General features: G+C 46.7%; 5 protein-coding genes across 8 annotated transcripts; 4 read left to right on the top strand and 1 right to left on the bottom strand.

Annotated features, from left to right (window-relative positions):
• The first annotated feature begins 38,181 nt into the window (after positions 1-38,181).
• On the top strand, positions 38,182-56,519 carry DEK (DEK proto-oncogene). Of its 2 annotated transcripts, XR_005457208.1 has the most exons (12): positions 38,182-38,240; positions 41,220-41,379; positions 45,491-45,592; positions 46,891-47,000; positions 48,279-48,373; positions 49,793-49,913; positions 50,764-50,952; positions 52,258-52,390; positions 52,689-52,843; positions 54,439-54,507; positions 55,232-55,322; positions 55,947-56,519. XR_005457208.1 is itself a non-coding variant. In XM_038771297.1 (11 exons), exons 2-11 carry the CDS (start codon positions 41,229-41,231, stop codon positions 55,241-55,243), a joined length of 1,137 nt encoding a protein of 378 aa, XP_038627225.1. In that variant the 5' UTR covers positions 38,182-38,240; positions 41,220-41,228; the 3' UTR covers positions 55,244-56,519. The 2 variants fall into 2 exon arrangements, 1 of the variants encoding a protein (XP_038627225.1); XM_038771297.1 differs by having other exon boundaries at positions 55,232-56,519.
• Positions 56,520-57,975: 1,456 nt separating this feature from the next.
• On the bottom strand, positions 57,976-92,691 carry KDM1B (lysine demethylase 1B). The gene is made up of 21 exons (XM_038770755.1): positions 92,630-92,691; positions 86,969-87,071; positions 85,121-85,245; positions 84,267-84,356; positions 82,753-82,864; positions 82,244-82,360; positions 80,373-80,411; positions 78,301-78,505; positions 76,955-77,139; positions 76,087-76,263; positions 74,745-74,819; positions 74,081-74,218; positions 72,194-72,365; positions 71,578-71,705; positions 69,300-69,431; positions 68,970-69,044; positions 67,693-67,809; positions 65,044-65,169; positions 64,785-64,907; positions 62,924-63,076; positions 57,976-60,081 (listed from the first exon to the last, which is right to left on the bottom strand). The coding sequence occupies exons 2-21, from the start codon at positions 87,056-87,058 to the stop codon at positions 59,998-60,000; spliced, it is 2,463 nt and encodes an 820-aa protein (XP_038626683.1). The 5' UTR covers positions 87,059-87,071; positions 92,630-92,691; the 3' UTR covers positions 57,976-59,997.
• TPMT (thiopurine S-methyltransferase) lies at positions 90,057-112,202 on the top strand. 3 transcript variants are annotated; one of them, XM_038770754.1, is made up of 9 exons: positions 90,057-90,194; positions 96,537-96,719; positions 98,001-98,093; positions 99,069-99,201; positions 100,287-100,339; positions 102,072-102,146; positions 107,101-107,186; positions 108,931-108,975; positions 111,933-112,202. In XM_038770754.1, exons 2-9 carry the CDS (start codon positions 96,556-96,558, stop codon positions 112,043-112,045), a joined length of 762 nt encoding a protein of 253 aa, XP_038626682.1. In that variant the 5' UTR covers positions 90,057-90,194; positions 96,537-96,555; the 3' UTR covers positions 112,046-112,202. The 3 variants fall into 3 exon arrangements, with proteins under 3 accessions (XP_038626682.1, XP_038626681.1, XP_038626680.1); XM_038770753.1 differs by lacking the exon at positions 90,057-90,194 and adding an exon at positions 93,522-93,559; XM_038770752.1 differs by lacking the exon at positions 90,057-90,194 and adding an exon at positions 93,522-93,559 and having other exon boundaries at positions 96,534-96,719.
• On the top strand, positions 90,108-92,601 carry LOC119949187 (basic proline-rich protein-like). Its single transcript, XM_038770729.1, has 3 exons — positions 90,108-90,194; positions 90,555-91,045; positions 91,191-92,601. Exons 1-3 carry the CDS (start codon positions 90,108-90,110, stop codon positions 92,599-92,601), a joined length of 1,989 nt encoding a protein of 662 aa, XP_038626657.1.
• Positions 112,203-117,827: 5,625 nt separating the features above from the next.
• NHLRC1 (NHL repeat containing E3 ubiquitin protein ligase 1) lies at positions 117,828-119,153 on the top strand. Its single transcript, XM_038771445.1, has one exon. It carries the CDS (start codon positions 117,850-117,852, stop codon positions 119,026-119,028), a length of 1,179 nt encoding a protein of 392 aa, XP_038627373.1. The 5' UTR covers positions 117,828-117,849; the 3' UTR covers positions 119,029-119,153.
• Positions 119,154-142,934: the final 23,781 nt, after the last annotated feature.

The following is a 142,934-nucleotide window of genomic DNA, read 5'->3' as shown; positions in this document are numbered from 1 at the left end:
GCTGGGGAGGTTACAAAGTGATCAGGTTGTTCCACGGGGGGCTCACAGTCTTAATCCCCATTTTACAGATGAGGTAACTGAGGCACACAGCTGACAATTGGCAGAGCCAGGATTTGAACCCATGACCTCTGACTCCAAATCCTGTATTCTTTCCACTGAGCCATGCTGTTTCAATCCTGGCTCTCCCATGTGTCTGATGTGTGACCTTGGGCAAGTCACTTATCTTCTCTATGGCTCTGTTCTGTTCTCCCTCCTACTTAGACTATAAGCCCCATGCAGGACAGGGACAGTGTCCAATTTAATTAACTAATTAACTTGTCTCTAGCCCAGAGCTTCGAATAGCGTTTGACACATAGTAAGTGCTTAACAAATACCGCAAAACAAAAATCCTTCAAGACAGCCTCAAGGAAGGAAGGTACCCCCATTATTTCCTACCAACCTATTAAAGCATTCTCTAAATTGTTGTTGTTGTTGTCTTATTTTCTCCTGTCGTGTCCAACCCACAGCGACGCCACGGACACATCTCTCCCAGAACGCCCCACCTCCATCTGCAATTGTTCTGGTAGTGTATCCAGAGAGTTTCCTTGGCAAAAAACGGAAGTGGTTTACCATTGCCTCCTTCCGCGCAGTAAACCTGAGTCTCCGCCATTCTCTAAATTATAACTATGAATTACCCTGTTAGCTGTGAACTGGAAAAAATGGAAGAAAAGGACGAAAATGAGTCGTGGTCTGCACAGATAGAACAGTAACAAATCCATTATCAATAGGTCAATTGGTGGAATTTGTTGAGCTCCTACTAAGTGCAAAGCACTGTACTATGCGCTTGGGGGAGGATGATAGAAACAAGACATATATTCCCTCCCTTCAAGAAGTCTAGAGGGGGAGAGGGATAAACAAAAACTATTTACAAATGGTCTGCTTAAAAGGATATAATAGGAAATGGGTCAAGTAGACTGTAAGTTGATTGTGGGCAGGGAACGTGGCTACCAACTCTGTTATACTATACTCTTCCAAGCACTTAGTATGGTACTGTGCACATAGTATGGGCTCAGTAAATATGATTGAAGTAGAGCAGAATAGTAGAGCAGAACAATTATCTCAAAATATAAAATGAAATCCAAACAAAAACATACATATAAACGCAAGTGCTAAGGATTAAGAAGAAAAGTCAAACACCTCAGTGTTAAGGGCGGCTGTTGGTTCCAGTAGAGAGCTGTGAATTAATCAGGGGAGGCTTCTTGGAAGAAGTGGGATTTTAGAAGATGGGGAGTGTTGTGGTCTGATAAATTTGGGGAGGGAGAACAGAGGGAGAATGGAGATGGTGGGTGGGTGGGGGGGCAAACAATTTCCAAGTCACTTTGCCACCCAAAAAAACATTTAGGAGGAAAATCCAATCCATCCCGCTCTTCCACTCCACTCATGTGGATAACAATCATCACTATTATAGAAATTTAGTCTCAAATCAGGACTCCTTTTCTGGGTTGTTTTTTTAAAATAACTCCTAAGCAGAATCCACTAGATGCAGCATAAAACAAAATTAGACCAACTTCCTGCCTCAAAAAAGCACAGCCACATAAGAAGAAAATAATAATGAAGATGAAATAAACTGCCAACAACATCAAGTCTATTGTCAATGCCTTCTGAGATCTCAAAGTGGCTCAGAATAAGCTTTCTGGAAGATATGAACAAGCAACTTTCCTGAAAGAATTAGTGAACCGTAGGTATATTCTCTAACAGCATGGTGACTCATGGTTTATGTTCACCTAAGATCTGATTTCAGCTATGGACTGCTATAAATTTGGAAGTGGCTAGGACCAGATCAGGACAGGAGGTGAAATCATCTCCTGGGCTGGAAGCTGCATCGTCACCTTGGAGTCATTCCTGATAAAGACAGAGAATGAAAGACCAGTTAGCACTTGGGCTTTTGGGGGGAAATCAGATATCCTTTCCCTTACTCCCCTTCTGGGCTCTCCTGCTCCCTTGGCTTTAGTGGGGTAGGAGTGTCAAATAAAGAACCATTTGGGGAATCCAGTTACCTGTGCCGAGTGTGATGCTGGCTGCCCTCTTAGTGGAAGTAGCAGTATCACTATATCCATTAAGCTTCAGTGTATGCAAAACACTTTACTAAGTGCTGGAAAAGTTATATGGATGATAGTTATTTGCATTAAAGAGGAGAGAGCTTGGGGGAGAAGGAGGGAAGAGAGGGAGAGAAAAGGAGAGAGGGAGAGGAAGATAGAAAGAGAGGGAGAGGAGGTGGGGGAGGGAGAGAGGGAAAAAGAGGAGAGAGAGAGAACACAAAGGAAAGAGGGAGGGACAGGAAGAAAGAGGGAGAGGGAGGTAACAATAACGATGGTATTTGTTAATCACTATGTGAGAAGCACAGTTCTAAGCGCTGGGGGGATACAAAGTGATCAGGTTGTCCCACGTGGGGCTCACAGTCTTAATCCCCATTTTACAGATGAGGTAACAGGCACAGAGAAGTGAAATGACTTGCCCAAAGTCACACAGCTGACAAGTGGCTGAGTCGGGATTAGAACCCATGACCTCTGGCTCCCAAGCCCGGGCTCTTTCCACTGAGCCACGCTGCTTCTCGGAGGTAGGGAAAGGGAGGCAGTTGGCCGGGGCACTGTGTCTTAACTGAGTGACAAGAGTGTCCTCACAATGCTATTTTGCCTGGAAAAACACTTTCCAAGTTTGTCTGAACTCTGAGTCTGGATTTCAGTTTCCCTATAGCAGGCTTTTAATAAAGAGGGCTTGACTTTCCACATAATAGAAAAGCAGCATGGCTCAGTGGAAAGAGCCCGGGCTTTGGAGTCAGAGGTCATGGGTTCAAATCCCGGCTCCGCCAACTGTCAGCTGTGTGACTTTGGGCAAGTCACTTAACTTCTCTGGGCCTCAGTTACCTCATCCGTCAAATGGGGATTAAGACTGTGAGCCCCTCGTGGGCCAATCTGATCACCTTGTAACCTCCCCAGCGCTTAGAAAAGTGCTTTGCACATACTAAGCGCTTAATAAATGCCATTATTATTATTATACCACTTGCAGCAGCAGTAGAGGTACTTACTGAATGCTCACTGTTCGGCAATGCCTAGTACTAAACACTTGGGAAAGTACACCAAGATCTGCACGGGCTTGCTAAAATCTCCTTTCCATGAAATTTGTACACTGTGCATTTCTTGTTTATTCATTCATTTGTTTTGCGGTACTTGTTAAGCGCTTACTACACGTCAAACACCGTTCACTGGGGGAGGTACAAGTTAATTAAATCAGACACTGTTCCTGTTCACAGTCTCAATTAGGAGGGAGAACAGATATTGAATCTCATTTTACAGTTGAGAAAACTGAGGTACGGAGAAGTTAAGTGACAGGCCCAAGATCACACAGCAGAGCGATTGGCAGAACAGTAGTTAGAAACCAGGTCCTCTGAGTCCCAGGCTCGTTCTCTTTCCAGTAGGCTACACTGCTTCTCAGCAGCCTTGCATTTTCCCAACCTCCCTTCTTTGAGTCCAGTCCCCGCTGGCTGGGTTTAGGCTAGTCCAGAGTGAATAAACTACTGTTCGGATTCTGGGTGAATGTCAGCCTTTTGAACAGCAGTTCTGTTCCCTGGCCTACCTCAGCCTCATTATAAGGAGATGGTCTCCTTCCTAAAACCAGGGTTGGGTGGCTCAGCCGACCACAGGAATGACAACAAGCTCTCACGGGGGCTTCTGAGAGCCCCCCCTTTAACTGCCCCGTTAAAAGAAGTCTAAATTGGTCTCGTTCTGCTGCCGGAGTAAGGAGACGTCCTGATAACCAAAGAAGCAGCATAATCTAGAGGATAGAGCATTGGCTGGACGGTCAGAATCAATCAATCATATTTATTGAGCGCTTACTGTGTGCAGAGCACTGTACTAAGTGCTTGGGAAGTACAAGTTGGCAACATATAGAGACAGTCCCTACCCAACAGTGGGCTCACAGTCTAGAAGGATCCAGGTTCTAATCACGGCTCTGCCACTTGCCCGCTGCTGTGTGGCCTCGGGCAAGTCACTCCACTTCTCTGGGCCTCGGTTCCCTCTTCTGGAAAATAGGGATTAAGACTAAAAGGGCCAAAGGCACGTAACCTAAGAAGATAGAGTGTAGTCAAAGATGAGGAGGTGGGTTTTGAGGAGGGCTTTGAAGCTGTGGTCTGCCCTGTTTGGGGCTGGAGGGTGTTCCAAGCAGAGGAAAGGGCACAAACAAAGGGTTAATAAATAACAATAATTGTAGTATTTGTTAAGCACTTCCTATGTGCTAAGCAATAGGGCAGATTGGTAATCAGTTCCCGCATGGGGCTCACAGTCTAAGTTGAAAGGAGAACAGGTATTGAATCCCCATTTTGTGGATGAGGGAACTGAGGCACAGAGAAGTGAAGTGACTTGCCCAAGGTCACATAGCAGACAAATGGTGGAGCCAGGATTAGATAGCAGGTCCTCTCATTGCTAGGCCCTTGCTCTGCCCATGAGGCCATGCTGCTTCTTGGTGGTGGGAGAAATGAGAAAAGGCACAGTGTCTGCTATGTGATCTTGGGCAAATTACTTCACTTTGCTGGGCCTCAGTTATCCCATCTGCAAAATGGGGGTTCAATCCTACTTCCTCCTACTTAGACTGTGAGCCCCATGTGGGATAGAGACTGCATCCAACCTGATTAATCTGTATCCACACCAGCACTTAGACCAGTGCGTTGCACATCAAAAGCGCTTAACAAGTACCATAATCATCATCATCATCATCATCAAAGAAGACTGATTCCACCATGCCAGTGAAGAGTCCAGTTGCCTCCGGTTAGCCACGAGGCCCTCTTTTCCAGGATTCTTCGACAGATGGTTGGAAAGTTTTATTGTCGGAGAAACAGTGCATTCGTTCTATTCTTAATTGCATTCTTCAGAAACTTGGCATGCCAGGAGAGGAAAGGGCAGTCAGTGAATCTGCCCAAGTCACTTTTACCCATTTGAGACACTGACATTGCGATGTTTAGATGCAATGAAATAAAAGGTTTATTTTAGTACCCTCATGATTTTTGTTGTCGGATTCAAATTCTGGAGGAGTGTGTTGGAGCAGCAATGTCTGAATCAGGAGGTGAACTGTCATTTTTATTTCATCCTACACTGATAATGTAACTAATAATTGGAGACTAGATGAATGGAGGGGGTCCGGGTGAGACATGCACCCTTAGAATTTTGCTTTAGCACTCACAAACACACACATATCTTTAGTCTCTGCCATTTCCCCTATCTGTAATTTATTTTCACATCTGTCTTCCCTTCTAGCCTGTAAGCTCCTTGTGGACAGGGATCATGTCCACCAGCTCTTTTGGATTGTACTCTCCCAAATGTCTAGCCCAGTGCTGCTGAAGGAGACGAATCACCTTTACAAGAGAATAAAGTGGGTCCGCTGGCCAGTAGGAAGTGAAAAACAAAAAATGGGGCTTTTGTAGAGAGAACTGGGATTCGAGGTACAGCCTCAGCTATGCACGTTTCTCCTTATGGATTCTAACCCAAGTCACAGAAACTTCCTGCTGAAAAAACACTTTATCCACAAACTAGAGCTAAGGGCTCTTAACCCTGCTTACCGGAGGTAATAGGCACAGAAAAGTGAAGTGACTTGCCCAAGGTCACACTCAGTCAGTCAATTGTATTTACTGAGTGCTTATTGTGTGCAGAGCACTGTACTAAGCATCTGGGAGAGGACAATAGAACAATAAACAGACACATTCCCTGCCTGCTCTTTCCACTAAACCATGTTGCTTCCCTGGAATATTTAGCTTTTTGGGATGGAAGGACTTTTTCAGCTCAAAGGATCAGGATAATTCACTCCACACTCCCTTTCAAAGTGCTAGAAGAGTGGTCAGAGAAAAATCGTTTCTGCTTATTTGACCATACTTTCTGTTCCTCAGCCCCAACCAGGTGCAGGAAAGAAGAAAGCATCTCCCTTGCAACCTGAATCACCATTCCCTGCTACGTGAGCCAAAGGAGAAATCGTCATTAGTAACAAACATTAATAGATCTTTTACCTTCTTTCATGGCAGCTCACAAAAGGCAAGGAATCCAAAACCTATAATTAGAAGAGCTTGGAAAGGACAGACTCAAAGACGAAGTCAAAAGTGGGGTTTTCCAGATCATTGAAGAAACAACGCCAGGGATTTGAAATCTCCACAGGTGAAAGTTATACAACCTACATGTGATATTTTATATGCTTATCAGGCATAAGCACAGGAGAAATGTGTGTCAACAGAGAAGTAGCAGGGCCGAGTGGAAAGAGAACCGGCTTGGAAGGCAAAGGACCTGGGTTCTAATCCCATCTCTCCCACTTGTCTACTTCGTGACTTTGAGCAAGTCACTCAACTTCTCTGTGCCCCAGTCACCTCATCGGCAAAATGGGGAATTACGAATGCAACTCCTAAATGAGTCAGGGACCACGTCCAATCCAATGATCTTGTATCTACTCCAACGTTTGGTACAGTGCTTGGCACATAGTAAACGTTTAACAAATACCATTAAAAAAGACATACAAAGAGAAGAGGAGAATAGAATAAACATCGACAGCCAGAGGCACTTCATTAAAATCAAAACCTATTTCAGGGACCCAACCAGGTGCAATCATATATATACTTTCACTGCTCTTGCAAGCTGAAGTCAAGAAAACAATGGAGGGGAACATGAAAGAAGTTTTTCGGCCTTTTTTCATTTTTTTTTTCAACATGGTAAAAAAAACACTTTTCAAATAAGTAAATCTTGACTGTCACAGAATTAAGCTCTCACCACATCAGGAAATAAAGAATTACCTCACACTTTTCCTTTCCCATCCTTCCTCCTCTCCCACTGAAACTTGGAGGTGGCAAGGGGATTTCACCTAAACCTCAACTTCCCAATAGCACCATTGTTAAATTCTTACCAGGTACCAGTGGGGTAGTTACAACATAATCAGGTTGCACACAGTCCCTGTCCCCCATGGGGCTCAGAGTCTGAGAGGGAGGAGGATTTAATCCCCATTTTACAGATGACGTAACCAAATCACCGTGAAGTGACTTGGCCGAGGTCACACAGCAGACAAGTGGCAGGGTTAGGATTAGAACCTAGATCCTCTGACTCTTAGTCCTTGCGCTCTTTCCACTAGATCACGCTGCTTCCTGAGTTCCGGCTCACAGTTAAAAGTCAGAGTCTGTTGGACATAAGGAAATTCTATTTGTGGGCGGTCTTCCCCATCCTAGAAGCCCGGCACTGACTGAAATATTTGTGTAGGAGGGATGGATTTGGGAAAGTAGATTGCCCAATCAGCACGATGGAGAACTGATGTCAAAACAAAAATGGAATGCCGAATTACCAGACTTTCCTCTTGGGCGTCTCAAAACACAAAAGTGTGCCAAAACTCTCCCTCACGCTTTAGTCAAACTGAGTCAAAAATTCTCTCAGTTCACAGTTGTTTTATGACCTATAAATTGCCATTGGTAGGGGCCATTCTAAAAGGTAGATTCTAAAGGGTAACTCTCCATTCATTCCATCATATTTATTGAGCACTTACTGTGTGCAGAACACTGTACTAAGCACTTGGGAGAGCACAATATAATAATAAACAGACACATTCCCTAACCACAAAGAGTTTACAGTCTAGAGGGTCAGACAGACATTAATAGAAATCACTAAATTCAATATAAATTCCAGGCCCACATAGCAAGAAGTGAAAAGTCAACAGCGGAGACTGTTTGAGGTCCTCTTACAATAATAATAATAATTTGCCAAGCACTGTGCTAAGTGATGGGGTATATATATTATAATCAGATCAGACACAGTCCCTGCACACTTGGAATAGTGTTCTAAATAGCCAAAATATGAGACTCAAGAATAAATAGGTTTGATAGATTGGTGGTAAAACCCTAAGCATATATTTTGTGGTTAAGGGCAGGAGATAATTAAAAAAAAACAAAAACAAAAACCTTACCTTCTAATTTCATGTTACATGAAAGAATTGGATGAAGTAAATACTAATTTTCACAGACTTTCATGTCTTAGGATACCTAGGAAAAGGGAACTTGTATGTAAAAAGGGAGAACAGATTTGTCCCACCGACTTGGAACTACCCTAATTTTGGAAAAATACCCCAGTCCATTTTTATTGGCTACTTTAAAAGACTCCCTTTCCACGGGCTGCCATTCATAAATATACACCATCGGCACAAATTTAATACAGTGACAGTGGAAAAATAATTGCTCCTAGGGTATCAATCCTTAGTCAAAGTATTAGACCACGTGATCTAAAGACTGATCATTAGCACTGTTAAACCGAAGATTCTCCCCTCCAAATGAATGGATGTTTTTAAGGCACAATGGCCTAATGATTCAGTTAATCAATTGTATTTATTGAGTACCCACTGTGCACAAAGCACTGAACTAAGCAATCAATCAATCAATCAATCAATCGTATTTATTGAGCACTTACTATGTGCAGAGCACTGTACTAAGTGCTTGGGAAGTACAAATTGGCAACACATAGAGACAGTCCCTACCCAACAGTGGGCTCACAGTCTAAAAGGGGGAGACAGAGAACAGAACCAAACATACCAACAAAATAAAATAAATAGGATAGAAATGTACAAGTAAAATAAATAAATAAATAAATAAATAGAGTAATAAATATGTACAACCATATATACATATATACAGGTGCTGTGGGGAAGGGAAGGAGGTAAGATGGGGGGGGATGGAGAGGGGGACGAGGGGGAGAGGAAGGAAGGGGCTCAGTCTGGGAAGCACTTGGGAGAGTACCATAGTTGGTAGACCTGAACCCTGAACTCGCGGAGTTCACAATCAAACACATTAGGAATCAAATTCTTTCCTCAAATCCTGGGGATGATTCCCCATTCAATAAGACCCTACCTTCCCCCCGTCCCCACCCTCTCTCCTCCCTGCTGGTCGTGTTCCCATTGGGACAGAGAGGGAGGAGGGATGCTCTAGAGCTGTGATGGATTGTTTCACAGAGGGTGAAAACCTCAACACAGAGTAGAGCAGGGAGGGTTTCCCCGTTTTTCTTTTTACTAATTTTAGGGGATCAAGTCAAATCCACATTAGTTGATTCTCGGTGAATTCCCCTGCTGGAAAACTCAATCAGTCGATCATATTTATTGAGCACTTACTATGTGCACAGCACTGTACTAAGAGCTTGGGAGAGTACTGTATAACAGAATTAGCAGACAAGTTCCCTGTCCACAATGAGCTTACATCTATAGGGGAAATCCACTACCCAAACAGGATATCTCACTTTTTCAAGGAAAGCTTAAAATGTGTTTTGAAGGACAAAACTGGTGACACTTCTTTTAATGTTTTAAATCATTTCAATTATGGGTCTGGACTAAGTAGAAAAATATTGTTACATTTGGATTACAGGCCAAATCAGGTGAGGCTGCTGCAATTATACAATAAGTTAGAGTGACTTCAGGGCTATAGCTAAGATTATCCAGCTAAAATAAAAACAAGAGCAAAAAACTTAAAGTTCATAGCATTTGTTGTTCAAAAATACCCCCAAAATCAGGTCATTTGAAAATTAAAGGTTCTTCCAACATCATTTACTTAACTACGTTACCCTGAAAATGTGGATTTTCTGTTCAGCCGGGAGTAAATATTTTCCAGTTTTGTCCAAGACAAACCGTAAAGGATTATATGTTGTATACATTCAATGTGGTTCAAGCTCATTATATGTAATACACAAATTCACAAATGCAGAACGAGCAATAATATCTAATTAGCTTGACCAGAGACACCTCATTTGGGAATCTCCTGAGTTTTGTTACCTCATTTGGATAACGATGGCACCAACAGTTAAATGTAATCAATGACAATGATATTTCTTAAGCACTTACTATGTGCAGAGCACTGTAATGAGCGCTTGGGAGAGTTCAATACAACAGAATGGGTAGACACATTCCCTGCCCACCGGAGCTTACAGTCTAGAGCAGGGAGACAGACATTAATAGAAATAAATTAGAGACATGTACAAAAGAGCTGTGGGGTGCAGTGGGACCAGATCACTCCCTCAGAGGGGCACCCATTAAAGTTTCAGGGTATCTTATTCTTTTTCCACTGCTTGTGCTATCCAAGTGTAAGCTCCTCGTGTACGTGTAAGCCACGTACCTCTACTCACCTTCCCAGATGCTTACTACAGCGCATCACATTCAGTAGATGCTCAGTAAATACCATTACTACTGCTAACACCTCTACTAAACTACTTCACTAGACTGTAAACTCCTTGAGGGCAGGGTTTAAATCCACTAAATCATACTGAATTCTCCTAAACACTTAATCCTCCACTAGATTGTAAGCTGTTTGTGGACAAGGAACGTGTTGACCAACTCAATTGTATTTACTGAGCACTTATGCCCCTAATGAGGTTAGAGGGGGAGACAGACATTAATATGAATAAATAATTTATAACATGTAATTTGATATGTACCCTGTTGTACGCTCCCAAGCTCTTAGTAATAATAATAATAATGATGGTATTTGTTAGGTGCTTACTATGTGCAAAGCACTGTTCTAAGCGCTGGTACAGTGCTCTGCACACAGTAAGCACTCGGTAAATACTATTGATTGATAACAGGAGAAATACAAGCATCTTTTGCTGCCCCTGGGAGAGAGAGAATAGTAAATCCAGTGGCTGTAGATCTGCTAGACTGTAAGCTCCTTGTGGGCAGGGATCATGTGTATCAACTCTGTTGTATTGCACTCCCCCAAGTGCTTAGTTCAGTGCTCCAGTAGGCACTCAGTAAATACCAGTGGTTGATCGTTGATCAGATCTAAAAATGCACGGATTATGGTATCGTCCCTTTCCTGAAAACTCTGGGCGGGACAATCCTGGAAAACCTTGGACAACAATTCCCTCTAAGGCATTTTGAAGGGGGCATCCCCTTTCCTCTCCTCCTTCCCCCTTCTTAAATATAAGATTGGCCTACAATAGCCAAGCATGCCTTCCGATGACAGATGGCAATGTATTCTGGGATTTTCAAGCAGGATCGGGAGAGGCTCCGAAGACATCTGCCCAGGCTTTTTCGGAATACATGGAATGTGAAGAAATGCTCCAAGCCTTCAAAAACTCTCCCATCACCCCTACACTGAAGGAAAGGGTGGAACGGGCTTATCTCCAGAAGCAACATCTCCCAGTTCTCCATTAATAATGATACTAATGACGGTATTTATTAAGCGCTTACTATGTATCAGGCACTGGACTAAGTGCTGGGGTAGATACAAGCAAATCGAGTTGGACACGGTCCTTGTCCCATGGAGGGCTCACAGTCTCAATCCCCATTTTACAGACGAGGGAACGGAGAGAAGTTAAATAACTTATCCAAGGGCATAGGGCAGACAAGTGGCGGAGCCAGGATTAAAACCCACAACCTTCTGACCCACAGGCCCGTGTTCCATCCACGATGCCATGTTGCTTTTCCATTGCTGGTAAGATTCTGGCTGGGATCCTTCGGCGCCAAGAACTACCTCGCTGATTCAACAGCGACTTTCAGAATCCCAGGGCAACCTCAGGAATATAAAGATCAGTCTGAGAAAATATATTGGGGATTCCAGACTACATCTTACACCTGCCAGCTACCCTAAGCAATCAATCATATCCACTGAGTGCTTACTGTGTGCAGAACACTGTACTAAGCGCTTGGGAGAGTACACTATAACAATGTAACAGAGTTGAGAGACACGTTCCCTGTCCACAAGGAGCTTACTGTCTAAAGAACCAGTAATGATTGGCCTTGTTTGTGGCCTTATTTATGTTGTATCTGGCGCTACCAAGATAGATATCCTTGTTATTCCCCTCAAGCTCATTGTGGGCAGGAAATATGTCTGTAATACTGTACTCTCCCAAGCGCTTAGTACAGTGCTCCGCACACAGTAAGAGCTCAATCCTATTGATTGACGCCCTGAGCTCCTAAAGTGCATTTTCACACAAAAATGCCATGCTGTGGAAATGTGGGGCTGAACTGCAAGCAGCATCCAACACCTCACATGTGTGCCAAGCATTCAGTCAATCAGTAGTATTTACAGAGCACTTACTATGTGCAGAGCTCTGTACTAAGTGCTTGGGAAAGTACAAAGAGTTAACAGACATAATCGCTACCCTCAACCTGTTTCTTCCATCCCCATGTGGCACCCTGAAACCAGTCAATCGACCATATTTATTGTGCACTTACTGTGTGCAAAGCATTGTTCTAAGCGCTTGGGAGAGTATAATACAGGATTATAACAGACACAGAGGGGCTGGGGTACTTGGTTTGACTTCCCCTAAATCCCTTGGAAATGCATTGTGTCACAAATGGGTGGACATTTGCTTTAAGAACCAAGGAACCCGAAATGAGTCACCTTAAATCGGACACAGTCATGAGATAAATGAAATCAAAGTTCTTAAGCTTGTTCTAGTCAACTGTCTTTTTCATCAGTTCATTCCTTTGTGCAGTTTTGTTCTTGCTTTAGGTTAAAGGGCCCTCTACTGCTCACACACTGAAAGCATCCAGAGGAAATAACTAGAGGATATTTAAATTAATGGTATTTATTGAGCACTTACCGTGGGCAGAACACTGTACTAAGCCCTCGGGAGAGTACAGTACAACACAGTTGACTGTCACATTCCCTGCCCAGAAGGAGTTTACAGTCTAAAGGGCAACGGTGCTTATTAAACCCTTCGTAAGTGCCAAGCTCTGTGCTAAGCACTGAGTTAGAGAGAATATAATCAAATCAGACACAGCTCCTGTCCTACATGGGACTCACAATCTAAATGTGGGGGATGGAGAGAAGATACCGAATTCCCATTTTACCTGAGACAAGCAAAGCACAGAGCAGTTCGGTGACTTGCCCAGGGTCACACAACAGGCCAGTGGCAGAGTAGAAAACTCAGCCTCAAGATTTCAAGATCCATGTCATTTCCAGTGAACCACATTCCCTGCTCAGTGGTCCTATGCTAATTTTACTGATTTCACTAAAGCTATATTTTATTTTCCTTTTTAAGTGGCCCAGTTTCCAGTTGTTTAATGATAGTGTCACCTGAAAATAAAAGAAATCTCACCTTGGCAAATGATATGTGCTTGTTGTCCTGTATCCTTTACAAATACAGTGTAAACCAAAGAGAGAATTTGCTCCTCTCTAAAGAAACAGCTAGATGTAATAATTAATAATAACTGTGGTATTTGTTAAGTGCTTATGATGTGCCAAGCACTGAATGAAGCACTAGGGTAGATACGAGATCATCAGATCCCACAAGAGGCTCCCAGTCAAAGGAGGAGAGAGAACAGGTAATGAATCCCCATTTTGCACATGAGGTAACTGAAGTATAGACAATCAATCAATCATACTTATTAACAATAATAATAATTATGGTATTCATTAAGCACTGCCAGGCACTGAACTAAGTGCTTCAGTGGATACAAGCAAATCGGGCTTGTCCCTTGTCCCCTTGTCCTATGGAGGGCTCACAGTCTCAATCCCCACTTTACAGATGAGGGAACTGAGGCACAGAGAAGTGAATTGACTTGCCCAAAGTCACACAGCTGACAAGTGGCAGAGGCGGGATTTGAACCCCTGACCTTCTCACTCTCAGGCCCGTACTCTATCCACTAAACTATGCTGCTTTCCTTATTGAGCGCTTACTGTGTGCAGAGCACTGTACTAAGCACTTGAAAAAGTACAATATAACAACAGACATATTCTTTGCCTTCAACCACCTTACAGTCTAGAGGATGAGTGAAGTGACTTACCCAAATAATAATAGTAATAATGATGATGGTATTTGTTAGGTGCTTATTATGTGCCAAGCACTGTTCTAAGCACTGGGGTAGATACTAGATTATCAGGTTGTCCCACGTGGGGCTCAGAGTCTTAATCCCCATTTTACAGGTGAAGTAACTGAGGCACAGAGAAGTTAAGTGACTTGTCCAAAGTCACACAGCTGACAAGTGGCAGAGCTGGGATTAGAACCCATCACTTGTGACTTCCAAGCCCGTGCTCTTTCCACTAAGCCACGCTGCTTTTCTAATGTGCTCCGCACACAGTAAGCGCTCAATAAACATGACTGAATGAAGGTCACACAGCAGGTAAGTGGCAGAGCCGGGATTAGAACCCAGGTCCTCTGATGCCCAGGCCCGTTCTGCTTCCCTAATTCTACGGAATCAGATCTCTGATTAGAAAAGCATATGCTATTTTCAAAACCTAAGTGTCAAATCCCAGCTGAGTCACAGCCCCTTCCCCAGGTGCCAACGCAGGACAGATTTATTTATATTTATTTTCTATTTGGGTCTAATGTGGTGAGGGCCAGTTAGATGCTGCTTAGACATGGGAAGTCCTTGATATCTGATCATTTTCCCTAAAACCAAATCTTTCCCCCTTCTCCCCGTTTGGCTCCAGCCTCAATCTAGGGGTGCACCTTCCTGTGCCGACCAAAATTCCTCCCCTACTCTCATCTCTCCTCCTGTTTTCACCCTTCTCAGATAATACGATCCCAAACAGACACATAATTGAATCCCCTGGTTCTCTTTCATCACCACAGTCCAAAGAGCCAACTTCTATCCTTCCTGAACCCACAGAGGTAATAATAATAATAATAATTGTGGTATTTGTTAAGTGCTTACTATATGCTAGGCACTGCATTAAGTGCTGCAGCGGGGGGAGATATACAAGCAAATCAGGGTGGACACAGTCCCTGTCCCACACTGGGCTCACAGTCTTAATTTCCATTTTACAGATGAGGTAACTGAGGCACAGAGAAGTGAAGTGACTTGCTCAAGGTCATACAGCGGACAAGCGGCGGTGCCGGGATTGGAACCTAGGTCCTTCTGAATCCCAGCGCTCTATCCACTAGGCCACACTGCTTCCCAACTTGCTGAGAAGTTTGCCAGTATCCCGCAGCTGTAATCTCTGGCCCTATCCAAGCCCCAGGACAAAAGGAGAAAAGTTACAGTGGTGTGTGCAGTGGGGAATTTAGCTGCTTACCTTTTTCTTCTCTTTCCTCTCTCATCTCCCACCAGGATGATAAGGTCCATTTGCGTCTTTGCAAAAGAAGCATCCAATTCAACCATATGCTGTTTCCTTCTTCTTACCCAGACCAAGACCACAGATTCTGAAAAAGCACCAACTTGCTGGTTTCTAACATTCTTGGTTCGCAACAGGGGACATTAGCAGAAAGAATGGAAATCAGAGATTTTTCAGCCCACTTGATAAATGCAGATTCTGGCGAGATGGGGGATGCTGTGGTGTCCTTAGAGAATGCTAGCATTAACAGATTTTCTCTTCAGTGCAGCCCAGTGAGCTTATAAAATGAACTGCTCTATTTTATACAAAAGCCTCCCATTATCAGTTTAGGTCATGAGGTTTACGGGGCTCCAGGAAATTTTCCTTGCTAGTTTTGCTTCGAGCCCAACCTAAAGCTATAATTTAAAATTAAGTGGAACCCAAAGGAGCATTGATGACTCATCTTTTTTTTCCATGTTTCCAATGCCAGAAGACTATACTTTTCAAAGGGAAATGTGGCTTTTACATAAACAGTTCAGACAAAAAAAATCCACACCAATATCTTACACTAGATTTCTCTCGATTCCAAAGTTCTCCCCCAAATATCATCTGCAGCCTTATCAACCTAGCCCTTAACTAGTGCTTACAGTTTTCCCAACTGCCGACAAAACGGAATTCTAATTACTCTGCCTGTGTTTCCAGCAGGCTGATGTGGTCCTAACCCCAAGATCACAGCACAGCACAGGGAAGTTAAGATAATGGAGCAAGTCTCTGAGTTTTTAATCCTTTCTCCCCTCCCCTTCTTCCAGTCCTTCATTGGTATCAATTAGGTCCCAGCCAATGTAATCTCCAGTCACCCAAGAACATCCGAGGAGATTGGGTGGGAAGGAGGGAAGGGACTGAGGCACTGAATCTGGCACTACAGTGAATCAGGATGAGCAAAATATCGACTGTGAAATAACAGAGGCCTGGGTGCCACATTATGGAGAATTAACTCTGATACCTGAGTGAGTTGATAAGCAGCATTGCCTAGTGGAGAGAATATAAAACTCTAATGGGTTCAAATCTTGGCTCCACTGCTTGCCTTCTGCGTGAGCTTAATCGAGTCACTTCTCTGGGTCTCACTTTCCACACCTGTAAAATGGGGATGCCCTACCTCTTCTCCCTTCCCATTAGACTGTGAACCCTATATGGGGCAAGGACTAGGTCTGATTCGATTATCTGTAATCTACCCCAGCACCTAGCACAGTGCTTGGCACGTAGTAAGGCTTAGCAAAGCCCATTCATTCATTCAATCAATCGCATTTATTGAGCACTTACTGTGTGTAGAGCACTGTACTAAGTGCTTGGAAATCACAATCCCTACCCAACAACGGGCTCACAGTCTAGGAGGGGGAGACAGACAACAAAATAAAACAAGTAGACAGGCATCAATAGCGTCACTATAAATATAATTATAGCTCTATACACATCATTAGTAAAAGAAATAGAATAATAAAATAATAAATATGTACATATATACACAAGTGCCATGGGGTGGGGAGAGGGGTAGAGCAGAGGAAGGGAGTAGGGGAGATGGGGAGGGGAGGAGCAAAGGAAAAAGTGGGGGCTCAGTCCACAACTATGGTTAAGACCACAACTATTTGCATAGGGGTGTTTCCCAAATCGAGTTTTCTGACCCCAGCTCCCCTTAGGTTCTGATTCTGTGAGTAACCACAGTAGGATTTGTAAAATGACAAGAGAGTCTGACTATTAATATGCAGCCCTTCCCTGAATGAAGATACTCTCAGAATGAGGAGAGAAGACAATGCACAGCCATAATGGAAAGAGCAAATAACGCATTTTTAAGGCTAATGCTGGCTTCAAAAACTGGCTCAGGAGACCTATTCTTCCCCATTCTTCAGCCGCCTGGAAGGATCTCGGTGGACTAGGGGTCTCATCAAGAATGGTGTGAATGAAATCACAGAACTGGACAAGAAAATGGGACTCTCCCACATTTCAGCTGATCGTAACTAATTCCCGGGCACCTTAGAGCCAAGCCACTGACCGAGATCTTCCATGCTACAGAGAAAACCGTGAGGACCTTTACGAGTGCTGGAGTTGTAATTCAATTTCCTCTTCAAAACGACACAGAAATGGGAGCAGTTATGATCAGGCTGGCAGCTGGTAGGAATTGAAGATCGGAAATTTTACCCAAATATCTCTCAACACCCCTCCCACTGGGTAGGGGACATGCCTAGCCATTCTGACTGACCCCATCTAATAGCTAAAATAATAGCAATAAAAATAATTGTGGTATTTTCATGCTATTTGTTAAGCGCTTACTATGTGTCAAACACTGTTTTAGGAGCCAGGAGGTAGGTGCGAATTCATTAGGTCAGACGCAGTCCCCGTCCTATGTGGGGCTCACATCACAGTCTAAGTAAGAAGAGGAAGAACAGGTGTTGAATCCCCATTTTACAGTTGAGGAAACTGAGGCACAGAAATGTTGAGTGACTTGTCCAAGGTCACACAGAGCAGACAGGTAGCAGAGCTGGGATTCGAACTCAGGTCCTTCTGATTCCCAGGCCCATGCTCTTTCCACTAGGCCATGCTGCTCTTCATTCATCATCATTATTATTATTATAAATGGGGCCCGTTGGCCCATGGAGGGTGTCATGATTCAGAACTCTCATTAACAACTTGTACTTCCCAAGCACTTAGTACAGTGCTCTGCACACAGTAAGCGCTCAATAAATACGATTGACTGATTGATTGATTTAGGTCAGGCTGCTTCCCATATGTTAAGTGCATACTATGTGCCAAGCACTGTGCTAAACTCTGGAGTAGATATAATAAAATCAGATTGGACACAGTCCCTGTCCCACACAGGGCTCACACCCTAAGGGGAGGGAGAACACCTATTTAATCTCCAATTAACAGAAGAGGAAATTGAAGTATGTAGAAGTTAAATGACTTGCCCAAGGTCACACAGCAGGCAAGTGGCAGAGCCAGAATTAGAAACCTGGTCATCTGCCTCCAAGGCGAATGCTGCTTCTCATGGATGCCCACTTCCAGGGAAGAAGAGAGAAGCAGCATGGTCTAGTGGAAAGAGCCCAGAACTGGGAGTCAGAAGACCTGGGTTCTAATCCCAGATATCCCAACTGCTTGCTGTGTGTCTTTGGGCAAGTCACAACGTCTCTGTGCCTCAGTTTCCTCAACTGTAAAATGGGGATTCAATCCCTGCTCTCCCTGCTACTTAGACTGTGAGCCCTGTGTAAGACAGGGATTGTGACCGACCCAATGAACATGTACCTACCACAGTGCTTAGAACAGTGTTTGTCGCATAGTAAGTGCTTAACAAATACCATAAAAAAACCTCTCTCCACTCTTCGCACTCACGCCCAACTTTCCCCCACACCCCATAAACCCACCTAAAGATCAGCCCAGAGACTTTTATGTTGCTGCTGTCTGGTATAGTAATCAAAGCGATGTTACTTCACTTTTCTAAGGATGGAGTAAATTTGCATCATTACAGCTGAATTTAAACTAAACAAGAAGGGGAGAATAATTGGATCCAGGAGTGCAAATATCTGAGAGTTTGCTTTTGTTCTAGTTTTCCAAAAAGCCATTTAAAGGGCATTCTAAACTACATCTTCATTCAATGAGCACAGAAGCTCATGTCAACATGTGCATCTCAAGCTGACATTTCACAAGCTGCCTGCACAAAGGGATCAGATTTTCTTAAAGTCACAGGGGAATGCTTCTCTTCCCGAGAAGGTGGGGGAAATGTGGGGGATGGGAGGCTTGGGTTGGTTGTCAAGAAGACTTGGCTTCTGGAAAGGGAGAAAAACTCAAGAAAGGGAGTCAGGGGGAGAAAATAAATGAGGAAGGGAGGCAGGGAGAAAGAGTGGGGAGTGAAATGGAGGGAGGGAAAGGGAGGAATAATAATAATATCTGTTAAGAGAGAAGCAGCGTGGCTCAGTGGAAAGAGCATGGGCTTTGGAGTCAGAGATCATGGGTTCAAACCCCACCTCTGCCACTTGTCAGCTGTGTGACTTTGGGCAAGTCACTTAACTTCTCTGGGCCTCAGTTCCCTCATCTGTAAAATCGGGATTAAGACTGTGAGCCCCACATGGGACAACCTGATCACCTTGTAACCTCCCCAGCGCTTAGAACAGTGCTTTGCACATAGTAAGCACTTAATAAATGCCATTATTGCTATTGTTAAGCATTTACTATGTAACAAGTGCTATTCTAAGGGCTTGAGTAGATATAAGTTAATCAGGTCAGACATAGTTCCTGTCCCACACAGGGCTCACAGTCCAAGTAGAAGGGAGAACAGGTATTGAATCCCTATTTCACAGATGAGAAAACTAAGGCACAGAGAAAAGTGTCTTGCTTAAAGACTCACAGCAGGTAAGTGGCAGAGTCAGGATTAGAATCCAGATCCTCTGACTCCCGGCCTATGCTCTTTCCAGTAATTATAATAATTATTATTATGGTATTTGTTAAGAATGTACTATGTGGCTCTGTTCTAAGTGCTGGGGTAGATGCAAAGTAATCAGGTTGCCCCACGGGGGGCTCACAGTCTTCATCCCCATTTAACAGATGAGGGAACGGAGGGACAGAGAAGTTTTGTGGCTTGCCCAAGGTCACACAGCTGACAAGTGGCGGAGCAGGGATTAGAACCCACGTCCTCTGACTCCCAAGCCGGTGTTCTTGCCACTAAGCCACGCTGCTTCTCAAAGGAGAAAAGGAAAGGGAAGGAGAGGAAGAGAGACAGAGAGAGAGAAAGAGAGGATGGGAAGGATTGAAAAAGAAAGATGTTAGGCACACATATACAAATGAGGTATCTTGGGGCTCATAGCAGAACTGAATTCCTACACCCCTTGTGTCTCTTCCCTTTGCTCAACAAAATTCAATTTAACACCCCTTGAAGAACAGCGTCTGTCTAATTCCCATCTGGATCCTCTCACAGAAGTTAGTATAGCACTGCTCAGAGAGTACTTAATAAATAATCAGTCATATTTATTGAGTACTTACTATGTGCAAGGCTCTGAATTAAGTGCTTGGGAGGATACAACACAACAATAACAGACACATTCCCTGCCCATAACTAGTTAGTCTAAGGGGAGAGACAGACATTAGTCAGTCAGTCTTATTTATTGAGTGCTTACTGTGTTCACAGCACTGTACTAAGCGATGGGAGAGTACAATATAACAATGAACAGGTACATTCCCTGCCCACAACAAGCTTTCAGTCTTGTGGGGGCAGGGGAGAAAGACTAATATAAATAAATACATTACAGATACGTAAATAAGTTCTATGGGCCTGGTGGTGGTGAATAAAGGTAGCGAGTAAGGGTGATGCAGAAGGGATTGGGAGAAGAGGAAAGGAGGGCTTAGGGAAGGCCTCTTGGAGGAGATGTACCTTCTGTAGGGATTTGAGAGTAATTGTCTGTGGATATGACAGACAGGTCCTCTTCTGCTGCCCTTGGTGTTTCTTTTTTGGTTTTTCTTCTTGAACTTTGCAAGCCCGATCGGAGAGAAAACAGTCCCATTTGTGTTTGGAAATCCCTCGGCAGCAATGAGAGGAAAGGAAACACAGGAGGTTGGGAGAAATGTGTCATTCTGCACCAGGCTAAATGCCGTTCCGGCCAACTGCAGCAATCATACGGGAAAAATCAGAGCATGCACATCCCTGAAGACTTGGATGCTAGCCACACCCAGAAGGTCCCGCTCTTCACTATCAACCTTCAGCCAGAGCCTTAGAGCCCGAATTTGTACTGATTCCCTGTGCCACAGCAACTGTAAGCTGTGTGAGTTTATGAGTTTACACTTTTTTATGGTATTTGCTTAGTGCTTACTTTGTGCCAGGCAACCGTACTAAGCATCCTAACCCACCTTAATGACTGTATCAGCCTCCTCGCTGACCTTCTTGCCTCCCGTCTCTCCCCACTCCAGTCCATACTTCACTCTGCTGCCCAGATCATTTTTCTACAGAAGTGTTCAGGCCACGTTTCCCCACTCCTCAAGAATCTCCAGTGGTTGCCCAGCCAACTCCACGTCAAACAGATACTCCTTATCATCGGCTTTAAAGCACTCAATCACCTCTTACCTAACCTGGCTACTCTCTAATTACAACCCAGCCCGAACACTTGGCTCCTCTAATCCAACCTGCTCAGTGTACCCCCATCTCGTCTATCTCACCGCGGACGTCTCGCCCACCTCCTGTCTCTGGCCTGGAATGCTTCCCTTTTCATATCCAACGGACAGTGACTTTCCCCACCTTCAAAGTCTTATTGAAAGCACATCACTTCCAAGAGGCCTTCCCTAAGCTCTCATTTCTTCTTTTCCCGTTCCCTTCTGCATCACCCTGATTTGCTCCCTTTAATCATTCCCCCTTCCAGCCCCACATCACTTATGTCCATATCTGTAATTTATTTATATAAATGTCTGTCTCCTCCTCTAGACAGTAAGCTCACTGTGGGCAGGAAATGTGTCTGATATTGTTGTTGTACTCTGCTAAGTGTGGCTCAGTGGAAAGAGCCCAGGCTTGGGAGTCAGAGGTCATGGGTTCTAATTCCGGCTCCACCACTTGTCAGCTATGTGACGTTGGGCAAGTCACTTAACTTCTCTGTGCCTCCGTTACCTCATCTGTAAAATGGGGATGAAGACTGTGAGCCCCACGTGGGAAAACCTGATTATCTTGTAACCCCTTCAGCGCTTAGAACAGTGTGGGGCACATAGTAAGCACTTAACAAATGCCGTCATCGTCATCATCATCTGTGAGCACTAAGTACTCAATAAATTTCACTTACTGATTGATTGATCAGGAAGTAGGGAAGGGTTAGTGACGGACGGTTTAAGATGAAAATCAAAAATAGAAAAAATCTACAAAAGAGAAGGATAAATTTCAGCAGTACAATCTTATTTCTCCCTAATGAACACACCAAGGAAATCCAGAGAATGTGTCAGAGAAGCAAAGATTTCCAAACCCTCAATCCTCTTTCAGTTCTCGAAGGAAAAGAGCTTTTCACCACTTCCCCCAATTCACGCTCTGGTTTGTTCATTTGCTGGCATTAACACGGTGGCTTGGTTTAAATGCACAGTGAAGGAGCTTTGGAGAATGAATTCCTGACAGGATAAAAGCGGAAATAATTAATCTTACCAGCTGTTTGTTGCTTTGGTGCACTTCAAAATCAACAGAGATGATCCCAGGGATTGTATTGATAAACGGAAAAATTGATCTTAGGTAACTATTAAGCCTAGGTATCTCATGGGTATCTGAGTTTTTCCCAGCTGTGGACCAGATTGGAAATCTTGTTCAAAATTAGTAAAAATGCATATGCGTAATTAACTAATTAAAATGCTCTGGGGCTGCAGTCGAATGAGCATAATTACAATGAAAAAGAATTACATTATTGTGCCATTTTGTGCGTAAATTTAAGTCCACAAGTCACTCTGAAAACAAGTTAATTTGTCCTTTGCCCTTACCCAGTCACTAGAACAGTGCTTGGCATGTAGTAAGCGCTTAAAAAATACCATCATTATCATCATCATAGCATATATTATAGAAACATATCAATCAATGGCATTTAATGAGCCCTTATAGCAGAGTATTGTTCTAAGCACTTATTAGAGTACAATGCGTCAGAGTTGATAGACACGTTCCCTGTCCAAGGAGCTTACAGTCTAGTGGGGGAGACAGATATTAAAATAAATTACGGATATGTACATAGGTGGGGGTGGGAGGGAATAGCAAGTGCTTAAAGTTACAGGCTCAAGTGGACTTCATGGGGAGGAGATGCTCTTAGGTGGACTTTGAAGGTGGAGACCACTCCAGTAGTATTTTTATGCTTGACTCCCTCATTAAATAATACATTCCTTATTCTGAAGCCCTGGAAAGATTAGAGAAGCAACATGGCCTGATGGATAGATCCTGGGCTTGGGAGTCAGAAGGGAGTGGGTTCTAAACCTGGCTCCGCCGCTTGTCTGCTGTGTGACCTTGGGTTAAGTCACTTAACTTCTCTGTGCCCCAGTTCCCTCATCTACCAAATGGGAATTCATTTCCTGTTCTCCCTTCTACTTAGACTGTGAGCCCCATGTGGGGCCTGATTATCTTGTATCTACCCCAGTGCTTGGCACATAGTAAGCACTGAACAAATACCACAATCATCACTACTATCATATTCTTTTAATTTGACATCTGCAAGAGTGCTTTATTGCCATGATCCTCTGTAAACATAATTTCAAATCAGTGGGCCATAATGAGTTTCATTAAAACAGGGGTGACCAGATTCCAGAAGTTACCACTCGCTCCCTCTTTTTTCACACTAAGATAAGTCTGGCAAATCTAGGTGGAATCGTTGTTAACACCTTGTTCCCACCTGCTCCATATCAATTAAGCACCCTTGGAGAAAGCTGGCTTTTACCCCATATTTATAATTCAACAGCTTCTACAAAACGTTTCCCAGTAATACCTCATCCTTCTCTCCCCTCTGCCCTGTACCTGGACTCAAAAATGAAAAAAAAAGGAAGAGAAACGGAAATCAATGATATTTATAGAGGGCTTACTGTGCACAGGGGACTGTACTAATCGCTTAGGAGAGTTCAACACAACAAGAGTTACTATATACAAACCCGGCCCACAAGGAGAAATGTGTGGAAATATTATTTCTTCTACACATTTAAGATCGTGAAGTTCTGGGCAAACATATAAAAGATGAAAAAGTGATCAGAAAATTTTAGAAAATGTGTCTAATGCCTGTGTTAAAAATCACTTGAGCAGAAACTAGTCCTTTGAAAGTCAATTTGGTGTCTGCGGCTTTCCACCTTCTAGAAAATTTCAGCCACAGACAGATTTCTGGAAATCACTTTTTGGGGAGTGTTAGTAATGGAGAGAAAAGAGCTAGCATTTCCTTTACAAATAATCTTAACCATCTCCTAAATGAATTTGGCTCCATAAGACTTAAAAAGTAGGCTAGCGTCAGCTGGTTCAAAATTCAAGAGACAGACGCCGTGCCATAAATTTAGTTTAAAGTCTGCTGCTGTGATGTTTGAATACAGTATAAATTTCCATGGGAATGGTCCTGGGGCTTGGCAAAAATTTTCCAGAAGGAAAACCTAACCAGGCCTGATCCAAGTTTTTTCATTTAATCCTGCCTTACAAAACATTTTCTGGTGCCATTTTCCAAGAAGCAGCATGGCTCAGTGGAAAAATCCCAGGCTTTGGAGTCAGAGGTCATGGGTTCAAATCCTGACTCCACCAGTTGTCAGATGTGTGACTTTGGGCAAGTCACTTAACTTCTCTGGGCCTCAGTTTCCTCATCTGCAAAATGGGGATTAAAACTGTGAGCCCCCCGTGGGACAACCTCATCACCTTGTAACCTCCCCAGAGCTTAGAACAGTGCTTTGCACATAGTAAGCACTTAATAAATGCCATCATTATTATTATTAAGAATGTCTTCTCTACCTGTTTCAGTCATTGTCAGATGGTTCTCTAGAGAGTGTCTAGAGGTATAATGGAGAAAGTATTTTAATAAAGATCTTTGTTTTAGAAAATCTTCTGAAAGAGTGTCTAGGAAGCAGTGTGGGCCAGTGGAAAGATCCTGAGAGTCAAAAAAAACTTGGGTTCTAATCCTGCTCTGCTACTTGTCTGTTGTGTGACCTTGGGTAAGTCATTTCACTTCTCTGGGCTTCAGTGTCCTCATCTGCAAAAGGGAGATTAAATCCTACTCCCCCCAACTGTGAGCTCCATGTGGGATAAGGACTGTGTCCAACCTGATTAACTTGTATCTATCCCAGTGCTTAATACAATACTTGGCACACAGTAAGCACTTATTAAACATTACCATTATTATTACTAAGGGTTGGAAGTGTTAAAGGGGAAAAGACTTGCAAATTTAAAGCAAATTCCCTGAAGTATTTATCACATGCTCCCAAAGACAATCCAAATCAATCCTCCTTGCATGTAGGAAACTATGATGATCAAAATGTTTTCATGGGTTTTTTTCACAACTTTTTGGACTTCCAATATATTCATTTTGGAGGGTTGTCTCAAGAAGAACTGAATTTACAAGGGTTTTAAACCAAGAGAAATGAAAAGAGGCCTACCCTGATATGTATAGATTGTTTCCTTTGAAATAGAAGTCAGTCAATCAAAACCGTTCACCCGATAGCTTAGTCCTTGATGAAAGTGAAGTTGTTTCCCAAAACCCCAAGTACATAAACTGAAGCATTGAGAAATACAGGCAGTTCACCAGTGCATGGACCCAGGCTCCATAAATAAAACTGCACTTAACCAGAAAATTTAACCAATTATCTGCTCGGTCTCCGTCAGCTGTTTCCTACATGCCTTGCTCCAGGCTATGTCCCAGTGGGAACTATTTCTTCCTGGGGAATGGAGGGTGGTACTATGTGCTCTGCACATAGTAAGCGCTCAATAAATACGATTGATTGATTGATTGGTAATACTTGAGCATCATCAGTTTTCTAGCTTGCAGAGGCAGTAAGCCTAGTGGGAAGTGCACTTGTCTGAGAGGCAGCAGACCTAGGCTCTGGCCCCAGCTTTGCCACTCGTCTGCAGGGTGACCTTGGTCAAGTCACTTAACTTCTGCGGGCTTCAGTTTCTTCATCTGTAAGATGGGGAGAAATCTTGATCTCCCTGCTCTTAGGCTGTGGGACAAAAGCTGTGTCCGACTTGATTATCCTGAACAAGTGTGAGCTAGTTTTGGATGATAGGTATTTGCCCAGTCTCATATTGGGCAAATCTTGCAGTAGCTGACTTTTAGGGATAAAATTCCCCTGGCCACCGCTAAGACTCCGATAAGGAGAGCTGCTTCACCTACTAACGTTCCCAATGACCATCCAAGACAGACCCGTTTGCTGCCCACAATGAGCTTACAGTCTCTACATAACTCTCCTTTCCCTAGCCTTCTATCTTCAGGAATAAAAACTCCTCAACTGGATCCATACAAACTCAGAATGACCAAAGACAGACACGTTTGCTGCCCACAATGAGCTTACAGTCTCTACATAACTCTCCTTTCCCTAGCCTTCTATCTTCAGGAATAAAAACTCCTGAACTGGATCCATACAAACTCAGAATGACCAAAGAAACACAATCAGCTTCTTCTCAATGATAAAAGGTGAGTTGAAACCCCATGTGTGATTAGCAAACATAGCAGAGGAGGCAGAGAGTTGCCGAGATAAAACATCAAACAGAAAGAAACCAATAGATGGATTCAAATCACCACATATGGATTGAGACATGAGCCCTTATACACTCAATTAGCCAGGGACAAATTGGTCTGTGAACACACAGAAGCACAAACACCTCCCTTTCGAAGATATTGAAGCATTCACTAGACCCATCTTCTCGCCAACGAAACGAATACATGATCACAAACTGGTTAATAACCAAGAGAAATCTGAATCTGAAGGTGAGGCAAGACAGTACAGAGAAGGTTCTCTAGTTCTACAGATAGGCTCCCAGGAGGTATAATTTTTATTAAAACTAATAATAATAATAATGATAGTGTTTTTTGTTAAGTGCTTACTACGTGCCAAGCACCATTCTAAGAGCTGGGATAGATATTAGATCAAGCGCTTACTACAGTTCTCTGCACACAGTAAGCGCTCAATAAATACGATATAATTAATGAATCGGGTCCCACGTGGGGCTCACATCCAAGTAGGAGGGAAAACAAGGAATCCCCATTTTTCAGATGAGGGAACTGAGGCCCAGGGAAGTTAAGTGATTATCCAAGATCACAAAATTGGCAAGTGGCAGAGGTGGGATTAGAACCCAAGCCTTCTGACTCAAGATTAGAGTCATTTTAGGTTAGAACCCAAGCCTGTGCTCTTTCCATTAGGCCAACCTGTAGAAAACAAAGTCCCTCTCTCTTCTAAGACAAGGGACCTACAATCAATTGGTCAATCCCTCTCTGATGCTTCTGGTCAATTAATCATCATCATCATCGTCATCATCAGTGGTATTTATTGAACGCTTACTATGTGCACAGCACTGTACTAAACACTTGGAAGGGCACATTAGTGGTTACACTCTTTGCCCGTAAAGAGCTTTATTCAGCACCTACTAAGTGCAGAGTACTGAGCACTTGGGAGAGAATAAAAGTGTTAGTAGCAGTAATAATCTAAGTAGCACTTAGAACAGTGCTTGGCACATAGTAAGTGCTTAACAAATACCATAATAAAAAAAATAACAGTAACGGCATGTATGAAGTGTTTACTATGTGACAAGCGGCAGGGTTAAAACAAAAAATCAGATAATAATGATGGTATTTGTTAAGCGTTTACTATGTGCCAAGCATTGTTCTAAGCACTGGGTCAGATACCGTTTCTGTTCCACATGGGGCTCACAACCTAGGTGATGGGAAAGGAAGAGTAGGGGTCTTATCCCTACTTCACAGATATGGAAACAGATTCAGAGAGTTTAAGTGACTTGTCCAAAGTCACACAGCAGGGTGGAGATGCAACAGTAGAGTGCTCTACACACAGTAAGCGCTCAATAAAAACGATTTACTGGCTGACAACTGGGACAACAGCCCATGTTCTCCTGACACCCAAACTCGTGCTCTTTCCACTGGACCGCACTGCCTCTTTAATCTTAGTGGACACACTCCCTGCCTTCAAGGAGTTTACAGTCTAGTCATGAATTTAACAGTATAGTCCATACCTTTCACAACAGAGATCTTTGAACCCTCTAGCTGGGCCTTGGGACCATGAGGATTTTTCAAGGTTTCAGCGCTTCAGAGGCAAATCCAGACAGCTTTCTCTCTCTTCAAAACACTTTTCCTCTCATCTAACTCTCCTTTTTCCTTCATTTTCAAAGTTTTCTCAGGATTGGATCGATCTTCTGGGGGTCACACACACACTCTAAGATGATATCTTCTTAAGCCTGCTGTTGAAAGTCTTTCTGGTTCAGAATACATCTCTGTGGCGTTATTTCCCTACAGCATTGTTCCTGTCATATTAAAATTTCCACTGAGGAAACAAAATCACCACACAGAACAGCTCTGTGGCTTTTGCTCCTATTAAAAACATGTGTTACAAGTATACACATTAATTATGCAAGTTCCAGATCGTCAACATAGAGACTGGCCAGAGATCATATTTTACCCAATTTATGTGGGTGTGCGCGTGTGCACGTACACACACACACACACACACACACACACACACGAAACATTCACCGACCTTAGGAAAATAATGGTAAGAGTTTTGCCTAGGCACACAAAATCCAGGAAATAATATTGCAATCCTCTCCGTGGCTCATCTCACTAAGGCAAAATATTGCAAGGGTCAGCAAGCAACAAATAGCTTGACACATTACACACAACGTGTAGTTAAATCTATATACGACAGGGTAAGTTAAGGACACTTCTTTTTCAGGGACTATTTTCTACATTTGGTTGACTTAAAATTACACTGTTGCCATAAGGATGTGTGCGTGGAGAATTTCCCTTGGGGGCTGTTCATGTTTGGAAAAAAGGAACGTTATAATGTTAGAGGCAAATCAATCCCCACAACACTCATAAGAGGTGAGTGGCAAATACCATCATTGCCAAGGATCAATCAATCAATCAATCAATCAATCGTATTTATTGAGCGCTTACTGAGTGCAGAGCACTGTACTAAGCACTTGGGAAGTACAAGTTGGCAACATATAGAGACAGTCCCTACCCAACAGTGGGCTCACAGTCTAAAAGGATCGTAGACAGTGTGGTCTAATGGAAAGTGTTTAGGCCTGGGAGCCAGGGGACCGGAGACTCTAATTCCAGCTCTGCTACTGTATGACCTTGGGATAGTCATGTAACCTCTCTGGCCTCAGCTTCCTCATCTGTAAAATGGGATGAGTCCTGTGTGATACAGGGACTGTGTCCAATCTCGTAACTTTGAATCTAGTAAGGGTCTGATAAATCTCATAACAACTATTATTGCAGTTGAATAACAGTAGAAAGATAGACTGAGCAATTCTTTGAGGGTATTTGGGTGTGTGTTGACAGCAGGGATAGTGTCTGCTAGCTCTTTTATACTCTCCCTAAGTGCTTAGTATAGTGCTCTGCACAGATAAGTGCTCAATAAATCCTATTGATTTGTTCACTGATGCCTAACCTCAGCGTTTATATTTCCTTAATCATTTTGTTAGGACTATTCTATTTGTAAATTGCTTATGTCTGAGTGTCAGCTCCTAATAAGCAGACTACGTCTCACTTCTTTGTTTTGAACTTTCCGAGTGTTTAGTGCAGTGAATTGCAATGAGTAATAGTAATAATAATTGTAGTATTTGTTAAGTGCTTACTAGCAGCAAAATACTGAACTAAGCAATGGGGTAGCTACAAGCTAATCAAGGTGGACAAAGTCCCCCTCCCACATGGGGCTCACGGTCTAAATATTACATATCTATTCTATTTATTACATATCTATTCTATTTATTTTATTTTGTTAGTATGTTTGGTTTTGTTCTCTGTCTCCCCCTTTTAGACTGTGAGCCCATTGTTGGGTAGGGACTGTCTCTATATGTTGCCAAATTGTACTTCCCAAGTGCTTAGTACAGTGCTCTGCACACAGTAAGCGCTCAATAAATACGATTGATGATGATGATGATGATGATGATAAATAGTAGAGAGAGCAGACACTGAATCCTCATTTTTCAGATGAGGAAAGTGAGGCGCTTAACTGACCTGCCCAAGGTCACACAGCCGGCAAGCCGGCAAAATTAGAACCCAGGTTCTCTGACTCTCAAGGCCAGGTTTCTTCCAGTCAATCGATTGCATTTATTGAGCACTTACTGTGCGTGGCTCAGTGGAAAGAGCAAGGGCTTGGGAGTCAGAGGTCATGGGTTCTAATCCCCCCTCCACCAGTTGTCAGCTGTGTGACTTTGGGCAAGTCACTTAACTTCTCTGTGCCTCAGTTACCTCATCTGGAAAATGGGGATTAAGATTGTGAGCCCCATGTGGGATAACCTGATTACCTTGTATCCCCCCACCAGCGCTTAGAACAGTGCTTGGCACATAGTAAGGACTTAACAAATGTCATCATTATTATTATTACTGTACGCAGAGCACTATATTAAGTACTTCGGAGGGAACAATATAACAGAGTCAGTAGACAAGTTCCCTGCCCACAAGGAGCTTCGGTCTGAATCATTTAAACCCCCAACAGCCAAGACTTCTTTGCCCAGATCCCAACTCTGGACAGACTCCTACCCAGGCATATAATAACAAAAATAAGAATAACTACAGTACCAGAAAAGTGCTTACTATGTGCCAAGCACAATACTAAGCGCTGGAGTAGATACAAGATAATCAGGTACCATATGGGGCTCACAGTCTAGATATGAGGAAGAAGAGATAACGAATCCCCATTTTGCAGGTGAGGGAACTGAGGCCCAGAGAAGTCAACAATAATAATAATAATAGTGATGGCATTTATTAAGTGCTTACTATGTGCAAAGCACTGTAGAGGTTACAGGTGATCAGGTTGTCCCACAGGAGGCTCACAATCTTAATCCCCATTTTACAGATGAGGTAACTGAGGCCCGAAGTCACACAACTGACAATTGATGGAGCTGGGATTTGAACACACGACCTCTGACTCCAAAGCCCAGCTCTTTCCACTGAGCCACACTGCTTCTCAAGTCAAGTGACTTGCCCAAAGTCACACAGCAGTTAAATGTTGGAATCAGGATTAAAACCCTTCCAACTCCCAGGCCCAGGCTCTAGCCACTGGACCACACTGCTTCGCGGGACCCGGGGGCCCTCCCCAAGTGAATCCACCAGCCTGGGATCATTTTACTTTGCATTCAGAGGTGGCGATGGGCCGCTCTTCCCAGCACGGGCTTGGGAGTCAGAAGGATCTGGGTTCTAATCCCAGACTCCACCACTTGTCTGCTGTGTGACCCTGGGCAAGTCACATCACTTCTCTGGGTCCAGTTCCCTCATCTGTAAAGTGGAGGTGAAGGCTGTGAGCCCCTGTGTTGGACAGGGACTCTGTCTAACCCAATTTGCTTGTATCCACCCTAGAGCTTAGTACAGTGCCTGGCACATAGTGAGGGCTTAAATACCACAATTATTATTACAATTATTATCAAAACTGTATGCTTTGTCAAGTGCCCACTCCCCAAATGCTGTGGCCTTGCCAGAAAGCCTATAAACCCTCCGCTTCTCCTCTCTTCCCCCTTTGCAATTCCTCCACCCTCAACGACAGAAGGAAACTCCAGTGTTTAAGAAACTCCTGAGGAGAGCTCCCACTCCCAGCTGCCAAGTGGTACACAAATTGGGCTGTAACGCACACATCCACCGTAGCTACCAGGGCTGCCGCCAAGAGAAAGTCCCGACACCTGGCTCGGACAGTTTTCCCTGCCTGGAAAATTCTGGGGCAGTTTTAAATCTGGCAATAAAAGAGGGAGGAGAACTGTCTTCTCTGCTGCTTCTCCTCTTCTGTCTCCTCAGTGTCACCCCAGGGAGGTTGTCCCTGGGAAGGGACAGGGCTAGGGGCAGCAGGAGGGGAGGAAATAGGGGAGGCGGAGTGAGTGCCAATTTGTACTTCCCAAGCGCTTAGTACAGTGCTCTGCACATAGTAAGCGCTCAATAAATACGATTGATTGATTGATTGATTGATTGAGTGAATAAGGATGGGGAAAGTTGGGGAGGACTGGGAGGACGGGGGGAGAGGAGGAGGGAAGGAATGGGGAGAAATGTGGGGCAGATTGGGAAGGAGGAGGAAGGAGAAGGGGTAGTGGATAAGGATGGGGAAAGGGAGGGAGGGCTGGCAGGGATGGGGGGAAATGTAGGGCAGATTGGGGAGGAGGAGGAGGGAGAAGGGGGAGTGGATAAGGATGGGGAAAGTGGGGGAGGACTGGGAGGATGTGGGGAGAGTAGGAGGGCAGGAATGGGGAGAAATGTGGGGTAGATTGGGGAGGAGGAGGAGGGGGAGTGGATAAGGTTGGGGAAAGTGGGGGAGGACTGCAGGACAGTGGGGAGAGGAGGAGGACAGGAATGGGGAGAAATGTAGGGTAAATTGGGGAGGAGGAGGGCAAGAGTGAGGGGTAGAGAGGGGAGAGGAGGGGGCTGGAGTGGGGAGGATTGGAGGGAGGAGTGTGGGGTAGAATGGGGAGGAAGAGAGGGGAGAAGGGAGATTGGGGGGAGAGATGGGGAGGAGGAGGAGTGTGGGATAGAGAGGGGAGACAAGGGGGCAGGAGTGGGGGGGGGATCCCAGCTCCTGCAGCCACAGCACTGCCCCCCGCCCCGCAGGAGAGGGGGCCCGGATCCCCGGGGGGCTGGAGGGGGTCCTGGCCATGTCACCCAGCCCCAAGGGACGCCTACCTCACCACGGGCTCCAGCTCCAGCTCCGGAACCTCAAACCAAGTCCTTCTCCCACTCTCCTCCCTCCTGCACAACCCCTTTCCTCTTTCCTCTCCTTCTCCCTCCTATCCAAGCCCTTCCCTCTTTCCTCTCCTTCCCTCCTTTCTTCTTTCCTTCCCCCCTCCCACCCAAGCCCTTCCCTCCTCCCTCCCCTGCCTTCTCCCAGTTCATTCCCATTTTCTTCCCTGCCCACGTGCTTGGCAAAAGCCCTGATAGTCAGAGAACTGGCACAGGGGGAACGACCTTGCGAACTATCAGGGCTTGTATCCCCCCCCCCCCCCCCCCCAGAGCTTAGAACAGTGCTTTGCACATAGTAAGTGCTGAACAAATGCCATCATCATTATTATTATTACTGACCCCAGGGCTCAACAGAGTCTTTGGCACATAGTAAGCACCTAATAAATTCTATTATTGTTTGAGAGTTGACCATGATTGCCCAATTATAGCTTTAATTGCAGTTCAAGTCGGCAACATATAGAGACGGTGCCTGCCCGACAACGGGCTCACAATCCAGAGGGGGATGAAGATTGTGTTTTTGTTTTTGTGGTATTTGTTAAGTGCTTAGTATGTAAGAATAATAATATTTGTGGTACTTATTAAGCACTTATTATGTGCCAGGTACGGTTCTAAGCGTTGGCATAGATACAAGATAATCATGTTGGACAAGAGTCCCTGACCGACATATGATTCACATATGTGCCAGGCACTGTAATAATAATGATAATAATGATAATAATGGTGGCATTTGTTAAGCACTTACTATGTGCAAAACACTGTTCTAAGCACTGGGGGGGGGGATACAAGGTGATGAGGCTGTCCCACGTGGGGCTCACAGTCTTCATCCCCATTTTACAGATGAGGTATCTGAGGCTCAGAGAAGTGAAGTGACTTGCCCAAAGTCACACAGCAGACAAGTGAAGCAGCGTGGCTCAGTGGAAAGAGCATGGGCTTTGGAGGCAGAGTTCATGGCTTCAAATCCCGGCTCCGCCAATTGTCAGCTGTGTGACTTTGGGCAAGTCACTTCACTTCTCTGGGCCTCAGTTCCCTCATCTGTAAAATGGGGATTAAGACTGTGAGCCCCCCATGGGACAACCTGATCACCTTGTAATCTCCCCAGCGCTTAGAACAGTGCTTTGCACATAGTAAGCGATTAATAAATGCCATTATTATTATTAAGTGGCGGAGCCGGGATTAGAACCCATGACCTCTGACTCCCAAACCCGGGCTCTTTCCACTGAGCCACGCTGCTTCTCTACTGTACTAAGCGCTGGGGTAGAAACAAGCTAATCAGGTGGGATACAGTCCGTGACGCACATGGTGTTCGCAAGATTTATCCCCATTTTACAAAGGAGGCAACTGAGGCCCAGAATAGTGACTTCCCCAAGGTCACACAGCAGTCAAGTGGCGGAGGCAGGATCAGAACCCAGCTCCTCCTGACTCCCAAGCCTGAATCCTACCCACTGGACCACACAGTTTCTCCCGAATTGCACACGAAATGCAGGAACATCCATTCTGAAGCAATAATGAGGTGGGGAGAGCAGAAGGCCGGAAAAACCTCTCTTCTGGAGGATAAAAATATTCAAAGTTTGGGGATTCCCCCCCATGCACCGAACCGGAATGCAACAGCTTACTGGGAAATGTCACAATTGGGAAACACACACATACAAACACACATATTATAAGATTATGACTCCCAATCCCGTGTTCTTTCCACTAAGCCACGCTGCTTAAATAATAAATAACAATAATGACGGCCTTTGTTAAGCACTTACTATGTGCCTGTATAGTATATATGTACATATGTTTGTATTATTACTCTATTTATTTATTTTACTTGCACATATCTATTCTATTTATTTTATTTTGTTAGTATGTTTGGTTTTGTCACCCCCTTTTAGACTGTGAGCCCACTGTTGGTTAGGGACTGTCTCTATATGTTGCCAATTTGTACTTCCCAAGCGCTTAGTACAGTGCTCTGCACACAGTAAGCGCTCAATAAATATGATTGATGATGATGATGTGCCAAGCACTGTTCTAAGCGCTGGGGGGGGATGCAAGGCGATCAGGCTGTCCCCCGTGGGGTTCACAGTCTTCATCCCCATTTTACAGATGAGAGAACGGAGGCACAGAGAAGTGACTTGCCCAAAGTCACACAGCAGACAAGTGGCGGAGTCGGGATTAGAACCCACGACCTCTGACTTCCGAACCTGGGCTCTTTCCACTAAGCCATGCTACTTCTCTATTATTATTATTATAAATAATAATAGCATTTATTAAACGTACTATGTGCAAAGCACTGTTCTAAGCTCTGGGGAGGTTACACAGTGATCAGGTTGTCCCATGGGGGGCTCCTAGTCTTCATTCCCATTTTACAGATGAGGTAACTGAGGCCCAGAAAAGTTAAATGACTTGCCCAAAGTCACACAGCTGGCAATTGGCGGCTACACATACATACACTAATATAATAAATATAAAGAATATAGTATAATATATAATATAATATATAATATAATATAATATAATATAATATAATAATAATGCAATGTAATATTGTAATAGAATATACTATAACATACTACACTATAATATAATATACTATAATGTAATATTATAATAATATATTACATTATATATGTACATTATACTATAAAGCAGTGTTATATTATCATATTACTATTATAATATAATAGTATAATATATTGTATATAATATAATTGTAATATATAATAAGCGGCACTATAATGTAATTTATGCATTATAGTATAATGTATAATACTATACATTATACATAATAATATAACATGACATAATATAATATAATATAGTATTATGATATAATATGCTGTGTATATTATATGAAATATTAATTATGCTATCTCACTATAGTGTAGTATATTATATCATGATATTGTTAGATTATATCCTATGATATTATATTATAATATATTACATTATAGTATAATGTACATATATAATGTAATACGATAATATAGTGTAGTATATTATATATAGTGTAATATAATATTATGTTATCGTGTAGTATATTATATTATATCGCATTATATTATTACATTACATTACATTGTTTTCATTCTATTGTAATGTTATATTGTAATATTATATGGTATGATGTAATATAATAGAATGTTATAATCACCTTGTGACCTCCCCAGCGCTTAGAACGGTACTTTGCACCTTGCAAGCGCTTAATAAAGGACATCACTATTAGTAGTAGTAGTAGTAGTAGTAGTAGTATCAATCAATCTTATTTATTGAGCGCTTACTGTGTGCAGAACACTGTACTAAGCGCCTGGGAAGTACAAGTTGGCAACATATAGAGACGGTCCCTACCCAACAGTGGGCTCACAGTCTAGAATACTATAGTGCAGTATATTATATTATATATAGTGTAACATAATATTATGTTATTATATAGTATGATGTAATATAAAAGAATGTTATAATCCCCTTGTAACCTCCACAGCGCTTAGAACGGTGCTTTGCACCTTGTAAGCGCTTAATAAATGACATCACTATTAGTAGTAGTAGTATCAATCAATCGCATTTATTGAGCGCTTACTGTGTGCAGAGCACTGTACTAAGCGCTTGGGAAGTACAAGTTGGCAACATGTAGAGACGGTCCCTACCCAACAGTGGGCGATTGATTGATAGTAGTAGCAGTATATTATAATAATATTATAGTGTAGTAATATTTCAAGACCTAGTGCTTTGCACATTGTCAGCGCTTAATATAGTGTAATACAATATTATTTTATTATATAGTATGATGTAATAGAATGTTATAATCCCCTTGTAACCTCCCCAAAGAACGGTGCTTTGCCCCTTGTAAGCGCTTAATAAATGGCATCACTATTAGTAGTAGTAGTATCAATCAATCGTATTTATTGAGCGCTCACTGTGTGCAAAGCACTGTACTAAGCGCTTGGGAAGTACAAGTTGGCACCATATAGAGACAGTCCCTACCCAACAGTGGGCGATTGATTAATAATAATAATAATAATAATGATGGCATTTATGAAGCGCTTACTATGTGCAAAGCACTGTTCTAAGCGCTGGGGAGGTTACAAGGTGATAAGGTTGTCCCCCGGGGGGCTCACAATCTGAATCCTCATTTTCCAGATGAGGGAACTGAGGCCCAGAGAAGTGAAGTGACTTGCCCAAAGTCACACAGCTGGCAGAGCCGGGATTTGAACTCATGACCTCTGACGCCAAAGCCCGGGCTCTTTCCATTGAGCCACACTGCTTCTCTGGCTCAACTGCTTATATAGTATGATGTAATAGAATAGAATGTTATAATCCCCTTGTAACCTCCCCAAAGAACGGTGTTTTGCACCTTGTAAGCGCTTAATAAATGACATCACTATTATTATTATTAGTAGTAGTAGTATATTATAATAATATGATAGTGTAGTAATATTTCAAGACCTAGTGCTTAATATACCAGCATATATACATATACCGGCGTGGCTCAGTGGAAAGAGCATGGGCTTTGGAGTCAGAGGTCCTGGGTTCAAATCCCGCCTCTGCCAGTTGTCAGCTGGGTGACTTTGGGCAAGTCACTTCACTTCTCTGGGCCTCAGTTCCCTCCTCTGTAAAATGGGGATGAAGACTGTGAGCCCCATGTGGGACAACCTGATCACCTTGGAACCTCCCCGACGCTTAGAAGAGTGCTTTGCGCATAGTAAGCGCTCAACCAATGCCATTATTATTATTAATAATAATAAATGCCATCATTATTATTAACAATAATAAATGCCATCATTATTATTATTAATAATAAATATCATCATTATTAATAATAATAAATGCCATCATCATTATTAATAATAATAAATGCCATCATTATTATTATTACTAATAATAAATGCCATCATTATGATTAATAATAATAAATGCCATCGTTATGATTAATAATAATAATTGCCATCGTTATGATTAATAATAATAAATGCCATCATTATTATTAATAATAAAAATGCCATCGTTATGATTAATAATAATAAATGCCGTCATTATGATTAATAATAATAAATGCTATCATTATGAGTAATGATAATAAATGCCATCTTTATTATTAATGATAATCAATGCCATCATTGTTATTAATGATAATAAATGCCATCATTAATAATAATAATAATAAATGATATCATTATTATTAATGATAATAAATGCCATCATTATTATTAATGATAATCAATGCCATCATTATTATTAATGATAATAAATGCCATCGTTATTATTAATGATAATAAATGCTATCATTATTATTAACGATAATAAATGCCATCATTATTATTAATAATAATAAATGACATCATTATTATCATTAATAATAAATGATCTCATTATTATTAATAATAATAAACGCCATCATTATTATTATATAATATAATATATAATATGACGTGATATAATACACGCATATACCCCCGCCGCGCCCAACCGCCTGCTTTGTCCCTGCAGCGCCCCCTGCCGGCAGCCCCAAGCCTCCTCAGCGACCCGGAAGCCCCGCCCCTCTCGCGCGCGCACGCGCCCTCCCAGCCCCGCCCCCCTCGCGCACGCGCCCTCCCAGCCCCGCCCCTTTCGCGCACGCGCCCTCCCAGCCCCGCCCCTCCCTCTCTCGCACGCGCCCGCGCGCGCGCGCCCTCCCAGCCCCAACCCGGCCTTCTGATTGGCTGGCGCTTTCCCGCGGCCGGCCCGAACCGCCATTTTGAAAATCTGAAGGAGGCCGACGAGGAGAAGGAGGCCGCCGCTGAGGAGAACCGTCGTCGTCGTCGTGGTCGTCGCTGATCCGTCCGCCATTGCCTCCCGTCAGCGTCCCCGTCCCGCCCGCCCTCCCGGTGAGTGCGAGGGCCGCCATGGGGTTGGGGAGGACCGGCTCCATCCGGGTCCTTTCTCCCCCCTCCGGCCTGGGCCGCCCTCCGGAATAATTAATAATAATAATAATAATAATAATAGTTAAGCGCTTACTACGTGCCAAGCACTGTCCTAAGCGCTGGGGGGGGTGACTTTGGGCAAGTCACTTCACTTCTCTGGGCCTCAGCTACCTCATCTGGAAAATGGGGGTGAAGACTGTGAGCCCCACAGGGGACAACCTTGATTACCTTGTAACCCCCCCCCCCCCAGCGCTTAGAACAGTGCTTGGCACATAGTAAGCGCCTAATAAATACCATCATTGTTATTATTGCAAGGTGATCAAGGCTGTCCCACAGTCTTCATCCCCATCTCACAGATGAGGGAACTGAGGCCCAGAGCGGTGAAGTGACTTATAATAATAATGATGGCATTTGTGCCGTCATTAGAACAGTGCTTGGCACATCCTCATCATCAATCATATTTATTGAGCGCTTACTATGTGCAGAGCACTGTACTAAGCGCTTGGGAAGGACAAATTGGCAACATATAGAGATAGTCCCTACCCAACAGTGGGCACATAGTAAGCGCTTAATAAATACCATCATTGTTATTATGGCAAGGTGATCAAGGCTGTCCCACAGTCTTCATCCCCATCTCACAGATCAGGGAACTGAGGCCCAGAGCAGTGAAGTGACTTATATAATGAGAATAATAGTGATGGCATTTGTTAAGCGCTTACTACGTGCCAAGCACTGTCCTAAGCGCTGGGGGGGGGTGACTTTGGGCAAGTCACTTCACTTCTCTGGGCCTCAGCTACCTCATCTGGAAAATGGGGATGAAGACTGTGAGCCCCACAGGGGACAACCTTGATTACCTTGTAACCCCCCCCCCCCAGCGCTTAGAACAGTGCTTGGCACATAGTAAGCGCCTAATAAATACCATCATTGTTATTATTGCAAGGTGATCAAGGCTGTCCCACAGTCTTCATCCCCATCTCACAGATGAGGGAACTGAGGCCCAGAGCGGTGAAGTGACTTATAATAATAATGATGGCATTTGTGCCATCATTAGAACAGTGCTTGGCACATCATCATCATCAATCGTATTTATTGAGCGCTTACTATGTGCAGAGCACTGTACTAAGCGCTTGGGAAGGACAAATTGGCAACATATAGAGACAGGCCCTACCCAACAGTGGGCACATAGTAAGCGCTTAATAAATACCATCATTGTTATTATGGCAAGGTGATCAAGGCTGTCCCACAGTCTTCATCCCCATCTCACAGATGAGGGAACTGAGGCCCAGAGCAGTGAAGTGACTTATATAATGAGAATAATAGTGATGGCATTTGTTAAGCGCTTACTACGTGCCAAGCACTGTTCTAAACGCTGGGGGGGTGACTTTGGGCAAGTCACTTCACTTCTCTGGGCCTCAGTTACCTCATCTGGAAAACGGGGATGAAGGCCGTGAGCCCACCTTGGGACAACCTGATCACCTTGTAACTTCCCCAGCGCTTAGAACAGTGCTTGGCACATAGTAAGCACTTAATAAATACCATCATTGTTATTATTGCAAGGTGATCAAGGCTGTCCCACAGTCTTCATCCCCATCTTACAGATGAGGGAACTGAGGCCCAGAGCGGTGAAGTGACTTCTATAATGAGAATAATAATGATGGCATTTGTTAAGCGCTTACTACATACCAAGCACTGTCCTAAGCGCTGGGGGGGTGACTTTGGGCAAGTCACTTCTCCGCGCCTCAGTTCCCTCATCTGCAAAATGGGGATGAAGACTGTGAGCCCCACGGGAGACAACCTTGATTACCTTGTATTCCCCCCCCCCCCCCAGCGCTTAGAACAGTGCTTGGCGCATAGTACGTGCTTAATAAATGCCATCATTAGTATTATTATTGTTGCAAGGTAATCAAGGTTGCCCCACGTGGGGCCCACAGTCTTCATCCCCATCTTACAGACGAGGGAACTGAGGCCCAGAGCAGTGAAGTGACATAATAACAATAATAATAATAATAATGGCATTTGTTAAGCGCTTACTATGTGCCAAGCACTGTTCCAAGCACTTGGGAGTTTACAAGGTAATCAAGGCTGTCCCACATGGGGCTCATAGTCTTCATCCCCATTTTACAGATGAGGGAACTGAGGCCCAGAGCCGTGAAGTGACTTACAATAATAATAATGATGATGGCATTTATTAAGCGCTTCTTATGTGCAAAGCACTCTTCTAAGTTCTGGGGAGGTTACAAGGTGATCAGTTTGTCCCTCGTGGGATTCAGTCTTTATCCCCATCTTACAGACGAGGGAACTGAGGCCCAGAACAGTGAAGTGACTCGCCCAAAGTCACACAGCTGACAGGTGCCAGAGCCGGGATTAAGAATAATAATGTTGGTGTTTGTTAAGCGCTTACTATGTGCCAAGCACCGTTCTAAGCATTGGGGGAGATACAAGGTAATCAAGGCTGTTCTACGTGGGGCCCACAGTCTTCATCCCCATTTTACAGACGAGGGAACTGAGGCCCAGAGCAGTGAAGTGACTTATAATAATAATGATGGCATTTATTAAGCGCTTACTATGTGGAAAGCACTGTTCTAAGCGCTGAATATATTTGTACTTTATTTTACTTGTAATAATAATAATAATGATGGCATTTATTAAACGCTTCCTATGTGCCAAGTACGTTCTAAGCGCTGGGGGGATACAAGGTAATCAAGGTTGTCCCATGTGAGGCTCACAGTCTTCATCCCCATTTTGCAGATGAGGGAACTGAGGTGCAGAGAAGTGAAGTGACTTGCCCAAAGCCACAGAGCTGACAAGTGGCGGAGTCGGGATTAGAACCCACGACCCCTGACTCCCAAGCCCGGGCTCTTTCCACGGAGCCACGCTGCTTCTTGTAGTAGGCACGCCATAAATACGATGATGATGATGATGATGGTGATGGTCTCCCCAAAGGTCGCCAGCATGTCCACCGTGGTTCCCGCGCCGGAGGAGGAGGAGGACAAGCCCGTCCAAACAACTCCCCAGGCCGACCCCCAACCACCCAGCAAGAAGGAAGACAGCGAAGAGGAGGAAGAGGATGACGAGGAAGAGGAGGAGGAGGAGGAAGAAAAAGGTGGGGGGGCCTAGATGAAGGCCGGACCTCTACCAATAATACTAATCAGAATGATCGTGGCAGTAGTTCAGCATTTACTATGTACCAGGCGCTGCCCTAATCAGGCCTATTCGTTCAATTGTATTTATTATTAATAATAATAGTAACAGTGATGGTATTTGTTAAGCGCTTACTCTGTGCCAAGCACTGTTCTGTTAAACACTATGTGCCAAGAACTTGCACTGTTCAAATAAGCACTTACTGTGTGCCAAGCACTGTTCTATTAAGCGCTTACTATGTGCAGAGCATTGTGTTAAGAGGGCCTATTCAGTTGCATTTATTGGGCCCTTACTGTGGTGCAAAGCACTGTTCCAAGCACCTGGGAAAATACAACGATAAACAGCGACATTCTCTGCCCACGACGAGCTCACTGTCTAGAGATGTATTATCCAGAAACCAAGCTACCCAGAAAGTCCACTCACTTCCACGGTTCTGGATCGACAGGAATTGAGGACGGTAAAATTATGAATGAAATGTGGAACTTGGCCTATTTTCATGTTTGGCGGGAACCCAGAATTGCAGCCGTGTTTTCGGGAGATAAGAAGTTGTCTAAGGAGGGAATGATTGTGCTGTTTGTGACTTAGCCAGGCCTCCTGTGCTGTCTTGTTGCTGCTTTCTGTTTTGGGGTGTTACATGGGTCTTTAGGGCCAGAAGGGAAAGGGATGAAACGAAAGAGATTACGAGGAAAGTGGTCTTGTTTGCTCTGGAGAGCTGATTATATCCAGAGAGGTTTGGGTGCTTCAGAGGCCATCAGTAGGCGTTTAGTTTTGAATAGCTCATCGGACGGCATTTTCAAATAATAAAGCTTAAATCTGCCGGCCTTTTTAATGATTGTTTTCCAAGATCAGTTGCCTGACTTGTGCAGGATTCATGATTATTGCTAAACAACTGGTGCTCTGAGTTCCAGTTTGGGGTCACACTAGAGAACTTTATTCTGTGAATATAGTTGGGATGTAGTAAGGGCAGATGCCCAGGTTGCAGCTCCTCTCTGGGGTTGGATGTAAACATCAAGGTGTCTGTTTAACTTCTGCACTTTCCAAAAAAAAAAAAAAATTAAGACTAGCTTTCTTGAGGAGATCTGAAACCATGATTATCCTCCTAGAGTATTTAGCTCCGTGCAGTGTTTGCAAACTTGCATCTTGTAGGTTTGTCATCTTTGAACTGGACACCACCACCAATTGACAGGGGCTTGTTTATAGGAGGGCTGTTAAAGTCCAGAGGCCCAGGCCCCTAAAGAAGCAGGTTAGAGTTAGGCTGACGACTAACTTCCTCAGACTGTGAGCCCACTGGTGGGTAGGGACTGTCTCTATATGTTGCCAACTTGTACTTCCCAAGCGCTTAGTACAGTGCTCTGCACATAGTAAGCACTCAATAAATACAATTGATGATGAGGAGGAGGAGGAGGACAGCTGGGTGTGTTGGGCCACAGTAAAACAAGTGAAGAGGTGGAGTGGGTTGGAATGGGGATCACTACTGGCCATTCTGGCAATTTGAGGGCCAACAGGCAGTGTGAAGCTTCCACAACTCTTCAGAATTTAAAGATGTGTTGAAGCAGCCTCCAAAATGTGTGCAGTGTCCTGTTGAGAGACCACTGCAGGAGTCCGACCCATCTGGGGAGCAGAAAGCTTGGGAGGGATTGCTTCGTTTGATCAACCTTGCGAAGACCTGTTTTGCCAAGAGGTAAACTGGAAACCAGAAATAAGCGTATTGTGGGACAGACCCACTAGCGCAGCAAGGATCTGTCTTTAATTATAAACATTGCTGGAGGAATCAATCAGTAGTAATTATTGAGTCCTCACTGTGTGCAGAGCACTGTACTCAATGCTAGGGAGAGTACGGTAGAGTCAGTAGGCACAACCGCTGCCTTCAAGGAGTCTACAATCTGTAAGGGGTTGAAGACAAAAAAAGAAATTACAAGTAAGGAGAAGAGTGAGTACCTAATTGCTTAGAAGCTGGGACTCAAGGGCATAGGTGACAGAGGGGATGGAAATAGGGTGGACATAGAGTTAAGAGATTAGGCAGGGAAGGCTTCATGGAGAAGATGTGTGATTTTAGTAGGGATTTGAAGTTTGAGAGAAAAGTCATCTGTGAAAGGGGAGTTTTGGCTCCATATCTGCCTTTCCAGCCTCACTTGCATAAATGGATAGGACCTCATAGTCAGATGCATCACCTTTAAAAATGAGTGGCGGGGAGGGCGGGTGTAAAAAAAACTAACTCTCCTTTGCCTTCTGAGTCACTGGAGGACCAGCCAGCCAAGTTTTTTCATCCTGGTTTCTACAGAAACCCCAAAGCCAGCTTTTTGCTCCTAAGCTCAGCATCTGTTCACACCAGAAAGGTCTTTTCACACCCAGGTGGGTGATTGGCTATGCTGTAATGAGAAGCCAAAAGGAGAGCCATAATTCTGATGATGTTGGGAGAAGCCCTTAGTAGAAAGCCCTGGCCCAGTTTAAATGGGCAGAGCCTTGAAGGAGAGACTGGGATTGAATGCCTAGGGGATTGTCTGGTGCTTGGAAACTCTTCAGTCTTCAGGATGTCTCCCCAAAGAGGAATCTGTGGGCTGTCTAAGCATGACGCGGAACGTATCTGGGGTAAGTGTCCAGATGTGCAATTGGGAGATTGTGCACGGGCTGTTGAAGCAGGTGGCACCAGGGAGGAAGTCGTAAGATCGGGACTTGAAAGGTCCCACTGGCCATTAAATCGTACCTCACCACCTCTCCGTCTTGGCCTCCTGGATTGGACTGTTGGGCATTCATCCCTCTCGGCGGCGAGTTAGCCCGTCCAAGTTAGTCGATGCGAAGGCTTGTGTTTAAATAAAGAAAAGGGAAATGTCAAGGTCATCTGAGCAGGGATGGCATCTACCAACTCTCTTGTACTCTCCCAAGCACTTAATAGAGTGCTCTGCACGCAGTTAGCACTCAGTACATGCCACTGATTGAATGATTGGTTGCACTGTGCCTTTTGCCCAAGTTGGAGCCACTAAGCAGCCGAGAGCCTGAAATTCAAAATCACATCAGTCCGTGTGGGTTTTAAGATCAGTGAGAAAGATGACGCGTTCCAGGTTCTCAGATGTGTGAATTTTATTTTGCCCACGTTACTGAGAAATTGAAGTTTTTCTTGGCACAGAAATTATGAACTTGTACTTTCCCCAGTTTTTTATGCAGCGTATTGTGCTCGGATTCCATCATCACTAAGAGACTTTGTCCCTAATTAATATATTTGGAAAACAATGTTCTCCTTTGAGGATTCCCCTCTGTGTGCCTTGGGGACACCTCCATGTGTAGATTTGCGTGTGTGTGTGTGAGAGAATTATATGGTTCATGAGTGTATCACAGGTAGCTCGTGCAGGCTGAAATTAGCTTGTACAGTGCCTGGCATATAGTTAGCAAGAAATTAAATGGGAGGAATTGGGGCTAATAAAGTATTTTCCAGTGGAAACTTTTAGTGTTCCAGGTTGAGGTGGAAGTTTGGAGCAGGCAGACAGTGATAGAGTGAGACAGTATTCCAGAGGGTAAGTTCCTGTGGCCTGAAGTAAATTCGTCCCAGAAGCTGAAAAATATGCTCTGCCTCTCCTTTCTCTTCCCTTTTGTTTGGTTTTCTTGGGGATATGTGTGCTGCAGGTAATTTGGGGAACAGTAATAGAGCGATAGGAGGAACAGACAAAGTTGACAGGTAGGATAAGGATAGCTAAATATGGCCAGAGCTAATGCCTAAATACTTTTTTTCCAGGCCTAATGAATTTTTAAATTTAGGAGGCTAATTGAACACATTCAGAATTAGATTTGAGTCTTCAAAAAAATTGGATTTTTTTTTTTTTTCCTTTATTAAGAGTCTTGCATGATGGGCTAGAAACTCAGCCTGCCCAATTTTGGTTGTTCCCTTACCAGATCTGAGAGCGACGTTCTGAACAGCAGTTTCCAAATCTAGGTTGCTCCACGTCCGCCCCTCTCCCCCTGCCCTGGGGCGGGAATATGAACCTGGCCAAAATGGGCTTGGGCCCACTCACTACAGAACTCTTGGCTGTACAATAAAATTCCTTTACCTTTTAACAAAAGGGCATCTTTTTATTTTCTAGAAAAGAGTCTCATCGTGGAAGGCAAGAGGGAAAAGAAAAAAGTGGAGCGGTTGACGATGCAAGTGTCATCTTTGCAGAGGGAACCGTTTACAATTGCACAAGGCAAGTTGGTCCTGCTTATTTGGCTACATTCTCTCAACCCTGTAACCCAGTTGCAGATCATGTCGGTCAAACTCGTGGCCCCCCGGTGCAGGGCAGCTGACCGCATCCAGGCGAGACATCAGGGGCACCCATTCCCTTGCCTTTGTGATGAGGGGAAAGATGTGGCCGCTGTCGCTGCTCTCCAAAGTTTTCAGGGCTCTGGGAGCCAGGTTCCTGCCATCCCTGTGCCCCAAAGAGCTACAAGAGCCGCCACAACAGTCTCAGTCCAGTCACCCCGTTCATGGCTTCTCTTGCTGCTCCTTTTAGGGGGCGAGTACAGTGCTGGGGGCGGGAGCATCTCTTTCATCAGCATCTGTTTCCAGGCCTCTCTGGCATTTGGTCCCCTTGTCTCTGTCTTACCCATCTCTCCCTTTCCTGCCCTCCTCAACTCTTGAACTACTGTCCCCATCCACCAGCTGCGTTGGGAAGATCAGAAGTAGCTGTAAATCTCCCAATTTCATTTATTTTCATGTTGTTTAATACCATGCTCAGTCACTTAATGACTTAACAAAGACTGTATAACTTGTAGCACTTCTAAAAGTGTGACCCGCATTGGAATAATAATAATAATGATGGTATTTGTTAAGCGCTTACTATGTGCAAAGCACTGGGTCTGAGCGCTGGGGAGGTTACAAGGTGATCAGGTTGTCCCACGGGGACAACCCCCATTTTACAGGTGAGGGAACTCAGGCCCAGAGAAGTTAAGTGACTTGCCCAGAGTCACACAGCTGACAGTTGGCGGAGCTGGGATGTAAATCCATGACCTCTGACTCCAAAGCCCGTGCTCTTTCCACTGAGCCACGCTGCTTCTCATATGCTTCTCATATTCTCAGTTATGGAATCTATACCCACATTTGCAGCTCAGCCACAGAAAGGAGTTTAACATGCTTGGAGCGGAGTCATCGTTTGTTTTTGAGAACCCTGTCTTCCCATTGGGCTTTCAGTTGGCCTGTGTTCTGTTAAGTGCAGGTGAACGTGCCCTTCCGAAGAGCAGCTTTTACCTGTTAAAGTTCTCACTTCCCTTGAAGGAGTAAAACCTCTAATGTATATGCTCTTGGGTGTCTACAAATATTTAGGGGCATCTAGTATGTGTCTGCCTAGTAGTCTAAGATGTGGCCTTTTTTCCTGAACATGTCCTTTGAATTTTTGTATGGGATATTGTACGTTTTTCATTTTGTTGCCCTCCGTATTGATTTGTAGCCAAGTAATGGACCTGTAAGTTTAAACCATCCGCTTGAAACAGTGTTGTTCCGTCTTAGGCAAGGGGCAGAAACTCTGTGAAATTGAAAGAATACACTTCTTTTTGAGTAAGAAGAAAACGGATGAACTTCGAAATCTGCACAAACTCCTCTACAACCGACCAGGCACAGTAAGCATTCTTTAAGCTCCCTTTATGTATTCACACATCAGTATTTTTCAGTTTGGGCATCTATCCGACAGTCTGACAAGTAAACTGAACTAAAAATAGAATAACTGGTCTGTCACACAGGGACATTCTGCCGTTTCTCCTCCTTCCCCTTACCTACTGCTCCCCACAGCCTGCTATCCCCCACCCCACAAAATCCCCTCACCGACCAACCTGTCTCGTCACCCCGGCCTTATGACTTGTGATTTTGCCAGGAATATCAGTTTGCAAACCTAATTGCCTCCTAACAGGGGGGCTTCAGATTGTAGGTGGAAAGAAGCAGGCAATTATGTGAAGGACCCCCGTCTCCAATTAGGTCAGCTAATCAAGATTCTGCAGTAGTTCAAATCTGAAATTTTAGTGTCCTGCCCCTGTGTACAGCTATTTGTTGTTATTGAACTGGTGTTTATGACAGACCCCATTAGCTCCTATATAGCATACAGTCCAAAATAAATTCAAGCGCTTAGTACAGTGCTTTGCACGCAGTAAGCGTGCAGTGAATGCGACAATTAATGAATGAATGAAATTGTTAAAATTTTCCTTTGGTCGAAAGTAGTGTTGATAATCCGGCTTTTAAATTAGCAGCTGAAACATCTTGATTATTTTTGGATTATCATTATTTACCATGATCAGTCATGGTTTCCTTAGGCCAACCGGGAACATGGAAATCTTTTTTCTTTCTCTGCCACCCCAAATGGAAAAATCTAATCCATGTTTAAGCAGATTTTCAAAATTCACTGTTATAGGCAGTTGCCCTAATTTAGGTCAACAGCTAAATCAACAGAATGCACTGAAAATGTATTTGAGAAATGAAAGGAATTTAGTGAAAACCCTGCCTGGTTTAAGAAACGTGGAATTCATTTCAGCAAAAAAAAACCCATGAGTGGTGGAAAGCATGTGGGCCTAAAAAATTTCGGCAACAATTTTGTGTTTTTTTTTCATCTGCCACCTAAAGTGGCAGATCACTTTTTCAGCAAAATGCTAGTTACTCGGAAAAAGGCTTAAAGTCTAAGGGGATAACTCAGCAGATAAGTTACTGGAAAGAATTTCACTAAGTTCTTAAAGCAAGAGTGGACAGATAAGCAGGTGATCATTGAAAGTATATGAGATGGTCAATGTTGGCTGTAGATTTGTTTCCTTCGTGTGCTTAGGTCTGTCAAAAAATAATTTATGAAATGCGTTTAATGTGCATATATCTTTTAACCTAAGAAAAGAACAGTAATTAGACAACACTATTTCTAGGTGGCCTCGCTAAAGAAGAATGTGGGACAGTTTAGTGGCTTTCCATTCGAAAAAGGAAGTGATCAATATAAAAAGAAGGAAGAAATGTTGAAAAAGTAAGTGTTCTAAATATGCAGTATTGTTTGTGCTTCCTAGACTTGTACTTGAGTTTAAAAGTTTTCTTTATGCCGGTAATTCACTTGCCTTAAATATCAGAGTTCGACTTTTCACAAATGGAAACTGTCACTGAGAAGTCTTTAATGTCAGCCAGGCAGTAAGGGCATTTTAAACAATTCAGTTGGAATCATTGCTGAGTAAAGGTTAACCCTTCCTTGAAAGCAGTTTAAAGACATTGGACTTGACAGAAACATAAAGTCAAGCTGAATACACATCTTGCCAGTAAGCGGAGATCTTCTTTAGGGATAAAGGTAGTAAATGAATCATTAGTATTTATTGAGCACTCACTATGTGCAGAATACTGTATTAAGCACTTGGGAGATTACAGCACAACAGAATTAGACACGTACCCTGCCCATAACAAGCCTACAGTCTTTGTAAACCCTGCACGTAGTAAGCACTTAATAAATATCATTGATTTATTGATTATAAGGCCAGGGCAAAAGGTTTTCTAGTTCAAACGGTCCGTGGCGTTTTTTGAGAACTTACTGTGAGCAAAGCACTGTATTAAAGAGCATGGGAAGATACACTACATCAGATGCGGTAGTTGATTCCCACGTACAAGGAGCTTACAGTCTACACGGGGAGACAGACATTAAAATAAATTACAGATAGGGAGATGGTAAAGTGTAAGGATGTTCATTCATTCAGTCATTTAATCGTATTGGGTGCTTACTGTGTGCAGAGCACTGTACTAAGCGCTTGATATATGTGATGTAAGTTTATATATAAACTTAATATATATAAGTTTATATGAGTGATGTAAGATCTGTGCATTCTCCTACTGGAAGTATTTGGAAGAAAGGACAGCAATTAGATAACTTCATTCTTCCTGAAAACTGTATGTTAACGATGCGTTGTGGCTGATTTGTAACTTTTGTTAAATTAACCAGGAATTCCAGTAAAAATGTTTCAGGGGCTGGAGAATACAGCTCTGTTCCTTGTGTGTATTTCATTCATTCATTCATTCAATCGTATTTATTGAGCGCTTACTGTGTGCAGAGCACTGTACTATGTGCTTGGGAAGTACAAGTTGGCAACATATAGAGACAGTCCTTACCCAGCAGCGGGCTCACAGTCTAGAAGGGGGAGACAGACAACAAAACAAAACATATTAATAAAATAAATAGAATAGTAAATATGTACAAGTAAAATGTGCCTGAGCTCACCGTTCCTCCACTTCAGCATAATCTACTCTATCATGGGGTTACTCCTTTCAGTACCCCATGACACATAGTGAAATCACGTACACGTATCGTTATTACTGTCTTTGACACTTAGGATCTGCAGTAAAACTTCAGCTCACTATCTGCCCCTTCAGTTTGTCTTTCCCTATTTTTCCTTCTCCCCATTTTTAGGTTTCGAAATGCCATGCTGAAGAACATCTGTGAAGTTCTTGACCTGGAGAGATCAGGCATCAACAGCGAGCTGGTGACCAGAATCTTGAATTTCCTAATGCACCCAAAGCCATCGGGCAAGGTGAGAGTTTATTCCGTCGTCTTTTAACATCCGCTTCCCCGGCCGAGGGGAGAGGAACCAGAGCGATGCATCTAACCGAGGCCACCCTCGAAATGGCGGTAACTCTGTTTTTGTCCCTTCCAGGTGTTCTGAAAGCAGAGGGAAATAATGGCCTCTTCTGCTCTCTTCCTTGACCCTCTCCTGGGTTTACGAACCATCCCCCTCTGAGTCGCTAAGCTTGTTACGGACAGGGAATGTGACTGCTAATTCCGTTGTGTTGTACTCTCAATCAATCGATGGCTTTTACTGAGCGCTTACTATGTGCAGAACACTGCACTGAGTGCTTGGGAGCAGACTATTAAGAGAAGCAGCAGGCACGTTCCCTGCCCATAACGAACTTACAGTCTAGAGGACGTGCTTACTCTCTCCAAGCGCTTAGTACAGTGCTCTGCACGTGTTAAGTGCTCAATAAGTACTGTGGACTGATTGATCTGTGTTTGGAGAGGAGGAGCTGGCTAACTGGTCCCCAGTCTCGCTTTCCTACTTCCCCTACTTCTGGGGGAGCTCAGGAATTTAGCTGAGTGAGATTCTGGGTAGGCAAGTGGAGATTTGAGAGCTGGGGCGTTTAGAGTGGACTTGAGTTTCTTTACCAATCAGCAGGGGATCCGTGCTGGAGAAACAAGGTGAGCGTTGGAAATTGAATTGGGGTGTATATGCCCCAATTTTTGTTAGGGGACAGGAGAAAAAACATTCTGTCTTTCACCACTACAGAATTCCCGTAACAGAAAAGAGCTTGCCAAGTGAAAGCCAGGTTTAAAACCCTTGGCCGTTTAAGTCTGTGTTGTGTGATTGAGGCCTTTAATTTACACAGCCTTTGCCGAAGTCCAAAAAAACCCCCAGCAAGGGGAGCAAAAAGGAACGGAGCAGCTCGGGAACAGCGAGGAGGGCCAGACGGACCAAGTACCCTGAGATTCTGTCGGACGAATCAAGCAGTGAGGAGGATGAGAAGAAGGAGAAGGACGAGTCTTCCGAAGAGGAGGATAAAGAAAGCGAAGAGGAGGTAAAAATTTCTTTTGTGAAATTCCTAGGCTGTACAGGATGCGTGAAAGAACATAAAAGCTGGTCTCAAGTACCCTGTTTGTAGATCAAAACATTTCATCAAGTCACACTTACTTCAGCTTGGTGAAAGTGTGCAGGAGTGGCCCATTGAAGCAACCTGGGCCCAGGGGCTTGGTTGGGAAGCCTAAGCTTTGTCATCGGGCCCTCCCCATCCATAACTTCTTTAGAACTCGGGTCCTTCTAACTCCCAGGCCGTGCTCTATCCATTAGGCCGGGCAGTTTCATGTTCCAGGACTGAGAGTTTCCACATTGTAATTGCAGTGTAATAACAATTGTATTCATTAAGCACTTACTGTGTACGAAGCACTATACTAAGCGCCAGGGTAGATACAAGCTAATTGGGTTGGACACAGTCCGTGTCCCACGTGGGACTCAGAGTCTTAATCCCCATTTTACAGATGAGGTAACTGAGGCACAGAGAAGTGGAGTGACTTGCCCAAGGTCACACAGCAGACAAGTGATGAAACTGGGATCAGAACTCAGGTCCTTCAGACACCCAGACCCGTGTTCTGTCCGCGAGGCCACATTACTCCTCCAGTTCCAGTTTCTAAGTCTGTAAGCCTCCTCAAAGAGGGTAAAGTACAGAAGAATCCCCGAGATGTACCCTACTATGCCAACGGAACAATTTAAGAGAAGAGCGACCTTTTTTTTGAGAATTAGCTTATGTTGTGTTTTTAAAGCAAGAGTCTAAAAGTTAATAGCCATGAAGATTATAGGTTATGCCCCAGACATCCGCAGAGGTTCTCTTTACTGTCCTAGTAATGCTTTTTACAGAAAGGTCAAGTTGGTAGGAGTTGTGTGTGTTTTACCTTTTTGTCTTTTGAGGGTGCGCAAGTTTAGTTGAGGACTGGAACTTTTAAGACGGTATTTGGAAATGGTTCTGAAAGGTTTCAGCGTTACAGAACTATAAACGAGGGCCTAAAATTATATTTCTGTCCAGACATACACCTAACAACTTTGTACATTTCTTGCAGACAAGGTTAGAAGGTCTTATGGTTCAGAAAAATTTTGTATTTCATTGGAAGATGTTTTGTATTTTGTGTTCAGGGGGTGGGGGGTGGTAAGGTACTTGTTAAGCGCTTACTGTCTATCAGGCGTCGTACTAAGTTCTGTGATTATTGGTTCCTGAAATGTCAGTTTTCTGCAGCTGGAACAGGAGAGCAGTTAGTTGCCTTGGCAAGCAGAAGCTAAAGTTGTGGGCTTAACCCAGATGTCTTTATATGTCTTTTTTTTTTTCCTCCAATAGCCACCTAAAAGGACATCTAGAAAGGAAAAGGCAAAACCAAAAACTCCTAAAAACAAAAAAGCTGTCAGGAGTGCCAATGTCAAGAAAGCGGACAGCAGCACTACAAAAAAGAACCAGAACAATTCCAAAAAAGGTAAAGATTTTTCTGTAAACTTTAGAAATTACAGAGCCGTAAAGACTTTCACTGAACCTCTAGCTTGCAAATTTTGTGGGGATTAAATTTACAAGCGTGGGATTTGTGAGAATGCAGCAAACAAATTCAGTTGGTTTGAAACTGAAGTCTGACTAAAGAAAGTAATCGTAAAGCTATTGGAAAATGACAATTAAGCAGATAAGTCAATGCTTTTTGAAACACCATTATACTGAAGAGAAGCTTATTTCATTATCCAAGAAAACCTTTCCTTTTAACGGAATACAAATTCTGCCTTTAGATTTAGAAAGTGAGTCTGAAGACAGTTCCGATGATGAGCCTTTAATTAAAAAACTGAAGAAACCCCCAACAGATGAAGAGCTGAAAGAGACTGTGAAGAAGCTACTGGCCAATGCTAATTTGGAGGAAGTTACCATGAAACAGATTTGCAAGGAGGTAAGTAGCTGATGTTCACGTTTTAAAAATATGTATGGTTTCATGAATTCATCCACTCATGTCCTTTTTCGGTTGAGCTCCTTTGGGGTTTTTATGTTGCTGTTGGAATTTTTCATCAATTTAGAGTTTATAACAGCACAAGTCGAGATGAAGTTTAATCACGGCTGTCTCTGAAATCAGCTTCTTAGATTGCTCTTTAAAGTGGGGACAGTCCTTACTTTGTGCTTCTCCATGGCGTGGATTAACTGTGCAGCTTGAGGGTGCCCTTTAAATGAGGCCAGGTTTTAGTGGGATGAGTCCAGTTATTTTGAATTGGCACATTCATTCAGTCGTATTTGAGTGCTTGCTGTGTGCAGGGCACTGTACTAAACACTTGGGAAGTACAAGTCGGCAACAGGTAGAGACGGTCCCTACCCAACAACAGGCTCACGGTCTAGAAGGGGGAGACAGACAGGAAAACCAAACAAGTAGACAAGTGTCAATACCATCAGAATAAATAGAATTGTAGTTATATACACTTCATTAACAAAATAGAGTAGTAAATAAGTACAAGTAAAATAAAGTAATGTGTACAAATATATTCAGTGCTTAGAACAGTGCTTTGCGTATAGTAAGCGCTTAATCAGTACCATTATTATATACAAGTGCTGCAGGGAGGGGAAGGGCAGAGGGAGGGAGGCCATGGGGAGGAGGAGGTGATGAAGATAGGCACATGAGGTCCTGACTTTCATGGGGCCCTGGTTTACTGATTTTTTCTCTCCACCCAGTAAAAGCGTGAAGATTTTTTATCAACTAGGTGCACCCTTCCTTTTGATTTTGAGGCAGGGAGGGGTAGGTCTGCCTATTTCAAGGTGGTTCTCCGTCCCCTAAGGAGTCTCGTGAGGGGAGTAATCAAGCCCGACTCCCTTTGTGGCAGCACTGGGGCCAGCAGGGAGCCTCATGATCCACTAGACTGTGAGAGGGTTTATCTTGAAGCTTTTCCTGAAAGTGTCTGTTTCATAATGAAGAAAACAAACGGGTCATTTTTGTAAGCGACCACTTTCCATTAAGTGTATCTGTCAGTCTGGAGGATCAAGAAGCGGTGTGTGAAAGAAAACTGACCTGGGAGCAGCGAGACCTGGTCTTAATTTCAGCTCTGCCGCTTGCCTGTCGTTTGACCTTGAGCAAGTCACTTAACTTCTGGCGGGCCTCATTTTCTTTTAAATGAAGATTAGCTGTCTGTCCTCCCTCCTACTTAAACTGGGAGCCTCATGAGGGACAGAGACTTTTGTCTGACCCATCTTGTATCTACCATAGCACGTAGTACAGTTCCTGGCACGTAGTAAGCACTTAGATACCATTATGACTAGCGAATGCACCCTGAAAGCTGTCTAAAGTGATTTTTTTCCCATGTGCGGCCTTCTGAAATTCACATTCTAGTCGAGGGAGTCACAAACCATTGCTGAAGTTGCATATTGGGAAACAGAAAACATAGTCAATAGCTCAGACCATTTGTATTTATTGATGTACTGTCTTTTACCTATAAATGAACTGCATTCTCCACAGAGATCAAACCATTTAGTCTTTGCTCACTCTTGTTATATGCTGTTTCTAAGGTGTATGAAAAGTATCCGGCTTACGATTTGTCTGACAGAAAGGACTTTATCAAAAAGACTGTTAAAGAGGTAAGCCTTATGCCTCAATACGTATGTATTCACACGTAGCACACCTGCAAGCACTCCTGTCCTATTTCTGCTCCTGCTTATTCTTTTCCCCGTCTTTCCCTTCTCTTGTCACAGGCATTTGTGGTTCATGTAGCCTGTCTTTCCCTCATTAGACCGAAAGCTCCTTGAGGGCAAGGACTGTGGATTTTTTTGCCCCCGCTGTACCCTTAGTTCAGGTTCTCAGTAAATACAGTGGATTGATAGGTATGCACGCCCCTAAGTAGGAATTGGCTGGGGTTTTTTTTAAAACAAAAACCGACAATATATCCATCCTGAGCTTCCCCTGAATTGGGTGAGGTAATGTAAAGGATGTGTGATTTTAGGGGAGCATGTATAGGCTTAAGTTGATTTTTATAGGGTGGTGATTCTTCTAGGTGTAAGCGCTAATATTGTCCATTATTGTATTGGATAAAAACAAACCACTTTGAGGCTTGAGCTAAGGGACTTTAGAGTTTTGCCTCCTCCCTAATGCACACCTTGTAGGCAGGAGATCAGCTCGTTGTGGGCGGGGAATGTGTCTGTTGTAGTGTTGTAGTGTTCTCTCCCCAGTGCTTAGTACAGTGCTGTGCACACAGCACTCAGTAAATACTATTGACTGACAGAAGGTCACGTGTGCGTGTGTGTCTCCCTCTCAAAAACACAGAAATTTCGGCAGAAGAAAACTAATCAACTTCTCTCGTTTCAGTTAATTTCCTGAGGCAGAAGAGGTTTAGAGACTGCTGATTCGGCGTGCTCACGTGGGAGTCTGAGATCTGATATACACCAGCAATAAGAATGTATTTCCTTTTCTAAATCCTTATTGGAGTAATATTAAGCAGACCTGACTGCTGACTGTCTCCTGAGTGTTCTGTATATTTTTGTTTTCTCCTTTTAAATTGCATCTTTATGCAGTTTTATTAGTTGAATTTTTTTTTTTTTTGGCATGGCAATGGATGTCCCCTGCTTTTTTATAGTTGTGTATTTTGTACATTTTGGATTTCTTTCTATAACGTCATAGATCTTCAAACCAGTGTAGCTTTTAGTGTGCGTAAGCCTGCTTATGAATCCTTTTAATAATCAAGTAGAACAAAAGCTGTCAATTCTCAGCATGTGCACATGAAGAGATCACTGGACGATTGCAGTATTTGGTATATAAAATATTTTGAATACACGTCCAACTCTGAAACTCCCCGACCCGGCTTTACGCCGGCGTGTTCACGGTATTTGGAATATGCATTCCAAGTGCTACGGATGGCCAGGCCAGGTTCCTAAATCCGAACTCTCAATTCTGCATGTGCCCCGTGAGACTTTTCAGAGCATGAGAAACTAATCGGCATAGATGTTATTTTTGTACTTTTAAAATTTCGTTGTATATATTAAATTTTCATATTTCTTTTTGTCAAACCAACTTTTTAATCTAGTTCCCTTTAGACTTCTAACGTACAATGTCAGTGTTCAGCCAGTTGGCCCCGTTGGGAAAGCGGAAGAAGCAGCGCGGCGAAAACAGTCACATCCTTCACTCTCCCCCCCTCCCCGTTTTGCCGTGGGAGCGTAATTATATCCGCCCGCAGCGGGCTCCGTCGAAACGCGGCCGCAGATGGGGTCCGGTCCGGGGGGGCCACGGCATAATGTCTGCAGGTGCTGTGGGGTGGGCTTGGGGCGGCAGCAGAAGAGCCTCATCTCCACTTCCCGCGTCCTTCTGCACACCGAACGTCATAAATAAATGTTCAAAGGACGACGAGCGGGTCCCGTCGGACGGTGAGAGATGATGCCTTCTCAGCCGGCTTTACGCCACGTCCCGCCTGGATGCTTCAAGTCAAGCAGCCCGTTTCGGGGGTCTCCGGTGATCCCCACCGACCGTTCCGGGCCCCAAATCAACCCATCCCCTCCCTCACCTGAGTGGGCTGCATCCTCAAATCAGTGTGTCATCGCGTCGGTTCTGGCGGTAACTCCCCTCTCCGTTTGCATTAAAAGTATTGCTCAAGAGCTAAGAATTCATTTGTAAATGCCACTTTTTTATACATCCAGCAGGAATCTTCATTTTACCCTCAGTGCTAGGTTTTCAGCCAGTCAGAATGATCGTTGATCTCCGTACTCTAAAATGACTGCTGTTGCACACGGTCCTCCGTAACGAAACCGAAAGGACCGCTCAGGCGGAGTTTTATATTAAGTACCTTAATCCGTCCGTCGTTTAGCTATATTGGTGTCTCTGTAATGAAAACCAATTTGTTCTCTCTGGTTGGAGAAGAACCTTGGTATTGTTGTTGGGTGTCCTGGCGCCAAGGCGTGTGGGGCAGATAAAAATCCAAGACCTTGATTCGACCCTTTCACCGGGAAGGCAGACGATTTGCGTTTCCTTCTGTGGCTGTCAGATTTGACATGGACAAAGTTCTCAAAATAGGGCAAGTTGTGCCTAGTTATTGGATTCCTCAAGTAGCAACCAAAACTGGCTTCTGATTTTAATGAAATCCTGTCAACCTTGTCAGTGAGAGAAATTAAAAATTGTGACTGCTTTAACGTTCTTTTAAATCCGGTCTCTTGCTTCTGATTTTCATACAGTTTCCTGTTTCCTTTTTGGAAGAGTGAAATCACCGAGGCGCCTCTCACTTAAAGGTGAAAGAAGATTAGCACTTTAGCCATTTGCATAGTGAGAGCCCTGATAGAAATCAGTAATAGGGCAAGGACCACCCATCCTGTCCGGGACTAAATTTTTAAAACTTAAGCTGCCCCACAGCTGAGCTAGGAAAGTGAAAGTGTTTCTCAGACAGATAATCCATCCGTAGAGCTCTTGTACCTCAACATTGAAGCATTGTGGCCTAAGGAAAAGAGCGAAGCCCTAGGTTCTACGGGCTTAATAAATAATAATAATAATGATGATGGCATTTGTTAAGAGCTTACTATGTGCAAAGCGCTGAATGATTCTTCTGGTACTCCCTCATGTCTACTACTGAGAGATCGTGGGCCAAAATCCCTCATCTGTAAAATGAGCATGAAATGCCTCTTCTTCCTCCCCCTTAGTCTTAGAATTTGTATCCTTTGTTATCAGTCTAATGAGGGTGAAAATGTTTGTGTTAAGGAATGCCCCAGGCCCTGCCTGATTTTGGAGAAAACATGTCTACAGCTCTTTTCCCCAGCCCCCACCCCTCAGCTGCTTCTAAGAGTGTGAATAAGCTTAAGATCACCTTTTTACTGTGTTGGGTGTTCCTGAAAATGGGCAGAGGGATGCCACCATTTGCTTATTTTTCACCCTGATGCTGTTGAAAACTCGAAGGGGCAGAGGCAGGGAAAATGCGGATAGAGAAAAGAGGCTACCCCACCACCTTTAAACTCTGCTAAAAAAAAAAATATTCAGGCCACGTAGCTTCAATGCTTACCACGGCTCACGTAAAAACCACGTTACTGCTTTGTGCTCCCTACTAGGATTCACGGAGGAGAAACGAGAAATAGCATTCTTTCCAGTTTTATTTTGCATCCTTATTACGATCACAGTTACAATTTAACAGGTCATGCTGTGCATTCAAACAATAATATTCCATTTTCCTTTTTTTTTTTTAAAAAAAGCATATCCCTTGCTTATTTACAAAAAGTCTTTACAGACAGGACAGAAAAACATGCTCAAAATGAACTCTGAGGTTTACGCTAAGGGACCTTAGTATTTTTCCTTAGCTGAGGAGGGCCTCACAGGCAGTTCTTAGCCCTTTAGGAGCTTATATGGATATTTAAATTGTAGCCGTGTGCTACATCTCCCTCTAAGCATGTTTTCCCCACATCAGAACTGCCCCACTGTGCAGTTTTTTAAGTGCCTTTATACCAAAATAATAATAATTTATTATGGATTATATTTTAGTATTGACATAATGCTTGGCATTTCTCACCCTAACATTCATTTTAATGCTAAATAGCTTCAGGTAGAATACATTCTGATTTGGTACCAGTGATTTCCCATTTAGATTTATCTTCTACATATTATTCTTAAGTTTTCTACATAAACTTTGGAGAAGAAACTGAGACAGTTCAACCTCATTTGCCCCTTTCCTGGGATAAAGTCAAAGCCTAGTTAAAACCATTTACAAAATGGACTGTTTTCCGCAACCTGCTTTTGTCATCGTTTTCAACTCATTTTCATAAAACAAACAAACCAGAAGCAATTCATTGTCAATTAAAAAACCTAAGAGCAGAGTCACGGTTGACACTGACCGATGTCTTTTTCCATAGTCCAACAGAGCTGTCAACTCGCTAGGAATCACAACTGCATTTTTCAACCGAGGCTGACTGCAGATGGACGGTAATTCGAAGGCCCGCTTTGTCAACGTTAACTCAGATTGCTGAGTTCCTGACAGTTGATTCTTCTACTCTGGAAGGTTACGAAGTTAAAAAAAAAAAAAAGATCCTCGAAACAAATCATCGTAACAGTTTTGACTCAATTTCCTAAGATTAAACCAGACGTCCCAGGAAGGGGAAAAGCAAACCCAGGGTTTTAAAAATCTGTAAAAATGACCAGGAAAGTCTTACACGTTTCCTCTGCCCTTTTCCACCGGCCCTGCCTGTGGAATATTCTGAGCTGTTCTATCTTTAGTTCCTTCGAAAAGTTCTGATACCCTTTAATTGAAAAATCATCACCACCATCACCTCTGTGACCCTTATTCGCTCTAGTCCTCGCCGTACTTGAGCATTTTCGGTCTGGCTGTGGGCCTCCCGAATTGTGTGTTTTCAGAAACGTGTGTTTTCATCCCACCTGTCAGGATGAAAATGGTCCCCACTATCTCCATCCTGGTTCAAAAGCAGAGGAGAAGTCTTCAGGCTGCTCCAAACCAGGAACTTTCCGCCCAGACCCCAGCCATCCCTGACCCTGAGGGTGGGCAGGGGGGCTCGGGCTCAGCCTTTGCCTCTCCCTGTTTTAGTGGGACGATTCCCCCTCCTAAGCCAAGCCAGTGGTTTGGGAAACGTGTGCTTTGGATGCTGCAAAGGAGATTGAAAATTCCTTTTTTTCCCCCCTTTTAAACCACAAAAGGCTTAAGGTGAAATGTACACTCCCTCCGACCAAGCAGCTGAAAATGAGGGGGTTCGGAGGGTTTTCAGCTTGACTTCCCGAAGCCAAGATCTGCGTTGGCTCTGAAGAGCGGGGCTGCTTGCCTGAGCGGACCAGCCTGGCTTGTGGGGGGCGGACGATGTGAAAAGACTCGGCGGGAAACTGAGGATTTACGTCCCCAATTGCGTGCAGTCTCTGACTGCCGTTGCCCTTCCTCTCATTTCAGTGATTTTACTCCCTTTGTCGGGAAGCGGCCCAAGAGCCGAGTCTTGGGGAAAGAGGCGGAGGTGGGGGAGAAGCGCGGGGCTGGGCCCGGATGCCAGCAGTCCCTCCCGAGGTCGTGTCAGGGCAGAGCCAGGAGGATGCCCGGGCTCTAAGTGGGAAGGGGGCCGAGGAGGTGCCAGCAGGAGGAGGAGACGAAGGTGGGATGGAGGGAATCCGGTTCAAAAGGCCGCTATCTTGCTGGCTTCTCGGACGCCGCTCAAGTACGCTCCCGTCACGGTCTGCGGAAAGTGCCTGTTGGTAGCCTGAAACCAACGGATATTTCCTTTCACCGCGATCCTGCTGCCAGTGGGGATTCCAGGTGGGGAGGGGCCGGTTGGGAGAGGCCTTGAAGGATGAAGCCGCCCCGGGAATACCTCCATGAGGCTAGAAAGTGCCCCAGGAGAGGAGGAGGTGACGGCAGAAACAATAATAATTCTGGTATTTGTTAAGCGCTTACTCTACACCCGGCGCTACACGAAGCGCTGGGGTGGATCCAAGCCAATCATCATCAATCGTATTTATTGAGCGCTTACTGTGTGCAGAGCACTGTACTAAGCGCTTGGGAAGTCCAAGTTGGCAACATATAGAGACGGTCCCTACCCAAAGGTGGGCTCACACTCTAAAAGCAAATGGGGTTGGATGCTATCCCTGTCCCACGGGGGGCTCCCAGTCTCCACTCCCATTTGACAGATGAGGTAACAGGCACAGAGACGTGAGGTGACTCAAGCACTTGGTTCAGTGCTCTGCACGCCGTAAGTGCTCAATAAATACGGCAGAAACAATAATAATTCTGGTATTTGTTAAGCGCTTACTCTACACCCGGCGCTACATGAAGCGCTGGGGTGGATCCAAGCAAATCATCATCAATCGTATTTATTGAGCGCTTACTGTGTGCAGAGCACCGTACTAAGCGCCTGGGAAGTCCAAGTTGGCAACATATAGAGACAGTCCCTACCCAACGGTGGGCTCCCAGTCTAAAAGCAAATGGGGTTGGATGCTATCCCTGCCCCACGGGGGGCTCCCAGTCTCCATTCCCATTTGACAGGTGAGGTAACAGGCACAGAGACGTGAAGTGACTCAAGCACTTAGTTCAGTGCTCTGCACACCGTAAGCGCTCAGTAAATACGACTGAATGAAAAGGGACTTGTCCAAGGTCGCGGCACGCAGGTGGCGGAGCCGGGTTGGCGCGAGTGGAAGGCCAGAGGTCTGTCACCGCTGTAGGGGAGGGAGAGGGTGAATGGAGGAGAGAGTCGGCGAGGTGAGCAGGCAGGGGAGTTGAGGCGAGGGCTGAGAGGAGGGAGGAGGGCCGCACGATTCACGGCTCGGGTTAGAAGGGCTCGGAACCGCCGCCTCCGAAAGCCCTCCAGGCTGCCAGGCGGCCGGCTTGGGAAGCGCGATGGCTCTTGGCCCACGGCCCGGTGAAGTCCAGCGCCAGAGAAGCAGCCTGGCCTTGTGGACCGAGTACGGACCCAGCAGTCCGAAGGACCTGGGTCCCGATCCCGGCTCTGCCGCTCGTCCCCTGGGTGACCTCGGGCAAGTCACTTCACTGAAGCGGCGTGGCTCGGTGGAAAGAGCCCGGGCTTTGGAGTCAGGGGTCATGGGTTCAAACCCCCGCTCCGCCAATTGCCAGCTGTGTGACTTTGGGCAAGTCGCTTCACTTCTCTGGGCCTCAGTTCCCTCATCTGTAGAATGGGGCTCGACTGTGAGCCCCCCGTGGGACAACCTGATCACCTTGTAACCTCCCCCAGCGCTTAGAACGGTGCTTTGCACATAGTAAGCGCTTAATAATTGCTATCATTATTATTATTATTCTCTGGGCCTCAGTTACCTCATCTGTAAAATGAGGCTGGGAGCCCCACGTGGGACAGGGACTGTGTCCATCCCGATGATCTTCTATCTACCCCAGAGCTTAATACCTAGGAAGAGCTTAACAAACACCACAATTATTATTATTCGCTAATCCATGGGGCTCAGTGGAAAGAGCCCGGGCTTTGGAGTCAGGGGTCATGGGTTCAAACCCCCCGCTCCGCCAATTGCCAGCTGTGTGACTTTGGGCAAGTCGCTTCACTTCTCTGGGCCTCAGTTCCCTCATCTGTAGAATGGGGCTCGACTGTGAGCCCCCCGTGGGACAACCTGATCACCTTGTAACCTCCCCCAGCGCTTAGAACGGTGCTTTGCACATAGTAAGCGCTTAATAATTGCTATCATTATTATTATTATTCTCTGGGCCTCAGTTACCTCATCTGTAAAATGAGGCTGGGAGCCCCACGTGGGACAGGGACTGTGTCCATCCCGATGATCTTCTATCTACCCCAGAGCTTAGTACCTAGGAAGAGCTTAACAAACACCACAATTATTATTATTCGCTAATCCGTGGGGCTCAGTGGCAAGAGCCCGGGCTTTGGAGTCAGAGGTCATGGGTTCAAATCCCAGCTCCACCAATTGTCAGCTGTGTGACTTTGGGCAAGTCACTTAACTTCTCTGGGCCTCAGTTAACTCACCTGTAAAATGGGGACTGAGACTGTGAGCCCCCTGTGGGACAACCTGATCACCTTGTAACCTCCCCCAGCGCTTAGAACAGTGCTTTGCACATAGTAAGCGCTTAATAAATGCTATCATTATTATTATTCTCTGGGCCTCAGTTACCTCATCTGTAAAATGAGGCTGGGAGCCCCACGTGGGACAGGGACTGTGTCCGTCCCGACGATCTTCTATCTACCCCAGAGCTTAGTACAGAGCTTCACACCTAGGAAGAGTTTAACAAACACCACAATTATTATTATTCGCTAATCCGTGGGGCTCAGTGGAAAGAGCCCGGGCTTTGGAGTCAGAGGTCATGGGTTCAAATCCCAGCTCCACCAATTGTCAGCTGTGTGACTTTGGGCAAGTCACTTAACTTCTCTGGGCCTCAGTTAACTCACCCGTAAAATGGGGATTGAGACTGTGAGCCCCCTGTGGGACAACCTGATCACTTTGTAACCTCCCCAGCGCTTAGAACGGTGCTTTGCACATAGTAAGCGCTTAATAAATGCCATCATCATCGTCCTCTGAGCGCAACCCAAGAGGAGAGACGAAAACCATCGGGGAGAGAGACGCGATACAGACCTCGCCGGCGAAAAAGACCGTCCCTTGGACGTCCTCGGCGAGGATGTCGTAAGCTTCCCCGCTCCCGCCGGTCTTCACAAAGCTGTAGGCCATCTGGATCCACGGATCTTGGCTCCAGCGGGTGACGAAGAACTTCACGGGATCGGGAACTTCCTGAGTCGGCCGGGGGAGGAGGAGGAGGAGGAGGAGATGCACGGCACAGTTTACAGACCGACTGAAGCGGCCCCTGGTCCCTCACGAAAGAAAGTGGCTCCGCCACTTGTCTGCTCTGTGACCCCAGGCAAGTCACTTCACCTCTCAGGGCCTCAGTTAACTCGTCTGTAAAATGGGGAGTGAAACTGTGAGCCCCACGTGGGACTGAGTCCAACCCGATCTGCTTGTCTCCATCCCGGCGCTTGGTACAGTGCCCGGCACATAGTAAGCGCTTCACAAATACCATAATTATTATTAATGATCAGGGTATTTGGTAAGGGCTTGCTCTGTGCTAAGGACTGTGCCGAGCCCACTGTTGGGTAGGGACTGTCTCTATGTGTTGCCAATTTGTCCTTCCCAAGCGCTTAGTACAGTGCTCTGCACATAGTAAGCGCTCAATAAATACGATTGATTGATTGATTGAGCGCTGGGGCAGATACCGGATGGTCAGATCGGGTGCAGTCCTCGTCTCGTGTGGGGCTCGCGGTCTGAGAAGGAAGGAGGGCAGGGATCTTACCTGCATTCTGCGAGATGAGGCAACTGGGCTCCAGAGAGGTGAAGTGACTTGCCCACGGTCACAGAGCAAAGGGGGAGAGGTGACAAAGCACCCCACCTGCCCTCCATCAATCAATCGTATTTCCTGAGTGCTTAGTGTGCAGAGCACTGTACTAAGAGCACTTGGGAGAGGACGACAGAGTTAGTAGGTGCAATCCCTGCCCTCAAGGAGCTCACGATCTACTGGATGCCGAGCACCGTACAAAGTTAATCAATCCACCGTGTTTACGGAGCACTTGCCGTGTGCGCAGCACCGCATTAAGCACTCGGAAAAGACCACAGAGCTAGAAGACAAGATCCCTGGCCTCAAGAAACTTGCAATCTATTGTGTGCTGGGCACAGTACTACGTCAGTCACATAGTCACAAACTCCTCACCCTGGGCTTCAAGGCTGTCCATCCCCTCGCCCCCTCCTACCTCACCTCCCTTCTCTCCTTCTCCAGCCCAGCCCGCACCCTCCGCTCCTCCGCCGCTGATCTCCTCACCGTACCTCACTCTCGCCTGTCCCGCCGTCGACCCCCCGCCCACCTCATCCCCCTGGCCTGGAATGCCCTCCCTCTGCCCATCCGCCAAGCTAGCTCTCTTCCTCCCTTCAAGGCCCTGCTGGGAGCTCACCTCCTCCAGGAGGCCTTCCCAGACTGAGCCCCTTCCTTCCTCTCCCCCTCTCCATCCCCCCATCTTACCTCCTTCCCTTCCCCACAGCACCTGTATATATGTATATATGTTTGTACATATTTATTACTCTATTTTATTTGTACATATCTATTCTATTTATTTTATTTTGTTAGTATGTTTGGTTTTGTTCTCTGTCTCCCCCTTTTAGACTGCGAGCCCACTGTTGGGTAGGGACTGTCTCTAGATGTTGCCAATTTGTACTTCCCAAGCGCTTGGTACAGTGCTCTGCACATAGTAAGCACTCAATAAATACGATTGATGATTATGATTTACTGAGTGCGTAGTGTGTGCCGAGCACCATGCTAAGCGCTTAGGGGGGATAGACGCGATCCCCGCCCACAAGGAGGTTCCCGTATGGAGCGGTTGGGGCCGTCCAGCGAGGAGCCCCCGGGCTTCCCGATCCGTCCGCCCAGAGGACCCGGGACAGGCGGGCCCCTGACCTGCTCCTTGAACAGCTCCCGGAGGGTCGCCATGCACTCCTGCAGGACCTGCTGGTCATCCAGGTTCCTGATGGCAGCCACGGCCTCCCCGCTCACCACGGACATCAACACGCTCGTCTGACTCTGGAAGACCCGACAGCGGGAAAACCCCCCCGGGATGCGCTCTCCCTCTCCTTCCGGCAACGGGAGGCCACGCCGCCCGACCGACCGACCGCCCGCCCGCCCCCCACGCCGCGCCTCTCCCCGCCTGGACCCTCACCTGGGGATCCATGTCGTAGAACACGGCGAACAGCCCGCGCTTGCTGGAACTGGGGGGGACGTGCCCGAAAAAATCAGCCCCCTGGATCTTGCTGTCCCAAAATCGGTACGGAAACTGCAGGGCAATCTAGGGAGGTGGTCGGGGAGAGGGGGAAGAAAGACGGGGAGAGAAGAATGCCAGAGGAGAAGAGCTGTTTGGGACATGCATATATATATACATATATATACGTATACACACACACACACACATGTATATGTATATGTGTGTGTGTGTATGTGTGTATACACACACATACATGTACATGTATATATACGTGTCTATGTGTGTGTGTATATACGTGTGTATATATATACACATGTGTGTGTGCGTATATGTACACACACACATGTATATGTATATGTGTGTGTGTACGTGTGTATATATGCACACGCATACACACACACGTATATGTATATGTGTGCGTATATGTGTGTATGCACACACATACATGTATGTGTATATATACGTGTGTGTATATACGTGTGTATGTATACACATGTATGTGTGTATGTATATGTACACACACACGTATATGTATATATATGTGTGTGTATATGTGTATATATGTGTGCATATGTGTGCACACACACATACATGTATATGTATATGTGCGTGTGTGTGTATGTATGTACATATACACATATATGTGTGTATGTATATGTATGTGCACACATACGTGTATATGTGTATGTGTGTGTATATGCATGTGTATATATACACATATATGTGTGTATGCATATGTATATGCGCACATACATGTATATTTATATATATGTGTGTATGTATACATGTGTATATGTATACACATATATATGTGTATGTGTGTGTGTGTGTATATATATACACACACACACACACACACACACACACACACACACAATATTTGTTAAGTGCTTACTATGTGCCAGGCACTATTCTAAGCACTAGGGTAGATACAAGCTAATCAGGTTGGACACAGTCCATGCCCCACAGGGGGCTCACAGTCTCAATCCCCATTTTGCAGATGAGAAAACTGAGGCTCAGAGAAGTGAGGTGACTTGCCCAAGGTCACGCAGAGGGACAGGTGGCGGAGCCGGGATGAGAAGGCTGGTCCTCCGAGCCTCAGCCCCGTGCTCTAGCCACAGGCCACGCCGCTTCTCTGGGCAGCATTTCACTAAAGCCCCACAGCAGCGGCCCGGGAAACGGAGTGGTCTAGTGGAGGGAGCCGGGGCCTTGGACTCGGAGGACCTGGGTTCGATGCCAGCTCCGCCAATTGCCTGCCGTGTGGCCTTGGTCAAGTCACGACACTTCTCCGTGCCTCATTTTCCTCCCCTGTCAAATGGGTTTCAACCCTACTCCCTCTTTCTTTGACTGTGAGCCCCATGTGGGATAGGGACGGTGGCTTTATAATCCCGATGGCCTCATTTCTAGCCAACCCCAGCGCATGGCACATAGTAAGCGCTGAACAAGTACCTTAATTATCATTAGTATTATTAGAAGCTCCTTGAAAAATGGCCCCAAAGAAACCCCATCCTCAAACGCATGGGATTTGGCCTTCACAAATCCTCCCAACTACGACCTCAGGGGTCGTCGTAGCGATATTTACTGAGTGCCCACCTAGTGTGGTGCACTATACTAGGCGCTTGAGAAGTGCAGAATAAAGAGGTGACCCGTTTCCTGCACACAGAGAGCCTTCGCTCTTCACGGGGCAGCCATACGCGCGCACACGGAAACCGGAGAGGTCAAAAATAAATGAAGCGAACACACATTCATGAGTGCAAAGGTGGGCGGAAATCATTTCCCCGGTGCTCAGCTGACTGACAGGGTTTTGTAGCTCAGAGCGGAGGGAAGTGAGTCGGGGAGAGCTTTTCGGAAGGGGAGGGATCTGAATGCGGGGAGAGCTCTGGTCTGCCGGATGGGCGGAGGGGGGGAGTCCCAAGGTGGGGAAACCGAGCGAGGGAATGGGGGTGGGAGATCAGAGAGCGAGGTACAGCTAGCGGGTCGGCTCGGGAGGAACGAAGATGGCGAGTCGGGGAACCGTGAGAGAAGGGAACGAACGGCGGAGAGCCCAGTAGGGTGATTCGGATGTCACACCCCCACAGAAATGCACCGACACGTGTCCTCCTCCTCCTCCTCTCGCTCAGAATCGTCTCTGAGCCAGTCCCTTCTCGCGTTCCGTTTCTCTCCCTCATTGACTTATGCGCTTTTTTTGTTCTGTTTTGTTTTGTTTTAGCTCCACCAAAGGATCGATCCTGAACGGTGTCATACGGACCTGGCCACGGATGCAAAGCAGAAGATGTCTCCGTCCCCTCCGAGCTCACCGATTGGCTCAGGGGTGGCTCCCGGATGGGGAGCGGTACGGCAAGGGGGGTGGGGCCCACAGGAGGAAGAGCAGTTGGGGGAGAGGAAGCAGGAAAGCCTGGAGCCGCCACGTCGCCGGAGGCACAGCTGGGCTCTGGGGAGAGGAGAGAGCCGGGCGGCAGACAGAGCAGGGGCGCCCGGGGAGGGGGCAGCCGGGGCGGGGAGGCGGCGGGGCAGGGCAGGGCAGGGCAGGGCGGGCGGGCCGAGGGGGGCCGTTTCAGCTCCCCCCCCGGAACGAACCCATCCCAGTTCGGCCACCGTCGACCTTACCTTCTCGATGACTCCCGCCCCCAAGTTGTTGATGGCCTTGGCCTTCCGCTCCGGCAGCGGCGGGTTGAACTGGATGGCCCCCTTCTGCAGCAGGGCCAGGGGCACCGTGATCAGAACCTGCGGGGGAACGGGGACAGCCGGTGGGCGGCGGGGGCACAGACCACCTCCCCGGGACGCGTGTCTCTCCAGTCGGCGAGGGAAGGCCCCGCGGCTCGGAGCTGGTTTGGCCACCGCCGGAGCCGACCCTCCCCGTTCCACGCGCCCGCCTCCCCAACCTTTCGTGGCTCCGTGGCAGGAGCCCGGGCTTTGGAGTCGGAGGTCACGGGTTCAAATCCCGGCTCCGCCAACTGTCAGCTGTGTGACTCTGGGCAAGTCACTTCACTGGGCCTCGGTGACCTCATCTGGAAAATGGGGATTAAAACTGTGAGCCCCCGGGTGGGACAACCTGATCACCTTGTAACCTCCCCAGCGCTTAGAACAGTGCTTGGCACATAGTAAGCGCTTAATACCATCATTATTATTATTATTTCCTCCTGCTCTCCAGGACCGTCACGTCAGGCTGGCCTGCTGTGTGGCCTTACCCAATTCCCAGGGGGTGATGCCACTCAAATAATAATAATAATAATAATAACAGTATTTGTTAAGCACTTACTATGTGCCAGGCACTGCACTAAGCGCTGGAGCGCTTGTATCTATCTACAAGGTAATCAGGATGGACAGAATCCCAATCCCACATGGGGCTCATGGTCTTAATCCCTATTTTCCAGGTGAGGTAACTGAGGCCCAGAGAAGTGACTGATTCACCCAAGGCCACACAGAGCAGGCAAGTGGCCGAGCCGGGATTAGAACCCAGGTCCTTCTTTCTCCCAGACCCAGCGCTCTAACCACTAGGCCACGCTGCTTTTCTACTGAGGTTCATCCCTTCAACCGTCTTTATTGAGCGCTTACGGTGTGCAGAGCGCTGTACTAAGCGCTTGGGAAGTACAAGCTGGCAACATATAGAGACGGTCCCTACCCAACAGCGGGTTCACGGTCTAGAAGGCCGCTCGACCGAGGCCCGCCCAAAAGAAACCACCTTTCCCACTTCCCAGCTAATAGTAATTACGGTATTAAGCGCTTACCACGTGCCAGGCACTGTCCTGAGCGCTACCAAACCGACTGGGAAAAGACTCAATCCGTTGATCGGATCTGCTGAGCGCTTACTACGTGAAGGGCACTCCCCGCCCCCGTGGCCCCGGCCTCCCCGAGCTGGGAAGGCTCGGCGACGTTCCCGGTACCTTCTGCGCCGTCCAAACTGTGCCTTCCGTGGTGGTGACCTGGACTTCTTCCCCGCTGTAGTCGACGGTCCGGACCTGGGCGGGATTGGCCGCAGAGGAGAGCCCACGTCGGCTGAGCCCCGCCAGAGCCGAGGGTCCCCTCCCGCCCCCGGCCCCGGCTCTCCCGACCCTTCCCGCTCCTCGCTGAGCACCGACCCGCACCGGAGAGCCTCGGGGAAGGATCATCGGGAAGCTCATCGTCGCTCCGCCGCGGCCCTCCCCCCGCCAACCTCCTCCGCCACCCTCAACGAAATCAAATCCGGAACCGCTCCCGCCGTGGCTGACACTCACTGGAAATTTAAGGGTAATGTCCAGGCCTTCAGCCAATTTATCAATAATAGCAGAATACCCTGGTGTCAGGAGTGTGTGGTCTCCGGCGAACTGGGCAAAGAATTCGTTGTGGTCCCAAGAGCGGGCGGAGACCTGAGGAGGCAACGGTTGGAGCTGGGAGCTCGGTCCAAGTGCTCAATAAATAGTGCTGCTTCCTCCGCCCGGTACTCTGCACGTAGTAGGTGCTCATCATCAATCGTATTTATTGAGCGCTTACTATGTGCAGAGCACTGTACTAAGCGCTTGGGAAGTACAAATTGGCAACACACAGAGACGGTCCCTACCCAACAGTGGGCTCACAGTCTAAAAGGGGGAGACAGAGAACAAAACCAAACATACCAACAAAATAAAATAAATAGGATAGATATGTACAAGTAAAATAAATAAATAGAGTAATAAATATGTACAACCATATATACATATATACAGGTGCTGTGGGGAAGGGAAGGAGGTAAGATGGGGGGACGGAGAGGGGGACGAGGGGGAGAGGAAGGAAGGGGGTGCTCGATAATGACTACTGATTGACGATCTAACCCTGAAGAATAGACGGGCTCTGGGGCAGAGGAACGTATAGGCAACCACTCTGCAAGACTGTGAGCCCGCTGTTGGGTAGGGGCCGTCTCTATATGTTGCCAACTTGGACTTCCCAAGCGCTTAGTACAGTGCTCTGCACACAGTAAGCGCTCAATAAATACGATTGAATGAATGAATGAATGATCTAAAAAGATGATAATGATGATGGTATTTATGAAGCACTTACTATGTGCAAAGCACTGTTCTAAGTGCTAGGGGAGTTTACAAGGTCATCAGGTTGTCCCACGGGGGGCTCACAGTCGGATGAGGGAACTGAGGCCCAGAGAAGTGAAGTAACTTGCCCAAAATTGTGCATACCCCTCTAGACCGTTGGGCAGGAAATGTGTCTGCTATATTGTTATATCAATCAATCGTATTTATTGAGCACTTACTGTGTGCACAGCACTGTACTAAGCGCTTATCGGATTCTCCCGATTGGATATCGGATTCTCCCAAGCGCTTACTATAGTGCTCTGCACGCAGTAAGCACTCAGTAGCTATGACTGCCTGACTGACATTCTTGCCGAGGAGGGAGGCTCAAAAAAAAACCTGGCAACATAAAGGAATTGGTTTTTAGGGAAGGACACGGTGATAAGACCCCAGTTTTATCACCAGGTCTGGAAAGACCAATTCCCTTCAGCAAGCCAGGAGATTGCTGAAAAACCCGGTATTAGGAAACCAGGTAAATGGTGGGCCACGGAGCTAATGTGAAAAAAATTAAACCGCAGCAGGAGGTCAGCTGGGAGCCCGGCATGGCGGAGTGAAAACATCGGCTGCCATGATGGAGAGGGAAGTCATCCTTTCCACACCTGGGAATTCTTCCGAGACAGAACGACAAGAGAGCGGCGGGTGAGCTAATTCGGGGAAATTAAGTGAGCCAAATAGATGGAAAAATCCCGCAGAGAATTCTGGAACAAACAACGGTCCATCTCTCAACTACACCAAATTCAGGACCCTAAGGAACCAGGAAGGACGCTCAACCATCTCTTCTCCGGTTAAGTGCTCTTTCCCCAACTCGCTCTCTTTTCTGTCTCTTCTGTGGGCTTGGCCCCGGACCCTTTTGGCACTCGGTATTCACGCTCGGCCCCCCAGCATTTGTGGGAAGAGCAGGTGTCACCCCTATTTTGCAGAGGAGGAAACTGAGGTATGGAGAGGCGAAGTGACCTGCCCGAGGTGGCAGAACTGGGACCAGAATCCAGGGCTGATTCCCAGTTCTACCCACTGGACGGAAATTAAAGATGTAAATACAAATTGAAAATTTTAGTTTATACTGGAAATTTTAAGGGCCAAGTGGAGTTTCATTACAACACCCTGAGAGTAGTCCTACGCCTGAGTTTCTTTAGACTATTCCACTTGAGACTGCCTAATAATAATAATAATAATGTTGGCATTTGTTAAGCGCTTACTATGTGCAAGGCACTGTTCTAAGCGCTGGGGGGGATACTTGGTGATCAGGTTGTCCCACATGGGGCTCACAGTCATAATCCTCATTTTCCAGACGAGGGAACTGAGGCTCGGAGAAGTGACTTCCCCAAGGGCACACAGCAGACGTGTGGTGAGCAGGGATTCGAACCCATGACCTCTGACTCCAAAGCCCGGGCTCTTTCCACTGAGCCACGCTGCCCACTTTCTAAACCTGTCCAATAGTTCCACACCACAAACCCACCTGGTAGAGGTTGCTGCCACAGGCATATTCCAGGTTGCTGAGATGAAACTGAAGCACCTTTTCCTCCAGTTCACTGAACTGGATGCCCGACTCCTGAATGAAAGCTTTGTAGATCTCCTGGATCTTTTCTGGAAAGAGAAATATGCCAGCGGTCAAGAGGTACTTTTTTTTAAAATCACCCCGGCGGTTAGCGATCGCTCATCCCAACCGTCCACTTCCCCTATCTGTAATTTATCTGTAATTTCCCCTGTCTGGAATTATAGTAATAATGATGATGGCATTTACTAAGCACTTACTACGCACAAAGCACTGTTCTAAGCACTGGGGAGGATACCAGGTGATCAGGTTGTCCCACGGGGGGCTCACGGTCTTCATCCCCATTTTCCAGGAAACTGAGGCCCAGAGAAGTGAAGTGACTTGCCCAAAGTCACACAGCTGGCAGTTGGCGGAGCCGGGATTTGAACCCATGACCTCTGACTCCAAAGCCCGGGCCCTTTCCACTGAGCCACGCTGCTTCTCTAAAATACCATATTACTGTTCTCTAATCAGGGGGCGGGGGGGGTGAACGACTCCAGGCTGGAGAAATCCCTCCTTGCCCAAGTCTGATCACGCCTACCTCCCAAAGGGACATCCTGAAACTGAGTCTTGTCTTTCCTCCACTCGGACACCACATCCAAGATTGCGTTGAAGTGGAAGTCCATGCGCCTGTCGATAGTGGGGTCAGTTATCCGCCCCCCTTCCTGGATCAAATCGCACCGTTCCCCCAGTTTGTGCATCTTGATGCCGAGCTTCAAAATACAGAAACAGAGACAGAGAGAGAGAGAAAACAGGAAAGCAATTTCTTCAGCAACACAGTCCTTTTGGGGGGCATTGCAGAAAAACCAAACAATTCCATCCATGTGAGCTGAACAGAGGAGACCACATCTCCGTATCTTTCAAACCACTTATTCAGTTCGCAAGGAGAGCCTTGGGATGACGTTCAAAAGGTACGACTGTGAGGAAGATGCTTTATGAAGTAGTAGTGGTTTTTACTGAACACAGTGAACTGTACTAAGTGCCTGGGAGGTGCCACAGAAGCATTAAGAGAAGCAGCGTTGCTCAGCAGAGAGAGAGAGCACGGGCGTGGGAGTTGGAAGGACCTGGGTTCTAATCCTGTATCCACAGCTTGTCTGCTGTGTGACCTCAGGCAAGTCACTTCTCTGTGCCTCAGTTCCCTCACCTGTAAAATGGGAATTATGACTGTGAGCCCTACGTGGGACAGGAACCGCATCCAATTCTATTAGCTTGATCTATCCCAGCGCTTAGAACAGTGCCTGGCACATAGTGAGCGCTTAACAAATACCACAATTACCATTATTCTTTATCAGACGCGTTCCCAGTCCACAAGGAGTTTCCTCCCTGTGGTTGCTGGGGAGGGAAGTGGTGTAGGGTGGCAGAGCTTGTCGGCCCCGTCCGTGCCCAAATGCATTTTAGAACCCAGAACTTGACTTTTTTTTTTTTAATGGTATTTATTAAGCCCTTACTATATGCAAAGCACTGTTCTAAGCGCTGGTTTTGGAGAATGTGGGCATCGATCCCGCTACCTCTCACGTGCTAAGCGAGCGCTCTACCATTTCAGCTAATTCCCTTACCCATCTGTTGGAAAAAAGACAGAAGGGGAAAGACCCCCACCAATATGTTTATTATTTATTTATTTATTTATTTATTTATTTTGTTTGTACATATCTATTCTATTTATTTTATTTTGTTAGTATGTTTGGTTTTGTTCTCTGTCTCCCCCTTCTAGACTGTGAGCCCACTGTTGGGTAGGGACTGTCTCTATATGTTGCCAATTTGTACTTCCCAAGCGCTTAGTACAGTGCTCTGCACATAGTAAGCGCTCAATAAATATGATTGATGATGATGATGATATGTTGCGGGACTTTTAAGTATTATTCTAGCCTTTGCCCACTGCCCCAGCTGAAGTTTTCCTGGCTAAGAGGTCAGAAGCCCAACTCCTCAGAGAGGAGGCGGGGAGGGCGATATTCCAGGAGCCACGTGACAACTGGACTGGGATCCCAGTGGTGCACGCATTGGATTGTAAGTTCTTTGAGGGCGGGGTTTATGTACCCTGCTACTGTTGCACCCTCCCAAACACTCATTACAGTGCCTCATCTTCAGCAAACACTTGATAAGTGCCGTCGACCGGCTCTGGAAATGGGCGCCAAGAGTCCGTCCGGCAAATCCCGGGAACGTCCCAGTTCTCGGCCATCACTTCTTGGGAGCTAATCAGTGCGCAACTCGGCTCTCCAAAGAATCAAAATCTTTAGAGCAAGATTGGGCCGTTTCTCTCATCTACCCCGACGGGGGTGAGGCGGAGTTAAAACCGGTCCCATCTGACCCCTGGCAGGAAGTCACTCGTTCAGATGGGAAGCACATCTTTTCCCCCGTCCACACCCCTCCCAGATGAACGGGCCCCTGCTTCTTCTTCCTCAGAGGAAGATGGCTCTCTCTCAGAACCCACCTGCTCGCACATTAACGCCACCGGGTTGTTGATGCAGCCGTTGACGATCTGGGCCCCCCGTCCCACCGTGACCCCGATGAAGGATTTATCATCCCACACCCGGCCGCCAATCCTGTCTTTCGCTTCCAGGACCATGACCTGTGGGGGGACACATCCGTGCCGATCAGGAGACTGGGAAGTCTCAAAAATCAACCAAATCCAAAATCTTCCGAAGGGTCGATAACTCGGGCAAACGATCTTTCGGTTTAAGGGTTTCTTTCTCGGTAAAGAAAGTGCTGTAGAAGGAGCTAGCAGGCAGAAGGCTTTCATCACTTGATTCCGTCCAGTCCTGACTGATTAGTTAAGGACCTTAAGATGTTACTGAGGTAACAGAGGTACTTACATGCCAGAGTGTTTCCATATTACATTCAAACATTGAGAAGCGGCGGGGTCTAATAATAATAATAATGATGGCATTTAGTAAGCGATCACTACGTGCGCTTGTGAGGCGCACTATGTGAGGCGGCCCCTCACCAAACGGCTCTGTCATTCGCCGGGAGGAAGGGCCCTGGAGGATGGAGGCCCGGGGATATCGGTCCTGATTTGGTTGACCCTGGACCGCGGCAAATCACAGTCCAAACCCGGCCCCCGTGACGCCACGATCCCATCGGGAACGCCAGCTTACCTTAATGCCGAAGTTTTGCAGTTGCCTAGCAGCCGCTAATCCTGAGGGACCAGCCCCGACGACGATGACGGATTTCTGGAAAAAGGGAAAATGATCGTCAGGCTGGCCCGGGGAGACCAGACTGGGAGGCTTCTTCCGCAAGGAACTAAAAGCTGCCTGGAGAGCCGCTTCGGCTCCGCTTTTTGTCAAATCTTTGCTAAATGTCTATTTATTTTCCTCTGGCAGATGCGGCTTCAGTGAAAACCTTTCCGATCGCGGCGGTGTCACTTCTTTCCACGGACTGAGAAGACGCTGCCTGCCATCTCCTCACCCTGACACATCAACCGGTTCCTCGGTAATCTCTCCTTAGGTACATAAGTTCATCATCAATCGTATTTATTGAGCGCTTACTGTGTGCAGAGCACTGTACTAAGCGCTTACTTAGTGTGATGTACTAAGTTCATCACATCTCATTCTGATGGCGGGGTGGAGGCTATGCATAGTTACGATGGTGAATATGTTAATCTGTTGCTACTTATTAGTAACTATTATTAATATACTGTAATCTATTAGTAAAGCTTAACAGCCTTACCATTTTCAGGTACGGTGTGCCCCGTTTTTACACAGCGTAGGTCAAACCTTGACCCTCAATTTTCCCCCTAGGAATTCCCAGGACTGCACCGCTGGGGTCGGAAGACTTCCTTCTCCTCCCGCCTGCGGACTGTAATCTTGTTGCGGGCAGAGAACCTGTCTGCTACCTCTTTTTTGTATTGTCCTCTCCCAAGCGCTTAGTACAGTGCTCTGCACATAGTAAGCATTCAAATATCAACAACTGATTGATTGATCGATCCCACTCTCAGGCACTGAGGAAAGGGATTCCAATCTCCAAAGAGGAACGGGGCCTAATACCAACCCACTCCTAGCACGGTCCACGAATATGGACTGGACGTGCCATGTTTTAGCAGGTGTCCTAGTTGCCCACTTTTCACTGTGAGAATTGGGGCAGAGAGGGGGCAAGGGACCAGAGCAGGAACAACACCGCAAACAAATGGGAGGGAAAGCAGAAAACAGTCTTTTCTTCTGCCCGCAAATTCCCAGGAGAAACCTTCTCCCCTTAGCCCACCCCACGCCCTCTTCACTAGCAAAGCCAAAACGGAGACTGAAAAGACGACTTGAGAAACGGGATAATTTGGGGGGAAATAATCTGCCAAAAATCGGGATCCTGGGACCACTTGTCTTGTCAGAGATGGGGGATGAGCACATCTTGGTGTCCAGCTCCAAAAGTTAAGGGGGACCCAGCCCCAGAAAGAAGGCTCCCATGCCACAAGCCGCCCTATTGAGGGGTCGAACAACAGCCACCTACACTGTGGTAGTCTTTGGGGAGGAGATGTTGGTCGGGGCTGACCGACAGAACCCCGGTATTGATGAGCCCTTTTCTGGTCATAAAATAGAGTATTCTTTCAACCTCCTGCACACAGCGAATGCGCACCAGCCCTCGAACGATGATGTGGTGAGTGCACTTCTGTGGGGTCAGGGCTTCCTGCGTTGGGGAACAAAACAAAGCCATTAGAAGGGCCACATTCAATCGCACCAAGGGGCTGCTAAGGGGTCACCATGGAGGAGAAAGGGGAGGGAGACGGAGAGAGCACAGGAGAATACACATGTACACACACCAAGAGAGTCAATATGTGCCCCTGTAGACGGACAGCTCCTTGTGGGTGGGCTGGGATCGTATCTACTAACTCTGTGGTACTGTACTTTCCCGAGTGTTTAGTCCAGTGCTCTGCCCCCAGTAAATACCACTGATTCATGTGGAAGAGGGATGTCTAAGGTGAGCGTAGATGCGGAAGAATAAGGTCGGCGACGTGTTCCCAACTGACGTCGAGGGACAGGAAAGCAGTGAGAAGCAGCGTGGCTCAGGGGCAAGAGCCTGGGCTTGGGAGTCAAAGGATGTGGGTTCTAATTCCAGCTCTGCCGCTCGCCTGCTGTGAGACTTTGGGGAAGTCGCCTCACTTCTCCGTGCCTCAGTTACCAGTAAAATGGGGATTAAGACTGCGAGCACCACGTGGGACAGCCTGATCTCCTGGTATCTACCTCGTTGCTTAGAATAGTGCGTGGCACGCAGTAAGCGCTTAACAGATACCGTCATTATGGTTATTACGACGACGATAAAGAACAAGTACCGTAAGAGCCATTAAGGAACAAGGCTCTTGGCGGCCGGAGCTGCTTACCTTGCAGTTTGTATACCACAGAGCGAGGATGAGGTTTCTCAGGGCCAGATAGAGGGTCGGGTCGCGGGAGTATTCCGGGAACTCATAGAGCTCGTCCAGTTCCATCACATCGGGCCGTACGCAGAGAGCTTTCCCGCACTCGTTGGGCTGGTAGAAAGGCTGAAAGTACCGGTTCATCCCTGCAACTGGACCAGGGCCCAGCCGGGGTTAGCTGAACTCGGCCGGCCCCCCGGCGTACCCCCCAACACAGTCCCTCGACTCGGAACTCCCTGCCCTCCCTGCAGAGTCTCGGCCGGCGGGGAGGAAACCCAGACAGACCGAGCTGGAAATTCCCGGCATCTTTCAGCTGCTGAACCAACTCCTGAGGCAAGTAGCCGGGTCGCAAGAGGGAATTTGCCGCTACTGGGCCCAAAACGAGGGCTCTAATCCCGGCTCCGCCACTTGCCTGCTGTGTGGCCTTGACCACGGCACTTCACTTCTCTGGGCCTCGGTTCCCTCGTCTGTAAAACGGGGATGAAGACTGTGAGCCCCATGTGGGATAATAATAATATGATGCTGACGGCATCTGTTGAGCGCTTATTATGTGCCAAGCACTGTTCTAAGCACCCGGGGGGGGATGCAAGGGAATCAGGTTGTCCCACACAGTCTTCATCCCCGTTTTGCAGATGAGGTAACTGAGGCCCAGGGAAGTGAAGTGACTTGCCCAAAGTCACACAGCTGACAAGTGGCGGAGCCGGGATTAGAACCCACGACCTCTGAGTCCCAGGCCCTCGCGCTGTTTCCACTGAGCCACGCGGCTTCTCTAGCGATAGGGACGGTGCCCAAACTAACGAGCTTGTATCCACCCCAGCGCTTAGAACAGTACTTGACACACAGTAAGTGCTTAACGAGTGCCACCGTCGTTATTATTATTAGATTGGATTTGCACAGGGGACAGACTGAGCCCTTTCCTTCCTCTCCCCCTCGTCCCCCTCTCCCTCCCCCCATCTTACCTCCTTCCCTTCCCCACAGCACCTGTATATATGGATAGATGTTTGTACATATTTATTACTCTATTTATTTATTTTACGTGTACATATCTATTCTATTTATTTTGTTAGTATGTTTGGTTCTGTTCTCCGTCTCCCCCTTTTAGACTGCGAGCCCACTGCTGGGTAGGGACTGTCTCTACATGTTGTCAATTTGTACTACCCAAGCGCTCAGGACAGTGCTCTGCACATAGTAAGCGCTCAATAAATACGATTGATGATGATGATGATGCGTGGTGCGGGAGAACGGCCCCCCTGGGACGAGGGCTAGGAGGGGGACAGGCGAACCGAGGGGAGGGCTTTGGCCGCGCCTCTTACCGACCACGTTAGGGACCGCCTTGCAGTGCTCCAGTTTGACGGGGTGGCCCTCGCCGAGCAGCCAGTTGGTACTGGTGCAGGAAGGGCTCATGCCCACGCAGTCGGGGTAGTAGGCGGAGAGGAAGGGGGCCGCCACGCTGTCCTTCAGCAGAGGAGGGAGGATGAGCATGGAGTACCACCAGTGGTCGGACACTTCGGCCACGCGCTGCGGGGCGGGGGGCAGGAAGACGAGAGAGGGAGTGTGGGAATGAATGAAAGAAACCCACCTGAAAATGCCACCTACAATACCCACCTAACCGTTTTTCTCATCATCACCACCATCCTTCCTCCCCCTTATCTCACCCCAGGCCCACGCTTAACAGAACGCCCACTCGACGCCGTGACAGGGCAGCAACAAAAAAAAAAATCAAACAACGGCATTTTCTGAACGCCTGTTGAGAGAAGAGGACTGTACTAACCACGTGGGAGAGTACAACAGAATTAATGGATGTGATCCCTGCCCTCAAGGAGCTCCCGATCTGGCAGAGGAGGCAGGTGCTACAAGGATGATGATGATGATGATGGCATTTGTTAAGCGCTTACTATGTGCACTGTTCTAAGCGCTGGGGGGATACAAGGTGATCAGGTTGTCCCACGGGGGGCTCACAGTCTTAATCCCCGTTTGACAGATGAGGGAACTGAGGCTCAGAGAAGTGACTTGCCCAAGGTCACACAGCAGACATGTGGCGGAGCCGGGATTCGAACCCATGACCTCTGACTCCGAAGCCTGTGCTCTTTCCACTGAGCCATGCTGCTTCTCTACAATAAATATTCTTATAATATAACATAATATATATAATATATATATAACATAATATATAACATAATATAACAATTCTTATAACAATTGTAGTATTCATTCATTCAATCGTATTTATTGAGCGCTTACAGTGTGCAGAGCACTGTACTAAGCGCTTGGAAAACACAATTCGGCAACAGATCCCTACCCAACAACGGGCTCGTATTAGTTAAGTTCTATGTGCCATCATCATCATCAATTGTATTTATTGAGCGCTTACTGTGTGCAGAGCACTGTACTAAGCGCTTGGGAAGTACAAGTTGGTAACATCTAGGGACAGTCCCTACCCAGCAGTGCCAGGCACTGTACTAAGCACTGGGGTGGTCACAAATGTCAGGGTGGACACAGTCCGTGTTATACGTGGGGTTCAGAGTCTTAATCCCCAATTTACAGGTGAGGGAACTGAGGCACAGAGAAGTGACTTGCTCAAGGTCACACATCTGACAAGTGACAGAGCTGGAGGTCCTTGTGACCCACGCTCTATCCCCGCCGGGACAACCGACGGACGTCGGCAGCAGAGGGCTGTTTCTCGACTTGGAAACTGAGTCGGAAGGCGGCGAGGCTCCAACTACGAGATCATCATCATCAATCGTATTTATTGAGCGCTTACTGTGTGCAGAGCACTGTACTAAGCGCTTGGGAAGTACAAGCTGGCAACATATAGAGACAGTCCCTACCCAACAGTGGGCTCATGTGTGAGAAGAGCGAATTTTGAGCCTAAAGCAGGACAGGGAGAAGCAGTGTGGCGCAGTGGATGGAGCACGGGCCTGGGCGGCGGAAGGTCAAGGGTTCTAATCCTGGTTCGGCCTTTCGTCTGCTGTGTGACCTTGGGCACGTCACTTCGCTGGGCCTCAGTTCCCTCACCTGTCAAATGGGGATTGAGACTGTGAGCCCCAGGTGGGACGGGGTTTACGCCCCACCCGATTTGCTTAATTCCACCCCAGCGCTTAGTATAGTGCCTGACAGAGTAAGCGCTTAAAAAATACCACAATTCCCACCGGGAATTAAACTGGGAAGGTTGGATCGTGAAGCCCTAAGTGGGACAGGGATTGAATCCCGTCTGATCATCTTGCATTTACCCCCACCGAGCTTAACACCCCAGGGCTTAGGCACCCGGTAAGCACTTCATACTGATGATAACTTCTAAAATGATCATCGCTATTAATAGGGAACGTGAAATGGACCATAAATGCAAATCGAGAGGACCGGCAGACTCGACAGGCGGATCACTTACGAGATCCTCCGGGAGGGAACACTGGTCGGGCCCCTCTATCTACAAAAAAAAAAACGACGACGGATTAATGCCGGCATCAAACCCGCAGCACGGTCACAGGGAAGACTTGGTCAGTCTGGGAAATAGCGTCTCTAAAGCCGTGGTTGGCCCTCGGACCTTTTTCGGAAATCACCCCAGGGCACCAGACCCCGGGACTCGCACCTGTCTCCCGCACCCAAGTCTGTAGGCTGAAAGCTAACGGGTCTCACTGCGGCCATGGATGTGATTGTTGCCCTCCTGTTACAGACTCTAGACGCTTTTGCTCGGGAACCTTAAATCCTCCCACCAATGGTGAAAGGCGGGTGAGGAGCAAGAAAACGTTGTGCTTACGAATCGACGGGCTTTTATTTAGTGCTGACGATGCGCAGAGCACCGTAAACAATCAATCGTATTTATGGAGCACTTACTACGTGCAGAGCACTGTACTATGTGCTCGAGAGAGTACAATACAACTGCAGCCGCCACCCCCAATCAATCAATCAATCGTATTTATTGAGCGCTTACTGTGCGCAGAGCACTGTACTAAGCGCTTGGGAAGTACAAGTCGGCAACACATAGAGACAGTCCCGACCCAACAGCGGGCTCACAGTCTAGAAGGGGGAGACAGAGAACAAAACCAAACATACTAACAAAATAAAATAAATAGAATAGATATGTACAAGATAAATAAATAGATAAATAGAGTAATAAATACAGTAATAAATATGTACAAACATATATACATATATACAGGTGCTGTGGGGAAGGGAAGGAGGAAAGACGGGGGAGATGGAGAGGGGGACGAGGGGGAGCCCCACAGCACTTATGTACATATTTGTAATTTATTTATATTAATGTCTGTCTCCTCCTCTAGACTGTGAGTTCGCTATGGGCAGGGAATGTGTGTTTACTGCTTTATTGTAATCTCCCAAGCGATTAGTACAGTGCTCTGCACACAGTAAGCGCTCCGTAAATACGACTGAAAGGAAAGGAAAACGGAATCAGCAGTCGCGTGCCCTGGCCATGGTGAGCTAACAGTCTAGAGGGGGAGACAGACATTAATCTGAATAAAGTGCTCGGGAGCATACAACAGAGGCAGACGGGAGGCAACATGCTGCCAGTCTCTGATTCATTCATTCGATCGTATTTATTGAGCGCTTACTGTGTGCAGAACACTGTAGTAAGCGCTTGGAAAATACAATTCGGCAACAGGGAGAGACGATCCCTACCCAACAACGGGCTCACAGTCTAGAAGGGTGGAGACAGACAGTGATACAGAGCAAGTATATGTTACCAACTTGTACTTCCCAAGCGCTTAGTACAGTGCTCTGCACACAGTAAGGGCTCAATAAATACAACTGAATGAATGAATGAATGAATGAAAGTAGACAGGCATCAACAGCATCAAAATAAACAGAATTATAAGCATATACATACCATTAATAAAATAGAACAATAAATATGTGCATATATACACAAGTGCTCTGGGGTGGGGAGGGGGGTAGAGCAGAGAGCCCACTGTTGGGTAGGGACTGTCTCTATATGTTGCCAACTTGTACTTCCCAAGAGCTTAGTACAGTGCTCTGCACACAGTAAGCGCTCAATAAATACGATTGATTGATTGATTGAGTAGGGGTGATGGGGAGGGAAGGAGGATCAGAGGAAAAGGGGGGTTGATGCCATCGAGGGTCCGGTAGCAAACCCATCTTTTCGGATGACCGGCTGTGGACGTTCAGGAAAGCGCCCACTTCCTCTATTCCCGCTGAGAAGACGGCTAAAAGAAATGGCGCAAACCCTTTCCCCAGAGCGCTCTCCGAGCGGCGAGACGCGAAGCCGGGGGGCGCGGAGTTCACCTTGACTGACGTGTTCGGTTTGGTGCCGCATCGGTACGACCTGGCCATCTGGGAGGTCAGCTGGATCTCCTTGGTCAGTTGGCGCCACTTCCCGCACTCGGGTCTCGTGCACTGCACCTGCCGGGGAAGGGAAGGAATAAACCGACGGGAAGGGGAGTCCTTCATCCTTCCCTCCTTGCCTCTCCCCTGAGCATCTCTTCGAGGCCTCGCGCTCTCCAGGAGCCTAGAGTTTTGGACCCTGCCCCCCGGCAGTTGGCTATCCATCCCTCCTCCCAGTGCCCCGGCTTTCACCCATTTCAACCGCAGACAAACAGGAGAAGTCTTCTCCTGTACTCGTCCTTCCCAAGCGCTTAGTACAGCGCTCTGCACACGGTAAGCGCTCAATAAATACGATTGAGCGATCGACTGATTCCCGTGGGGGCAAGGAGGGCTTGTTCTAGCAACGGCGCACGTCGAGATCGGATCCGCCGCGCTGCCAGAAACACGGCCCGGAGCGCCGCGCTCCTTACCCAGTAGGGAAGCTGTTGGTCGGCCATGAAAGCTTTGGGGCTGGGTTCGCTTTTGCCGTTACTAGTCCAGATCCTCTTCCACGAAGTGTATTTATCGTAACCGTCTTTATGGCTGGGGAGAATCCAAGTCAAATGATCAGGGATTGGCATTCTGACACGGGGCCCGCAGTGCTGCTGCTGCTGTAATAAGAATCGTATTTAGCGAGGGCTTGCTAGGTGCCCGGGCACCCGTGCTAAGCGCTGGGGTACATGAGATAATCACGGCAGGCGGCCCCGGCCCCGCTGGGGCCCGGAGTCTAAAGGCTAAGAGAGCCGAATTGCTGGAGAGGGATGGAAGTTGGCTCCAACAAACGAAAAAGTTCTGGAACAGAGGTGAGCGTACGTGAATTGCTTCATGGGGGCAGAACCACTTAGGGCTAGTCGGGGGTGATGGTGAACCCCTGACCAGCACTCAAGGAAGCAGATTTATTAATAATAATAATGAAAATTGTGGTATTTGTTAAGCACTTAAGCACCTCTAGCTAGCTCTCTTCCTCCCTTCAAGGCCCTACTGAGAGCTCACCTCCTCCAGGAGGCCTTCCCACACTCAGCCCCCTCCTTCCTCTCCCCCTTCCATCCCCCCATCTTACCTCCTTCCCTTTCCCACAGCACCTGTATATATGTATATATGTTTTTACATATCTATTACTCTTTATTTATGTATTTATTTCACTTGTACATATCTATTCTATTTATTTTATTTTGTTAGTACGTTTGGTTTTGTTCTCTGTCTCCCCCTTTCAGACTGTGAGCCCACTGTTGGGTAGGGTCTGTCTCTAAATGTTGCCAACTTGTACTTCCCAAGCGCTTAGTACAGTGCTCTGCACACAGTAAGCGCTCAATAAATACGATTGATTGATTGATTGATTGATTACTCTGTGCCAGGCACTGTTCTAAGCGCCGGGGTGGATCCAAGCAAATCGGGTTGGGCACAGCCCCTGTCCCACATTGGGCTCTCAGTCTTAATCCTCATTTTACAGATGAGGTAACTGAGGCACAGAGAAGTTAAGCGACTTGCCCAAGGTCACACAGCGGACAAGTGGCAGAGCCGGGACTAGGTTCTCCTCTCAAGTCGGGGCCCAGCACTCCCTAGCAAACAGTCACCAAGCAACTGCGATCTTTGATATTCAGATAAAAAGCCAAAGGCTTCTTTTTAAACTGCAAACTCCTTGAGGGCAGGGATGGTGTCTTTTACCTCTCCCGCACACACCTCGGCTCTGCTCACAGAAGGCGCTCAATAAATGCTCTTTACCGGTTGATGGTATATAAGACAGATTATCGGAGTCAGGAAGGGCTTCAACTGTGGGCTTTGAAAATTCACGGGTGGGGAATGTGCCTGCTAATTTGCTTGTATTGTATGCTCCTGAGCGCTTAGTACGGTGCTCTGCACATAGTAAGCGCTCCATACCATTGATTGATTGATTCGTCCAGCCTTCCTTCGTCTATCTAGGGAGCAAGGCAACGAGTCCACGTACCTTCGATAATAGTGGTCAAAGCATTCGTTGCAGAAGTGTTCCCCACAGGACAGGTGATACCACCGCGAGGTGTAGCCATTTTTAGCACACCTGGGCCAAGAAACACGTGCATGCAATTAAGAAACAAACAGCAATCCTTTCCCAGCCCGGAATTTTTTTTTTAATTGGATTACAGCAGAGCTGGTGAGACATTTTCGTATTTCCCCTAATAACAAGGGACTAGAGAACGGGAACCGATAATTCGCTTGACTGCCACAATATGACACTACGAATTTTTCTGCATAAATTCCGCCTCAGATGACGGACCCCCCGCTTCTGAACTGCTTTCCCAAGAGGAATGGAAATGCGTAGAAGTCGATTCTCTCTTGGAAAGTTGCCCGGGAAGATGAGTCTGCCGTGGGTGACGGTCTGATGGAAGCATCAGTGGCCCGGAGAGCCGGCTGACTTGGATTCCAGCCTTGCTCATCCGCGGTCTCCGGCTGAAGGCACCGAAAGTGGCGACCGCCGGGCCTGCTTGCTCTTTGAAGCCAGTGCCCACAAATGAGTATAATATTGACAATAATAATAATAATAATAATAATAATCCCCTCAAAAATCCCTGTGCCCTCACCGCTCCCACATTCAAGGTGAAGAGCTGGCACCTAAAGGAGGGCACGGGCTCTTGACAAAATACTGTATGCTTTGAAGCACTTCTGGACCGTGACCCTGTTGTTGGGTAGGGACCGTCTCTATATGTTGCCAACTTGGACTTCCCAAGCGCTTAGTACAGTGCTCTGCACACAATGAATGAATGAATGAATACCGTGCCCTGCGGGCAGTCGGCGCTCAATAAATATGACTGATTTTCCGCCAACCTTTCGGCCGCACTGGCGAAGCAGACAGGACACGTTGCGGTACACCCCGCCTTCTCACACTTCCTGTACTTCTTCTCCGAGGCGTCGTCGTCGTCATCCGCTGCTTCTGTGGCTTTTTTCTTCACCTGAGGAACAGCCCGGGGAAAGAAAACCTCTCAGGATCGGGGGACGAGGGTTCTCCGCGATTTTCATCATCCGGTCCTATTTGTCGAGCGCTTACTATGTGCAGAGCACTGTACCAAGCGCTTGAGAGAGTACGACAGAACGATAAACAGACAGGGCTTTCGATGGGGCGGGAGGGGCCGAGCAATCTATGTGCGTCAATCGGTGACCTTTGGCCTTCCAGACTCTAACCCCACAGCACTTAGGTACCTATCTTTAAAATACAGATTATAAATGACTTATTTATTCATGTTAACGATTATAAATGACTTATTTATTCATATTATTTATTCACATTAACGGCTGCATTCCCTTCCAGGCTGTCAGCTCGTTATTGGGCAGGGAACGTCTCTGCTCATTCTTTTGAACTGTTCTCTCCCAAATGCTTAGTACAGAGCTGTGTACATAGCGCTCAAAAAATACAACTGAAGTGAAAAAAAATGAAGGCACTCTAAAGCGCGGCTAGCGGGTCGGGGAAACTTAAGTTGGACAATTCGGGCTGCTGGTCGTCGTTGGATTGGCGACACAGTGGACCTCTGAAAAAAGGCAACTCCAATCAAAATACTCTGAGTCCGAACTGATTTTCTCAGGGAACAAAGTTAAAAATGCAGGATTGGTTTCGAAACTGAAGTCCGATATCCCACTTGTACTAAAATTCATTAATTCATTCAATCGTATTTACTGAGCGCTTACTGTGTGCAGAGCACTGGACTAAGCGCTTGGGAAGTACAGGTTGGAATTGTCTACTCAATTAATTATGGGTACATTCAAGTATTTGTATCGTGTCCAAATGGTCTCACGCTAAGGTAGTCAACTTTTAGGTTATCGGAAGTAAAACGGAGATGTTAACTAAGGACTCTGGTGGTCCAGTAATCCCGCCCCTGGTCTCTCCCACTCTTCCCGCCCACCCCCTTTAAATTTACCCCCCTCTCCTCACCCTCCCACACCACAGCTTTTCAAGTCGTTTCCCCATTTTCCTACTCCTGCCTCTCCTCCCCCACCCAAGAGTGCCATAAAAGACTCTAGAGTTGCAAAGTTGAAATCGATGGGCGTAATGTGGAAACAGGATGTGAATTTAGAAACGCAGTAAGTGTCTCTGGTCCTGACTTGAAACCTAAGTCCTGGACTGGTGGGGTTAAGAGGTCACTCAGCAGGAGAAAGCATGTCCACTGCGAATTTTATTATATCAAGAATTACGGCCGGACTTCTTTTTTGTGCCAAAGGAATCAGAGCGCTAAACCGGAATCTGTCTCTGGATCAGAGTGAGCACGGGGAACCAGAATGGCGAATCGCTGTATGGACGCTCACTGGCCTTCCTCTCCCCCTCGTCCCCCTCTCCATCCCCATCTTACCTCCTTCCCTTCCCCACAGCACCTGTATATATGTATATATGTTTGTACATATTTATTACTCTATTTTATTTGTACATATCTATTCATTTTATTTTGTTAGTATGTTTGGTTTTGTTCTCTGTCTCCCCCTTTTAGACTGTGAGCCCACTGTTGGGTACGGACTGTCTCTATATGTTGCCAACTTGTACTTCCCAAGCGCTTAGTACAGTGCTCTGCACATAGTAAGCGCTCAATAAATACGATTGATGATGATGATGATGATGGCCTGAAGAATCTGACTGTCACACAACACCTGCAAAAAGCGATTATGAACCCGGGAAGAGATAGACTCTACCTGTCTCCCAGAACTCCTCAATGGCAGATTGTCTGGAGACTGGTCAAAAGGTGCTGGTTTTTTCTTTGTTCGGACCCGAAGGGTTGACATTGTATCCCAGAGTCTGTAAAAACAGTTGAATGAAGTGATTAAATCTATACACTATAAATATATTATGTGTATATATGTGCATATATATATATATATATATATATATATATGGGTGCATGTGTACACACACGCACACAAACATATATTCATTCAATCATATTAAGTGCTTACCGTGTGCAGAGCACTGTACATAGTTGTCTTTTCCTCTCAAAGAGGACACCACTGAACGGGGTATTTGTGTGATTGTGGGACCCACGTGACCCGTCCCGCGTTGTTCAGTCACGACAACACGGCCCATTAGAACCCTTGAGAGGAAAGAAGGACTACAGATCGAAAAGAAAGCGTAAGTGTAAACGTTTTCTAAGGATTCTCTCTCCCCTTGGGGTGTGAATTCCTTGTGGCCGGAGAACGTGACACTTCTTTATTCTGTGCCTCTCAGGCTCTTAGCACACGATGCTTCAAGAAACAGAGACGCGGAGGACGGGAAGGAGGGGAGAAGAAAGGTCGGAAGGAAAAAGAAATGAAGGCGAGGCACTGCAAAGTAAAGCGGGGAAGCCTTTGGGTGATGTTAGAACTGTACCGGGGCAGATCTATTAATTATGTCAGCTTCTCCTCTCCCCCCTCCCCAGGTATCAAGGTTGGGTAGGGTGGCATTTTTTTCCACAGCTATCCCCAACAGCTTACAAGCCACTGCACTGAAGGCTTCTCAAAGGCAGGGATCACGTGCGTCATCCTTATTGTACTCTCCGGACACTTAAAACAGAGCTCTGCTCCCGGTAAGTGCTCCCTAAATACTCCTGAAGGATAAAAGGGCAGAGCCTTGAATGCCCTCCCGTCACATCCTTCAATCCACCACTCTCCGAACGGTCAAAACTCTCCTAAAATCAGAGGCCTCCCCTGACTAAGCCCTCATTTTCCCTACCCTCTGTGTCACCAATGCCCTTGGCTGGGCACCGCTTGAGCGCTTTGATAATCACCACAGCCCCCGGCACTTGGGTACCTATCCTTATACTCTACTGTTTTCCCTAACTGTAATTTATTCTTATATCCGTCTCCCCCTGTATACTGTAAGCTCCTTGTGGGCAGGGATCGTGTGTACCAACTCTGTTACGCCGTACTCCCCCAGACGTTTGGTACAGTGCTCCGCACACACTAAGTGCTCAATAAATACTACCGATTGGCTGGCAGTCCCCTGTTAATCCACACAGTTAGCAGACACCTGAAAGTCCAATACTCTTTCTTTCTATGCTGCCAGGGAGAAAAACTCTCTTAGATGGTCTGTGCTCAAAAATCCCCGATTTGTCAATACGTTTATTACATCGCAAAACGTCGATCAGCAGAATTTATTGAGCACCCTCTGTGAGCTGAGCACGGTACAAGACATTTGGGAGAGTACAAAGGAGATACTAAGCATAATCCCTGCCCTCCACGATCATACATTCTGGCAGAACGCCATAGGTTCACGTCCCAGGTGTGGACTGTATTTATCCATTTTTAGAGAGATTTTGTTATCGTTTCCTAGATTATAAAACCCTCAGAGGCAGGGATTACATCTCCTCACAATTTAATGTGGTGTTCTACACAGTAAGCACCCAGTAAGTACTACTGGTTGATGCAGTGAGGCCTCGAGGAAAGAGCAGGAGCCTAAGAGTCAGAGGACACGGGTTCTAGTCCCAGCTCTTCCACCTACCTGCTGTGAGATCTTGGGCAAGTCACTTAGCTTCTCTGGGCCTCAGTTTCCTCATCTGCAACGTGGGGATTCAATACCTGTTCTTCCTCCTACTTGGTGTCTGAGCCCTGTGTGAGACCTGATTATCTCCTATCTACCCAGTGCTTAACAGGGTGCTTGACACATAGTAAGCACTCACATTCTCTAATAATTGTTTTTCTTATCATCACTGATCAAATGAAGGCTGCCAGCAAAATGAGGATGTCTCCCCTTGATGCTTTTTATGTAAATACCTCCACCCCACAGTCACTCTTATGATACTCGGGGAAGACTTGATTCCACGTGAAAATGTGGCGGGACATAAATAGAGACTAACGCAAATGATCCTCTTTTTATTTTCAGTGTTACCAACTCCTGGGCTCAGGCCAGAAATCACCGACTATATCGGCACATACCAGCAAAAACGTCAAACAAACAAGAATGAGCACAGGGCATTAAAACACAGAGGGGGTTATTTTAGAAGTGCCGAGTTTAAACAACACTGGGAATTCAAGCCCTTATAAAGAAAGTATCGGCACATCTCAATTAAGGCTTCAGCAGCCATTTCATCTCTCTGTAGCACGTTATCTGTTACAACATAAACAGTACTATATTTCAAGGGTGGCTTCAACAGGAAAAACAGGAATAGAAAATATCGGCCACACATAATGGGGCCGGATGAATGCTTTCCTGGGAGAACATCTTAGGTTTCTCTAGTTAAATTTTCAACCTCATGCTTTACTAATGGAGTGCTGGATTTTTTTAAATTATCGTTATTATTTAAAGTGGTTCCCTTGAATGCTGGTGGGGGTCTTTCTGGTTTGAAGAAAACAAGCGGGTGATTTTGACTAGAAACTGAGCCGTCCCTCTGGAACGTCTCTGCCGGTCTTGCTCTCTCGAGATGCCCAGAAGAATCTGACCTGGCAGATTTGGACACTTTCCTAAACTTTCCCATTTAAAACCTTTCCCTAAGCCTGCCTTTCTGATGAACTTTAAGTTCTCCCCCTGCTTGGGCCTGATTTAAAAGAAGGGAAACGATGAAGGAAATAATAATAATAATAACGATGGCATTTGTTAAGCGCTTACTATGTGCAAAGCACTGGTGGGGGGGGATACAAGGTGATCAAGTTGTCCCACGTGGGGCTCACGGTCTTAATCCCCATTTTACAGATGAGGTAACTGAGGATCAGAGAAGTTAGGTGACCTGCCCAAGGCCACACAGCAGACACGTGGAGGATTCGAACCCCGGACCTCTGGCTCCAAAGCTCTTTCCACTGAGCCCCAGTCACCACCAGAAGTCAAGGCCCAGACTTTCCGAGCACCACCTGCGTTTGGCACCAGATGAAAAACCAGAAACGTCCCCCGGACTGTGAGCTCCCTGTGGCCAGGGGACGTGCCCACCAACTCCGCCACACTGAACTCCACACCGTAAGCGCTCAAATATGACTGAGGATTGACTGGGAGGAGGGAAAGAAAATCGCTAAGAGCGGCAGATAGAAAGTGTGGGGGGGCAGACGTGAGAGTTAGGAGCCACGGGGGGAAAAAAAAGAAGGGGGGGCCCACGGCTGCCCACATCATTTCACCACGCCCCAACTCTCTGTTTGGTCTTTGGGTCCTACCCAAGGGTCAACAGGCTGCAAATGGTCCCCAACTGGATTGAGGAGGCCCGCCCCCGCCCCAAGCCCGTCCCAGCTCCAACCCTGGCTCCCATCGCCCCAACTTTGCCCCCCAGGCTCCCCTCTCCCCAATTCTGTCCCCGTGGACCCCCGCCCCAATTCCGTCCCCCAGACGTCGTCCAACCTGTCCCCGCCCCAATTCTGTCCCCAGGACAACTCTGTCCCCGTGGACCCCCACCCCAATTCCGTCCCCCAGACGTCCAGCCTGTCCTCAGGCCAATTCTGTCCCCGCGGACCCCCGGCCTGGCCCCATCCCAATTATGCCCCCGCGGCCCCCCGCCCCAATTGTGTCCCCCAGACCCCCAGCCTGTCCCCAGGACAATTCTGTCCCCGCAGCCCCCCGCCCCAATTCTGTCCCCCAGACCCCCAGCCTGTCCCCAGGACAATTTTGTCCCCCAGACCCCCAGCCTGTCCCCAGGCCAACTCTGTCCCCGCAGCCCCCCGCCCCAATTCTGTCCCGCAGACGTCCAGCCGGTCCCCAGAACAATCCTGTCCTCGCAGAGCCCCGCCCCAATTCTGTCCCCCAGACCCCCAGCCTGTCCCCAAGACAATTCCGTCCCCTCAGCCCCCCGCCCCAATTCTGTCCCCGCAGACCCCCAGCCTGTCCCCAGGACAATTCTGTCCTCGCAAACCCCCACCCCAACCCTGTCCCCGCAGCCCCCCGCCCCAATTCCGTCCCCCAGACCCCCAGCCTGTCCCCAGGACAATTCTGCCCCCGCAGCCCCCCGCCCCAATTCTGTCCCCGCAGACCCCCAGCCTGTCCCCAGGACAATTCCGTCCTCGCAGACCACCGCCCCAATTCTGTCCCCCAGACGTGCAGCCTGTCCCCAGGCCCACCCTGTCCCCGCAGCCCCCCAATCCCAATTCCGTCCCCCAGACCCCCAGCCTGTCCCCAGCCCAATCCTGTCCTCGCGGACCCCCAACCCCAATTCTGTCCCCCAGACCCCCAGCCTGTCCCCAGGCCCACCCTGTCCCCGCAGCCCCCCAATCCCAATTCTGCCCCGCAGACCCCCAGCCTGTCCCCAGGACAATTCCGTCCCGGCAGCCCCCCGCCCCAATTCTGTCCCCCAGACGTGCAGCCTGTCCCCAGGACAATCCTGTCCTCGCGGCCCCCCCAACCCCAATTCTGTCCCCCAGACGTGCAGCCTGTCCCCCAGGCCCACCCTGTCCCCGCAGCCCCCCAACCCCAGTTCTGCCCCGCAGACTCCCAGGCTGTCCCCAGGCCCACTCTGTCCTCGCGGCCCCCCAATCCCAATTCTGTCCCCCAGGACGTCCAGCCGGTCCCCAGGCCAACTCTGTCCTCGCGGCCCCCCGCCCCAATTCTGTCCCCCAGACCCCCAGCCTGTCCCCAGGCCAACCCTGTCCCCGCAGCCCCCCGCCCCAATTCTGTCCCCGCAGACCCCCGGCCTGTCCCCAGGCCAACTCTGTCCCCGCAAACCCCCGCCCCAATTCTGTCCCCGCAGACCCCCAGCCTGTCCCCAGGACAATTCCGTCCTCGCAGACCACCGCCCCAATTCTGTTCCCCAGACGTGCAGCCTGTCCCCAGGCCCACCCTGTCCCCGCAGCCCCCCAACCCCAGTTCTGCCCCGCAGACTCCCAGGCTGTCCCCAGGCCCACCCTGTCCCCGCAGCCCCCCGCCCCAATTCTGTCCCGCAGACCCCCAGCCTGTCCCCAGGACAACTCAGTCCTCGCGGACCCCCAACCCCAATCCTGTCCCCGCAGACCCCCAGCCTGTCCCCAAGACAATTATGCCCCCGGCGGCCCCCGAGCCCCAATTCCGTCCCGCAGCCCCCCAGCCTGTCCCCGGGACAATTCTGTCCCCGCGGCCCCCCGCCCCAATTCCGTCCCCCAGACGTGCACCCTGTCCCCAGCCCCACCCTGTCCTCGCGGACCCCCAACCCCAATTCTGTCCCCCAGGACCCCCAGCCTGTCCCCAGGCCCACTCTGTCCCCGCGGCCCCCCAACCCCAATTCTGTCCCCCAGACCCCCAGCCTGTCCCCAGGACCGTTGTGTCCCGCGGCCCCCCGGCCTGTCCCCATGACAACCTGACGTCCCCCCCCCTCCCCCCCGCCGGAGGTCCCCCCGCCCCGACGGGCCCCGGGCCGCCCCCCGACGTACCGGAGACCTGTGTGTGTGTGTGTGTGTGCGTGTGTGTGTAGTGTGTGTCCCCGCCCGTCGGTCCCTCACCTCCTTAGCCGGAGCGCTGAGGCGGTGCCCCCCGTTCCCGCCCCATGGGGCCGCCCCCGGCCCCCGCGCTGGGGGAGGGGCCGGAGGAGCGGGGCACCGACTACGCGCGTGCCCGACGCCGCCGCTCGGAAGGGGAGGGGGGCCCAGCGAGCGCGCGCGCGCGTGCCCGCCGCCCCCCGCGCAGCCGCACTAGCGTCCGGACCCCGCAAAAAGGGGAGGGGGGAGCCTGCGAGCGCGCGTGCCCGACGCCCCGCGCAGCCGCACTAGCGTCCGGACCCCGCTAAGACGGGAGGGGGAGCGAGCGAGCGCGCGTATCGCGCAGCCGCAGTAGCGCCCGCACGCCGCTAAGAAGGGGAGGGGGAGCGAGCGCGCGTGTACGCACCGCCCCGCGCAGCCGCACTAGCACCCGGCCCCCGCTAAGAAGGGAGGGGGAGCGAGCGAGCGCGCGTGTTCGCGCCGCCCCGCGCAGCCGCAGTAGCGCCCGGCCCCCGCTAAGAAGGGAGGGGGGGCGAGCGAGCGCGCGTGTGTTCGCGCCGCCCCGCGCAGCCGCAGTAGCTCCCGGCCCCCGCTAAGGAGCGGAGCGGGCGAGGCGCGCAGCCGCAGTAGCGCTCAGCCCCGCGACCAGGCGCCCGTGTTCGCGCCGCCCCGCGCAGCCGCAGTAGCGCCCGGCCCCCGCTGGGTGGGTGGGGGGCGAGCGAGCGCGGGCGTGTTCGCGCAGCCGCAGTAGCGCCCGTCCGGCCCCCGCTAGGGAGGGGAGGGGGAGCCAACGCGCACGCGCAGATCCGTTCATTTCCTCGTATCTAATGAGCGCTTACTGGGCGCGCAGCACTGTGCTAAGCGCTCGGGAAGTGCAATTCCGCAACAGAGAGAGACAGCCCCTGCCCACAACGGGCTCACAGTCTAGAAGGGGGGAGACAGACATCAAAACAAGTAAGCAGGCCTCAATATGAATCAATAATGATAATTATGGTGTCTAAGCGCTTACTATGTGCCAAGCACTGTTCTAAGCGCTGGGGGATACAAGGTGATCAGGTTGTCCCACGGGGGGCTCACAGTCTTCATCCCCATTTGACAGATGAGGGAACTGAGGCCCAGAGAAGTGAAGTGACTTGGCCAAAGTCACACTGCACACAAGTACCAGAGCCGGGATAATAATAATAATGGTGGTATTTAAGTGCTTACTCTGTGCCAAGCACTGTTCTAAGCGCTGAGGGAGATGCAAGGTATTCAGGTTGTCCCCCGTGGGGCTCACAAGTCTTCATCCCCATTTTAAGGATGAGGGAACTGAGGCCCAGAGAAGTGAAGTGACTTGGCCAAAGTCACACTGCACACCAGTAGCAGAGCCGGGATAATAATAATAATGATGGTATTTAAGTGCTTACTATGTGCCAAGCACTGTTCTAACCGCTGGGGTAGATGCGAGGTATTCAGGTTGTCGCCCGTGGGGCTCACAAGTCTTCATCCCCATTTTAAGGATGAGGGAACTGAGGCCCAGAGAAGTGAAGTGACTTGTCCAAAGTCACACTGCACACAAGTAGCAGAGCCGGGATAATAATAATAATGATGGTATTTAACTGCTTCCTATGTGCCAAGCAGTGTTCTAAGCGCTGGGGTAGATGCAAGGTATTCAGGTTGTCCCTCGTGGGGCTCACAAGTCTTCATCCCCATTTTAAGGATGAGGGAACTGAGGCCCAGAGAAGGGAACTGACTTGCCCAGAGTTACACAGCAGACATGTGGCGGAGCTCGGATTGGAACCCACGACCTCTGACTCCCAAACCCGTGCTCTTTCCACTAAGCCGCAGGTATTTGTTAAATCTTTACTCAGTTCCCAGCACTTTTCTAAACGCTGGGGAAGACACGAGGTTACCACGTTGTCCCACAGTCTTAATCCCCATTTTACAGACGAGGGAGCTGAGGCCCAGAGAAGTGACTTGCCCAAAGTCACACAGCTGACAATTGGCGGAGCCGGGATTAGAACCCATGACCTCTGACTCCCAAGCCCGGGCTCCGTCCGCTAGATCACGCGGTTCTTCTCAGTTATCCTGTTTACTGAGGATTGGAAGTTGGAAGGAGGGTTGAGGGACAACAGCAGTCTTGGCAGGCGTGCATAATTTTATTCAGAGGTTCTCTTTCAACCTTGGGAGAGCCCCTTCACTTCTCTGGGCCCCAGTTACCTCATCTGTAAAATGGGGGATTTAAAGCGTGAGTCCCACACGGGACAACCTGATCACCAGCGTGGCTCAGTGGAAAGAGCCCGGGCTTGGGGGTCAGGGGTCATGGGTTCTAATCCCGACTCTGCCACATTCATTCAATCGTATTTATTGAGCGCTTACATGTCTGCTGGGTGACCTTGGGCAAGTCACTTCACCTCTCTGAGCCTCAGTTCCCTCATCTGGAAAATGGGGATGAAGACTGTGAGCCCCATGTGGGACAACCTGATCACCTTGTATCTCCCGCCCCCAGCGCTTTGAACATTCATTCATTCAATCGTATTTATTGAGCACTTACTGTGTGCAGAGCACTGTACTAAGCGCTTGGGAAGTACAAGTTGGCAACAGATAGAGACGGCCCCTACCCAACAGCGGGCTCACAGTCTAGAAGGGGGAGACAGACAACAAAACGGAACATATTAACAAAATAAAATAAATAGAGTAAATATGTACAAGTAAAACAAATAGAATAGTAAATATGTACATACATATATACAGGTGCTGTGGGGAGGGGAAGGAGAACAGTGCTTTGCACATAGTAAGCGCTTAACAAATGCCATCATTATTATTATGATTATCGCCCTGTATCTACCCCAGTGCTTAGCACATAGGAAGTGCATAACAAATACCATTATTATTATTATTATTATTATTACTGCAAATGCAAAGAGAGTAACTGGGGCGTTTATAGCATTATTATTATTATTACTGCAAATGCAAAGAAAGTAACTGGGGCGTTTATAGCATTATTATTATTATTACTGCAGATCATCAGCATCAATCATATTTATTGAGCGCTTACTATGTGCAGAGCACTGTACTAAGCGCTTGGGAAGTACAAATTGGCAACATCTAGAGACAGTCCCTACCCAACAGTGGGCTCACAGTCTAAAAGGGGGAGACAGAGAACAAAACCAAACGTACTAACAAAATAAAATAAATAGAATAGATATGTACAAGTAAAATAAATAAATAAATGAGTAATAAATATGTACAAACATATATACATATATACAGGTGCTGTGGGGAAGGGAAGGAGGTGAGATGGGGGGATGGAGAGGGGGACGAGGGGGAGAGGAAATGCAAAGAAAGTAACTGGGGCGTTCATAGCATTGTTATTATTATTATTACTGCAAATCACCATCATCATCATCAGTCGTATTTATTGAGCGCTTACTATGTGCAGAGCACTGTACTAAGCGCTTGGGAAGTACAAATTGGCCACATATAGAGACAGTCCCTACCCAACAGTGGGCTCACAGTCTAAAAGGGGGAGACAGAGAACAAAACCAAACGTACTAACAAAATAAAATAAATAGAATAGATATGTACAAGTTAAATAAATAAATAGAGTAATAAATATGTACAAACATATATCCATATATACAGGTGCTGTGGGGAAGGGAAGGAGGTAAGATGGGGGGATGGAGAGGGGGACGAGGGGGAGAGGAAATGCAAAGAAAGTAACTGGGGCGTTTATAGCATTATTATTATTATTACTGCAAATGCAAAGAAAGTAACTCGGGCGTTTATAGCATTATTATTAATTATTATTACTGCAAATGCAAAGAAAGTAACTGGGGCGTTTATCTCCCTCCCTTTAGGGAGTGTCCTAGGTGGGCGTTTTGTGATTCAGGGCGGCTGGATGGCCATAACTGCTTACGGATTAATAACACTGCAAACGTCTTTCCAGCAGGTGCTAAAGATTTCCCTCTATGGAGGATACAATTCCAGCGAGCTCAGACGCTCCCATGGCCGGGCCGAAATTTCAAGATCCTCCCGACCTCGGGGCCCAGAAGAACAGGGCGTTGACTCTGGATGAATGGCATAAGAAATGGGAGGACCACAACATTGGATTTCACCAAGAAGAAGGACATCGGTAAAAACAAAACATAAGAAAAAAAACCATTCTGGGCCCTTGGCCATTCAAGAATGATTGGTCAAGAATGTCGAATCGTTGTTGTTAAAATAATAATGGTATTTGTTAAGCGCTTATTATCATCATCAATCGTATTTATTGAGCGCTTACTATGTGCAGAGCACTGTACTAAGCGCTTAAAAAAATTTTATCTCAGCACTCTTAGGTGATCTATTCTAGACCCTCCTAGGTGTTTGCAATCTATTTTTTAAACTCTCATACCAGAGGAGGGATTAGAACCCAGGCCTCCAGCCTTTCAAGGCTGTTACTTTCCCTCTGAGCCACCACAGGCCTCATTATTATGTGCCAAGCACTGTTCTAAGCGCTGGAAAAGTCCAGTTGCGCAGAAGGAAGGGTTAAATTCTATTTATTTTGATGGTATTAATAATAATAATAGTGACGGCATTTATTAAGCACTTACTATGTGCAAAGCACTGTTCTAAGCGCCCGGGAGGTTACAAGTCAGTCAGGTTGTCCCACGTGGGGCTCACAGTCTTAATCCCCATTTTACAGATGAGGGAACTGAGGCAAAGAGAAGTGAAGTGACTTCCCAAAGTCACACAGCTGTTGTCTGTCTCCCCTTTATAGACTGTGAACCCGTTGTTGGGTAAGGACTGTCTCTATCTGTTACCGAACTGTACTTTCCAAGCGCTTAGTACAGTGCTCCGCGCACAGTAAGCGCTCAATAAATACGATTGAATGAATGGATGAATTGGCTGCTCGTTCTCATTGGATCAATCTGTGGTATTTCTTGAGCGCTTACTGTGTGCAGAGCACTGGACTAAGATCTTGGACAATACCATAGAGTCGGTAGACATGTTCCCTGCCCACTACGAGCTTACAGTCTACAGGCTGTGTTCAGATTTTTAACTTACTGAAATGTTAGTTAAAATGTTATGATGTTCCCCTGAAAAATAGCTCAAAAAGCAGTACTTTTTCCAATGGAGGAAATGTCAGAGTAGTAGGTTTTAAAAGGCAGAAGGGAAAGGGCATTGTACTTTCCCAAGCGCTTAGAACAGTGCTCTGCACACAGCGAGCGCTTAATAACCGCGATTGAATGAGTGAATACATAATTTCCAAGGAAATTTGAAGCCATGATTCCCCTCTGTGGTAGCAGTCAGCCGGCAGGAGGGCTTTTAAGAAATCAGCCTTGAAAGAACAGTGCTTGTAAAGAATTAACATGTAAAGAGCAGCGTTTTGAGGACGATTAGCCTAATTTGTTTATTTGCCTTTCGTTTTCAGATTATTAAGGAAACACTTGAATGCCCTCCTTAATGATAAGAAGGGACTCAGGATATTTTTCCCTCTCTGTGGAAAAGCCGTCGAAATGAAGTGGTATGAACAGCAAAACACGAATGAATTTGTTTTTCTTTGGGCCTTTCTTCTTTTTCTTTGGACGCAGGGATGTTTCATGGGGTAGATTCATTCAGTTCATTTAATCGTAGGTATTGAACGCTTACAGTGCAGGGCACTGTACTATGTAGCCTTAGGCTACATAGGATACTGGAAACAACAAGAAAGCGAAAAGTGGAATTGGTTATGCAAGGAGAGCCACGGGGCATGCTGTGCAAGAAAATGCCATGCCTGGAGCCTCATAAAGGAGTTTTGTGGTAGTTATAAAAACTCCCTTCCTCTTGGGAATGAGGAATTGGGCTGGAGTTAGGGAATCTGGATTCTGTTCTCTAACCCTGTTACCGTTTTACGCGTGGTGCCCTTCTCTTAGCCCTGTAAAATGGGAAAAATAACGTTGACACCCCCGGCTCTGCCAATTGTCAGCTGTGTGACTGGGCAAGTCACTTCACTTCTCTGGGCCTCAGTTCCCTCATCTGTAAAATGGGGATTAAGACTGTGAGCCCCCCATGGGACAACCTGGTCACCTTGTAAACTCCCCAGTGCTTCGAACAGTGCTTTGCACATAATAAGCGCTTAATAAGTGCCATCATTATTATTATTACAAGGTGATCAGGTTGTCCCACGGGGGGCTCACAGTCTTAATCCCCATTTTACAGACGAGGGAACTGAGGCCCAGAGAAGTGAAGTGACTTGCCCAGAGTCACACAGCTGACAATTGGCAGAGCTGGGATTTGAACCCATGGCCTCCGACTCCAAAGCCCGGGCTCTTTCCACTGAGCCACACTGATCTGCTCTGATTTTCCCTGCCATCTCTAGCAGTCATGCCAGATTGGGGCCGGGTTGGTGGTGGCGAAGCAGAGCCTGATATGAAACCTCTCGGGGGGCTTGTAAGAAATCCAGTTTAAACCATTAAAAAACCCCATGAAGACCAATTCTACCTCTCGTGGTTGTGTGTAGGTTTGCTGACCTGGGACACAGCGTATTTGGAGTGGAAATCAGCGAGCTCGCCCTGCGGGAATTTTTTACTGAGCAGAACCTTTCTTACACCGAAAAACCCGTGGGAGAAATTCCCGGAGCCAAAGTTTTTGAGGTTTGTGCCGAGGTCCCCGAGGGGACATTCCTCAGGGAGAAATGAGCCTGGTGGTCTTTGGATTTGTCTAGCCCCTGCTGTGTTAACAGAGCATCAATCAGTCAACCAGTGGTATTTATTAAGCGCTTGCTACCTTACTATATCAAGTGCTTGAGTGAGTACAATACAACAGAATTAGCAAACACAGTAAGTTCTTGAGAGCCTACAATAGGAGACGAGATAGTCAAGGAGCTTACGCTTTAATCTATTTATTTATTTATTTATTTTATTTGTACATATCTATTCTATTTATTTTATTTTGTTAGTATGCTTGGTTTTGTTCTCTGTCTCCCCCTTTTAGACTGTGAGCCCACTGTTGGGTAGGGACTGTCTCTAGATGTTGCCAATTTGTACTTCCCAAGCGCTTAGTACAGTGCTCTGCACATAGTAAGCGCTCAATAAATACGATTCATGATGATGATGAATAGGGAAGATGCGCAGACACCAATTTCCAAACATACCCCGGGTAAAAGAATGAGAGCGTAGTTACAAAGCATAAAAGCACTAGTGAGCAATTAGATAAATATCAGCTGGTAATAAGACTAAGGAGGCTGGTGGGGGAGGGATGACTGGGAAGGTTGGCAAGTTCATCCGGGAAGGCCTCCTGGAGGAGGTGGTGACTTTGAAGAAAGGGATGCTGGTGGGGGAAGAGGGAAGGGCCTTGTCCAAAGTAGAGGACAGAGCCCCCTGAGCTAAGTGTGAGCCTTGTTGCAGCAGCAGAAAATGTCCTCTGCCATTCCCAGAGTCATTGGTGACTACCTCAGAATTACCCAGGGAGTCAATCATATTTATTGAGCGCTTACTGCGTGCAGAGCACTGCACTAAGTGCTTGAGAGAGTATAATAGAACAATAAGCAGACACATTCCCCGCTCACAACGAGCTCACAGTCTAGAGAATTGGGCCCTGCGGTTTTCCAAAAACAGAAAAAAATGGAATCACGCATGATCTTCCCCTCCCCGTTGCTTTCCTCCCTGTGTCCTCTCCCCTCTCCCTTCCACCATCGCCGAGAAGGCCTGTTTTGATGAAAACACCATTTTCATTGCAGAGCACATCACTGAACATCTCGCTGTTCTGCTGCAGTATCTTTGACTTTCCCAGGTAATAATGATCAGGGTTTTTTTTTTTTCTTTTTTTGTGGTATTTGATAAGTGTGAGGCACTGTACTAAGCCCTGGGGCAGATACAGTCGGGTGATCAGGTTGTCCCACGGGGGGCTCACAGTCTTCATCCCCATTTTCCAGATGAGGGAACTGAGGCCCAGAGAAGTTAAGTGACTTGCCCAAAGTCACACAGCTGACAATTGGCGGAGCCGGGATTTGAACCCATGCCCTCTGACTCCAAAGCCCAGGCTCTTTTCCACTGAGCCACGCTGCTTCTCTTATCACACCCCTGCAGCATCTCAGATAATAATGACGGTATTATAATAAGGATGGGCAGGGAATGTGTCCGTTTATTGTTATAGTGTACTCTCCCTAGCACTCTGTACAATGTTTGGCACAAAGTAAGCGCTCAGTAAATGCGATCCAATGAATGAATGATGGTAGTTATTAAGCGCTTATTATGTGCCACGTTCTGGGGTGATCGGTTTGGTCCATGTTACTCACAGGGGTCTCAATCGATCAGTTGTATGTATTGAATGAATGAATCATGTCTACTAACTAACAGGTATATACATATATACCTGTATATATCTTACCTCCTTCCCTTCCCCACAGCACCTGTATATATGTATATATGTTTGTACATATTCGTTACTCTATATATTTATTTTACTTGTACATATCTATTCTATTTATTTTATTTTGTTAATATGTTTGTTTTTGTTCTCTGTCTCCCCCTTTTAGACTGTGAGCCCACTGTTGGGTAGGGACTGTCTCTATATGTTGCCAACTTGTACTTCCCAAGGGCTTAGTACAGTGCTCTGCACACAGTAAGCGCTCAATAAATACGATTGATGATGATGATGATGATGATTTATTAGTCTATCTATTTGTACATATTCTATTTATTTTATTTTGTTAATATGTTTTGTTTTGTTGTCTGTCTCCCCCTTCTAGACTGTGAGCCCGCTGTTGGGTGGGGACCGTCTCTATGTGTTGCCAACTTGGACTTCCCAAGCGCTTCGTACAGTGCTCTGCACACAGTAAGCGCTCAAAAAATATGAATGAATGAGTTGAGCGCTTATTGTGTGCCGAGCATCGTAGTAAGCACTAGGGAGAATACAGTTTAACAGAGTTGGTAGACACAGACCCTGCCCACAATGAGCTTACCGTCTAGAGAGCAATCTAAGAACAAATATTTTGTCCCCGTTTTACAGATGAGGCACCGAGAAGTTGATTAGCTTGCCTGGTTTTTCCAGCCCATGCGGTTTCTTGCTTTTAAACCTACGAGCTAATGCTGAGCCTACTGAAATATAAACTGGTTCCAAGTGGGATCTGCCTCTTTCCCCGCTCCCGATACCTCGGGAAGGGAGAGTCAGATCAGGACAACTACCTTCAGGGCAGCAATGGGCTTCCTTCTCCCTACAACCCAAATGAAATTTTCAGATTGGGGTCAACCACTGTGATTGATACAAGATATTCAGGTTGGACACAGTCCCTGGTACTTAGGGCTCTCTAAAAAGGAGAGCATTTTGCAGATGGGGAAACTGAGGCACAAGTAATTTAAGTGACTTCCCCTTCCACAGTAGGCGAGGGGCAGAGCTGGGATTAGAACCCTGCTCCTCCGACTCCAGGCCCGTGTGCTTTACAGTGGGCCTTGTTGCATGTTGGAGTCTCGTGCTTTTTTCTTTTTTCTGTCTAAACGTTAATGTTTGGCTTTCTGATTTTCAGAGCGAACGTTGGGAAATTCGACGGCATTTGGGATAGAGGAGCGTTAGTTGCTATTAATCCGGGTGATCGAGAACGGTGAGCAATTTGATTGGCATTTTGGAGGGGTTTTTTTCCCCCCAAATTGTGTGGATATTTATACTGCACGTCTATAAGTTTCTATACTTCGGTTTGCCTCCCTAAACTCTTGTCTGTGGTTTCTAATCCTTGTGAAATTGCTTGAATCATTCTTACCAGGAAAAAGGCAGATCTGCGATTGTTACTGACTCAGATGTGTTCACCCCCATATTCATTCAATCGTATTTATTGAGCGCTTACCGTGTGCAGAGCACTAGTATCCATATATGCGCTTATGTAAATGTAGAAGCACTGAAAACTGTTGCGCTTTCCACCTGTATGGTTACTAAGAGAAGAATTTGTGAGCACGGCCAAAGATGGGTTAATTCACAGAGCTGTAGACACTCCCACAGCCTCATGGAAAACATAGTTGTTGTTTTTAATGGTATTTGTTCAGTGCTTAGGATGTACCCGGCGCTGTACTAAGCACTGGGGTAGAGACAAGCTAATCAGGTTGGACACAGTCCCTGTCCCATGTGGGGCTCACAGCCTTAATCCCCTTTTTACAGATGAGGAAATTGAGGCACAGAGAAGTGAAGTGACTTGTCCAAGGTCACACGGCAGTCAAGTGGCGGAACTGGGGTTCTTCTGGCTCCCAGCTTGCTTTCCTTTTCTTCTGGTGTTTCTTCTTTTTCCTTTCCCCCCACTTTCTCACCGTGCTCCCGCGGCTTCTCTCCTGGGATTTCCTCCCCTGCCTGTGGCCTGCCCATCCAGTGTCCTCATCCTCTCTCCGTTTCCCCAACCCTGAACCTCGCTGGGCCTGTTTCCCACGCTCCCGGCGAGGAAGGGTGAGTCAGAAGGCTCGCGGACGGGCTCATCATCCTCATCATCATCAATCGTATTTATTGAGCGCTCACTGTGTGCAGAGCACTGTACTAAGCGCTTGGGAAGTCCAAGTTGGCAACATATAGAGACAGTCCCTACCCCACAGTGGGCTCACAGTCTGAAAGGGGGAGGCGGAGAACAAAACCAAACATACTAACAAAATAAAATAAAATAGATATGTACCACAGGCTCACAGAGGCCAAAACTGGGGCCGGAACCCAAGACGAGCGACTGAAATCCCATTCCCTCCCCTCCGGCCAGGTCACCGTTTGGGAAAAGCACACAACACAACTCTTCCCCCTTCAACCTGCCGCTTCTTAGCGGCCAAGACAGTGGAGGATAAAGAGTTTCACCCCACAGCCGAAATGGCTCTATCGGGGAGCGGACCCCGACTCGACCAGATGCTCCCCTCCTTGCCCCCAAGGGGTTTTCCCGCCAGAGGCCTTTTCCCGAGGCAAAGGCGAGGAAAGGAGAGCTCGGACAGCATGGGGTGCCTCAATCGATCAATGAATCAATCAATCATTCATATTTAATAATAATAATAATAATAATGGCATTTAGTAAGCGCTTACTATGTGCAAAGCACTGTTCTAAGCACTGGGTGGATACAAGGTGATCAGGGCGTCCCACGGGGGACTCACAGTCAACCCCCATTTTACAGATGAGGCAACTGAGGCCCAGAGAAGTTAAGTGAATGGCCCAAGGTCACGCAGCTGACAATTGGCGGAGCTGGGATTTGAACCCGCGACCGCTGACTCCAGAGCCCATGCTCTTTCCACTGAGCCACGCTGCTTCGCATTTATTTATGTGTGCAGAGCACTGTACTAAGTGCTTGGGAAGTACAAGTCGGCAACATATAGAGACGGTCCCTATCCAACAGTGGGCTTACTGTCTAACAGTCTCAATCATCATCAATTGTATTTATTGAGCGCTTACTATGTGCAGAGCACCGTACTAAGCGCTTCGAAAGTACAAATTGGCAACATATAGAGACAGTCCCTACCCAACAGTGGGCTCACTGTCTAACAGTCTCAATCGTCATCATCATCAATCGTATTTATTGAGCGCTTACTATGCGCAGAGCACCGTACTAAGCGCTTGGGAAGTACAAATTGGCAACATATAGAGACAGTCCCTACCCAACAGTGGGCTCACTAACAGTCTCAATCGTCATCATCATCAATCGTATTTATTGAGCGCTTACTAGGTGCAGAGCACCGTACTAAGCGCTTGGGAAGTACAAATTGGCAACATATAGAGACAGTCCCTACGCAACAGTGGGCTCACTGTCTAACAGTCTCAATCGTCATCATGATCAGTCGTATTTATTGAGCGCTTACTATGTGCAGAGCACCGTACTAAGCGCTTGGGAAGTACAAATTGGCAACATATAGAGACGGTCCCTACCCAACAGTGGGCTCACTGTCTAATAGTCTCAATCATCATCATCATCAGTCGTATTTATTGAGCGCTTACTATGTGCAGAGCACCGTACTAAGCGCTTGGGAAGTACAAATTGGCAACATGTAGAGACAGTCCCTACCCAACAGCGGGCTCACAGTCTTAAAGGGGGAGACAGAGAACAAAACCAAACGTACTCTTTGGGCAAGTCACTTTTGGGCAAGTCACTTCTCTGGGCCTCAGTTCCCTCATCTGTAAAATGGGGACGAAAACCGTGCGCCCCACGTGGGACAACCTGATGACCTTGTATCTACCCCAGCGCTTAGAACAGTGCTTGGCACATAGTAAGCGCTTAGCAAACGCCAACATTATTATTATCATTATTACTAACAAAATAGAATAAGTAGAATAGATACGTACAAGTAAAATAAATAAATAAATAAATAAATAAATGAAGAGAGTAATAATGTTGGGGCAGCTGCGAGACACGCCCGGCTGTGTTTTCTGGCTTGACTCAGAATTCCTCACCGTAGCTGCAGAGAGGCAGAGAGCTCCTTCTGAGAGACCCACCCTGTCTTCCTTTCGGGTGGCGGGGTGGTGGGGGGCCCTGTTTTAGCCGTCAGAGCCACCTTTTCCTTGGAACATTGTGTGCCGTGTTTCTACCTGTCTCTTCTTGTGGGAAAAACCCCAAAGGCGCCTGGAACCAAGTAAAGAACCTTCCGAAGAAGCAGCGGGGCTCAGCGGAAAGAGCCCGGGCTTTGGAGTCAGAGGTCATGGGTTCAAATCCCGGCTCCACCACGTGTCTGTTGTGTGACCTTGGGCAAGTCACTTAACTTCTCGGAGCCTCAGCTACCTCATCTGTAAAATGGGGATTAAGACTGTGAGCCCCACGTGGGACAACTTGATCACCTAGTATCCCCCCCCCAGCGCTTAGAACAGTGCTTGGCACATAGTAAGCGCTTAACAAATGCCATTATTATTATTATTATTATAATATAAGAATAAACAGACCCATTCCCTGCCCACAACGAGAGAGTAGGACCGTGTCCAACTGACTAGCTTCTCCCTGCCTCGGCAGTTAATCATCATCAATCGTATTTATTGAGCGCTTACTATGTGCAGAGCACTGGACTAAGCGCTTGGGAAGTACAAATTGGCACCATATAGAGACAGTCCCTACCCAACAGTGGGCTCACAGTCTAAAAGTTAATATAGTGCCTGGCACATAGTAAGCACTTAGCGAATACCATTCAAAAAACAAACTAGCCCCAGAAGGCCGTAGAAGCCCCCGCAGATTAGGCGACGCATGGAGCCGGGATTATCATCATCGTCATCAATCGTATTTATTGAGCGCTTACTATGTGCAGAGCACTGGACTAAGCGCTTGGGAAGTACAAATTGGCACCATATAGAGACAGTCCCTACCCAACGGTGGGCTCACAGTCTAAAAGTTAATATAGTGCCTGGCACATAGTAAGCACTTAGCGAATACCATTAAAAAAACAAACTAGCCCTAGAAGGCCGTAGAAGCCCCCGCAGATTAGGCGACGCATGGAGCCGGGATTATCATCATCGTCATCAATCGTATTTATTGAGCGCTTACTATGTGCCGAGCACTGGACTAAGCGCTTGGGAAGTACAAATTGGCACCATATAGAGACAGTCCCTACCCAACAGTGGGCTCACAGTCTAAAAGTTAATATAGTGCCTGGCACATAGTAAGCACTTAGCGAATACCATTCAAAAAACAAACTAGCCCTAGAAGGCCGTAGAAGCCCCCGCAGATTAGGCGACGCATGGAGCCGGGATTATCATCATCGTCATCAATCGTATTTATTGAGCGCTTACTATGTGCAGAGCACTGGACTAAGCGCTTGGGAAGTACAAATTGGCACCATATAGAGACAGTCCCTACCCAACGGTGGGCTCACAGTCTAAAAGTTAATATAGTGCCTGGCACATAGTAAGCACTTAGCGAATACCATTAAAAAAACAAACTAGCCCTAGAAGGCCGTAGAAGCCCCCGCAGATTAGGCGACGCATGGAGCCGGGATTATCATCATCGTCATCAATCGTATTTATTGAGCGCTTACTATGTGCAGAGCACTGTACTAAGCGCTTGGGAAGTACAAATTGGCACCATATAGAGACAGTCCCTACCCAACGGTGGGCTCACAGTCCAAAAGTTAATATAGTGCCTGGCACATAGTAAGCACTTAGCGAATACCATTCAAAAAACAAACTAGCCCTAGAAGGCCGTAGAAGCCCCCGCAGATTAGGCGACGCATGGAGCCGGGATTATCATCATCGTCATCAATCGTATTTATTGAGCGCTTACTATGTGCAGAGCACTGGACTAAGCGCTTGGGAAGTACAAATTGGCAACACATAGAGACGGTCCCTACCCAACAGTGGGCTCACAGTCTAAAAGGGGGAGACAGAGAACAAAACCAAACATACCAACAAAATAAAATAAATAGGATGGATATGTACAAGTAAAATAAATAAATAAATAAATAAATAGAGTAATAAATATGTACTACCATATGTTCATATATACAGGTGATTAGAACCCGGGTCCTCTGATTTCCAGGCCCAGGCTCTTTCCACTAGGCCACACTGCCTCTCTGTATAGCTTTGCTTCTCATCGGCTCGGGAATATGACCTAAACTCCTTGCTATCTTCCCAGCTACGCCAATTTAATGTTGCCGCTCATGGACGCGGACGGTCGCTACCTCCTGTCGACCCTTACCTACGATCCAGCTCGGCACGGAGGTAAAGTAGTAAGAGCGTTTATTGAGCACTTACTGCGCGCGGAGCACTGCACTCACCTCTGGGGAAGAATACCAACGTGGGAATTAAGCATGGTAAAGCACTTTCTTTTGCAGAGGGAATTGCAAAGGCGGAAAATGGGTTTCTGCAAGCAAATTGGGTTCGGCACCGAACACTTAATAGGCACCCAGCACAGCCCCTCTGCCTTTAGTGTGGAGAAGCAGCGTGGCTCAGTGGAAAGAGCTCGGGCTTGGGAGTCAGAGGTCATAATAATAATAATAATAATAATAATAATAATAATTGGCATTTGTTAAGCGCTTACTATGTGCAAAGCGGTTACTATCTATTTATTGTTATACTATACTCTCTCAAATGCTTAGTACAGTGCTTTGCAAGCCTGTTCTGGGCAGGGATTGTCTCTCTTTATTGCTGAATTGTACTTTCCAGGCGCTTAGTACAGTCCTCTGCACACAGTAAGCGCCCAATAAAGACGATGGAATGAATGAACGAAAGCGCTCCATAAATACAACTGAATGAATGAATAAATCATAATAATAATAATGTCGGTATTTGTTAAGTGCTTAGTATGTGCCAAGCACTGTTCTAAGCGCTGGGGAGGATACAGGGTGATCAGGTTGTCCCACGTGGGGCTCACGGTCTTAATCCCCATTTTACAGATGAGGTAACTGAGGCCCAGAGAAGTGAAGTGACTTGCCCAAGATCACACAGCAGACATGTGGTGGGTTCTAATCCCGGCTCCGCCACTTGTCAGCCATGTGACTTTGGGCAAGTCGTGTCACTTCTCTGGGCCTCAGTTTCCTCATCTGTAAAATGGGGATGAAGACCGTGAGCCCCACGTGGGACAACCTTGATTACCTTGTATCCTCCCCAGCACTTAGAACGGTGCTTGGCACATAGTAAGCACTTAACAAATACCGACATTATTATTATTATTATGATTTATTCATTCAGTTGTATCTATGGAGAGCTTTCGTTCATTTATTCCATCGTCTTTATTGGGCGCTTACTGTGTGCAGAGGACTGTACTAAGCGCTTGGAAAGTACAATTCAGCAATAAAGAGAGACAATCCCTGCCCACAACGGGCTTGCAAAGCACTGTACTAAGCGTTTGAAAGAGTATAGTATAACAATAAATAGATACATTTATCTTTTAGACTGTGAGCCCACTGTTGGGTAGGGGCTGTCTCTGTATGTTGCCAATTTGTACTTCCCAAGCACTTAGTACAGTGCTCTGCACATAGTAAGCGCTCAATAAATACGATTGATGATGATGATGATACATTCCCTTCCCACACGCGCTTACAGTCTAGAGGACTGTAGGCACCTTCCAGAGCTCTGTGTATGTAGTACACACCCAGGACAGTGCTCTTCATGCAGTAGACACCCAATACAGTGCTCTGCACTCTGTCAGCACCCGGTATACGGTGCACAGAAGCGGTTAATAAATAGTCTTGAAAAAGTGAATGAATGACCTTATTGGAGTGGTAAGTGGTGTCAATGGTGGTTCATCATCAATCGTATTTATTGAGCGCTTACTATGTGCAGAGCACTGTACTAAGCGCTTGGGAAGTACAAATTGGCAACAAATAGAGACAGTCCCTACCCAGTAGTGGGCCTTGGGCTACCAGAGGACCCCCTCAATCTCTTTTGTCTCAACTTCTCAGAGAATCAGGAGATTCCCTTTCCCCCCTCCTCATGCCATTTTTCTTTTGCTTCTCTGTTTTAGGTCCCCCATTTTATGTTCCTGACGGTGAAGTGCAAAGTTTGTTCGGTGAGTTCCTGGCCTTTGAAGGGTCGGGCTTCGATTTCTGCAAGAAAGCATTTGGGGAGCAGCTGGGCTTGTATTTCTTCAAGAAAGCATCTGGGTAGGCAAAAGGGATAATGTCAATCAATCAGTCGTATTTATTGAGCGCTTACTATGTGCAGAGCACTGTACTAAGCACTTAATGTGGTGGTGGCCCAGGGGATTAGATGCTGAAACAGACCAGCGTGGGATGGAATCTGCAGCCCCTGGAGAGCTTGGAAAAGAGGCTAGGACGCCTGAAGGTACAGATTTGCCTGGAAGCATTGGGTTGAACGGGATGACCTCCGAAAAATAATAATCGATCAATCAATCGTATTTATTGAGCGCTTACTGTGTGCAGAGCACCGTACTAAGTGCTTGGGAAGTACAAGTTGGGAACAAATAGAGACAGTCCCTACCCAACAGTGGGTTCACAGTCTAAAAGCCTTTCAGAATGACCAATAGAAGGCTTAATAATAATAATTATTATTATTGTAATAATTATTGTGGTATTTGTTAATCATCATCATCAATCGTATTTATTGAGCGCTTACTGTGTGCAGAGCACTGTGCTAAGCGCTTGGGAAGTACAAGTTGGCAACATATAGAGACAGTCCCTACCGAACAGTGGGTTCGCAGCCTAAAAGACTTTCAGAGTGACCAATAGAAGGCTTAATAATAATAATTATTATTATTGTAATAATTATTGTGGTATTTGTTAAGCACTTACTATGTCCCAGGCACTGTTCTAAACACTGGGGTAGATACAAGATAATCAGGTTGGACAGAGTTCCTGGCCCACATAGGGCTCACAGTCTTAATCCTGTTTTATAGATGAGGGAGCTGAGGCCCAGAGAAATGAAGCGACTTGCCCAAGGTCACACAGCAGACAAACGGGGGGGCCGGGATTAGAACCCATGTCCTCTGACGCCCAGGCCCGGGCCCTAGTCTTAGGCCCCCTGCCAGGCAAAGAGAAACAGCTTGCCAGGGGAAAAATAAAGCATCAAAGGCAAAGACAATTTCTGTTTCAGCTGCAACAATTTAGTGAGAAGTGGAGTGTTGAAGTGTTCCTAGAAATGTCAGATTTCCCCAGTCAATCAGGAGTCTTTTTTTAAGTGCCTAACACTGAGCCGAGCACTTGGGAAAATACAATAGAGTTGCTAGCCAATTGTTACTTCCCAAGCGCTTAGTCCAGTGCTCTGCACATAGTAAGCGCTCAATAAATACGATTGATGATGATGATGATCTCTGGTTTCATGGATCTTACAATCCAGCAGGAAACACCAACGCTGAAATGGTTTACAGATAGGAAGAAGTTGGAGAAGTGGATAGGTTTTGGAGTTAGTACTTAAGTATTAAGGTGGTGGGTGGATCATCGTCATCATCATCATCAATCGTATTTATTGAGCGCTTACTGTGTGCAGAGCGCTGTACTAAGCGCTTGGGAAGTACAAATTGGCAACATATAGAGACAGTCCCTGCCCAACAGTGGGCTCACAGTCTGAAAGGGGGAGACAGAGAACAAAACCAAGCATACTAACAAAATAAAATAAATAGAATAGATATGTGGATATATGGAAGGGTGGCCTGAGGTACAGAATTGGTGCTTGAAGTGGTAGGAAAGATTAAATTAATCGGGAAGACTTCCTGGAGGAGGTCAGAAGAACTTTGAAAATGGGGCTTAGTGGAGGGAAAAGGAAGGGAAGGGAGAAAGCTTTTTTTTTCCCCTTAGGGAAAAATTTAAATCTTTACCACACCTGTTTTATCCTGCTAGACTGTGAGCCCGTTGTTGGGCGGGGATTGTCTCTATTTGTCGCTGAATTGTATTTTCCAAGCGTACTTTACAATACTACAAGTCCCAGAATGCTGCAACTGGCCCATCTTCAAACAGTGTATCAGCCTTAGGGACTTTCAACAGATTGGAAACTTGACTCAACCTAGAGAAGAAACAGCTCTCTAATTCCTCCTTGACGTATGTATTTCATTCAATTGTATTTATTGAGTGCTTACTGTGTGCAAAGCACTGTACTAAACGCTTGGGAGATACAAGCTTGCAACATATAGAGACGGTCCCTACCCAACAGCGGGCTCACAGTCTAGAAGAGGGAGACAGACAATAAAACAAAGCATATAAACCAAATAAAATAAATAGAATATGTACAAGTAAAATAGACTAATAAATCCGTACAAACATATATACAGATGCTTTGGGGACAGTGTATGAAGGAACGCTGAAAAGTTAATTCACTCTGAAGAGCGGCCGTAACTCACTGTCATTTTGAGAGAACAAGGGACAGCTTCACTGTTCTGAAAACCTCGTCTCGGAAGCCTGGTCATTCTGAAAGAAAATTTGTCTCAGGGGATTTTTTTTCCTTTGGTGGAAAAAGTGGCATTTTTTTCATTTGGAGCCATATTTCACCAGTCTGTCCATCTCTAACTACCCCGAATAGTTTCAGAATTGCTCTTGAATCTTTCACTTTAACTCATACAGTGGAGTGATTCCGCCCATTAAACATTAATGTTTAATCAAATTTTTGAGTGTCACCAAATTTCACGGGCAATTTTGAGTCTCACTTTTATTTGTTTACCTGACTCTCGAGCTCGGTTTTGCCTATACTTGAAAGGTTCTCAGTTTTGCCCAAATCCAGTGGTCTTGCCTAGGATTGTTTTGGACGCCTGTCTCTCTTGAGCTGAGTGAAGTTCTCAGGAGAGGAAAACTGTGGCAACCCCTATGGAAATTGGAACTCTCTGTGAGTCCTTTATTTAACCGAGAGACTTTCTGCATCCCCATGCGTGTAACTTTGAGACATTTATAAGTCTGAATCATTTCACGTATGTCTTCGTGTATGTCATGTCAATGGGGGATTTTTGACGGACAGCATGACCTGCCAGCGCCTGAAAGCTTGGTCATTTTTCCCAATTCAACTTGCCTCTCTCATTTCCAGGCCCAACGTGTAACATTCAGCGTCTTGAGAAGGTTGACGTTTTAGAAGACCGGCACCGAAAATGGGGCATCGATTATTTAATCGAGACCTTATATCTATTTACAGTGAAATAAGTCAGCAAGACTGGTGTCTGCACAGAAACAAGGCATCACCAAAATGCTTAGCTGGATTTTTTTTTTTTTTTTGATTGACAAGGCTGGGTCATGTTAATGGAAAATGTAAGTACTTTCAAAATGATATTCTTCCCAAATAAATTACCTGTCAATAGTATTTAATGAACACCAATAGTGTAACGGCCCCTGGGGAGTTTCCAGTACTCTACCAGTGTCGGCCGCGGGAAGGAGAGTCAAGCAGAGGCCTTCCCATTCCATTTCTAGCCTGGGCAGTGGCTAGCGAGTGGAAAGCAATCTGGGCTGGTCATGGGAGAGAGTCGAGGGCGGTGACTCAAGTTTACTGCTTGGAAGAAGGCAATGGTAAGCCACTTCCATATTTTTCCCGGGAATACTGTATGGATACACTACCAGAACGATTGCAGATGGAGGTGGGACATCCTGGGAGAGATGTGTCCATGGAGTCGCTGTGGGTCGGAGATGACTAAGATGAGACTGTATTATGGCACTGTACTATATTGTACTCTTAATAGAGTTCTATATAGAAGGTTAGAAGAGGAAGGAGACTTTCCTTTTTGGTAACTTCACCGTGTGTTTAACATTGAAATAAGGTAAAATACTTTTAACCTGGAATTTTATTAGAGGGATAGAGCTAAATAACCTCAATAGTTTGTGTGCAATCTTTAGGCATGTTCCCCAAACCATACTCAGGAAGACCTGGCATTAATTCAGGCAGATGTGAGAAACTTAAAATCAATGTAATCAATCAATCGTATTTATTGAGCGCTTACTGTGTGCAGAGCGCTTGGGAAGTACAAGTTGGAAACATATAGAGACAGTCCCTACCCAACAGTGGGCTCACAGTCTAGAAGGGGGAGACAGAGAACAAAACCAAACATACTAACAAAATAAAATAAATAGAATAGATATGTACAAGTAAAATAAATAAATAAATGTAAGCTTCTGGAGGGCAGGGAGTGTGTCTACCACCTCTGTTGTACTGTAGTACTCTCTCAGGCGCTTAGTACACTGCTCTGCACAAAGTAAACAATACCATGGATTGATTACTTAGAGCATACTTAAGCTTTAACAGACATGTTATTTGTGGGAAACCACCTCTAGACCGTAAACTCGCCGTGGGCAGGGAACGCGTCTACCAACTCTGTTATAGTGTATTCTCCCAGGCGCTTGGTACAGTGCTCTGCACGCAGTAAGTGCTTAACAAATACGATCGATGGATTGAAAAGATAGCGGTTACGGTGGGGAAGCGTTACGAACCCAGAGGAGAAGCAGTATAAACCCAGAGGATGTGGGTTCTAATGCCGACTTTGCCTTCTGTCTGGTGTGTGACCTTGGACAAGTCACTTAGCTTCTCTGTACTTGCTTCTTCACCTGTATAAAGGGGATTTAAAGCAGCGTGGCTCAGTGGAAAGAGCCCGGGCTTTGGAGTCAGAGGTCATGGGTTCAAATCCCGGCTCCGCCACTTGTCAAGTCACTTCACTTCTCTGGGCCTCAGTTACCCCATCTGTAAAATGGGGATGGAGACTGTGAGCCCCCCGTGGGACAACCTGATCACCTTGAAACCTCCCCAGCGCTTAGAACAGTGCTTTGCACATAGTAAGCACTTAATAAATGCCACCATTATTATTATTATTACCTTTTATCCCCTCTAGTTAGACTGTGAGCCCCATGTGGGACAGGGGCTGTGTCTGACCTGACTGACTTGTTTCTATCCTAGTCCTTAAAACAGTGCTTGGCACATAGTAAGTGTTTAGCCATTATCAGTGCCAGGTAGTGCCCCGTGCTGGCAACCAGATAAGTGCCTGCTCATAAAGGGACTATAAAGAGCGTAATCCAGGAAATGGGCATACCTTAAAGATTCCAGGGGACGCGGCGTGCCGTTTCCAGTAGGCAGCCGGGAATCTGGGCTCGTTTTCCCCTTTCTCCATCCCCTGTGCCCAAACGGACCCCCATGCTTCCCCTCCTGACCAGTTCCCTTCAGCCTTGCCTCGTGGGGCACGTCCGTGGCAGGCGGGCATGCCAATTTGTGAGTGGTGACTCGGTTTACTCTTGGTCTTCCAGACCAGCCTTCTGTCCCTGACAGAGGCAAAATGATGCTCAAACTGGTCCGTTATTCTCAGCCAGTTTGGGGATGTCTCACGGTCTCCTTAGTGTCTAAGAAACCTGCAATAACATTCCAAAATATTGAAAATCCCCTCTCCCTCCCTTTCCATCTGTGGAGTGGGGGAAATGTGGTCCTACCTAACGGGAGTGGATTTGAGTAAAACCACTTCCTGTGGTCACAAGGCCGTATTTTTGGCCTCAGGGTATTTTTGTGCAATTCCATTGCTGGGAAAAAGCCAGGGTCCATCCGAGCTGGGAATCTGTGTCGGAAACCTTGGCTGCTTGTAAGAATCGTGAGCTGGTTGTTCTCCAGGATAAGGATCCTGAAAGGCCTCTTCGACCCAGAGTCTGTACATTTCTTACGAGCTCTAGACTCCCCCAACTCTACTGTAGTGCACTCCCCCAAACTCTTAGAGCAGCGTTCTGCACACGGTAAGCGACTAGTAAATATCGAGAAGTAAAAACAAAACAAAAAAAAAAGTAAAAACAAAACAAACAAACAAAAAAAGCCATTCTGGGCCCTTGGCAGTTCAAGATTGATTGGTCAGGAAGCTGATCCGTACATACAGTCCAGAATGTTGAATCGTTGTTGTTAAAATAATAATAATAATAATGGTATTTGTTAAGCGCTTATTATGTGCCAAGCACTGTTCTTAGCGCTGGAAAAGTCCAATTGTGCAGAAGGAAGGGTTAAATTCTATTCTATTTATCTAGTTTGATGGTATTAATAATAATAATAGTGACGGCATTTATTAAGCACTTACTATGTGCAAAGCACTGTTCTAAGCGCCGGGGAGGTTACAAGTCAATCAGGTTGTCCCACGTGGGGCTCACAGTCCTAATCCCCATTTTACAGATGAGGCAACTGAGGCAAAGAGAAGTGACTTCCCAGAGTCACACAGCTGTTATCTGCCTCCCCCTTCTAGACTGTGAACCCGTTGTTGGGTAAAGACGGTCTCTATCTGTTACCAAATTGTACTTTCCAAGCGCTTAGTACAGTGCTCCGCACACAGTAAGCGCTCAATAAATACGATTGAATGAATGAATGAATGAACAAAATAAAATTAATAGGCGAGTAAATGTGTACAAGTAAAATAAATAGAATAATAAATCTGTACAAACATATATACAGGTGCTGTGGGGAGGGGAAGGAGGTAAGGCGGTGGGGAGGGTGAGAGGGGAGAGGAAGGAGGGGGCTCAGACTGTGAGCCCCACGTGGGACAACCTGACTACCTTGTATCCCCCCCAGCGCTTAGAACAGTGCTTGGCACATAGTAAGCGCCTAATAAATGCCATCATTATTATTATCTGTAAAATGGGGGTTAAAAGTGTGAGCCCCAAGTGAGGCAACCTTTCATTCATTCATTCATGCAATAGTATTTATTGAGCACTGTGTGCAGAGCACTATACTACTAAGAGCTTGGGAAGTCCAAGTGGGCAACATACAGAGACGGTCCCTACCCGACAGCGGGCTCACAGTCTAGAAGGGGGAGACAGACAACAAAACAAAACATATTAACAAAATAAAATAAATAGAATAGTAAATATATACAAGTAAAATAGAGTAATCTGTACAGACATCATTCATTCAGTCGTATTTATTGAGCGCTTACTGTGTGCAGAGCACTGTACTAAGCGCTTGGGAAGTCCAACATATAGAGACGGTCCCTACCCAACCGTGGGCTCACAGTCTAGAAGGGGGAGACAGACAGCAAAACGAAACATATTAACAAAATAAAATAAATAAAATATTAAATATGTACAAGTAAAATAGAGTAATCTGTACAGACATTCATTCATTCATTCAATTGTATTTATTGAGCGCTTACTGTGTGCAGAGCACGGTACTGAGCGCTTCGGAAGTACAAGTTGGCAACATACAGAGACGGTCCCTACCCAGTCGTGGGCTCACAGTCTAGAAGGGGGAGACAGACAACAAAACAAAACATATTAACAAAATAAAATAAATAGAAGAGTAAATATGTACGAGTAAAATAAAAGAGCACTGTACTAAGCTCTTGGGAAGTACAAGTTGGCAACATATAGAAACGGTCCCGACGCAACAGTGGGCTCACAGTCTAGAAGGGGAAGACAGACAACAAAACAAAACATATTAACAAAATAAAATAAATAGAATATTAAATATGTACAAGTAAAATAGAGTAACCTGTACAGACATTCATTCATTCATATTTATTGAGCATTTACTGTGTGCAGAGCACTGTACAAAGCGCTTGGGAAGTACAAGTTGGCAACATATAGAGACGGTCCCTACGCAACAGCGGGCTCACAGTCTAGAAGGGGGAGACAGACAGGGAAACAAAACATATTAACAAAATAAAGTAAATAGAAGAGTAAATATGTACAAGTAAAATAAAAGAGCACTGTACTAAGCGCTTGGGAAGTACAAGTTGGCAACATATAGAGACGGTCCCTATGCAACAGCGGGCTCACGGTCTAGAAGGGGGAGACAGACAGGGAAACAAAACATATTAGCAAAATAAAATAAATAGAATATTAAATATGTAGAAGTAAAATAGAGTAATCTGTACAGACATTCATTCATATTTATTGAGCGCTTACTGTGTGCAGAGCACTGTACTAAGCGCTTGGGAAGTCCAAGTTGGCAACATATAGAGACGGTGCCCACCCAACAGCAGGCTCACAGTCTAGAAGGGGGAGACAGACAGGGAAACAAAACATATTAACAAAATAAAATAAATAGAAGAGTAAATATGTACAAGTAAAATAAAAGAGCACTGTACTAAGCGCTTGGGAAGTACAAGTTGGCAACATATAGAGACAGTCCCTACCCAACAACGGGCTCACAGTCAAGAAGGGGGAGACAGATAGCGAAATGAAACATATTAGCAAAATAAAATAAATAGAATATTAAATATGTACAAGTAAAATAGAGTAATCTGTACAGACATTCATTCATATTGAGCACTTACTGTGTGCAGAGCACTGTACTAAGCGCTTGGGAAGTACAAGTTGGCAACATATAGAGACGGTCCCTATGCAACAGCGGGCTCACGGTCTAGAAGGGGGAGACAGACAACAAAACAAAACATTTTAACAAAATAAAATAAATAGAATATTAAATATGTACAAGTAAAATAGAGTAATCTGTACAGACATTCATTCATATTTATTGAGCGCTTACTGTGTGTAGAGCACTGTACTAAGCGCTTGGGAAGTCCAAGTTGGCAACATATAGAGACGGTCCCTACGCAACAGCAGGCTCACAGTCTAGGAGGGGGGGGGACAGACAGCGAAACAAAACATATTAACAAAAATAGAATAGTAAATATGTACAAGTAAAATAGAGTAAGAAATCTGTACAAACATATATACAGGTGCTGTGGGGAGGGCGGGAAAGGAAGGAGGGGGCTCAGACTGTGAACCCCCCCAACGCTTAGAACCGTGCTAGGCACATAGTGAGCGCTTAACAGATGCCATTATTATTATTATTATTATTATTATTAATAAATACAATTGAATAAATGATGGAACGAGCGAAGGAAAGGCAGGCCGGACAGGTTTTGGGGGAGGCCGGTGCCCAGGAGAGGGCAGCAGAAGGCAGGCCGCCCGACTCACTAGTCACGGGGCCCGGGGCCGGTGCCCAAAATCTGCCCAGGGCCCGGCCCCCCGCCGCCCGAGGCCCACGGGACCCCTCGGCCATGGAGGCCGGACCTTCGGACGGCGGCCGGGAAACCTCCGACCCGCTCAGGGAGGCCCAGGCCCGCCTGCTGGAATGCCAAGTGTGCTTCGAGAAGCACGGGGCCTGCAAGGAACGCAGGCCCAGAAACCTCCCCTGCGGTCACGTCATCTGCCTGGAGTGCGTGGTGGCCCTGGCCCACCCCGAGACCCTCGCCTTCCTCTGCCCCTTCTGCCGGAGGCCGTGCAAGAGCTCGGACACCAGCGACTGCCTGCCGCTGCTGCAGCTCCTGGAGATCCTGGCCCCCCGACCCACCCGTCCCCCGGGCCAGGCGGCGGTGGCCCTCCAAGCCCGGCCCCGCGCCCCGGGCCCCCTCGTCCTCCGCCGCACCTTCGGGGGCTGGGGGACCCTGCTGAACCCCACCGGGATGGCCCTGGGCCCCCGGGACGGGCGGGTGGTCGTCGTGCACAACGGCCGGCGGAGGGTCAGCGTCTTCGACGCGGACGGGGCCCGCGTGCGCCAGTTCGGGGAGAGAGGGGAGGCCGGCGGGGACGTCCGCTACGCGCTGGATGTGGCGGTCACCCCGGACGGCTGCGTCGTGGTCACGGACGCGGGCGCCCGCGCCGTCAAGGGCTTCGACCCGGCCGGCCGGCCCGGCCTGGTGGTCCGCGCTCCCTTCCGCCTGCCCTGGGGCGTGGCCGCGGCCCCACGTGGCGCCGTCCTGGTGACCGACCTGGAGGCCGGGGCCCTCTTCCTGCTCCAGGCCGACGTGGCCGCGGGGACGGTCCTGGAGGCGCGGAGGCTCCGGGCCGGCCTGCTCGGGCCTCGGGGGGTGGCCGTGTCCTCCCGCGACGGGGCCGTGGCCGTACTGGAGCGCGGCGGGCCGGGCCTCCGCGTCAAGGTCTTCTCGGCCTCCATGAGGCTCCTCGGCCAGGTGGACCCCTTCGGCCTGAGCCTCCTCTTCCCCGCCGAGATGTCCGCCGCCACCGCCGTGACCTTCGACCCAGAAGGCAACATCGTCATCGCCGATGCCCTCCACGGGGCCGTCGTGAGCCTGGGGAGGCCGGGGACCGCCCTGGACATCAGGCCCCTCGTCACCCGAGGGCTTTCTCACCCCGTGGCCCTGGCCTATTCGGAGGATAAGTCACTCCTTGTCCTCGACGGCGGGGCTCATTCTGTAGCGGTATTTAAAGCCAGCTGATCGGGGAATTCTCACTGTTGCCCCTTCACTGTTAATGGCCCTTCGAAGAGTACTTTCCCAAGCGCTTAGTCAGTGCTGTGCACGCAGTAAGCTCTCCGTAAATACGATCGATTGGAAAAACTGCAGTCGAGTTGGTTGGATGTGTGAGGAGGACGGGGGTGGGGGGGAATCGGCATGATGAATTGGCGAGACCTGAATGAGAACTAGATAGTAAGTTTTCTTGCAAAACGCCCGGAGATTGATTGTATTATATTCAGATTGCACTTCCCAAGCGCTTAGTACACAGTAAGCGCTCAATAAATGCGACTGATTGAATTATAGTGCTGTCTTCTAGACCTACTGTCTTATGCTAAGCGGGGTGATATTTTGATAAAGTCTCTATACGATATAAAGGGTGGTGAGATTTGGCAGACAGATTGATTGCAGTGTACTCTGCTAAGAACCTGGGAAAGTACCAGAGAAACAAGAGCTGGGTTCCCTGCCCACAAGGAGCTTCCGCTCTAATGAATAGCGTAGAGGTTCAGCGGACTGGTTTGGATGACTCTTGGCCTGTCAGCGACTGCCGACGTCCAGCGAGCGCTCGTGGCGATGCTGTCTCGTGAAGGGTGTGATCTTCAGTAATTTGTGAACGGTGGCTTCTAACTTGTTGTTCATTACTGGTTACTCAGGAATGATTAGGCCGTTCCCTGGGTGTTTAGGCTTACCATCAATCATCATCATCATCAGTCGTATTTATTGAGCGCTTACTGTGTGCAGAGCACTGTACTAAGCGCTTGGGAAGTACAAGTTGGCAACATATAGAGACAGTCCCTACCCAATAGTGGGCTCACAGTCTAAAAGGGGGAGACAGAGAACAAAACCAAACATACTAACAAAATAAAATAAATAGAATAGATATGTACAAGTAAAATAAAGTAAAATAAATAAATAGAGTAATAAATATGTACAAGCATATATACATATATACAGGATATACATATACATAACAGGATACCATCCTGTTATCCTGATGATGATAATAATAATAACTTTTAATGGTGTTCGTTAAGCTCTTTCTATCATCATGCCCTGTAATAATAATAATAATTTTGGTATTTGTTAAGCGCTTACTATGTGCCAAGTACTGTTCTAAGCGCTGGGGGAGATACAAGGTAATCAGGTTGTCCCACATGGGGCTCACAGTCGTAATCCCCATTTTACAGATGCGGTACCTGAGGCCCAGAGAAGTGAAGTGACTTGCCCAAAGTCACACAGCTGAGAAGTGGCGGAGCCGGGATTAGAACCCATGACCTCTGACTCCCAAGCCCGGGCTCTTTCCACTGAGCCACGCTGCTTCTCTGAGCGCTAAGCGAAGCACTGAGACAGATGCACGATAATCAGATCCCACATGGGGCTCCTAGTCTAAGTAGGAAGGAGGACATGGCTCTATATGTTGCAGACTTGTACTTCCCAAGCGCTTAGTACAGTGCTCTGCACACAGTAAGCGCTCAATAAATATGATTGAATGACTGACTGACTGTACACATTTATTCTATTTAATTTAGTTAATATGCTTTGTTTTGTTGTCTGTCTCCCCCTTCTAGACTGTGAGCCCGCTGTTGGGTAGGGACCATCTCTAGATGTTGCCAACTTGGACTTCCCAAGCGCTTAGTACAGTGCTCTGCACACAGTAAGTGCTCAATAAATATGATTGACTGACTGTACATATTTATTCTATTTATTGTATTTTGTTAATATGCTTTGTTTTGTTGTCTGTCTCCTCCTTCTAGACTGTGAGCCCGCTGTTGGGTAGGGACCGTCTCTAGATAGTTGCCAACTTATACTTCCCAAGCGCTTAGTACAGTGCTCTGCACACAGTAAGCGCTCAATAAATACGATTGACTGACCGACTGACAGGTATTGAATCCTCATTTCTCAGATGAGGGAAGAGAGGCCCGGAGAAATGAAGTGACTTGTCCAAGGTCCCACAGCAGACGAGTGTCAGCTGGGTGACTTTGGGCAAGTCACTTAACTTCTCCGGGCCTCAGTTACCTCATCTGTCAAATGGGGATTAAGACTGTGAGCCTCCTGTGGGACAACCTGATCACTTTGTAACCTCCCCAGCGCTTAGAACAGTGCTTTGCACGTCCCCCTCTCCATCCCCCCATCTTACCACCTTCTCTTCCCCACAGCACCTGTATATATGTATATATGTTTGTACATATTTATTACTCTATTTATTTATTTATTTTACTTGTACATATCTATTCTGTTTATCTTATTTTGTTAGTATGTTTGGTTTTGTTCTCTGTCTCCCCTTTTAGACTGTGAGCCCACTGTTGGGTAGGGACTGTCTCTATATGTTGCCAACTTGGACTTCCCAAGCGCTTAATACAGTGCTCTGCACACAGTAAGCGCTCAATAAATACGATTGATTGATTGATAGTAAGCGCTTAATAAATGCCATCATTATTATTATTAAGTGGCGGATCCGGGTTAAGAACCCAAGTCCTTTTGGCTCTCCGGCCCGTGCTCTATCCACTAGGCTACACTAGCGAATGCCTCCCTTTGCCCCCCAACGAACAACCTACTTCAGAGGCTTCCCCTGTTCATTATTGCCCTGCCATTGACGAGGGCAATAAGCACTCAATAAATACGATTGATGGTGATGATGAGGTGGCACTCTCAAACACCCCATTAATCTTGTTTTTAGCTCTGAGGGTTAAGAATCCCATAGAAAACAGGCTTGGAGGTGATTAATGAGGTCCCCTGGCAGGGCGTCTTAGGATTTTCCCTTCTAGTGGGGTTTCATTGAAAAACCACCCGCACTGGGAAGTGCCTGGCTAACACCCAACTCTCCCGTGCTTTCCCAAGGGAGCGCATCCGTTGGTGGAACACAGCACGGTTCGGAAACCTCCACCGCTGCAGGGAATCCTGAGAATTGGGATCGACGACGAACCCGTTCTGGCTAAAGGACTCTCTGAAACCCAAGCCCGGTGGGTTATTATCTTGCTTTGTGGTTACCGCCGCTTTTGTTTGTTTGCTTTTTTTAAAATGGTATCTGTTAAGCGCTTACTAAGTGCCAGACACCGTGGCAGGGGTTGGGGTAGAGTCAGGTTAATCAGGTTGGACTCGGCCCACGTCTCCCATGGGGCCCACAGTCTTAATACTGATTTTACAGATGAGGTAACTGAGACATTAAGTAGCTTTTCCAAGGTCACACAGCTCTGGTGGTTGAGTCGGGATTAGAACTCAGATCCTCTGACTCCCAAGACGCGTTTTTTTTCCACCAGGCCACGCGGCTTCTCATGTCGTTTCCCCCTCCGTCATTGAGAGCAGCCTCCATTGAACTTTCTGTCGTCCCTGCTGCATGGAAAAGAGATAGGTGTCTCTGCAGACCGAGGGGTGGGTGGTCGCCTACCGGGGAAAGTTGTACATATTTATTACTCTATTTATTTTACCTGTACATATCTATTCTATTTATTTTATTTTGTTAGGACGTTTGGTTTTGTTCTCTGTCTCCCCCTTTTAGACTGTAAGCCCACTGTTGGGTAGGGACTGTCTCTATGTGTTGCCAACTTGGACTTCCCAAGCGCTTAGTACAGTGCTCTGCACGCAGTAAGCGCTCAATAAATACGATTGATGATGATGATGATGAAAGATCACACCGCTGGATGAGGGAGGGTCTCCTCCAGCCAGAGGAATGTGATACGGTCTCAGACATTCCTAGCTCGAATACTTTTGGGCTGTAATCAGTTGGTGTCTCTTTTCACTAAGATGAGTCTTGGGGTAATTTGTTCCACTCTGAATGTGCTCTCATTTTACCTCTGCTTCACTGGGGATCCAAAAAGAGAAAGCATTCATTCATTCGATTGTCTTTATGGAGCGCTTACTGTGTGCAGAGCACTGTACTAAGCGCTTGGGAAGTACACGTCGGTAACATATAGAGACGGCCCCTACCCAACAGTGGGCTCATAGTCTAGAAGGGGGAAACAGACAACAAACCATGTAGATGGGTGTCAAAATCGTCAGAACAAATAGAAGTAAAGCTATATGCACATCATTAACAAAATGAATAGTAAATATGTACAAGTAATAAATACAGTAATCTGTACAAATATATATACAGGTGCTGTGGGGAGGGGAGGGAGGTAGGACGGGGGGTGGAGAGGAGAAAAGGGGGTTCAGTCTGGGAAGGCCTCATCATCATCATCAATCGTATTTATTGAGCCCTTACTATGTGCAGAGCACTGTACTAAGCGCTTGGGAAGTACAAATTGGCAACATATAGAGACAGTCCCTACCCAACAGTGGGCTCGCAGTCTAAAAGGGAGAGACAGAGAACAAAACCAAACATACTAACTCATTCATTCATTCCTTCAATCGTATTTATTGAGCGCTTGCCGTGTGCAGAGCACTGTACTCAGCGCTTGGGAAGTCCAAGTTGGCAACATATAGAGACGGTCCTACCCAACAGTGGGCTCACAGTCTAGAAGGGGGAGACAGACAACAAAACAAAACATAGTAACAAAATATGTCACCTCCTGGAGGAGGTGAGCTTTTAGTAGGGCTTTGAAGGGAGAAAGAGAGCTGGCTTGATGGATGTGCGGAGGGAGGGCATTCCGGGCCAGGGGAAGGATGTGGGCCGGGGGTTGACGGCGGGACAGGCGAGGATGAGGTACAGCGAGGAAACCAGGAAAGGAGAGAGAAAAAGAGACACACGCACACATCTCCGACCCCCAACCCAAACCCCTGCCACTGTTTAATTTTAGTCAGTAACTGCCCAGTAAGAGGCCATTTGGCCTAATGGGTAGAGCATGGGTTTGGGAGCCAGCGGACCTTGGTTCTAATCCCAGCTGTGTCACTTGCCCGCTGTGTGTTCTTGGTCTCCTCTAGACTGTAAGGTCGTCCTCTCCACTGTACGCTCACTGTGGGCAGGGAATGTGTCTGTTATAGTATTATATTGTACTCTCCCGAGCGCTCAGTACAGTGTCCGGCAGACACAGGAAGTGCTCCATAAATACCATGGATTGTTCCTTCCTTTCTGCGCATCTGAAAATGCCGTTCGGAAGGCGTCTGATTCATTTTCAGTATGAGAACGGCGAAGGTTATTATTGTCTGAAGAGATGGAGTGAGTGAGGGAAGAATGAGACAGTCCGATGGTGAAGATTTGGGGATTAAGTGTCTCCTGGTTAAATCAAGGAAAATCCCCATGGATTCAGATCAGAGCCTCAGTCGATCAGTTGATGGTATTTATTCGAGAAGCAGTGTGACAGTGGTGGACAGCACAGGCCTAGTAGCTGGAAGGACCTGGGTTCTAATCCCAGCTCCCCCACATGTCTGTTGTGTGACCTCAGGCAAGTCACTGCACTTCTCTGTGCCTCAGTTACCTCATCTGTAAAAAAACGGAGACTAAGAGGGTGAGCCCAGTGTGGGACAGGAACTGTGTCCAATCCGAATAACTTGTATCTACCCCTTCACTTAAAACAGTGCTTGGCACCTAGTAAGTGCTGAACAAGTATTATTATTATTATTTATTGAGCACCTACCGGGTGTAAAGCCTCGTCCCAACTGCTTGGGACGAGGCTTTACACCCGGTAGGTGCTCAATAAATAATAATACTGCTTGGGAGAGTACAAAGATATAGAACACAATCTTTGCTCCCAAGGCGCTTTCAGTCTACTGTATATATAGCAGCTTACTAAGGAGCTTAGGAAAGTTTAATAGTTAGGGACTACGATCCCTGCCCTCAAGGAGCTTACAGTCTAGCCCCGGCCTAGGAAATCCCCCCTCGAGGAGGACAAATGGACATGAAGATAAGGACACCCTCCTTGGGGTGGAATTTTGGCAGCTGAACGTGGTCTCTTCTAGGTCAGGCCAAGCCCAAACCCGTTGCCAGCCCATCTTTTAAACATGGGCTCGTGAGAACACTTTTCCGTCAGCAGCAATTTGATATTTCCAGTGAAGATGAACAGAAGAAAAAGAACATCTGGGCCCAAGATTTCCCAAGGGAAGCCTTACCTGATCCATTAGAAAGGAAGCAGGAAAAAAGCCATCAAGAGGAATCCTGGGACATTTTCACGGGTGGCTTAGGGCACTGATGATCTACAAACCTCCAAGGGGGCCTGGTCTATTAAACTTTAAGGAGTAATTAATGAGCCAGACTCCAAACGGAGACAACCAGTAGGAATTCAGATACTTGCCGGCCAGGCCAAGAGCCCTCTCTCTGAAAACAGAGGCAGGAATTTTCTACCATCTGGCTTCTTTACCTCTTGAATTTCCAGCAACTTCTCTTTATCCAGGAAGCGGTCCTGAATGACATTGATCGAAATAAATATCCAATTTATTTAGGGAAAGACCAGCCTGCATTTGAAACGTTCGATCGGATGTTTCAGAGAATGCCACCTGAATCGATCAATCGGTCGGTCAATCGATCGTATTTATTGAGCGCCTACTGTGTATTTATTGACCACTTGGGAGAGTACAATATAACAGAGTTGGTAGAGGGGTTCCTTGCCCACAACGAGCTGAACACAAAGAACAGTGGGAACGTTGCTATTTGCTAGCTGTCAATTATATTATATTTATACGTTATTATATATTATATTATGTCTGTCTTCCCCTCTAGACTGCAAGCTCATTGTGGGCAAGGAATGTGTCAGTTATATTGTTATATTGTACTCTCCCAAGTGCTTAGTACAGTGCTCTGTACCCAGTAAGTGCTTAATAAGTACGATTGATTGGCTGACTGACCCACCATGCACTAGTCACTGTGCTACCATAAGGACATTTCAAAGGCATTACAGATTTCTTGATACAACTCTGTTCTTTATCACTCCTCTCCTTAAATCTTGTTCCTTGGGTAGATTCATTGTTGACAAAGGGCTGTTCTTATTATCATTCATGATCATGACAAAATTCAGTGTTGCCCGTGTATTAAGTTCTTTGGAATCAGCAAGACAAGTTAAGTACTTGGAGGGGTGGATTTGGTGACTTAAAGGATGCAGAGGGGCGGTTTCTCCTCGTAAGAAGATCCATGGGGGGAGAAAAAAAAATCTGTAGCGGCAAGAAAGGATCCCGTTCATTCATTCATTCAATTGTATTTATTGAGCGCTTACTGTGTGCAGAACACTGTACTAAGTGCTTGGGAAGTACAAGTTGGCAACATATAGAGACAGTCCCTTCCCAACAACGGGCTCACAGTCTAGAAGGGGGAGACAGACAACCAAACATGTAGACAGGTGTCAAAGTCGTCAGAACAAATAGAATTAAAGCTAAATGCACATCATTAACAAAATAAATAGAATAGTAAATATGTACAAGTAAAAAGAATAATAAATCTGTACAAATGTATATACAAGTGCTTTGGGGAGGGGAAGGAGGTAGGGCGGGGGTGATGGGGAGGAGGAGAGGAAAAAGGGGGCTCAGTCTGGGAAGGCTTCTTGGAGGAGGTGAGCTCTCAGTAGGGCTTTGAAGGGAGGAATTTGAATCCATCTGTGGTTCAAGTTGCCACAGCTTTCCCGGTGTCATAATCCAACCAACAAAAGGGGAATAAGTATAAGCTCCTTGTGGCAGGGTACATGTCTATCAAAGCAGTCAATTGCGTTTATTGAGCGCTTACTATGTGCACTGTATCTGTCCAAATTTGTGTTCTGCCAAGGTTGGCTAATTCCCCAGTTAAGGTGGTCAAGATTAACACCACTGATAGATGGTAAGCTCCTTGAGGGCAGGGACCACATGTAGTAACTGTTGTACTCACCCAAGCGCTTAGTACAGTGCTGCACCCAGAAAGCACTCAAGGAATACCACTGGTTGATTAGTACAGTGCTCTGCACTGAAAGGTCCTTGGAGGCAAGAACCGTGTCTGATAATTTTATCATCTTTCCCAAATGCTTAGTACAGTGCTTGGCACACAGCAGGTGCTCAGTAAACATGATGGATCGATGGATTGTTTTACTGCTTGATTGAACTGGATCATTCAGACCCCGATGTGAAGTTTTGGACTTTAGCGATCTAGTTTGACTCTCCCCCCAGTTCACACTAACTGGAAAATTGAAAGTCGTGTAGACCCAGCTGTGATAAAAAACAATTTTTCCAAAACTACATTACCTGTCATCCGAACTCCGCCTCCTTCCCACCTCATACGAGTAAAGACCGATTTCTCTAAGAGCAGTGAATTCCCCTAGTATCGTCTGCTTCAGATCCTCTGTGCAATTTCCCTTCCCTCTACTCCACCCTCTCCGCCTCCAACAAGCTCTTGTAACAAACGCCCTACACCACGGGGAAGCGAACTTGGCAAAGACAAACCCCTGAGAATTTGTTTAAACAAGTTCTTCTCTAAATAAACAAGGAACAGCGACCTATCCAGATCCTGCAAAACACCATTTGGCTTTGATTCTGAGCAAGTCATGTTCTAGTAAACGCTCCTCCTCTTTCTTTCCGTTTTTTCCCCCTTTACAAGTTCCAAAGTCACTTGGCGGACTGTCTTTGTATTTCCTGGTGGGAAGGAAACTGTGGTCCTCAGACGTGAGTTTGGATGCCGAGGAAACATCTTAGATAAAAGGCAGTGAGGCCTGGTAGAATGAGGCTGGGTCAAGTTGATGAAGTAGGGCCTGGTAGAATGAGGAAAGGCCTGGTGGATGAGGTAAGGACTCGTAGAGGAAGAAGGGCCTAGTAGACTGAGGAGAGGCCTGGTGGATGAGGTAAGGCCTAGTAGAGGAAGTAGGGCCTAGTAGAATAAGGAGAGGCCTGGTGGATGAGGTAAGGCCTAGTAGAGGAAGTAGGGCCTAGGAGAACGAGAAAAGTCTTGGTAGATGCGGTGGGGTCTAGTAGATAAGGTAAGGTCTGGTGGATGAGGTAAAGCCTGGTAGGTGAGGTAGGGCCAAGTAGATGAAGAAGGGCCTAGTAGAATGAGGAGAGGCCTGGTGGATGAGGTAAGGCCTAGTAGAATGAGGAGAGGCCTGGTGGATGAAGAAGGGCCTAGTAGAATGAGGAGGCCTCGTGGATGAGGTAAGGCCTAGTAGAATGAGGAGAGGCCTGGTGGATGAAGAAGTAGATGAGGTAAGGTCTGGTAGATGAGGTCTGGTGGATGAGGTAAAGCCTGGTAGGCGAGGTAGGGCCAAGTAGATGAAGAAGGGCCTAGTAGATGAAGAAGGGCCTAGTAGAAGGAGGAGAGGCCTGGTGGATGAGGTAAGGACTAATAGAGGAAGTAGGGCCTAGTAGAACGAGGAAAGGCCTGATGGATGAGGTAAGGCCTAGTAGAGGAAGTATGGCCTAGTAAAATGAGGAAAGGCCTAGTGGATGAGGTAAGGCCTAGTAGATGAAGAAGGGCCTAGTAGAACGAGGAAAGGCTTGGTAGATGCGGTGGGGTCTAGTAGATGAGGTGAGGTCTGGTGGATGAGGTAAAGCCTGGTAGGCGAGGTAGGGCCAAGTAGATGAAAAAGGGCCTAGTAGAATGAGGAGAGGCCTGGTGGATGAGGTAAGGCCTAGTAGAATGAGGAGGCCTCGTGGATGAGGTAAGGCCTTAGTAGAATGAGGAGAGGCCTGGTGGATGAAGAAGGACCTAGTAGAATGAGGAGAGGCCTGGTGGATGAAGAAGGGCCTAGTAGAATGAGGAGAGGCCTGGTGGATGAGGTAAGGACTAGTAGAGGAAGTAGGGCCTAATAGAATGAGGAAAGGCCTGGTGGATGAGGTAAGGCCTAGTAGAGGAAGTAGGGCCTAGTAGAATGAGGAAAGGCCTGGTTGATGAGGTGGGGCCTAGTAGATGAGGTAAGGTCTGGTAGATGAGGTAAAGCCTGGTAGGCGAGGTAGGGCCAAGTAGATTAAGAAGGCCCTAGTAGAATGAGGAGAGGCCTGGTGGATGAGGTGGGGCCTAGTAGATGAGGTAAGGTCTAGTAGATGAGGTAAAGCCTGGTAGGTGAGATAGGGCCAAGTAGATGAAGAAAGGCCTAGTAGAATGAGAAGAGGCCTGGTGGATGAAGAAGGGCCTAGTAGAATGAGGAGAGGCCTGGTGGATGAGGTGCGGCCTAGTAGAGGAAGTAGGGCCTAGTAGAATGTGGAAAGGCCTGGTCGATGAGGTGGGGCCTAATAGATGAGGTAAGGTCTGGTAGATGAGGTAAAGCCTGGTAGGCGAGATAAGGCCAAATAGATGAAGAAGGGCCTAGTGGAATGAGAAGAGGCCTGGTGGATGAAGAAGGGCCTAGTAGAATGAGGAGAGGCCTGGTGGATGAGGTAAGGCCTAGTAGAGGAAGTAGGGCCTAGTAGAACGGGGAAAGGCCTGGTCGATGAGGTGAGGCCTAGTAGATGAGGTAAGGTCTGGGAGATGAGGTAAAGGCTGGTTAGGTGAGGTAGGGCCAAGTAGATGAAGAAGGGCCTAGTAGATGAGGTAGGGCCCGGTAGGTGAGTTAAGACCTGGTTGATGTGGAAGCCCAGTGGTCTAGGCCTTGCATTAACCCTTCTCATAATAATAATAATAATAATGGCATTTATTAAGCGCTTACTATGTGCAAACCACTGTTCTAAGTGCTGGGGAGGTTACAAGGTGATCAGGTTGTCCCACGGGGGTGGGGGGGCTCACAATCTTAATCCCCATTTTCCAGATGAGGTAACTGAGGCACAGAGAAGTGAAGTGACTTGTCCAAAGTCACCCAGCTGACAATTGGCGGAGCCGGGATTTGAACCCATGACCTCTGACTCCAAAGCCCGGGCTCTTTTCCACTGAGAGCCACGCTGCTTCGCTACCCATTCCCTCTGAGCTGTTTTGTTTTTAGGCCTGTCTGATTGCCTCCTAGCCACCTTGTTTTAGTGAACAAGAATAACTCCAGTGACTTGAGTCCCTTAATCCCTATTTTTCAGATGAGGTAACAGGCCCAGAGAAGTGAAGTGACTTGTCCAAGTTCACACAGCAGACAGGTGGTGGAGCCGGGATTAGAACGCAGGTCCTTCTGACTCCCGGGCCTGGGCTCTCTCTGTCCACTAGACCACACTGCTTGCCCTGAGTAGCCTTAATTGGGAATAATAATAATAATAACGATGGCATTTATTAAGCGCTTACTATGTGCAAAGCACTGTTCTAAGCGCTGGGGAGTTTACAAGGTGATCAGGTTCTCCCACGGGGGGCTCACAGTCTTCATCCCCATTTTACAGATGAGGTAACAGAGGCACAGAGAAGTGAAGCGACTTGCCCAAAGTCACACGGCTGCCAAGTGGCGGAGCCGGGATTTGAACCCATGACCTCTGACTCCCAAGCCCCTGCTCTTCCCACTGAGCCACGCTGCCGGGAATAAATGTGCTGGGGAGAGAGGAAAGGAGACAGAAAGAGAAGAAATTTCAGGAAAAAAATGTGATGTGTTTTTAAAGATCTAACACCTCCAGATAATTTTACTAGAGAAGGAAATAGGTTAAATAAAGCTTTAGACCCTCTCTCGCCTTGCCACAAGTTACTGGCCCTAAACTGAAAAAGTTTAGCCCCCTGCTCCTCCCTAGATCCAGATCCAGATCCTAGATCCAGACTCCCCCTTTTAGAAAAAAAAAAATCTCCCCCTTTTAGACTGTGAGCCCACTGTTGGGTAGGGACTGTCTCTATATGTTGTCAATTTGTACTTCCCAAGCGCTTAGTACAGTGCTCTGCACATAGTAAGCGCTCAATAAATATGATTGATGATGATGATGATGAAAAATACATTAATTGACAGCTCCAGCAACGGTCAAACATCAACAGCCGATTTATCAACCTCAGCCGACCCACAAGATTGCCAAACCTCTGTCTGAGTTCACTTTTCCCTCCCAGTTCTGCCAAAACAAACTCTTTAGGTTCATCACTGCGCTCTGTGCCACGGCTTTGTTTTTTTAATGGTATTTGTTAAGCACTTACTATGTGTCAAATGCTCTTCTAAGCAAAGTCCCTGTTCTTATATTCTGACGTTTCCCCTATCTGAAATGTATTTTAATGTCCGTCTCCCCCACTGGAGTGTAAGCTCCTTGTGGGCAGGGAACATGTCTACCAGCTCTGTCCTATTGTATTCTCCTCAGCCCTCAGTACAGTGCTCTGCACAAAGTGCTCTTTAAATACCAACCCCTTCCCAGTGGCCTGGGTTTATTCCCAAAGTTTTCAGTCGAGCAAGGGACATGGAAATGAGTTTTGAAAAGGTTTTGAACCTGGGTCATTGAAGACTGTAGCTCTTTACCGTAAGCACCCTCTAGATTGGAAACTCGCCGTGGGCAGAGACCACGCCTACTAATTCTGTTGCATTGTGCTCTCCCAAGCGCTTAGTACAGTGTTCCTCACAGAGTTAATGCTCAAAAAATACCATTGATTGTGAGGGATTCCTTCTCTGTGCCATTTGTTCTCCTTTTATCTAGTAAAGCAGCAACGTTTTTAATAAACATCTAACAGATAATTCGAAAACCGGATTGGAGGACAGCAAGGAGCCCAAGCTTCAGAATGTGGAGTGGGGAAAATCATTCCAGAAATGGGCCTCAACCCCACGCAAGGCCTTCAAGTTGTTCCCTTAGGAAAATATATTAACGTTAGGTGGAGACTCACTAAACGTGACCTTTGATTAGATTTGGGACAGGAAGCGATTCAATTACTCTTTCGGCATAAAACCCTCAATCCACACCCAGGAGTTCCTTTGAAGTCCAAGATGGGAAGCCACACTGGAAGCTATCAGGAAGTCTCCAGGTTGGAGGTATGTGTGAAGGTCTGAATTTTATGGCCGCTATAAAGCCTAGGGCTCATAATTCCATTTTCCATTTTGGTTATTAAGGGGTTTTTATGCAGTTGGTTAGATATGGACATTTAATCCCAGGATAGAGGAGGAAGCCAGTAGTGTGCAAGCTGTAGATGGGTTTTCTTTGCAGTCCCGGCTCCTGGTGTTTCCTTCTGTCAGGATTCTGCCTTCCCTCTGGAGAACTTCTCTTAGTAGCAAATCAATTCTTTGATTTTTTGGGGGGAGACGTGCTCTAACCAGGCCTCAACCAGCTCGGGATGAAAAGAAAGGCCACAGGAATGGAGGGATGTGGGTCAGGAGGAGTGGGAGAAATTGGTAATGATGATGCCCACAATTCCACCTAAGTGCCAGGCAGCAATTTTTTTTTAATGGTATTTGTTAAGCTCTTACTATGTGTCAGGCACTGAACTCTGGGCTGGGGGTAATCGGGTTGGACACAGTCCCTTTCCCACATGGGGCTCTCAGTCCTAATCCCCATTTTACAGACGCGGTAACTGAGGCCCAGAGAAGTGAAATGACTTGCCCAAGGTCACACAGCAGACAAGTGCCAAAGCAGGGATTAGAACCCAGGTCCTCTGACTACTATCAATCAATCAATCGTATTTATTGAGCGCTTACTGTGTGCAGAGCACTGTACTAAGCGCTTGGGAAGTACAAGTTGGCAACATATAGAGACGGTCCCTACCCAACAGTGGGCTCACAGTCTAGGGGGGGAGACTAGAGAAGCAGCATGGCTCAGTGGAAAGAGCCCGGGCTGTGGAGTCAGAGGTCATGGGTTCAAATTCCGGCTCAGCTGTGTGACTTTGGGCAAGTCACTTCACTTCTCTGGGCCTCAGTGACCTCATCTGGAAAACGGGGGTGAAGACTGTGAGCCCCCCGGGGGACAACCTGATCACCTTGTAACCTCCCCCAGCACTTAGAACAGTGCTTTGCACATAGTAAGCACTTAGTAAATGCCATTATTATTATTATTATTATTATTATTATTATTATTATTATTATTATTACCAGACCCGTGCTGTACCCTAGCTAGAGCCACACTGCTTCTTAATTAGCATTGGTGCTTTGGGGTATGCCAAACCCATTTCCCCGACTTCTACAGAACGGCATGTCCACATCCAGGGTGGGGGACAGAGGGAAACACTGACGGGAAAAGACACTTAATGAAACCCACTCATCCTGCCAAGAGTTTTGTCCAAGCACGAACGAAATAGTTGCCTTAAACCCGGAGCTTGAATGCCAGAGGAGGGAAACCTAGTTCTCTTTGTTACACGAAAGTCATTAATTCAATGTATATTATTAGTGGGGAGGAGGAGAGAGCTCTACTGGTTAAAATTCAAGTCCCGAATTTGCCTCTGTCAGATTACTAACCTCACTTGTTTTCAAACGCAAAATGGCACCTCTCAATAATGGTGTCTCGTGGCTAGATCAGTCCCTTCATCTGCGTTCTCCAGAAAAAACAGTTCAGTGTTCACCTAATAAGCACATTTCGACGAGTCCGAGGGAGTGCTGAAGTAGTGAAGCCGCGTGGCTCAGTGGAAAGAACATGGGCTTTGGAGTCAGAGGTCATGGGTTCAAATCCAGGCTCCTCCAGTTGTCCGCTGTGTGACTTTGGGCAAGTCACTTAACTTCTCTGTGCCTCAGTTCCCTCATCAGTAAAATGGGGATTAAGACTGTGAGTCCCACGTGGGACAGCCTGATCACCTTGTATCCCCCCAGCGCTTAGAACAGTGCTTTGCATATAGTAAGCATTTAACAAATACCATTATTATTATTATTATTATCATTATTATGATTACAGCCTGATCACCTTGTATCCCCCCAGCGCTTAGAACAGTGCTTTGCATATAGTAAGCATTTAACAAATACCATTATTATTATTATTATCATTATTATTATTATTATCATTATTATTATTATAGTGTCCCTATGGCTCTATCTTTTATTTTATTTTATTTATTATTTTCCCCAGTTTCAAACAGTACATCTCTCAGAACAATATCCATCCAGCTGTACAATAGGAGGCTTAGATCTATCTTCCTCTCTCCTCCCCACCCCACCGCCTTTCATAAATGGCATTTGTTAAGCACTTACTATGTGCCAGGCACTGTTCTAAGTACTAGGGTAGATTCAGGGTAATCAGGTTGGACACAGTCCCTGTCCCACATGGGGCTCACCGTCTTAATCACCATTTTACAGATGAGGGAAATGAGGCCCAGAGAAGTGAAATGACTTGCCCAAGGTCACGCAGCAGACAAGCGGTAGAACCGGGATTCGAACCCAGGTCCTTCTGACTCCCAGGATTCTATCCATTAGGCCATGCTGCTTCTCATGCAGCTGCTCCCTGGAGTTTATCATCTCTATATGTTGCAAACTTGGACTTCCCAAGCGCTTAGTACAGTGCTCTGCACACAGGAAGCGCTCAATAAATACGATTGAATGATTGAATGAATGAATCATCACCCTTCTCCAAAATGACATCGAGTCTGGAATTCTGGAGAGCTGTCCTAGTCATCAGAACTATTTAATGAGCACCTGTATTGCACAGAATGCTGTACTGGATGCCTGAGGGTAAGCGAAGAAAATTTAGCTCAACGAACACACAATGTCAGGAGCAGACAAACAATGAATCGCTTAATATTGTAGTTTCACACAGAGAAAATTAAACAAGGATAAGGGGAGTCCTTGGCAGAGTATCTCACCTGATGGTTTTTCCCTGATTAAGCTCTCTTTTTCTCCAACTCCCCCGTCTTCTGCGTCATCTCTGTATTTGGATCTGTATTCGTTCGTTCATTCAATCGTATTGAGCGCTTACTGTGTGCAGAGCACTGTACTAAGCGCTTGGGAAGTCCAAGTCGGCAACATATAGAGACGGTCCCTACCCAACAACAGGCTTACAGTCTAGAAGGGGGAGACAGACAACAAAACACGTGGCCATTAGTCACCCAACTCTCAGCTCCACAGCACTTAGGTACATACCCAAAACTCATTTATTTATATGACCGACTTTCTCCCCCTCTAGACTGTAAGCTCACTGTGGGCAGGGATTGTGTTTACCAACTCTGTAGTATCGTCCGCTCCCAAGCACGTCGTACAGTGCTGTCCGTACGTAAGTGCTCATTAAATACCATTATTGATCTATTTAACCTGGGTTTCAAGCATACCCACTAATTTTCATACCACCCTCTTTCTAGCGTCCTGGGTCACAGAGTTGGAGCCATCTTAGGCAAGTCACTTCACTTCTCCATACCTCATTTAGCTCATCTGGAAAATGGGGATTAAGACTGTTAACCTCAATGTGGGGCAGGGACTGTGTCCAACCTAATAAGCTTGTGTCCACCCCAGCGCTTAGTACAGTGCCTTGCACATAGCGCTTAGCAAAAACAAAACAAAAAAGTGTCGTGGGGGGGGTGGAGGGGGAGAGGAAGAGGCTCAGACCCCCTTTATATTCTGGTTCTGGAGACAGGGGGCTTGGGCAGCCATCCAAGACAGATTCTCTAGAAACACATTTTTGGTCCCAAGCCAGTTGTCTAGGAAGAAAAATCCACCCGCTGGAAGAATTCCAAGGAAGGGAGAGCAGCGTCTAGGCAGCGCCTTCTCCCAGTGGGGTGGGAGAATCCGAGGTCTGGGATTTAGATGGGCAGACCGCCTCTGGCAGTCCCCCCGCTCCCGGAGGTTACAGCAGAGGCGGGGGACGGGAAGCAGTTCCCGATCCTGAGGGCTCCAGGGAGTGACGAACGGAGAAGGATTTAAAACAGCTTGTCTGAATGTTGACAGACGGGAGCGGGAATGGTTGGCAACTAGTGGAAGGGCTGCAAACCCCACAGAGCAGTGTGGAGAGAGGGAAAGAGACAGCCAGCCAGACAGCAGAAGAAATTAATAATAATTGCAATATTCATTAAGCATTTACACTATGCTGGAGTTGAGCAAAGGTAATCAGGATGGACACAGACCCTGCCCCACGTGGGACTTCGAGAGCGGGGATCGAATCCCTATTGTACAGATGAGAAAACTGGGCTCAGAGAAGTTAAACGACTTGCCCAGGGTCACCCAGCAGGCAAGAGGCAGAGCTGGGATCCCAGGTCTTCCAACTCCTAGGCCCATGCTCCTGCCAATAAGCACCCAGCATGCTGTTTCTCTATCAGCGGTTCCGTAATAATATTGGCATCCTGTTACTTCATCCTTCACTCCGTTGGGATAGCGGGAAGATTAATGGCTTCCCAAGGATAAACTCTCAAATTTGGGGGAGAAAAGCACTCATAAATATGATGGATTTTGTGTTTGCATCACGGGCATAGTCTGTAATCCCCAGTGGATTGATGAGCCCTCAAATATTAAGTCAGCAAACTCTGTGTCTGGTGGAAACATGAATAAACACGTCCACACTATGTTACAGGAGTATTCCATAATATTAGGCCACCACGTGACCATGAAGAGAAGCCGACATGGTCATTTTTGAGCATGAAGAAACTCTGCAATTACAGTAATTGCTTCTCCAGCATTGAGCAGGGCAGAGTCATTAATATTTGAGGTCTTTTCGATTTCTGATAGCCACGTTTCTTAGGGCGGCCGAAGAAATCTCCTGGCGGGGATCTTAGAGCGATCGTGCAGCTCCTGTTTCCTTAACAAGGTTAAAGCTAAGCCTTAGTCCCCATTTTACAGACAAGGTAAACTGAGTTAAGTGACTTGCCCGGAGTCACGCAGCAGACAAGCGGCAGGGTTGGCTTCACATACCACACAGTCCTTATGATAGTGTATTGAACTCTCCCAAGGGCTTAGTACATTTCTCTGCACATCGTAAGTGCTCAATAAACACCATCGGTTGATGGATTGATTGACTGGTTGATAATGTCAGTGAGGAGAGAGTTGCAATGGCTGTAATTTATATCATACATATGGTATATCATGTCTTATTTATTTATGATAGCTGTAATTTATTGATTGATTTATATTAATGTCTGTCTCCCCCTCTGGACTGTGAGCTCTTGGTGAGAAGGAATGTGTCTGTTGTTATAGTGTACTCTCCCAAGTGCTTAATACAGTGCTTTGCACACAGTAAGCGCTCAATACGATTGAATGAATGAATGAATGAACAGCCGGTGGAGGGATTGATGGCTGAGTTAATCAATTAAGCCATCAGTAATATTTCCTGAGCCCCTACTTCGTGCAGAGCATTGCACAAAGCGCTTGGGAGAGCAGTAGAGTTTGTAGGCATGATCCCTGCCCTCGGGGGATCGATTTCTTTCTCCGATCTCTTCCATCTACACCCTGCTCGCATCCCTCTGCTTTTAAATGGAGCAGGAGGGTGTAGAGTCTTGGATTTTGGGGGGCTGGCAGGGCGGGACGGCCCATTACGACATATTAGGGCTGGAGACAGAGCTGGGGTTTGTCAGATTGGTCAGGTAACTGGGTTAAAAAAATGATCGCTAGGTTCCAACAGAACCGAAACGATTTAAAAAAAAACCCTAATGTCTAATATCTCTATTAGATATAGATCTACATTTATAGGCATCTATCTATACTAGATTTATATCTATATTTACACATGATGAACATCTGTATAAATTGCTTATTGTATCTATTTATATTAATGCCAGTCTCCCCTTCTAGTCTGGAAGTTTGTTGAGCGCAGGGAACGTTTTCACCACCTCTGCTGTAATCATCATCATCATCATCATCAATCGTATTTATTGAGCGCTTACTATGTGCAGAGCACTGTACTAAGCGCTTGGGAAGTACAAGGTGGCAACATATAGAGACAGTCCCTACCCAACAGTGGGCTCACAGTCTAAAAGGGGGAGACAGAGAACACAACCAAACATACTAACAAAATAAAATAAATAGGATAGATATGTACAAGTAAAATAAATAAATAGAGTAATAAATATGTACAACCATATATACATATATACAGGTGCTGTGGGGAAGGGAAGGAGGTAAGACGGCGGGGATGGAGAGGGGGACGAGGGGGAGAGGAAGGAAGGGGATGTACTGTAATGTACTGGCCTAGTGGCTAGAGCAGAGGCCTGGAAATCAGAAGGAGCTGAGTTCTAATCTCGGCTCCGCCACTTGTCTGCCGTGTGACCCTGGGCGAGTCGCTTCATTTCTCCGGGCCTCGGTTCCCTCGCTTGTAAAATGGGATTAAGACCGTGAGCCCCACGTGGGCCGGGGACTGTGTCCGACGCGATTTGCTTCTTTCCGCCCCGGCGCTTAATTACAGTGCTGTGCACCTAGTAAGCCCTCAATAAATACAATTGATCGATTGATTAATTGGGCGAGTCGGGGCTTTCCGCTAGGCCACGCTGCTTCCCACTAACGTTGCCGGGGGTGGAATCCCGGCCCCAGGCTTGAGCAGGCTCTGACCGAACAGAATCATGACCAATCTAGCCCCAAGGACAGGACTCGCCTGCAAAAATCACCGTTAAAAAATGTCAACGCCTTTGTACACCCTCCATGCCAGCCTCAAATTACTCAGCTGAGGCTGAGTGAGGCAAACAGCTCATCCTCCAACGATTTAAGGGCATTTAGTCAATTAACACTTCCCAGCTCCGACTCAGCTCTTAGTAATAATAATTATAATAATAATGATGGTATTTGTTAAGCGCTTACTATGTACAAAGCACTGTCGTGGTACTTCCTGAGTGCCCACCGAGTGCACTGCACTGTACGAAACACTTGGAAAAGTACACAAGAAGCCCGAGATGTGTTCTCTGCCCACGAGGAAGTTAAACTCTACCTGGGGGAACCCACTGGGGTTTTGGAGAGGCAGAAGGACCGAGGTTCTAATCAGTAAGTTGTATTTCCTGAGCACTTCCCAAATGCAGAGTACTGTACTAAGCGTTTGGGAGAGTACAAAATATATAGAACAGACATTCCTTGCCCGCAACGAGTAATCCCGGCTCTGCCGCTTGTCTGCCGTGGGACTTCGGGCAAGTCACTTTGCTCCCCTGGTCCTCGGTGACCTCATCTGTAAAATGGGGATTAAGACTGTGAGCCCCATGTGGGATGTGGACCGTGTCTAACCTGTTTAGCTTGCAAGAATAATAACGGCGGCATCTGTTAAGCATTTACTAAGTGCCAAGCACTGTTCTTGCACTGTTCAAGCACCCGTCTTACCTCCTTCCCTTCCCCACAGCACCTGTATATATGTATATATGGTTGTACATATTTATTACTCTATTTATTTATTTATTTATTTATTTTACTTGTACATTTCTATCCTACTTATTTTATTTTGTTGGTATGTTTGGTTCTGTTCTCTGTCCCCCCCTTTTAGACTGTGAGCCCACTGTTGGGTAGGGACTGTCTCTATGTTATGCCAATTTGTACTTCCCAAGCGCTTAGTACAGTGCTCTGCACATAGTAAGCGCTCAATAAATACGATTGATTGATTGATTGATTGATTGATTGTTCTAAGCGCTCGTATCCACCCTAGTGCTTAGGACGGTGCCAGCCCGCTGTTGGGTAGGGACTGTCTCTATGTGTTGCCGACTTGTACTTCCCAAGCGCTTAGTACAGTGCTCTGCACACAGTAAGCACTCAATAAATACGATTGATTGATTGATTGGCAAAGAGTAGGTGCTTAACAAATACCATAAAAAAAATAAATGGTTGAGCTGAAGGATCTGATCTGATCCCAGGCCTGCGCTGTTTCGACTAGGTCACGCTGCTTCTCAATATGAAGTCAGAGGTAGGATGGGGGGCGATGGGGAAAATAAAGAGCTGAAAAGCAAAAATGATTTTTAACACGAAATCAGCCACCAGCGGTGTGTCCAACTCAACACCAAGGCCCCGATCTCTCCATCACGCCCCCGGAGCTGGCGTCTCTGCTCCAGCCTGAAGCCGGGATCCGAAGAAACAGAGATTCAATCTGCTGTTCTCCCACTGGGGAGACAAAACCCACCCCACGAAGCGGAAAAAAATAGCTTCCTTCAGCAACTGTTCCATATGGAAAGTTGAATTCCTCTTCGCCGGCCTGAAAACATTTCCCCCCCCACCCCGGGGTGAAGGCAGAATATTCTTGTTTTCGTTTCTGCTGAAAACTTTGCAGGAGGGAAACGGTTCCTGGGGAACTCATCTGGGGAAGCAGCATGGCTCACTGGAAAGAGCATGGGCTTTGGAGTCAAAGGTCGTGGGTTCCAATCCCGGCTCTGCCAACTGTCAGCTGTGGGACTTTGGGCAAGTCACAACTTCTCTGGGCCTCAGTTACCTCATCTGTAAAATGGGGATTAGACTGTGAGCCCTCCGAGGGACAATCTGATCACCTTGTAACCACCCCAGCCCTTAGAACAGTGCTTTGCACATAGTAAGCACTTAATAAATGCCATTATTATTATTAACTCACCCCTTCCTTCCTCTCCCCTCATCCCCCTCTCCATCCCCCTCTCCATCCCCCTCATCTTACCTCCTTCCCTTCCCCACAGCACCTGTATATATGTTTGTACATATTTATTACTCTATTTATTTTACTTGTACATACTATTCTATTTATTTTATTTTGTTAGTATGTTTGGTTTTGTTCTCTGTCTCCCCCTTTTAGACTGTGAGCCCACGGTTGGGTAGGGACCGTCTCTATATGTTGCCACCTTGTACTTCCCAAGCGCTTAGTACAGTGCTCTGCAGACAGTAAGCGCTCAATAAATATGATTGATTGATTGATAGGAGGTGGGGAAGGAGAGGATCAAAAATGGGGACCCCCCCTCAATAAGAACGGCACCTGACAATACCATGGATTTCACTGTGGTCTTGTTCATAGCCCCTTTCTGATTCCTCCCTCACCTCTTCTCACTCAGTCAATTGTATTTACTGAGCGCTTACTCTAGGCAGACTGGACTAAGCGCTTGGGAGAGTACTATCTTACAGATTTGGTATATATATAGTGGGGATTTGCCGGACGTGTTCCCTCCCCACAACGGGCTTACAGTCTACAGAATCGTTCCAGCAAGGTAGGATCAATCAATCAATCGTATTTATTGAGCGCTTACGGTGTGCAGAGCACTGTACTAAGCGCTTGGGAAGTACAAATTGGCAACGTATAGAGACAGTCCCTACCCAACAGTGGGCTTATAGTCTAGAAGGGGGAGACAGAGAACAAACATACTAACAAAATAAAATAGAATAGATATGTACAAGTTGCTCAAGGACTCCTCCCTCCAAGAGTTCATTCATTCGTTTAATCAATGGAGTGCTTCCTGTGCGCAGAGCACTGTACTAAGCGCTTGGAAAGTCCGGTTTGGCAAGAAATAGAGACAATCCCTGCCCAACAACGGGCTTTCCGTCTAGAAGGGCGGCGGGGTGGGGGGGAGACAGACAACAAAACAAGTAAGACTTCTGTTTGATATCTCGGATTGACATCCTCTGTTTTACCGTTGGTTTTGTAATGTACGGTGGCTTGACTTCTGGAATTGTTTATTCCCTGCCTTTTTACTCCCATTTAGACTGGAAGCCTGATTGTCGGATCTTTTGCTTTGCATTTCTCCCAGCACTGAACACTGACCTTCACATATGCACTTCATGGATGGCCTTACTACGACACCGAGAAATAGCTACGAGTCACGGCTTTTTCTATGATTTCCAGGAATGGCTTCACAGTCCTAGTAATAATAATAATAATGGCATTTATGAAGCGCTTACTATGTGCAAAGCACTGTTCTAAGCGCTGGGGAGGTTACAAGGTGATCAGGTTGTCCCACGGGGGGCTCACAGTCTTCATCCCCATTTTCCAGATGAGGGAACTGAGGCCCAGAGAGGCGAAGTGGCTTGCCCAAAGTCACACAGCTGATAATTGGCGGAGCCGGGATTTGAACCCGTGACCTCTGACTCCAAAGCCCGGGCTTTTTCCACCGAGCCACGCTGCTTCTCCAAAGTAGTAGTAAGGCTTAGTGGAAAGAGCACGGGCTTGGGAGTCAGAGGTCACGGGTTCTAATCCCACTCCGCCACTTGCCTGCTGTGTGACCTTGGGAAGCCGCTTAACTTCTCTGTGCCTCAGTTACTTCATCTGTAAAGTGGGGATTAAAACTGTGAGCCCCCCCGCCATGGGACAACCTGAGTACCTTGCATCTACCCCAGCGTTTAGAACAGTGCTCGGCACATAGCGCTTAACAAATACCATAATAATAATAATTCAATCATATTTATTGAGCGCTTACTGTGTGCAAAGCACTGTACTAAGAGCTTGAGAGAGTACGATAACAACAGACACATTCCTGCCCACGATGAGCTCACAGTCTAGAGGGGGAGATAACATTAATAAAAAGCATAAAATTATTTATATTCTATTCTATTATGTATTAAAAATATTGGTGGTAGTAGCACTTGTGAAGTACCAACTCGGGGCAGTAATAAGCTCTTTGGAAGTGAAGAATAATGAAGTAACGCAATCCTTGCCCACCTTGAGCTTACACTCTAATAACAGGAAAGAGAAATACAATAATAATTGTTAAGTGCTTACTATGTGCCAATTACTGTACTAGGCGTCGGGGTGGATATAAAATAATCAGGTCCCACATGGTGCTCACAGTCTAAGAAGGAAAAGAACAGGTATTGATCCCCATTTCTCCTCTAGACTGCAAGCTCATTGCGGCAGTCTACCAACTCTGTTGGACCGTACTCTCCCAAGAGCTCACCACAGTGCTCTGCACCCAATAGGTGTTCAATAAATAGTCTTGATTGATGGGTGTCTCCCCTCTACCCTGGAAGACCGTTGTGGGCAGGGACTGAGTCTGCTGTTAGTGGAAATAGTACGGTTTTGGGAGTCAGAGGTCGTGGGTTCTAATCCCGGCTCCACCACTTGTCTTCTGTGTGACCTTGGTACAAGTAAAATAAATAAATAGAGTAATAACTACGTAAAACATATGTACAGGTATATGCAGGCTCCGAACTGGGACTTCGGCTTCGGGCTCGAGATAAGGGCTCAGTCAATCAATATCAATCGTATTTATCGAGCGCTTATTGTGTGCAAAGCGCTGTACTAAGGGCTTGGGAAGTCCAATTTGGCAACATCTAGAGACGGTCCCTACCCAACAGCGGGCTCACAGTCTAGAAGGGGGAGGCGGAGAACAAAACCAAACATATTAACAAAACAAAATAAATGGAATAGATATGCACAAGTAAAATAAATAAATAAATGGAGTAATAAATACGTACAAACATAGATACATATATACAGGTGCTGTGGGGAAGGGAAGGAGGTAAGGC

This window comes from Tachyglossus aculeatus, chromosome X2 (genome assembly GCF_015852505.1).
Source record: "Tachyglossus aculeatus isolate mTacAcu1 chromosome X2, mTacAcu1.pri, whole genome shotgun sequence".
Lineage (NCBI taxonomy): Eukaryota > Metazoa > Chordata > Mammalia > Monotremata > Tachyglossidae > Tachyglossus > Tachyglossus aculeatus.
Note: the sequence above shows the minus strand (reverse complement) of the source record. Positions and strands in the feature narration are given on the sequence as shown.

Coding starts and splice junctions, on each gene's coding strand:
- DEK (XM_038771297.1), top strand. CDS start 41,229: ATGTCCACCGTGGTTCCCGCGCCGGAGGAGGAGGAGGACAAGCCCGTC. Junction 48,374..49,792: donor AAGGAAGAAATGTTGAAAAA/GTAAGTGTTCTA, acceptor CCCCATTTTTAG/GTTTCGAAATGCCATGCTGA. Junction 50,953..52,257: donor ATAAAGAAAGCGAAGAGGAG/GTAAAAATTTCT, acceptor TTCCTCCAATAG/CCACCTAAAAGGACATCTAG.
- KDM1B (XM_038770755.1), bottom strand. CDS start 87,058: ATGTCAACCCTTCGGGTCCGAACAAAGAAAAAACCAGCACCTTTTGAC. Junction 80,412..82,243: donor AACCGAACACGTCAGTCAAG/GTGAACTCCGCG, acceptor TTTTTTTTGTAG/ATAGAGGGGCCCGACCAGTG. Junction 71,706..72,193: donor TCAGGATGTCCCTTTGGGAG/GTAGGCGTGATC, acceptor TTCTCTTTCCAG/AAAAGATCCAGGAGATCTAC.
- LOC119949187 (XM_038770729.1), top strand. CDS start 90,108: ATGAAAAACCAGAAACGTCCCCCGGACTGTGAGCTCCCTGTGGCCAGG. Junction 90,195..90,554: donor GCCACACTGAACTCCACACC/GTAAGCGCTCAA, acceptor TCCGTCCCCCAG/ACGTCGTCCAACCTGTCCCC. Junction 91,046..91,190: donor TCCCCGCAGACCCCCAGCCT/GTCCCCAGGACA, acceptor CTGTCCCCGCAG/ACCCCCAGCCTGTCCCCAGG.
- TPMT (XM_038770754.1), top strand. CDS start 96,556: ATGGAGGATACAATTCCAGCGAGCTCAGACGCTCCCATGGCCGGGCCG. Junction 98,094..99,068: donor AAAGCCGTCGAAATGAAGTG/GTATGAACAGCA, acceptor GGTTGTGTGTAG/GTTTGCTGACCTGGGACACA. Junction 108,976..111,932: donor TGAAGTGCAAAGTTTGTTCG/GTGAGTTCCTGG, acceptor TCTCATTTCCAG/GCCCAACGTGTAACATTCAG.
- NHLRC1 (XM_038771445.1), top strand. CDS start 117,850: ATGGAGGCCGGACCTTCGGACGGCGGCCGGGAAACCTCCGACCCGCTC.